Source organism: Adiantum capillus-veneris, chromosome 30 (assembly GCF_014529385.1).
Source record: "Adiantum capillus-veneris isolate H3 chromosome 30, ASM1452938v2, whole genome shotgun sequence".
Taxonomy (NCBI): Eukaryota; Viridiplantae; Streptophyta; class Polypodiopsida; order Polypodiales; family Pteridaceae; genus Adiantum; species Adiantum capillus-veneris.
Window position 1 is genome coordinate 85,007,582 of NC_140960.1, and position 144,179 is coordinate 85,151,760.

At 44.0% G+C, this 144,179-nt stretch overlaps 2 protein-coding genes across 3 annotated transcripts; one reads left to right on the forward strand and one right to left on the reverse strand.

Moving 5' to 3' along the window:
- Positions 1 to 23,881: 23,881 nt before the first annotated feature.
- Positions 23,882 to 77,308, reverse strand: FLU (Tetratricopeptide repeat (TPR)-like superfamily protein). 2 transcript variants are annotated; one of them, XM_086507206.1, is made up of 5 exons: positions 77,071 to 77,308; positions 59,597 to 59,786; positions 25,188 to 25,502; positions 24,271 to 24,515; positions 23,882 to 24,193 (listed from the first exon to the last, which is right to left on the reverse strand). In XM_086507206.1, the coding sequence occupies exons 1-4, from the start codon at positions 77,242 to 77,244 to the stop codon at positions 24,307 to 24,309; spliced, it is 888 nt and encodes a 295-aa protein (XP_086363332.1). In that variant the 5' UTR covers positions 77,245 to 77,308; the 3' UTR covers positions 23,882 to 24,193; positions 24,271 to 24,306. The 2 variants fall into 2 exon arrangements, with proteins under 2 accessions (XP_086363332.1, XP_086363331.1); XM_086507205.1 differs by having other exon boundaries at positions 23,882 to 24,515; positions 77,071 to 77,307.
- An 11,199-nt stretch (positions 77,309 to 88,507) lies between these two features.
- On the forward strand, positions 88,508 to 92,057 carry LOC147418327 (uncharacterized). Its single transcript, XM_086507097.1, has 2 exons — positions 88,508 to 88,840; positions 91,935 to 92,057. The coding sequence occupies exons 1-2, from the start codon at positions 88,508 to 88,510 to the stop codon at positions 92,055 to 92,057; spliced, it is 456 nt and encodes a 151-aa protein (XP_086363223.1).
- Positions 92,058 to 144,179: the final 52,122 nt, after the last annotated feature.

Consider the following 144,179-nt stretch of genomic DNA (forward strand, 5'->3'; position numbering starts at 1 on the left):
TTCAAGAGAGTTCCAACACAGGATACTTCACCATCAAAAACCCATGAGTGCACTACTGAAGACCCACCTCTTGCACAACATAGTGTGTTTACATGCATTGACCTCAATAGCATGATAGAGCCAATCATGGCTATGAATAGACACGATTTTATCACCCATGCACTGCACAATTCGGATGATACTTTGTCGTCGTGGAGGACTTGAGCAAGGAGGAGGAGAGACATTCTAAATGTGGACCCAAGTGTAGGAATCTAGAAGAGAAAAGGGCAATGTTTTCAAGTAATTATGTGTTAACGTGCATTTTTTTCCAAAAAATTGGATGAGATGCCCTAATAACTAGGAGAATGGGAGAATGTAATATGATACACCCTAGGTGTGTGTATATTTTGTATATACATGTCAAAAAGCCAAAAATAATGCAACTTTTACTCGTGTTGTATGTTTTTAGGCAAAAAATATGGTCAAAATGGAGCAATCCACAAAAATGTGGCCAAGTAATAACATTAGAAGTGTTTTAATATTTTTGAGTCTGGAATAGAATTTTCTTGAGTGATTTGGTTAATTTCCCTCATTTTTTGCTAATAAACGCTAATAAAGGCCAATAAATAAATAAGTGGGAATGTTAAACTTGGATTCCAACTTCAAATGTCAAATCTTGAAGCTCAATGGAAAGGCCAATTTTTTTTTGGGCCAATGTCGATCAAGAAGCTCGGCAGCCACTCCGATTCACTAACCATCAGGGACAAATTGCAACAAAAAGGTCCTTGGACATCAGTTTTTAGAAATTTTCAATCCGATAGTACATTGTGAAGCCTATTAGGCTCAATATGTAGGTATACAAGGGGAGTGTCACGGAAGTCCAGGTATGTATAGTTCTTTAGGCCATTTTTTATCTCATTTCCATTCTAGTCCTTTGAGAGAGAGCTCTAGCTAGTGGATTTTGGCGACCTTCACGGGCTCCTATGCACTGTCTTTCAGCTCTTACTTGCTCCAACAATGAGGGATAAGTTCCTTACTATACCAAGAAGCATTTTAGTTATCACTTTGTCAACCACAAGGGCTATAGGGAGCACAACAACACATGGCAATCTGGGAACTTTCGAGAACAAAGATGAATACAACAGTCACACGAGACATCCAAATCATACCAAACATGAACCATAGGCTCATCTCAAGTGGGGGAACACTTTACTAGGCTCCAAAGTTCAAAATCTACCCAAAGATAAGAAGCTCAGTTTTGGACCAAATTTGACCCATGTGCAGATACCATCATGTAGGAGAACTGTGGAGAATTGGGGTTACATTAGATTCCAACTCATCAAAATAGATCAAAATGACCATATCTCCACCGCAAAGAGAAATTTTGCACCTTAGAGTAAAATATTGACCCATTTGACCTCAAACTCAAGGGGGGCACTCTACACATTACCAATTGACCCTTACTAACCTTCAGTGAGCACACAACTACTAGCTAGTGACTCCAAATCAGGTTCGGCTTAAAAGAGGACCATCAACCTCATGGGGGAAAGCACCAACTACAAGATACACAACCAAGGCCATCACCCACCATAACTAACGTACTAGAAGCAAGATGGGGCAAGTTAGGGGCATAAATAGCAATAAAATGCAATTTTTATCTTAGGCGCGCCAAAGATAATCTGCCATGTTTTAAGTACTTTTTGCTCATTTTTTTACATGAGCATGATGCCCTTACCTAACACATAGCCTACATCACCTTGGTAAACTTTTCCCATGCATACATTAGCCCATGTTCACTTTACTGCCCAAAAGACACTAAAAGTGGACATAACTGACTTTTTGCTTGTCAATTCAGTCCAAACTTCCTCAAACACCAAGTCTCAACTCTAAAAGCCAATCAAGTTGAGAGGAGCCCAAAATGACCCAGAACTAGACAATTCTATCTTAGGTGCACCTAAGATAGAACTGTGACCAGAGAGATTTGACTCATTAAATTTCAACATAAAAATGTTTATATGGCTCATTTCAAGCACCATGAAAATTTTCATCAAGTTTGGCAAAACACAACTCCATCCATCACCACAAGCTCTGAAAGCAGAAAAAGCGAACACAAAGTTGCTTATAACTCTCACCATTGGTGATAGAAATCCATCACACTTCATGCATGTCACCTACAACACATACACACCTTGTGCATCCACTCTGGTACAAACTTGCATGCATGCACAAACACCTGCATCTTAGGCGTGCCTAAGATATCGATTGCTAGAAATTGTGATTTTACTGCTTCTTATTTACTTTGTTAGCTTTGCAACTTGTTGGGAATTGTTGGAACTAGTATAACAGCCCAATTTGATGATGTTCTATCAGGTTCTCACTTATCAACTTCAGGAGCTCCAAAGAAGAAGACAATGAAATCAAAACTGGCAGAGCTTCCCCCATACCATCTTGAAGAAGAATCTCTGAAAGAGGCCAATGTTACATGGCTGGCCAAAGAGCAACTAGAGAGGCAACATGTCACGGTATACCTTGGCACATTCAAAAGTGCACAGGGATCCCGGGTAGAAGTACAAATACTACCCAAGGAAGCTCAAGATTTGGAAAAAGAAGATTTAATCAGGCCACTACGGGAAAAAAACAGCCTAAAAGATTACATTGAGCTAGAATCATGTGGTGTGAACTACAAAAGAGCCTATGAACTGCTACACAGCATCACTGAAGAAGGTCGAGCTACATCTCAGACTTGAATGACACCTCGATCGAGGTGAACATCATAGAAGATCAGGTAGCAGATACTCTGAGATTTCCAAAGGGGGGAAGCCAATGAGAGACCGCCAATTGGCCACCACTGGCATATTTACTAGCAGGTCCACTTCCTTCTCGGATCTCAAGCTGAAGGAGATAGAGTGGGCACTTCAACTCTATCATGAACACTTCCATTTCACTGCAAAGAGGCCACCAAGATACACTATTCCAAACCATGCAATGGCTTCTACATTTACACAAGCATCCAAGAAAGAAGGAGCCATCGCAGTAGACCACGCCCACTAGATCCATACAACCCTCACACATGTTAAGAACCCAGAGAATATTTCCTTTTGGAGAGCCCCTAAAGTGCTTACAAGGATAGCATATCATGCTATCCGCTAGGTAGAGCATCTGCCACCAACACTAGAACAAAGACTATGGCTAGAAGGCAAAAGAAAAGAAGAAGAAGAAGTGCAAACCGGAGCACCACCAGTAGCCAGAAGATTGCAAACAAGACTAGTCAATGCATAAAAACAAGAAGCACCACAACAGTAGCGAGCGCATCAAAGGCAATAGCAAGCAACAAAGAAGACGAGGAGAAGGAGGGAAACTCCTCTAGAAGGAAAAACTAGAGAAAGAAGGAAAGCTAAATTGGATGAAGAGGAATCCAAGAAAAGGCCAAGACCAACAGCACTGGTAGAGGAGCCTATTCAAAAAGCGGCAAGGGCATTTGAGGTTGAAAGAGGGCTCAAGGGAAACTTTGAAGAGAAGTGGAAACCCTCACCCAAAAAATTCAAGGTAAAAAAAATAAAAAATCCCATGTACAATTTTCATGATGATCCTATGGCAAGATTGGAACATCTTTATCAACAAGAGGAGCATCAAAGAGAACAGGAAAGGCACAAGAAGAAGAGTAATAACTTCCTATCTTGGAACAAGCACACGTGAGCCTTGTAGGAGGCCATTTCTCTCATGAAACCATGGCCAAGGATATATTGATGACAAGCATCTGGTGGCCAACATTGTTTGCCAATGCCAAACAGGGGTAGAGGGAGATAGTGAGAGAGACCGAGAGGGGGTAGAGAGAGACCGCGACGGGGTAGATAGAGAGGACTTTATATATATATATATATAAAACCTCAATGGGGGTTGTAGACGAACGACACGCAGAAGCACTGTAACTCCTTGTGCAATGTGCTCTGTGCGCCGTTCGGCTACAACTCCCTTTAAGGGGTTATATATATATATATATAAAGAACATATATATACATAGATATGTACACACACACACACACACGTTCTTGCTCTCTCTCTATCTACCCCCTCTTGCTCTCTCTCTCTCTCTCTCTCTCTCTCTCTCTCTCTCTCTCTCTCTCTCTCTCTCTCTCTCTCGCATGCTCAAGTGAGCGCCTCTCTCACTTGGGGGAGCGAGAGAGAGAGAGAGAGAGAGAGAGAGAGAGAGAGAGAGAGAGAGAGAGAGAGAGAGAGAGAAAGTATATATTTTTTGATATATATATATATATATATATATATAATGAGAGAGAGAGGGGGGGGAGAGAGAGAGAGAGGGGGGGGGGGGGAGAGAGAGAGAGAGAGAGAGAGAGAGAGAGAGAGAGAGAGAGAGAGAGAGAGAGAGAGAGAGAGAGAGATGGAGGGGAGGGAGGTACAGAGAGAGAGAAAGATATAGATAGAGAGATGGAGGGGAAAGAGGGACAGAGAGAGAGAGAGAGAGAGAGAGAGAGAGAGAGAGAGAGAGAGAGAGAGAGAGAGAGAGAGAGAGAGAGAGAGAGAGAGAGCTCCTAAAGGTCTCTCCACGAGGAAGCTTTTTTTTGAAATTTTGCTAGTGCAAGTAAAAGTAAATAAAAAAGCTCCCTCAAAAAGCTCTCTCCATACCTCAACTCATAGACTGGGATGATAGAGTTTTTGAATAAACCCTTAAGGACAACAAGTTATGAGTGCCTTCTGCTCATAGCCATGAATAATGGAAAGCCACTCTCAACCCTCCAAAGCCACCAAATAACCAGGGAAACTTCAATCCAGTGCTCACTGTGCATCACCAAATTTATCTGCACAAAACCGGCATGCAAGGAACCATGCAATTTTGGGTACCCAAGACCCAACTCGCTTACCAAGCCTACACAAATCTGGGTGCCTAAAAAGTTGTTGCACACTAAGAAGAAGCCTATTATGGAACCATCCTACCCACATCAACAATGGAAACCACAATTATAGACAACAAAATGGGTATGGAAACCTAAGCAAGAATCTGAAGCTAAGACCGAGCCACCAATATCCGTAAAAGACAATTCAAGGAACATCCAAGGGAAGTAATATATCTATGGGTACCCAAAACTACACTCGCAAAGTCCAAAACTCCCAACACAATGGCTACGACCAGTACAAACAACACTATCACAAAACAAGCTCAACTGCTACAAGATTTACTATTCAAGAGAGTTAGAAAATAAACTACTTCGCTCATCGACAACCCTTGAGTACACTACTCAAGACCCACCTCTTGCACCACATAGTGTTTTTATATGCATTGACATCAATAGCATGATAGGGCCAATCTTGGCCTTGCATAGACACAATTTTATCACCTATGCAATGCACAACTCGGGCTATACTCTATCGTCCCAGAGGACTCAGGCAAGTAGGGGGGAGGCATTTTGAGTGCGAACCCGCAAACTTAAAACAAATAAGGATAAGGGCAATGTTTTGACGTGTGAATTCTTGTTACTGAAGAATAAATTGCCCTTAAAAGCAATCGGAATAGGAATATGTAATATGATAACCCCTAGGTGTGCGTATATATTGTAGATACATGTTCGAAAAGCCAATAATATTGCAATTTTTACTCTTTCTTTGTGTTTTTGGACAAAAATACGATCAAAATGGAGTAATCCACAAAAAATATGGCCAAGTATTGAAATTAGGTGTGTTTTAGTATTTTTAATTTTGAAATGCTATTTCTAGAGTGATTTTGTTAATTTTTGCTAATTTCTTTGATAAAAACGTCAAAAATAATAAATAAATACCAAACAGGTTCAGATGGAAGAATGGAAGGAACCATGATGTTTAGGAAGCAAAGACGGACAACCATGTCAAATCGTGTGCGATTTTAAGGATGGCAATGGAAAGCCTAAATTAGGTCCACAAGGCCTTATTATGCAAAACCTTGGAAATGGGACAACCGGAATCCAAATTCAGAAATTTTCAAAAGGAAAGTTTACTTTGCAATCTAGTAGGACTAACTAGGAGTTTGGGGGGAAATGAGTCGGGAAGCCTGGGTATGCATAGTCAAGGTAGACTAAAAGTAGTCTCATCTTCCATTGCTGAGTTGGAGAGAGCTCTGAGAGATCTTCTGGCATGCACCTTCTGCGACTTCCAACGACCAACATAGTACATTGTCTCACATGAGACAGAGTGGTAAGTTCCTAACCTACTAATGATTAGTTTTGTTCCTGTCCTTGAGGTCGTGAAAGCCAGAAAAGACCCTAGGTTAGTAGAATCCCCACAAAGAAAGCGAGTACAAAATGACCGTACCGACCAACTCAGTCCACAAAATATGACCAAAACTGATAGCGGGCATATCAAAGACCTATAGAACATTCCCATGTGACCAAATGACCAGTTGACCAGGGTCCACAGGGGGGGGTCTATAGCTATTAATCTCAATTTTGGCTCGAAGTCGGAATTCCATTCTGACTTCATAGACAGCTTTCCCATAGGTATTATAACCAATGTACCTAGATGGAACCAAGAGAAAAGCTCATTTGATGCCCCAAATATGGAAAATCGGCTCATATGGCCACAAAGTTTCATTTTTTACCTACGGCCACAAATCAGCTTTAAATTGGACGAAACTCGACAAGTTAAGTCAGGATGACCTATGGGAAGGGCCCATATGCTTGGAGTGCAAAAAATGACCGCCGCAAAGTGCAAGGCCCAAAAACCGCCAAAGTCAAGAGTATCAAGTGCCAAGAGGTGCTAGCATATCAAAAGAAGCCTAAGTAGGAGCCAAGTGTTACTTGCTAAGACTATAGGACAGCTTGTGGATCATCAAAATGCACTTGGACAACTTTTTCATCATAGGCTATTAATTGCAATGAATAGATCTGAGGCTAAATTTGACATCTATTTGTACTTTTCCAATTTAGCACTCTTTCACATGTTGAGTTCAAGCCAAAAATACACTTAGCTCACAAAAATCACTTGTTCACTGACAAAAAACGCACTTACTTTGCACCAAAGCCAAAATTTGACACAAAACACAACTTATGTGTGTCCAAAAATAATCAAATCACAGTCAATGCTTTGGGACATCATGACCGAACACCTCATAACTTCAAAGTGCCAAAGAGTCAACAAAAATTGAACCTAGCTATTAATCACAATTAATAGCTCAGGAGTAAAAAATGATAGAACTTGGAAAATTTTGGTCATCACCTGCTCCTACATACTCTCACTAGCCCACACATCAAGTTTTAAGCCAAATGGAAATTTCAAAACTGTGCATCATCCCTTTTTTGTTTTCAGAGACCTTTAAACCAAAAACTGATCAGAATCTAGTCTTTTTGCATCCAAATGCTTCCAAAAGTGAAATCCTATCATTATTCAATGTCTTCCACCCAAGTGCATAGGCAAACCCCAAAATGGAGCCTAATTAGTGAAATAGCTATTAATTGCAATTAATAGCCCATTATGAATTTTTTTGTTTTAAGTGTTTTGAAAAGTTCACAAATTGGTTTCTGTAGCTTTTGGTGATGATATTTTGGCTCTCAACTGCAAAATGATTAATCACAATTCATGCAGGGCACAAGGCCGTAATCCTACTCTGAAATGTACCTAATTGCAAATTTTTGTATTCTTGCACCCAAGATCAATGCAAAGCTCGCCGACCCCAGCAAAGAAGAAGTCCATGAAGTAGTGATTACAAGAGCTTCCCCCCTACTAGCTGCAAGAAGAGTCCATAGGGGTCGCAAAGAAGACCTATGCAGGAGAAGAGCTACTCAAGAAACATCACGTGGCAATCTTCCATGGAACCTTCAAGATGCCAAAAGGGAAGGTAGTGGAAATGCAGCTAATTCCAAGAGAAATATATGATGTAGCGAAGGAGCCTGAATTGGCCAAAGCACACAGGTGGCTTGGATTACTAGATTACTATGAATTGTTGCCATGTGGAGTGGATTTTCAAAGAGCATATGAACTCCAAAGCTCCATTCAAGAGGATGACACAACAAGGCTGACTGATCCAGCAAGACAAGCAATAGAAGTACATATTACCAAGGAGATTATAGTAGAAGCCCTAAAGCTACCCGTATCATACAAACATTTGAGGTTAAGGGAAAAGAAAAGGATAGGTGTCTTCTCTAGAAATGCACCAGCTGCAACATTTGCCGATATGGTCTATAAACCAACTGAAGACCCAGTTCGTCTTTTCACTCAACATTTCCATTTCACAACAAAGAATCCAAGTAGGTACATAATCCCAAACCATGCAGTGGTCTCAAATTTTACAACAGTTTTGAAGATCAAGTTATTGACACTACTCGACCATGCCCAATAGGTCCTCAATGCACTCAAGGGCACAAAAAATAACGCATGCATCACGTACTTGGGAGCACCGGAAGTCCTCACAAGGATATCCTACCATGTGGTGGGGATGACAAAAAACTTACGACTTGCTCTTGACTAGAATACATGGCTCGTCACTGGAGTCAGGAATGAGGATGAAAAGCAAGAAGAACAAGAAGTACAAGCCGCCAAATTGAAGCAATCAACTAGAGGAAAGACATGGCCTTCTGGAGAAGAGAGTGAAGAACGTGATGAGGGATGAGGCAGTGAATCCGATAGGGATAAAGCTTTAGAAAGCACATCTAAAGTCTTGGAGATTGAAGAAGAAAAGAAAAGAAAGGCTCAAATAAAATAAAAGCTGGAAGAACCTGCTGTCAAAAGAAGAAAAGTGCCGACACCTGTAATCATCAAAGAACCAACACAAAGAGTTGCCCACCTCGAAAGAGAAACTAAAAACACTTTGAAGGCCTTTAAAAGGGAAAGGGGCATGGCAGGACACTTTGAAGAATTTTGAAAACCAAGGCCGTCCAAACTAAAAACAAAGAACCCCATGTATCACCTTGGCCAATATCCTCATACCTATCTCAAACAACTCTACAAAAAGGAACAGACAGAATGGGAGGAAGCTTAGCAAGGGCCGCCAATGTTCCCTCATCCCCATTGGAAGCTCAAGAAACAACAAGGCCTCCTTCGCCCATCAATGCAACGCAACCACATGAAGAAACCTCAATTGAGAAGAATCAAGAGCCTGAACAAGCAGCTCAAGAACAAACTCTCAAACAAGAAATAGCACAAGAGAAAGATTAAGTGGGCTAGTCAACGATAGAAGTAGCAACGGAATCTCATCAAGTAGTGGAGGTTCGAAAGGTGCCGGAGCAGCCACCAAAGGAAGTTGAAAGTGACACTAGCCCAACTACCTAGGCAAACTAAAGGAAACATTGGAAGAAACAATTGAAGATAAAGACAAAAAACAAGAAGAGGCCTTCACATCAAGCACAAAAGTCTTAGAAGACGTTGACGAGTACACTCAATACACACATCCAATTTTAGAGAAACTAAAAAGTGAAGTGTACCATCGACAAAAGATAATCCAACTTGCAAAAATTAATCACCAACTACTAGAAGAGAGATTACAAGTTGCAGATGCATTTCTAGATGAGTACAAGACTTTGCATGAGACCTCAGAAGTAGAATCATGAAGGTTCCTGGAGGCCAACACAAAACAACAAGCAAACCTCTCTGAAATGACAAAACTAGTGGAACAACTGACAACTGTAGGAGAAGAACAAGAAAAGAAGATCAAAGAATTGGACTCTACAATACTTGACACCAATGCATATACACAATGGTTGCATTTATGGTTGCAAATGCAACTGGACCACTCCAGCATGTGTACAGAGGCTAGGTTGAAAGATCAAGGTGAATTGTTAAACATGCTAAAAGCTTGGCTAAAAGATCCTATAGTGCTTACTCTTCAAGACTCTGATCTCACCTACCAAGTGATGGAGAAGCAATGCAAAGACCTTAAAACAGAACTAAATCTAGCGCGGATGGAAAGGAGGGAACTCTCCCTCAACTTTATGAACAAAGAAGAGGAGTATCAAAAGCAAATAGCAAAGCTCTAGGGCGAGTTAGCAAACCCAACAAAAAAATCTGGTGCAGTTCCAAAGGAAGACATAATAGATCCAACATTTGAAGGTCCTTTAGACAATTTCACTGCAGAAGCTGAAAAGGAGTTGAAGGTTCAGATAGTCCAGGAGACTATAGATATCTGGAAGGAGGCAATGGAGTGGGAAGGCCGAATATTGCATTTTGCTAATGTAGCCCAGCTCACTTCACATCAAATAACTGCTACTTGGCATCATCAATCCCTGTCCTATCCACTAATCAAGTACGAAGTTCTCAAATTGAAGGAAAGACTAACCAAGGATCAAAATACAGATGCACCAGACCCACATCCCCGAGAAAGACATGGTTAAAGAGGCATCCAAGATACAAAATTCTGTACACTCAAGCTCCATTGGAGATCTGTAAGGATCCTATTTTTTGCCCAATACCTAGAGTCAAGAGCCGGGGAAGCCATTAGCAACTACTGAATAAACATCCTACCTTGCTAAATTACCCAAGGCTCGACCCCTCCCAAAGGACAAGCAAATGAGGATTACATGATAAAGGCGCTCACAAAAGCCATGGAGATCTTCAAGGTATCATTAATCTTGCATGTATTATGCTAGCCAAAATGATCCTCACGTGCATACAAACCTTCCACCATGCAGAACAAAGTGATGCACCATGGATGGCATTTTGGGAAGGGAATTAAGGGCTATGCTATGATCTCTCTGATCAACCAAGTGACAAAGTACTCTATGGATCTTTTGCCAGAGTCATGCTTTTGACCTTATACTATATGCAGACCTTTGAAGAGGTCTTCTACACAGGCTTCTTCACCTTACGATCTAATATTTTTGGTCCCATGGTAGAGAAGCTACGAGCGGGCGTTGTTGCATACACCGCTACAGAGATCAGTCATCCAATTTATATGCAGTTTTAGACAGAAGCCAACAAAAGATGTGGATCAGCTACTATGATGGCCTTGAGGCTCTAAAGAAGCGACAAAAAGTTAGGAAGCCTGACCACTATCCCATTTTTTGAAGCTGTGTCGCGAACGACCCACAATAAGAGGGGGGAATGTTAGCAGCTTAGCTAATAGAGGATGATCTGGAGACACAATGAGGATGTATTACTTTATTTTTTCATACACTCCGGACACTTATAGCCATGAGCCATTGTAATTTATTGATTTCCAAAGCAAGTACTTTATTGAAAAGGTAATTATGAGTCTATTCCAGCGGGGCTATAAGCTTCCAGATTGTAACTCTTGATCCCTCAATTCCTTATTTTTGAACTAAAACCTTATGGTAAGGTATAAAAGCCAACTTTTATAAGGGTTTTTCAAGTTTACTTTGAAAAATGAAGCTACATGTGATTACAGAGAACACTGTGTATTCTCTCTCTTCCTTTTGAAGCTCATATCTCCCTTGCAAATGGTCTGTTTGAAGTGCTGATTCTTGCATTGCATTAGCGGAGCTCTACGCGGCATTGTAAGTTTCTTGCGACAAATCTCTGATTTTGTTGTCACTAACTTCTTCCTAAATCTGCTCATAACTCACATTTTACATATCAAAACTGCATTTTATGCATAGGAGGGGTAATAGGGCATCATTGCTAAGCTAATAGGTGCATTCTGGATTAAAAAACGGTCAGCAGCTATTAATCGCGATTTTGGCAAGTAGCCAAAAGGGGAATTTTATTTTATGGGTATGTGATCTTAGGTGTTGTATACCCGTCCGATAAGTTTCATCTCGTTTGGACTTCGTTTGCTTGGTGAAATGATGAGATTTCCTTGCGGTGTTGTTTAACTAGTTTTCGCTCCCTGGCATGCGTTCTGAGTTGTGTTGGTGGATAAATTGTTGGAATTAGGGTTGCAGAGAAATTCACATAGCTTGGAGAAGACAAAGGAAGCTGAAGGCACACAATAGAGAGTGTGTTACTTAGTGTGCAATGGAAAGATGGATAGCCCTAGAGTGACGGGCATATATACAATGCATGGGGGAAAAACCCTCCTAAAGAGGGAAAAAATACCCTGGCGGTCCTAGTGTGTTCACACAAATCACTACCACATGTATATGGTAACAAATTCACCCTGAAGTGATGCAATGAACGAGAGCTAGCATATGAGTAAAGGGAAGTGACATGCCCTGAGGACATGATCATTCCACAAAGGGGAGTAAGTCTAAAGCTTTGCGGAAAGCTTTGAGCTTCTCACGAGACAATGCCTTTGTGAAAAGATTTGCAAGGTTGTCTTGTGTTGGCACATAAGCCAACTTGATCTCTCCTGCTGAGAGCCTCTCCCTGACATAGTGGTAATGCACCTCAATGTGCTTTGTGCGAGCATGAAAAACCTCGCAACTACCAATGCGCTTTGACTGTCAGTGTAGACAGTGTCCTGTCCAACACCCAAATCAGCCATAAGGCGTCTGAGCCATACACACTCAACCGTAGCTATGAAGACTGCCTTGTACTCAACCTCACAACTAGAAGTGGCCACAGTAGGTTGCTTCTTGCTCGACCATGATATACATGAACTGCCAAGCATGAAAGAAAAACCACTTGTGGACACTCGCGTGTCAAAACAACCAGCCCAATTTGAGTCCGAAATAGCATGTAAGTCTGGCAGCAATGATCTCCCCTTGGGATAAAACAAGCGAAGATGTAAAGTGCCACTAGGTATCGGAAAATCCTCTTGATAGCCTGCCAATGCTTAGACCCTGGGCTTTGCATAAATTTGCTGACCTGTGAGATTGCAAACTGAATATCCAGCCTCGTGTTGCATACATAAATGAGGTATCCAATAGCAGTTTGGTAAAGAGTGACATCTGCAGGATCACTAGCATCATGAAGACTCAATTTTAAACCTGTTTCCATCCAAGTGGTAATAGGTTTGCAATCATAAATTCCAAACTTACATAGCAATGTCTCTATGTAACTTTTCTGACAAAAGGAAATACCACATCACACTGCTTAAACTGAATACCCAAGTAATGATGCAACAGCCCCAAATCTTTCATCTTGAAAGTAGCATTAAAATCAGCCTTAAATTCAGCAATATGTCTCTCATTTGGTCCAGTGATCAACAAATCATCTACATAAAGAACCACAATGAGAAGTACATCACCCTCACGCTTTACATATAATGTGCTTTCTGCTGGACTATTATGAAATCCTCGTTTGAACAAATGAGTGTCAGCTTTCTCATACCAAGCATGAGGAGATTGCTTCAAAACCCATACAAAGCCTTCTTACATCTGCACACTTTGTCCTCTTGTCCTTTCTTGACAAAACTGCGAGGCTACGTTACATAAACTTCCTCAAATATATCACCATTCAAGAAAGCAGTATCAATGTCTCATTAATGTACATCCCAATCAAAATGAGTTGCCAATGCACATAGAAAAAGCACAGTAGTCATACGACAAGTGGGAGAAAAAGTCTCTTCATAATCTATGCCTTTTTGCTGTGCATAACCCTTTGCAACAAGTCAAGCCTTATGGCGATCGATCTCACCATCCGGCTTGTGTTTCAACTTGTAAACCCACTTCGTACCAGTGGCCTTTTTGCCAAGAGGCAAATCACATAAAGTCCATGTGTCATTTTCTATAAGTGCATCATATTTTGATTGCATGGTAGCCATCCAATTTTTTGAATTCTGTGCTTCATCAAAAGACAGAGGTTCCTCAACATCTTGTAAGCTAGACACAGCCAAAGCATAACAATCTGATGCATAAGATGCATGGCTAGAGCCTGCTGAACAAGTAAGACTAGACAAAGGTGCATCCAATTTACTGTCACCTAATGTATGCACAGCCATTTTGGCATACCTCTATCTTGCTCATTTTCAGCCCTTTCCTCATCAAGTACATCATGTATATTTGCATCAGTAATAGGCCGATCTGTAACATTTTTGGAAACCCCCATAGGCTGTACATTTGACAACCTTATCATCCAATTTTCTGCATTGTGTTTGCGGTGCCAAAGCATATGTCAAACAGCCAAAAACACGCATGTGCTCAATAGAAGGCTTTCTATCATGCCATGATTCATATGAAGTAATAGATTGCAAAGCTTTCGTAGGACACCTGTTAAGTACATAAGTGGCACACATGATGGCCTCAAGCCAAAAAGAATGCGGAAAAGCTTGACTTTTGACCATACATCGTGCCATTTTCGTAAGTGACCTATTTTTCCTCTCAGCAACACCATTTTGCTGAGGTGTATAAGGCACTGTACATTGGTGTTTTATCCCACTCCCCCCCTTGATCGGAACGGAGGGTTCCCATAGTACATTTTGATACATTTTCAGCCATAGCCAAAAATTGTTTGAAGCACATAAAAACTTTGGACTTCGCTTTAAGCAGAAATACCCATGCATTCCTGGAGTAATCATCAATGAAAGTCATGAAGTAAAGGTAATTGCCCAAGGACGGAGTTTGCATGGACCCACAAACATCACTATGCACAAGCTGCAACCTGCATGTGGCCCGAACTGAACCATGTGGAAGCTCAAGGCACATAATAGAGAGTGTGTTACTTATTGTGCAATGGAAATATGGATAGCCCTAGAGTGATGGGCATATATACAATGCACGGAGGAAAAAACCTCCTAAAGAGGGAAAAAAATGCCCCGGCGGTCCTAGTGTGTTCACACACATCACTACTACATGTATATGGTAACATAAATTAAAAGCTCGGCATAAATTATGATATTTGAAAGAGTGTGTGTGTCTTTAATGATTCAGGCGTGTTTCGGTCCTTGTGTATGTGTGATCTTCAACTCTCACAGATTGAGCAAGAGAATCTTTTTTGAAATTTGCTCGTCCGATTCCAAAAAAATGCTCGCAAAAAAATATGTCCATCCATTTTCATGGCTTCTTGGTAAAAAAAAATGCTCGCAAAAAAATATGTCCATCCATTTTCATGGCTTCTTGGTAGCCAGATGGTTCATCACACTTAGTCAACATAACATAATTGACACCTGATTGAAATCACTCATGTGACATGAAGCTCTCATAGAACATCTCAACGCCTGACTATTGCTTTCTTCTCATTCATGAGCATTGCTAGTGGAACACACATCACTAGATTTTTGAGTTTGTTTTGTTTTAGACGTGACATCTTCAAATGTGACTCTTATGTACTCAATTGCCTCAAGAGGTTTTCTATGCATGTTTGAATTATGATCATCTTATGAGATTTTGGGTGCCATAGAAGATAACCAATCTCACCATCAGTACCATAACCAACAAAGATGCATTTATGTGACTTTGGATCAAGGTTTCACCTAAGAGCTTTTAGCAAACGAGCATATGCCTCACAACCAAAGACACATAAGTGATCAAAATGTAGCTTCTTTTGCCAGACCACATCTCTTTAAAAACCTTGTAATTCAATGGCATGCTATGAGATCTATTGTCGTATGCACTGTTGTTAAAACAGTCTTTGCCCAAAAGCCTTGCTTTGCCATAAAAAGCATATCAAGAACATGTTCTTGTATATCTTAATCTTAGCTTTGCTATTATAGCCACGTTAGAGTCCAAAGTGTCAAATTTCTTGTCAATGGACTTTTTCTTATTGTCCCTCTTTGTTGCATAGAAAACCTTTTTATATGTCCTTTATTTTGGCAATAATAGCACTCAAAATCTTGCATAGAATCATGACATTTACTAAAGTGGTTCTATGCTCTTTGGATTTTCCATGATCATGAGTACGACCTCACTGCTTGTGAGAAAGAGTGACATAAACATCACCAGATTTAGTTGGCTCAAGAGATTTCCTATGGATCTCCTCTGTAAGCAAACTACCAATGACACAATCAAATACCAATGCACCTTTTGGTGCTATATTACTTATGGCTCAAGAGATTTCCTATGGATCTCCTCTGTAAACAAACTACCAATGACACAATTAAATACCAATGCACCTTTTGGTGCTATATTACTTATGGTTGTACAAAACATATCCAAGACCCTAGAGGGAAGGGAAACCCATGCTCCACCAACCATCCCTGCCTATACTTATAGGCATGCCCTTGTGCCGATTTCCCACTAGCTAGTGGCCTCACATTACTTTCTCTTTTGAGAAGTGTTTTTGTCCTCAAAAACAAAAGTGGGATATTTCTTCTTAAGAGCACTATTTTTTTCTCGAGTGGCACCTTCTTCAAATTTTTATTTCCACTTAACCAATTCCCGACGACACACATGATGACGAGTACGTAAATCATGATAGTCAAGAATGCACTTGGGCTCATGTATGTGGGTTGAAGGTTCAATGAAATCAACCAAAACGTGATGATCAATTTCATTGTTATCCCTATGCAAGCGTTTACAAAACAACTTACATGAAAAGTTGGATGAATGTGAGAGTTTGAAGTCCATATCTCCTACTCACTTAAGTGTTTTGAATGGCCCCAATATCTAGGAGATAACTTAGATGTAGGATCGATTTTTAGATGTTTTGAATGCTCTGGAATGCGTAAGAATACCTCTTTACCTTTTATGAAATGTTTGAGTTTGGTGGAGATGGGTAATGCTGAAGGTGGGCACAATGAGTATACGTGCTCTTATGAAGAGGAAGATTCGGCTAATGCTATGATCCAAGGTAATTCGGTATGGGATGATTTTCTTTCTTCCTTATCTGAGGATGTGGTAGTAGAGCAGGTGCTTGAAGAGAAGAGTGATGGAGTCGGAAGGCAAGAGGTGTTGGTTGACCTTTTTGATCGAGTTGCTCTGGAAGGGCTTGATGATGCTGGGATTGAGGGTGATACATGTGCAGAGGCAAGCATGCTAGTGCTGGTGAAGGAGCTTATGGTGGAAGAGTTCTCAGTGCCAAAGGCATGTCCTATGGTGCATGGAGGAGAATCCCAAGGGGTGGTTTTGTCCAAGATTTCTAGAGAGGTATGTGCTTCATGGTTGAAAGGTATAATTGTAAGTGTAGCTCTGCAGGGGGGTTATCCATCCACTACAGGATTCTCTTGAGGAGGACTCTAAATTTCATGTTGGGAGGGAGGGTCAGATATGTATATGGAGAAGGATGGTGTGCATTGTAGTGCTTAGTTTGAAGCTGGCTCGATGTAGGGTGATGCTTGGAATAGTGAAGGTATGCTATGGGCATCTTGTGTGCATGGCTGGCTATGTGCTTGGGTGTGGCACTATTGGAGACTTATGCAGATGGATGGATGCGCTCAATGTCGGGTGTTCAATCTAGGTGGTTTGACTATGAAGGGGGTTGAACAACCCGCTTGAGAAGAGGCGACATGAAGTAGGAATAAGACTTTGTACATATGGTAGTGGTTTTTTGGTTTGCTCATAATGTTCTCTAGTTTTGCAATTTCCAAGTTCAATAATCATGTTTTTGGTTGAACATGAATGTTCAACAACAAAGGGGTATGGCAATGATGGTGCAACTAAAGTTGGTCGATGATATGAGGAGTGCAATTTATAGTTATGTGTACTGACAAGGGCATGCCAAAGTGGTCAAGCAGATATGAAGGTCAAGGGTAGACAAAGGGAAACCGATGTGTATGCTTTATGTGGTTTTTTTGGGCCAAGGTGCTCTGGCATGGTTCCCATCAAAGGTATTTGGTCCAAGTGTTCAAAGTGGAGGAATGGAAGTGACATATGTGGTCCTCAATGTGTTCTCCAACCTAGTCTAGACGGCTCATCAATTGGAGCTACAGAGTGCGAGTTATGGCAGTTTGAAGTTTAAAGTGGTTTGTAGGTCTTCGCTGGATTGGGGTAGTGATAGACGGATTATTAGAGCAATGAATGTATAGGCCTAAAGTGCTCAACTTACAGTGCATGTCAATATTTTCAGATCAACAATTGGAGTTTAAACGGCCAAGTTATGGTCGATTGAGTGGATCTTGCAAGGTGTGAACGTGCTTGTTTGTGTGCAGCATAAGGCGTGTGCTGAAACCTTGTAGTTTCAGAGGTGTTATTGAGTGTACTGGGGTGTTGTGATCATCCTAGGCTATACAGAGGCAATTTGTGAGTAGTTTCAGAGGTGTTATTGAGTGTACTGGGGTGTTGTGATCATCCTAGGCTTGCATTCCCCCTTTCCAATAGAAATTGCTAGTTTTTACATTGTACATACATAAGTTGACCTTAGTACCTGAATCTTAGGATGTCTTAAATTGACCAAGAATCTTATAAGGCCAAGGGCTAGGGCTGAAACAAGGTACTCTATACTCAACGTTTTTCAATCAACACCATTGCCAATTGTTGCTTGATGCTCCAAGAAATCGTTCGATGAAAACTACTCCTCTAGTACATCACCAAGGAGTTGGGTTACCAGCCCAGTTTGAGTTGCAACACCTCTCAATATGCATCCTCTGCTCCATGATCATAGAATATAGCATATTCCAAGGTACTAGAGATGTATTACAGAGAATATGCAAAGCACATTACCCATCTTGAAAGTATGAAAAAGCCTGTAACTTGAGTTTACTTCTTGAGTTTCAAGAAGTAAACTCTTGTGTACCTATTGAAACCATCCACAAGCAAAAGCATATATAGGGATCCATTAAAGGATGGGACCTTCATAGGCCCACAAAAGTCCACATGACAAAGTGCTAGGGGCTTCAAAGCACAATTTTGGACTTGCTTTGTAAAGGCCTCTTTTCTCTGTGTTGTTTGCCCAACTAACAAGCACTGAAAACACTAAATGTAATGTGAATGTTGGAAGTCCCTCCATGAGAGAATTTGGAGCTGCCTTTTGCAGTTGTCCATAGTTCACGGCCAGATCTCACATGCCACAATAAAGAAAAACTCGCTTCCTGAGAGCAAAGAGTAGGGAGCTTGAAGAGAGAGACTTGGCTCTCTCACCACATGCAAGACTTAATCATGTCAATGAATTGGAGATTGTGACCTTGCCTCCACCAAAGAGTACCTATGTTCATCGGGAATCCAAGCTAGCCACAAAAAGTAGGTTGAAGGCCATGTTCAAAACACGAAGAGCCTCAATAGAAGATTGGCACTTGGCATAACAAACACGTGGACTGCATGAGAATCATCCAAATTGATAGATTTTCCATAAGTAAGGTGGAAAGAGCTTAACCACTCCCTCATAGGAGTAATGAAAGTTGTAGTGCCATAGTCCACCATCCAAGCTTCTAAGCAAGACAAAGTGAGACCCGTCTCTATAGTTATAAGTAGCAAGACACCCTCTGTGGCCTTCATCATTGTTGTAGAAACCAATTGCTTCTCCTTGCCCTCGTCTTGCTTTCTAGACTTTGAGTCTTGCTTCTTCTTTCCTTTTCCATCAATGCTCTTTCCTTTGCAAGTGGCTTAAATCACGGGGAATTGAAGCCAACTTACTTACGGTAAGACCTTGCTTTTTTGGAAAAACATCAATGACCTGGTAACTAGCAAAATACTTGGAATACAAGGTAAAGTGTGATGGTCATTATAAACTTCTTGATTGTTTTACTAACAAAAAGATGCGATTTGGATTTTCTTGCAAACTTGTCTAAAAATTATGCAACATCAAAACAGACCTCCTTTGAGGTTAAGCTAGATACTCTATTGGGTAAAAACAACAAGCTTTTGCATCTTTGGTTGAAGTTTTTGACTAGTTCAAGTCTTAGCTCTAAATCTTGGTGACAATGGATTGAATGTGTTGTACTAGGACTCCAATTGTGCATGGATGGGATACCTATTAACTGATACATCATCTATTTAGGGAATGTGTGCATGCTATGAATCTAAGGATGGTGCTTCTCTTACCATTTTGATGAGCTGACTCATAAATTGCCTTGGTAAATTTGTTTAAAGAAACCCCCCTTTTCTCATATGGGGCTTGATTAATGCTGGGTGATGAACTATATAGAGTGTCAATCAACATTGGGTTACCTAGCATGAGATTTGGTTGATATAATTTGGAATTGATTTACTTAGGGATCTCTCCATCATATGGCTTTTTGGCAAGGAGTTGATTGATATAATTTGGACTTGATTTACTAAGGGATCTCTCCATCATATGGCTTTTTGGCAAGGAGTTTCTCGACTCAAAAATGTATGACAAAATGAGGTTCCTTGCATACTCTCAATCCTATAAATTTGTTATGGAAACTACCTATGGAGTATAAAGGGGTGAAAAATCCAAGGAGGATAGCCTGGGAATAGTGTTTACAAAAGGTAATAGTTGTTTTGGGCTTCTAGCTGATATGTTTGAAAAAACTTTTAATTTCCTTACTATGTAAAACCTACTAAGGATGGAAGGTTCATTCTGGCTTTGCTTGAGAATACTCCCTAGTAGGATCTTTTGTGTGGCATAGTGAAGTAGGAAAGTAAAAAGAACTTATCTATGGTGCCTACCTATTATTGATCAATTCTAGGGAAGTCAATAAGGAGTATGGATTAATAAATCAATGCATACCCCACTACGAAAGAAGTCTAAACTAAATGGTTGAACCTAAATGTTCAACACCTTTTTTTGGTTTTAAAAACCAATATTTTACTAGTTTCTTTGTGGTATTGTTACGTCATCTATAGCATTGGGACCATGGAGCACACATGGCACGTGCATGTAGGATGCTTAGTGCACACTACTCGTGCATAGCTAGAGGGTGGATTCCATGATGGCTAGATGGCCATGGGATATTAGGAGGCCCATGATAGCCTCATAGGTGTGTAGCTCGGCACACCACATGCTCAACCATGTTCGGCCAAGTGGGAACGGCAAAGGCTCAATCTTAATCAGAGGGACTCCTATGGTTGGGTGGTTAACAAGCTTTTGCAGTGCTCCTATGTAGAAAGCTCCTCTCAAAGAGCTCATAGAGAGAGCGTACAACATCTACGTAGCAGGTATCCTAAGCCATATTATCATAGTGAGTGGAGAGATTGTGGAACCACAATTTTCACCCATGAACTTACAATTATTTCGTATTCATGAGACAGAGAGCCTACTAGTACTAATTCTTTGTGTTTCAAAAAACTCAAGTACTCTACTAGAAGTTTGTTTTTATCAATATCACCAAAAATGGGATGGGAAAGAACATGGAACCAAAAATTCGTCCATGGCTTCGAACTTTGTTGAGAAAAAGTGTGCTAGTATTCACGCTTGGCTTTTTCAAAGGAGATTATAAATTCTTGAAAACAACCAATATAATATGACTTCTATTACCTTGGGTTCTTTCTAGAGAAAGCCAAAAAAGAGGGGTTCTTTTACCTTTGTCTCTTTGGTAGAATTTTTGAATAAGCATGAGAATGATCAATATGTGGACATTCTTACATAAAGATGTGCGAAAGAGGACAAAGTAAGAAAAACAAAATCTTGAATCTCTTTTTGTACTAAAATGTAGGGCTTTTATAGTTTTATAGCTATAAGAGTCCATGAGTAAGAAGAAGATCCCATCTTCTCTTTATGTCATATAGAGATAAGTATCTAAATAAGCTCAATTGTACTTTATTGACAGGAGGCCAATCTACTTAGATATTGAAAACATGCTATATAGAACTTAAGAAAAGGATCTCTAGTCTTGTTATTGGCTTTTGAGTAGATGCATACAAGTATTCATTAATATGTTGAAGTCTATATCTTAGGATTCAAATCTATATGGAACATTTAGATACAAAGTATTGTTATGAAACCCCTTGGGGATGATCTCACAATGGCGCCTAAGTACTTTTTAAAGTCATTAATTTTTTGATACACTAGTTTTTTTTATAAAACAAACAAAGTGAGAGGATATTAGTTTGATATGATTGCCCTTAAGTTAGTATAACTAAACACTAGGATGAGAAAGTGTGTAAACTTTTAGCCTTTGTCAACAGGGTGTAATGCTAAGCATGAAATCCTATTAAATAATGGTAGGAATACTTGGTAAGAATAGTGAAACCTAGCTCTAAATTTCATAATAAGACTCTTTATTTTGTGAAAAGAAAAACTCACATGTTATAGAAAAAGGGGGTGATTCTTTTAGCCTCTATTAGTACTCTACCGAGAGGTTATTTTGAAGGATTTGGTGCTACTATTAAGGACCTAAAATTTGAGCGTTAAATAAAACTTTGCTGATTACACAATGGCATGTGGGATGAAGGCATCCCATACTAGTTGCATTACAGTAAAAAAGCATGAAAGGAAATACAAAGCTATCCTAAATCTGCATACTTGATGTGAAACCTAGGACTCATCATGCAAGATTATAAGAAAAGATGCTAGGAAGAATCAGAATACCTGGGAAACTTGACCTTTTCTCTGCTTGGGTTCGGTTGCACATGAAGATACTCTAAGCTTTTTGTACCTAAGTAGAAAGCATCTAATGATAAGCAAGGACATTAGAGATGATTAAATTGGAGCCAATTCTCTATAGTAGCATGGTTACTGTCCTAACATAAATTTCTAAAGCTCTTAACGATTTGCTACTCATAAGAATCAAAGCCCTGGCAAAAAAAAAAAAAAAACCAAAATTTGCTTCTTTATTATACTGAAAGAAAATATTGATAGCAACAGTCCAACATACCATAAAGCGGGATTGTTAGATTATTCGAACTAATTCTTTGGATATCACGGATTTTCAAAAAGAAAAGAAACATAGAGGTAATTTTGAAAACAAGTCTTAGAAACCATATCATCCTCTGAATTTTTGTGGCTTTTATCGATGAGATAAACAATTTATGGTAAAGGCAAAAAGACTAATTTATTTTGTTGAAATAGAAATGTATCTTCTAACCTATGGATTGTTGGATGTTTTGAGCAAATTCTTTTAAAAAAGAAAATAACTTTGACATTTGAAAAGAAGTCTTAGCGCCTATATCATTTTCTAAATTGTGGCTTTGGAATTGACTAATAAGATAACAATTTATGGTTCAAGGAAAAAGACTAGTTTATTTTGTAGCAACATAAACCTAGATCTGATCTAAGAAGACGATAATAAGATCAAAACAACAATCAAATTCGATAAAAATTAGGCTAAGGTAAACACTATTGGGTGACACGAGAACATGAGATCTCTTTTGACACCTATAATACCAATGGACAACTAAACAAAAGATGTTTTCTACTAATGGATGCAAGTAATAAGAACTTCCCTTCTTGTGGTGGTGATGCTTGGCCTGTACATTACTAGACCATGAAAGATATTTCATTACTGCAACTGATCTAACTTGAGGATAAGGGTTAGATCTAATCTAAGAAGATGATGTTAAGATAAAAAGGACGATCAAATTTAATAAAATAAGAACATGTGGGAATCTCTTCAACACCTAATGATACTAACAACACTAATGAATGCAAATAATAAGAACTTCCCTGCTTGACCTATACATTGCTAGACTATGAAAGATACTTCTTTATTGCACTTGATCCTAACTTGAGGATAAGGATCAGATCTAATCTAAGAAGATGATGTTAAGATCAAAAGAACAATCAAGTTTGATGAAAATAGGCCAAGGTAAAACACCATTGGGTGACATCTAGAACATGAGGATCTCTTCGACACCTCTAATACCCAATGGACAAATAAACAATAGGTATTCTATGCTAGTGGATGCAAGCAAGAACTTCCCTTCCTGTGGTGGTGATGCTTAACCTCTACATTGCTAGACTATGAAAGATACTTTTTTACTGCAAAGGGAACCTTTTGTACTATTAAGATGTGAGTACATCCATCTACATAAAGTGTACAAAATTCTAATATAAAGAGAAGAGAGGACATAAGTTTTGTTTCCAAGGGAGCTTATTGTCATCTTTGTGATATTGTGTAGTAATTAATACAAGAAAAACCTTTGTTACACCTTAACAAAAACGGTACACGATTGAACCAACTCCTGCGTTTGCTCAGAGAGGTGTAAAGAAAAGCAATATAATTGAATAAAATGGCTGGGAGTTCACACAGAGTATCGCGTGTAGAGTTCAAACGAGAAATTAATGGCAATGAAGTATGCCATACAAGCTTGCAAATCAGTAAAAATAGCAAATTTAAGATTTTGACACACTACCATTACCAGGACAAGAAGAATTGGACTGTTAACATCCTTTATATAAACAATAATGTTAAAATAGGCATTGCTTTATCATCTTTGATCTGTTGCGATCCTAAGTTGCAACATAGCAAGCCATGAAAACATAACTTTAGTGATGTTTTTTAAATCTTACAGCTCTTTCTCAATGATCTTACATAAAAAGAATACTGAACTATCAGAACTTGAGGATGGATTCACACGTGCTGAAAAGGTGTAAAAAATTGTGGGTATGCTTACCTACTCTCATTAGGTACAGCCGGTGGCCGAGATAAGAGGAATAGTACAACACTGACAACTCTAGGGGAGCCCTAAAAGACAAGAAACCCCTTTGTGAACTCGATAGACATACTATGCAAAGGACAAAATCATTACAAAACTTGATCACCTTTCAGACTACGACAGTAGAGGAGCTCCGAGACTTCTAATCATCATCAGTAGCCAACTTATCAATATACTGATTGTAGTATTTTTGGGCCGCCTCGAGATCACCAAGTTCACAATAGCAATCTGCAATTGATCCAAATGCTTCTGCATTTCCTGACGTCACACCTGTTCTTTTGGAAATTTCTATAACCATATTGTGATAATCAATGGCCTCACGATATTTGCCTTGCCGTTGGCATGATGCACCTGCAGGAAAAGCATGAAGATAGTGCATACTTACTTTTTGTGTGCGTGCGTGTGTCTCTCTCTTTTTTTTGTTGGAGAAAAGCATAGCTGACATCCTATTACTTGACCCCCCCTCTGAGCGCCCAAAATGATGCCAACCCCAAGGGAAAGTAAAAACTCCGTATTTGTGTATGTGAACTGATGGTTTTTATTGTAGATGGCTATATTACTCTAGATGATAATCCATCTAGGTTAATGCATATATCCACATGCATAAGTATAATGTGTGTATGTGCATGCATATAAATGTGCCTGTACAGTGTACGCACATGCACATGTGCACGCACACACATAAACCCTACTAACATCATCAGTGCCCAGTAGTGGGTGTAAAACCAGGCATCAATCCATGATCATGATCTAGGTATAATGTGTGTATGTGCCCGTACACTATTCCTGCACGCACGCACATATTCACAAACTCCCATACACATGCGCACACAAAACGCCACTAACATCATCAGTGCCCAATAGTGGGTGTAAAACTAGGTACCAATACATGATCATGATCTCACATTGTGCCCACATAATCAGACATGCGCATGCACGAACATACATCGCATAAAGGTCTACATACACAGGCATACAAAAATATGTGGTTGTTACGATCATGCTGAAACCAACCAATCTTACCCAATCCTCTAGCTGCCTTCTTTTCCTCAATCGGATCACCAATTCGTTGCGCAAGTGGAAGAGCTTTCTTGAACTCTTCATAGGCTAGCTGTGGGTTTTTCTCTCGAAGATGCTTCTTCCCAGCCTTGAGAAGGCTCTTCAGTGATTCTCTCTCAGTAGTCAACACCTTGTCATCCATTGGCCTGCCAACTGGTGCATACACTAGACCTGGGGCATAAGTTTCCATCATCGCCTTGCTTCTCAAAAACTCATTAATTTTCCGGAGCTGGCTATTTAACCGTTCAAGCTCTTCTTTCCTTTGACGAGCCAATGTACCTGCCATGCCAAACCCCTCTCTCTCTCTCTCTCTCTCTCTCTCTCTCTCTCTCTCTCTCTGGTGTCCTGAGAATGTCCACGCTGATCGAAGGCTTGAGGAGGGCTGAAGAGGTCGAAGGTCTCTCTCTCTCTCTCTCTCTCTCTCTCTCTCTCTCTCTCTCTCTCTCTCTCTCTCTCTCTCTCTCTCTCTCTCTCAAGCCGTCGCCCCCCCCCCCGCCCTCGCGCTCCCCTGCTGCCTGCGCGCTGTTGCTGCCTGCCCATACACGCGGCCCCCCTCAATGCTGCTGCCTCCTCTGCCCGCCTCTTGCGCCCCTGTCATCCCGTCCCTTGGCGGCCCTGCCTGCCCTCCGCGTGCTCCTCCCCCCTGCCCCAACCTCCCGCTCTCTCTCTCGCCTGCTGCCCTGTTCTGCACCCGCACCCGTTGCCCCCTGCTCTGCACCCACACCCGCTGCCCCTGCGCTCCCTCTCTCTCTCTCTCTCTCTCTCGCGTATTTTTTTTTTTTTGGCCTATCGTGCTCTATCTCTCAACTCTATCGCGCTCTCTCTATCGCTCTCTTTTTAATTTTTTGCTTATCATACTCTCTCTCTCAACTCTATCGCGCTCTCTCTATCGCTCTCTTTTTAATTTTTTGCTTATCATACTGTCTCTCTCTCAACTCTATCGTGCTGCCCTCTGCAGCCCAGTTCCCCCCCCCCCCCACCATGCCCTCTGCTCGCCCTCCCCCAGCTTCCCACGCCCCTCGAGCTGCCCCACCTGCCTAGCCCCGCCCACGTGCTGCCCCCCCCCCCCACTTGCCACGCCCTTGCGCTGCTCCTCCCCTGCCATACCTCCTCGCGTTCCCCCACTCGCCCAGCTACCACGCCCGCTGCCCTAGTACAGGTCCAGCAGTTTTCCACAAGGGATCCAGAAATTCAGATAGCAGTTTTTCTCGGCAAATGTATGCTTAATGCGGATGCACGCTTGATGCGGGAGATAATGTATGCATAGTGTGGATGCATATGTGTGCTTAGTGGCTCTTTTTCGGACTGCGATTAAGCATGAAAAAGTTGAACGATAAAGCCGACCCCCTAGAGGATGCCATTCAAAAGTGCAAAGAGGAAATGACGGAGACCATTACCAAGATGAACCGCAATCTCTTGGGCACAAAAAAAATGCTCGAAGGGCGCGTGCTGATCCAAGAGAGCAAGATAAATACACTGGAAGATCGAGTGACGACTTAGGATGAAGAGATTGCGTCACTCAAGAAAGATCTCACCGAAGCATGATCAAGAAACACACTAGAAGAGGGCGAACTGCAACCCTCAGTAATCGAAGAAATCAACACGATCAAGGAGCAAGTGCGGGCCATCAAAGAGGGAGAAGAGCAACACAAAGAGATGACCACTTCTTGGGTGGAAGTTCTTACCAAAACTCAACAGAAGGCGGATGAAGCCGAGAAATGGATCAAGATGGCCAAGAAAGGAAAAGGCAAGGAGATAACGTCCACGTCCACACCCACTATCATTAATCAGACACTAGAGGAGGAGCAAAGAAGACGTGTGCGCGCTTTACATGTGAGAATTTGCGGTCTTAAAGACAAAGGCAATGTGGACAAAGAGGTAAAAGAACTCATGGCCTTGATGGGGGTTCATGAGCCGACGCACACAAGAGCCTGGAGAGTGGGCAACATAAAGAAAAATGGAAGCAGTGGGGAAACCTCAAAAGAAAGAGCACTCATCCTTCGTTTTCCCTCCATGGAAGCGAAAAAGTCCTTCTTGAAGAAAAGACTGACTCTTAAAGAGATGGGCATCTTTCTCGGGGATGATCTTACCCTCTCGCAGATCGCTCATATGCAAGAAGTAATGCCGGAGATTAGAGTGGCAAGGGGAAAAGGCAAGATTGCCTTTTACCGAGATGGAAGAGTGGTAATACTAGAGCGACGCTCCACACTACGGTGCGAGACTTTGGGACCACACTCCAAGTGGCTACCTGGAACTGTAATGGATCTATGCGTCTTGATGTGGGTGCATTTTGAGGATAGTTTTACTGGAAGAGACATCATCTTTTACTCTGAGACATACCAGGCCCCTGGGCAATCCATGCCTCACATCAGTGGATACAGGTGGGAGATAGCTTACAGACAGGAGACACGCTAAGAGCAGTGAGGACAAGGCTCCGGGGGAGTGGCAGTGTTATTTAGAGAGGATTTGCAGCCATTGATACATATAGCCCGTAGGGATGAGCAAGCTAGGTACATGTGGGTGAGATTGAAAGCAGAGACAGGCAGATATCTCTACATTGCTATTTGCTACTTTCCCCCGAGTACATGAGTCTATGCATCACCCAGAGGACACTCCCCTTTTTCTATTTTGGATGATGACATATGGGAGTTCTCTAGAGATGGTGAATTATCATTCTAGGGGACTTCAATGCTAGGACTGCCCATCACCAGACAGTGTTTTACGATACTTCAGAGGAGATGCTGAGAGAGCTAGATGTTGTAGAGACGGGCCTGTCCAGACTATCACACGATGTGGAATATACTGAGTATGGGCGACGCCTGATAGACATGGGCACCGCACATGGATTGACCATCTTGAATGGCCTATAGAGGTTTCCTGCTGCGGGAGGTTTCACATGCTTCCCACACAGACATGGAGCCAACACAGTGGACTATGTCATGGCACATCTGGATCTCATCTCTAGTATCCAGGATCTCACAGTTGGGCCCAGACCGGTCGGGGTGGTAGTGGATCATGCTCTTGTGTCGATGACCATCTCTTTCCAGTTCAGTGTAGCACACAGGCCACGGGTAGCAGCCCCTACTCGCTACACCTTCACGCGGGAGACGGATTCTGTATACATAGACGGAATCTACAGACGCCTATGCATTGAGGAACCGGGGCAACCTCTGGAGGAGCTAACTACTATACTGACACAGACATTACACGATGCAACATCAAAGGCATACCCACACACCCAGCCTGAGCAGAGACGCCGATCAGGGAGCATGCCTCAGAACAGCTGGTACGATGAGGAGTGCTGCCAGACTAGAGCTAGACTTCAGAGGGAGGTGCTTTTGGGGGACGTCACTCACAGATAGTCACAGATTGACTTCCGACGCCTAGTGCGGCGGAAGAAGAGGGCATTTTTGGCTCGACTCGAGCAGGATCTATACCAGCTATTCTTGAGTCAGGACTCGCGTGAGGCGTGGCGGCTCTTTCATGAGCAGTCCCCCCCCCCTGTTGTTACCTCCACAGAGACCTGGGGTCAGTACGCATCATCTTTGTACACAGTACCTGGACAGCCGCCCCTTCCCAACCCTATCCATGCCCACACACATGTGCTTTTTTCACCGCTAAGATGGTGAAGAAAGCCATTGATAGGATGAGGACTGGGAGAGCATATGATCATGATGGCTTGGTCGCTGAGCATTCCATGCATGCCAAAGACCTACTAGCAGAGCTTCTAGCAGTTATGTTTAACCGTGCCATGTGTGAGGGCCTACCGGACACTTGGAGCCTATCTACGATTGTACCTATCTTCAAGTCAGGAGACCCCATGGAGCTTGGGAATTATCGCACTATCATGATTGGACACACTGGCACGGTTGTATGCATCCATTCTTGAGCAACAGTTGAGTAGCTGGGCAGAGAGGGAAGGAATGCGTGCAGCTAAGCACGCAGGGTTCAGGAGAGGCTTCTCTACTCTTGACCATATCTTGACACTCAGGGCCATCATCGAGGAGGGCAGATCTCATGGGAGATGGATCTATTGTAGCTTTGTGGACTTCCGCAAAGCCTTTGACACAGTACCCAGAGCTAGATTGATGCGCAGATTACAGGAGATGGGAGTACCCACAGAGCTCATTTAGGGGATCATGGCATTGTACAGATCAGTAGTAGGGCATGCACGCACCCCTGAGGGACTATCTACAACGGTTCACTCCACTATTGGGGTGAAGCAGGACTGCCCGCTCTCTCCTACTCTATTCGGTATGTATGTGGATGAGGTTTCTGACTACATTGAGAGCGATGGTGATAGAGGTGCACAAATGGCAAGGACATGGATTCCACTTTTGTTATATGCTAATGATATTGTGTTGATCTCGGAATCTCCGGAGGGAATGCAACGTCAATTGGATGCTTTGCATAGGTTTGCCTACGAAAGTGGTTTGTCTGTCAACCTTGGTAAAACCAAGGTTATGGTGTTTAATACCACCCCACAGTGGATCAAGAGGTTAGCACCTACATTCACATACGGCCAGGAGACTCTGGAGTACACAGATGCTTACACTTACCTTAGAGTGGTTTTTAGCGGACCTGCATTCTCACTTAGTAGAGCAGCAGAGACCAGACTGATAGAGCCCACGCAGCATTGGGTAGATTGGAGAGGATGTGTTCGCAGGTTTAGTTTCAGGAGCCCCAGACGAAGCTCTGGCTCTTTGACACTTTGGTGGCTTCTACATTGCTCTATGGAGCTGAGATATGAGGACCTTCATTGGATCACCACGGGAGGCCAGGTCGCACTGATGGATGGGGGAACATGGAGAAACCTCTCGTCTCTATGATCTCGCGGCTCATTAGAGCCAAGGCATCAGTACCACAGGCCATTATCCGAGCAGAGCTAGTGGCCCCCCCACTAGTGGTTGAGGCGCTCACCAGATCAGTCTCCTTCATAAACCGCACATGGGAACTTCCTAGAGACAGATATGCTCGCATTGCACTTGAGTCCTCTCGACAGCCATGCAAGGAGATACAACATGCTGGTATGGGGAGATGGCATCATGGTTTCAGGCGCATGGGTTTAGCATAGACAGGCTGCCACCATTCCAGTACTCATTGGATGCACCATCTCTCACTCTTACATAGTCCGAGATCACCAGGCTCATCCGCCAAGACCTGACCCAGCTAGACACCAGGAGGACATGGATACAGCCAGCACAGGAATTGGGCACGAAGATGGCTTTCTACAAAGACCATCTTCTCCAGCTTACGGAGGATGGTTTTGTGACGAGACCCAGATACATGGACACCCACTTGTCTCATGGGATACGATGTGCTATTGGCCAGTTACGGACATCTTCTCACCAGCTGCGGATTGAGACTCGGAGATACAACGGAGTACCTGCAGAGGCCAGGACATGCCCCTTGTGTGACATAGAGCCTGAGATAGAGTTGCACTACACATGCCGCTGCCCCGTCTACTACGAGATACGAGGCCGCTTCCATTGCTTGTTCAGAGAGAGTTTTGGACCACTCTCAAGAGTCATGGGATACCAGGATCAGAGATGCCTGGGTTTGTTCTTGCTCGAGCTACGCAGACACAGAGATAGCCTGATGAGTGGCGAGGCTAGCCAGTCTCAAAGACGGATCGCAGACTTCTTCAGAACAGACACGGGACAGCCGCAGGAGCCACTCCCACAGTAGAGCTCCCTCTCGTCTCACACCAGAGGCACACTGATTGACCGAGCGATTGAGCTGGGGAAATCCAGGCGCCCACGACTGCGGAAGACTACATAACATCGACGGAAGCTACGTAAGAAGATTCGGAGCACTTTGGCCAGGCATGCACGACGCCCGGTCAAACTACTAACCATGGAGGAGATTGATGAGATCCGTCAACGACCGATGCTAGATCTCCTGTGATTCAGCTATCCCAGCAAGCCGCCCATTTTGCTTAGTTCACATCGACCAGTGTAGGATCCCATAGTATATATCTTTGTTTTGTTATGTTGTTATTTTGTTACTCTGACTTTGTATCAGATCCACCACATTGTAACTTTCTGGTCTCATAGGTCACTTTGGCCTTTTGAAGACGTTAATATAACATTTCATTTCATTTCATTTCTTTGCACGCGAGCCTGCAACAGCCCAGCTAATAGCTTCACGAACCAGGCGTATCAAAATTATAGGCGTGGTTTTGGGTTCGCAATAAACCTTAGGATGCTTGCTCGTCAGCTTTCAGGCCTGTTTGCGTTTATTGTTAATGTGCGTTGGAACAGCAGCGCAAAGCAGCTCTCACCACCACGCCCAAATAGGGTGCGTTGACCAGCAACAGACTAGCGACTATGCAGCACGCCCACGCGGCAAAAGTAAAGGAAAGCGGGCTCGCACAGATTCAGGGTTTGCAGAAATAAAGAACAGGTCGTACACTCCTCTCTCTCTCTCTCTATCTCTCTCTCTCTCTCTCTCTCTCTCTCTCTCTCTCTCTCTCTCTCTGTGTGTGTGCTTGAGGATGAACCAATCAATCGATATCAACGATGACAACATTTATCAAACCCGCCTAAATCGAAAGCGACATTTAGGCGGAGGTTTCGAGAGAGCACACTATCGCCAAGTTCTGTGAGAGCAGAGAAACTTTCTAGAGTCGCACATGACTTAATGTATGAGAAGGTAGTACAAGTGATGATTAAGGCGGAGCTGAGCCTCTTGAGGGGTGACATTTAAAAAGAGATGTATGCAAATGTGGAAACTTACAAAAAAGCTATGTATGCAGATATGAGGAAAGAATTGGACAAAGAGATGCTTAGTAAGCGTGACGAGATAGATGTACACATCATTGAAGGCCGAAATGCAGACGATTGTGAGGGTAGAAGTGAATGTAATGGAATGTATGATGCAGAAAAGATTAGAGGATGCACTTGCTATGTTTGAATCCTGGAAATAAAAAATGGAAGAACGCATGAATGAAAAGGATGCATTGATCGAAGCACTTAAGGGAGACCTTGCAGCTTGGAAAAATACCCCCGCAACGGAGGCAAAAAGTCAACCCTCAATGATCAAGGAGCTCCAAAGCATTAAGGAGCAGGTGAAAACTCTACGAGAAGAGGAGAGCAAAAGGCACGAACCACTTCTTCATGGGCGGAGCACCTATTCAAAACACAAGAGAAGGTTGATAAAGCTGAATAGTGGATCGAGGACGCAAAGAAAGGAAAAGATAAGATGCCTGAAGCACACCGACATCGACTATCATCAATATGACAATTGAGGAGGAGCAAAAGAGAAAGACTTGAGCCCTTCATGTGAGTGTTATAGGTCTCAAAGACACTGGAAAAGGGAACAACCTTAAAATGGTAGCATGGAATTGTAACGGATCAATGAAGCTAGATGTAGGCGCATTTGAGGATAGCTTTAAGGGAAGAGACATTATTTTTTACTCAAAAACGCATCAGACGCCTGACAGCACATTACCTGGAGTGATGGGATACCATTGGGAAACTACATGTAGGCAGGAAGTGAGATACAACGCATAGAGGACGGGGGTCAGGAGGTGTGGCAGTCCTATTCAAGGAGGAGCCGCAACCCCTCATTCGTATTGTTCGAAAGGATGAGCAAGCCAAATATATGTGGGTCAGAGTGAGAGCTTCGTCAATGTCCACCTTTGTAAATAGTCGTACTGGGCATCTTCCATGTCGTGCTAGAATAGCCCTGATTCTTTGATGGAACCTCCGTCGATGCCGTGGTCGCCCCCCTAGACGTGGGCGTCTAGCTCTCCCAAGCTCAGTGGCTCTGTCCACTAATATATCTCTGCTAGAAGTGGGCTATGAAGTCTCCTATGAAGCATGCTCATCTGGCTGCTGAGTCCCTGCTCTAAAGAAGTCGGTGATCTCCGTCTGTGGATGTCTCCCACTGCCTGGTCTCCTCAAGAGACTCTCGCTGTGTCTGCACAGCTCTAGAAAAAACAACCCGAGGCATCTTTGATCCTGATATCTCATGACTCTAGCCAATGGTCCAAAGCCCTCCCTAAATAGACAGTGAAAGCGGCCTCCTATCTCATAGTATACTGGACAATGACAAATCTGATGTAACTGTGTCTCTGGCTCTATATGACACGTCTGGCATATCTTGGCTTTTGTTGGTACTCTCCTAAATCTGTCAGTCTCAATCTCTAGCTGATGCGATGATGTGCGCATGTGACCAATAGCACATCGTATCTGTCACAAGATGGGCACCACGTGCCAATAGAAAAGAACAAACTAAACAGACTTTTAGCACTTCAATAACAACTGAACTGAGAGAGAGAGAGAGAGAGAGAGAGAGAGAGAGATGACACGCGACACGGAGTGGCGGAATTCCACCCCAAAGAGTATTGGCCCCAAACCTTGGCACCCCTTTCGCTATTTCTTTATATTGCATCAACACAGTACAAGCCGGTAGTCCAGACTCTGCACCTTCTCCAGGAAGCATACCAGAGAATGAGCCCTTAGCACATATTTAAAAGCCCTTGGCCTATGAAAAGCAGTTTACATGAAAAACCTTCAAACTCAAAAGCTTCTGATCCCAAAAGCAATGCCAAAAGCTGCCAGCTTAATTTACGGAAATCCGTACAGCCTGCCACGTCATCAGCCAACGCAAAACGCAGAAATCCGTACAACTGCCACGTCATCAGCTTTGCGTGAGTGTGTGTGTGTCCTGCTTTATTTTAATCCCTTCATGTCACTGGGGCCCCATCGGACGGGGTCCCCATAAGTTGGTAGGCCTTTTTCTTCTTCTGCTACTTGTTCTTCTTAAAGGTTTAGGCCCCTCGGTCGGCATCTGTAAGTTGGCTCCATTCTTTAGGCTTTGACATGTCAGCAGTTTGTGACATCTCCCCTTCTTGAAAGAGAGTAATCGTCCGCGATTACAACATATCTGCAAAACAACTCAAGTTACATCAAAAATTTCCGAGAGTCATTCCGAGGGACATTCTGACGGACAATCAATTTGCTCTTTTTGTTAAGGAGTTAGCTTCTCCTTTTGGCTCTTTTTATCAAGGAGTTAGCTTTTCCTTTCGGTTCTTTTGATCAAGGAATTAGCTTCTCAGACACTCGCTATTGCTGCTCGCCCCCCCCCCCCCCCCTTGCTGCCTCCCGTCCCCCACCTGCCCTTGCGCGCATCTGCCCAGCCCAGCCCGCCCGCCCGCGTGCATCAGCCCAGCCTGCCCCGCCTGCCCTTGCGCGCAGCAGCCCGCTACCCTCACCTCGTGCTGCCCCCTTCTCGCGCCACCATCCCCCCGCCCACTGCCCCTTGAATTTTCGCTCACTGCCTTATCCTCCCCCCCCCCCCCGTCTTCGTCATTCCCGAAGGTTCCTGCACTTGGCTCTGCAACACTGTTTCTTCGGACAGTGCTCGGCGTGCTCGGTTGCAGAGTCTCTTCACCGTCCGCTTCTTCGCCACAGCAGTAGACACAGATGGAGTCCGCCACAGAGGGACTCATCCGAAGCCCCCTCGCCCGACCCCGCTGAGCCCACCATTCGACTTGCTCTATCGCCGACAGAGCAAGCGAGCCTTGCCGCTGAGGTTTAGCGTTTGAAGGCGACTTTGGTCATCTGCAAAATTCTCGACACCTGTCCTAGCAGAGGAGAGCTGCGAGACCTTCTCCAGGCCCGCCTTCTCGCAGAGGTGGGCAAGATCTTGGATGTCCAGATTCTCAGACGGGGGTACTACCAGATCGAGTTCGAGACCTCCGAGATGGCTTCCAAGGTCATAGCTATGAGTCCACTGGCCATTCGAGCATCACGCGCCCACTTTCGACAGTGGCGACATGGTTTTGACCCGACTTCGGATGTGCTAGTAGAGGAGGCAGACATCCCCATCTCAGTCTGCTTTCTGGGTTTACGGAGGGAGTACCTACCACTTCTCTCCAGGATTGGCTCCGCCATCGGGACTGTCCTGGAGTCAACTCGTACGGCAGCATCAGTAGCTGCCAAGGCGGCTGGCATCCCCTCAGTTCGAGTTTTGGTCAGAGATACCCACACGCTCCCGAAGGTCATCCTTCTGCCTCGGGTGAGTGGAGGTTGGTTTAGACAGAGTGTGGAGTACTAGGGTCTCCCGAACCAGTGCTTCATTTGCAGACAGATGGGACACCTAGCGAAGGTCTGTCCACGGAGGAGGCCACGACCTGCACCTCAGCCTCAGCCTCAGCCCCAGCCTGCCAAGGCTGGGCCGCAGCCACAGCCAGCGGCGCAGCGCACAGATTCAGAGCCACCCTCCGAGCCTGGGGCTCCAGCGGAGGAGGGGTGGCAGCAGGCCCGTGGCCGTCGACGCCAAGGGCCACAGCGACAGCCTGGCACTCAGAGTGGCCCTCAGGTGCCTACTCAGCAGTAGTGGTTCCCACGGGGAACCGCTTTGGTCCTCTTGAGCAGGAGGAGCCCCCTACACCAACCTCCACCTCCGATTCACCCTCGCCAGCCGCCCCCCCTTCAGAGTTCCCCTCCTCCTCCTCATCCTCCCCCCTGCCCTCTGCTCCCATCCACTCCCCACCTCGCCCCTCTACCTCTGTCGCCCCACCCCGCTTTCCCCCCCCGCCTGCTCCAGTTCCACAGTCAACTCAGGAGACTGGTCCCTCGCCGGCGGCTAGGAGATCTCTTGGCAGCGCCTTTGCCACGAGTCGCCTAGCGAGAGAGGGTCAGCCCTTCTTGCAGCCCCCTCTGCAGATTCAGACATCTTCCCTTGCAGCTATCCCTCGTGGTTTGACGAGCATTGACCTCCGACGCCGCTGGCATTTCTTCGACTACGGGTTCACTCGCTTTCTCGGTGATTCCGCAGCAGACCACGAGGCAGCCTGCTTCAGGGTCCATGCTTTGTTCCTCGCCGCTAGGGGGACAGAGGCCTTGGACTCAGCGGTTGGTTTCTCCTTCCCCCTCTGTGGTAGGACCGAGACAGAGTGATCCCTCAACTTAGTGGTGGGATGGTTGCATACACAGGTTCTCGAGTTCTCTCACCACATGGGAGAACTTGGAGTTACAGATTTGCTGCAGACTTTGTGGCCACTGGCCAAGTTTGCGGTGACACCCCCAGACTCAGCAGGATGTAGGCACATTGTGGTGTACTTTTTTGCTGATACGCTGTGTTTGCCTTGCTATGTATACATTCATGAGGACTCCTGGACAGAGGAGGTTGCTTTATGCACGGCTCGCTCTGCTTGGGCTTGGGCTAGGCACTCACTACAGTCTCGCCTATCTAGAGGACGCTCGGATGCGGATTACTCCCCATCCAAGCCAGCCTCGAAGATAGCCCGTCTTGCTGCTGCGGCAGCATCTATTCTCTCTCGCTCCCCATGAGGATCGTCTCGTGGAACGTGCAGGGACTAGGTGGGCCCCAGTTTCAGCGACAACGGGGCCGGTTGCGTCAGGAGCTTCAACGTTGCCTTGTGGGAGGAGAGATTGATCTCCTTATGCTTCAAGAGCACCATCTGTCTGAGAGCCGCATTCGGCGATGTGGTCAAATTTTGCGTGGACGATATAATACTTTTGGTCAGCTGCTTTTGGACCTGGAGGCATCCAGGGTGGGGTATGTATGACTATTGCGGACTCATTGCAGCAGGCCATTGTGGGCAGAGGGATTATTGTGTCAGGCAGGGCTTAGTGGATTACTATGCAGGTTCAGGGTGGCCTTGTGGGCTTCCTGAACATCTATGCGCCCAATGTGGCGAGTGCTTGTGCAGAGTTTTGGTCACAGATTGTTGAGTCTTTGCCACAGGCTGACCATTGGTGTGTAGGAGGGGACTTCAACATGTTGGAGGACCCTTCTGACAGGATTGGAGGCAGCCATGTTACTGTGCATGGAGTCGAGTTAGCAGCTTGGGAGAGGTTGTGTATGACTTTGAGGGTCTCAGATACATGGCAGCACTCTTGCTTTGTGAGGCCTCCAGAGAGTCTTGCCTTCTCTAGATCGGACCGCAGAGTGGGAGGAGTGAATCTATCGTGGATAGATCGCTTCTACACTAGTGACCACTTCAGTGACTTGGGGGGATCAGTGGGCATCCTGGTAGGGACATCCTTCTCGGACCATGCACCAGTGATCCTCACAGTGGCAGACAGGCAGAGGAGTGGGAGCACGATGCTTCGCATCCCAGAGCGGGTCTTGTTGGACTCAGCACTCAGATAGAGGGTAGAGGCTCTCTGGACAGAGGGCATGGACAGCCAGGCTCTACCTGCAGACAGAGTGGCCTTAGGCCTAGCTCAACTTAGACACTTTTTTCTCCAGGAGTCTCTGGCTCGACGGGCTGCAGCGAGAGAGGAGGAGCAGCGTCTCAGACGAGGCATTGCTTCACTACAAAGGATGCAGGAGCAGCATCCAGACAGACCATGGTTGGAGGAGCAGTTACAGCAGGCTCGACAGGAGCTTGCTTGCACAGAGGAGAGGCGTCATGAGTTTCCCTTTCACCGACAGGCATCTCAATGGACTCAGGTGGGTGACACAGTGACTGGTGCTTTTTTTGAGACAGTGGGACCTCGGCACTCGCATGCCAAGGTCAATCAGTTGAGGAGACCCGATGGGTCAGTTGTTTGTGAGCCCGAGAATATGCGTGCAGTTGCTACTGACTTTTACCGTGAGTTACTATCGGTTGAGCCCCAGTCAGAGCGGCAGGATGCATGCAGGGAGCAGGTTTGGGCACAGATGCCTTGTCTTGTGACCGAGGAGATGCGCCAGAGGCTTGAGATGCCTCTTCAGCTTGAGGAGCTGCACACGGCTCTTAGGGCCCTCCCTCGTGGTAGCTGTCCAGGTGAGGATGGACTGACTCCCAGCTTCTTCTTGGAGTACTGGGACCTGCTTGGCCCAGATCTTTGTAATGCCTTTCAGTACATTCTGCACACAGGAGTGATGCCACATAGCATGAGTGAGGGCCTGATTTACCTCATTCCAAAGGAGGGTGGCTCCTTGGATGAGATTCGACAATGGCGCCCCATCACCATCCTCAACTCAGCCTACAAAATTCTTGCCAAGGCTCTGAGTTTGAGGATTCAGCCACTTTTGGAGAGCCTTATACATGGGACTCAGACAGGTTTTGTCAAGGAACGCAGTATCCTTGACATCATCTTCACTTTCTGGGAGGCTTCTCCCCTGTCACGGCTCCGTGGGGAGGACCTTGTGATTCTTCTTCTCGATTTTGAGAAGGCATACGACAGAGGTGACTGGGACTTTCTAGAGGGCACTCTACGCAGGATGGGCTTCTCAGATGCTTGGATCAGAGGGGTGTCAGCTTTGTACAGACAAGCTCACAGTCAGGTGCTTTTGGCAGGAGGTAGAGGTGAGCGCTTCATGCTCACACGATCGGTCAGACAGGGTTGTCCTCTTGCCCCCTTTCTCTTTCTGTTCTATGCAGAGGCAATGAGCAGATTTTTGGTGTCACAGCAGGTTGGTCTGAGGGGCTTAGCACTCCCTATACGGATTCTGGACGATGAGTTTGCCAACGACTCAGCCTTGTACTTAGAGGGCCAGGAGGCCAATCTACACAGATGTGAGCAGGCTTTGGAGACCTTCTGCTGTGCATCGGGCGCACTGATCAACTGGAGAAAGACAGTGGCTTTCTCGGTTGGCAGTGCTCCTATGCCAGATTGGATGCCAGGAGAGGGTTTCAGGTGGATTCCCCCAGGGACTGCAGTTCGGTACTTGGGTTGTCAGGTTGGTTTGGACTTGTCCCCCGAGCAGCAGATTGCTCCTCTTCTCCTGTCCATCAGGAGAAAGCTGTTACATTGGAGCTCAGCACGACTTTCGCTGGCTGGTAGAGTAGTAGTTGCCAACCAGATGTTGTTGGCGACTATGTGGTACATCACTTCTTGCTGGATCTTCTCAAGTTCTTGTATCAGCTAGGTAGAGAGGCTGATCAGGAACTTCCTTTGGTCAGGTCTTGACACTCAGATTGCCCGAGCCAAGGTGGCTTGGTCGGCATCACACTTCCTTGTTCTCAGGGAGGGCTTGGGATCATTGATCCAGCACAACAGAGTAGAGCCCTTCTTGGGAAGTTCGTCGTCAGAGGACTTCTTCCAGGCAAGGAGCCCTGGAAGGAGTTCTTGCTACAGAGGCTTCGTGCCAGGGTGCCTCAGTCAGGAGGCCCTTGGCAACCTTCGACCAGATGGATCTTTACAGAGTTGTGCCGAGTTGGTTTGAGTAGGAGACTGGAGGACCGCTTCGCTGTGAGTTTGCTTCGATCTTGGGAGCTCTTACGGCGTGGCCTAGAGCAGAGACAGCCGACGTGCACGGAGGAGCGCCTACGGCAGCCCCTCGTCTGGAACCCCATGGTTAGCACTCAAAGAGGCCACTTGGTTGGGAGTCGGCCTCATGTTTCTTGGGGTCCCATGGCAACAAGTCCAGCGTGCTCTCTAGGTGACTCGCTAGAGTTCACAGGTTTGTCAAAGGAGGTGCAGAGTTTCCAGCTACAGGGCATGAGAGGGGTGCAGAGCATGTGTCAGGACATCTAAGAGTCAGTTCCAGCTGAGTGGCTCACGCCTCTCGAGCCAGTAGCACCCCGGTGGATGGGAGCCTTTACACGACTCGAGGTTCTCATTTCAATCAGGGCCTGCTCAGAGACTGTCCCAGCCCTGTTCTTCGAGCTTCAGGGTGGGGGACGATTACAGCGAGTTGCAGTAGAGGCCCCACAGGTAGCAGAGTGCTGTATCCAGAGGATCCGAGTTGTGGGCATCTGTGGGAGGACTTGTGTCATAGACCCTGACCCAGCAGCTTTTGAGACTGGACACTGGAGGCTATGGGCTTGGGAGTGTTGTCCACTGACACGAGTACAGTGGGATCCTGGTGAGTGTCTATGGAGGGACCCCTTCTCTTCTGCAGACCGCCCAGGAGTCCCCTTCTTTCAGTACACTGTTCGGCTTGGACGTCATATACTTGCAGCACAGAGAGAGGCCCGCCCCGCTGCAGCACGTCATTGGCAGGAGGAGGGCCTCACAGTCGAGTTCTTGGCAGCCTTTTGGCAGAGGCTGTGGGACTCCATACAGCCGAGGCGCGTCACTTTGTTTTAGTGGCTGGTTGCACACAGAGCCACAGCAGTAGGGAGCTGGCTTGTGCATAGTGGTCTCTCGACCGCATGTGCAGCCTGTGACCAGTTGGTGGAGAGTCAGCGTCATTGTCTTTGGGACTGTCCCTCGGCCCAGCAGGTGTGGCTACGAGTTCTTCGGCTGATGCTTGCCCTCTCCACAGCTCGACAGTACACTTGGGGGGCAACGGCTTGGTCCACCCTCACGGGCCCGGCACTTCAGTTTGAGCTATCTTCCACCAGCAGGATGATAGTGGTGCAGGGGGGGCGACCTACACTCCAGCCTGCTACAGAGCTTACTCCACAGGAGTGGTGCAGTGAGAGAGAGGAGTGTTGGGAGCTCATCAGTGGCCTGACACTTTGGTTCATCTGGCGGGCCCGCATTTCCGCATCTTTGAGGCTCGCCCTGTGCCACCAGCAGAGACTGTTCGTGACTTTTGGCTAGAGCTGATCCATACTCTCAGAGGATAGCTTGAGGGACTACAGGGTAGCTCCGACCGCATGCGGGAGCGCCGCGAGGCTTTCCTTTGACTCTGGCGCCCTGGGCCTTTCTACACCATAGTCCAGGGGGTGCTCAGATGGCACTACTGTCCACCTGTGTGGCTCTTCCCTCCTCCCATCTCTTGATTTAGCCTCATTGTATATATGCTGTTTTTTCATTGGGAGAGTCTCCCCATCATGCTTGTTGTAGCCCTCTCTTGCAAAGGTGGATGTAGCCCTATGGGCAGTTTTCATTAACTAATAGAAGGATCTTTTTCTCGGAAAAAAAAAAGGAATTAGCTTCTCCTTTCATCCATATCGGAACTCTTTATATTCCGGCGTAGTACAATTAGCCATCACACCCAAACCGTAATGATCTTCTATGAGTGTCATGATGCACTAAAATTACATACCTAGGCAATCTCATCCAATTAGGAATATTCAGTAATTGGCACATCACAATGCAACACAAATGCTTACATATGCAAGTTACAAGACACAACAAACGCCGCCGCTGAGCACTCCCCCGAGACAAACGGTCTGCGGTATGAAGCTACTCAGCGACTACCTCGTCATTCCCCCCGCAAATAACCTAAAAAAGGCCGGGCCATGAGCTCAGAAGATTGTACAACCAAACGCTCCCCAGACCGCAGTCTGCATCGCTTGGAGGTTCAAGCATATAACCAAAGGCTCCCCATGCATTGGCCTGCGTCGTTCGGAGGTTTTCTAGCATACAACAGAACGCTCCCCAGGCATCGGCTTGCGTCCTTCCAAGGTTCAAACAATACCAAAACAGTAGTTCTCACTTTTCCACGCGGGAGTAAAAATCACCAATCAATGAAACGAGTATTAAAACCAGAGTCAAACATTTCAAATCGGCACCAAAACAGGTTCAAATCAGATACCATCCATTTCAAACAAATTTCAAACAGGATCACCAAACGAGTTCTCAAACAAATTTCAAACTTAAAAAGTAATCTTGACATCAAGATCACCAAAAATTAGGGTTAGGTTCATTCCGTAAGGTCGTAGCCGAGCACAGCATGGTCTATCAGCTCTTGGACAAACAGTGTTTCTTTGGCGGCGATGGTAGTCCCAAGATAGCAATCGCACTGAACCTCCAAGGTTATCAACTCGAGATGAGACATCTACTGAGAGATGTCGAGAAATTTCAAGATATAATCTGCTAGGTTTTCCATGGAAAGCATTTCAAGATACCCCACTCTGCCAGAAGTTGCACTCCGAAGGAAGATGTCATAAACCATATGACTTTGGGCAAAAATTTTCTTGAAAGCTTGCCAAGTACTTGGAGTATGCTGCTTGGTAGCTATCAACATCTGCATGGCACTGCCTCTGAGAAAAAAGAGCAGCTCGAAACAAATCTTGGATCCTTCTCTTGCAAGTGATCTTTTATGGCTTATGCCCAATAAGACATGAGCGGTGAAGACGGGAGCGCGCCCGATGCGCGATGTAGTAAGGGTGGGAGTGACCAATAAGTCCGGGCCCGGAGGCCAAAGATACCTCAAATAAAATTCCAATAGCTTTGTCTGCTCTTTTATAGGACCGGTATGCTTTTAGAAAAGCACACGCCTAATGCTCTGATACCACTATCACAAGACAGGCACCACGTGCCAATCGAAAAGAACAGACTAAACAGACTTTTAGCACTTCAATAACAACTGAACTGAGAGAGAGAGAGAGACGACACGTGACACGGAGTGGCAGAATTCCACCCTAGAGAGTATTGACCCCAAACCTTGGCGCCCCTTTCGGTATTTCTTTATATTGCATCAACACAGTACAAGCCGATACTCCAGACTCTGCACCTTCTCTAGGAAGCATACTGGAGAATGAGCCCTTAGCACATATTTAAAGGCCCTTGGGTTGTGAAAAGCAGTTTACATGAAAAGCCTTCAAACTAAAAGCTTCTGGTCCCAAAAGCAATGCCAAAAGCTGCCAGCGTAATTTACGAAAATCCGTACAACCTGCCACGTAATCAGCCAACACAAAACGCGGAAATCCGTACAGCCCGCCACGTCATCAGTCAGCGTAATTTCCGAAACTTCCATACAGCTACCACGTCATCAGCTTTGCGTGAGTGTGTGTGTGTGAGTCCTGCTTTATTTTAATCCCTTTATGTCCTTGGGGCCCCATCAGACGGGGTCCCCATAAGTTGGTAGGACTTTTTCTTCTTCTGCTAGTTCTTCCTAGGGTTTAGGTCCCTCGGCCGGCATCTGTAAGTTGGCTCCATTCTTTAGGCTTTGACACGTCAGCAGTTTGTGACAGTATCCCAAAGGATAAATGAGTGTCCATATAGGCCAGTCTGATCACATATCCATCCTCTGTTTGTTGGAGGAGATGCCCTCTATAGAAAGCCATCTTCGTGCCCAACTCTTGTACCGCTTGTATCCATGTGCTTCTGGTATCTAGTTGAATCAAATCCTGACATATAAGTTGAGTGATCTTTGTCCGTGTGAGAGAAAGGGAGGGTGCATCCAAGGAGTACTGAAATGGAGGCAATCTATCCATGTTGAAAACCATGTGACTAAAACCATGATGTCATCTGCCCATAACAACATGTTGTGTCTCCTTGTAGTGCTAGCTGTCGAGATGACTCAAGGGCTAGCCGAGCATATCTGTCTTTGGGGAGGTCCCATAAATTATGCATGAAGGAATTGATCTAGTAAGGGCCTCAACTACGAGATGGGGGACAGCTAGCTCAGTTGGAATAATCTCATGTAGCACTGAGGCCTTAGCTCAAATCATCCGAGAGATCATGGAGACTAGAGGCCTCTCCATAATTCTCCATCCATCAGTGCTACCAGATCTACCCTGGTGGTCCACTGAAGGCCCCCCAATCTGAACCCTATAGAGCATAGCTGAACGTGTAGGAGATAGCGGGCAACCCTGTTTCATTCCAATAGTGGAGTGAACCAAATAAAAAATCCACTCTGGAGTGCGTACATGCCCCACTATTGACTTGTATAGAGCCATGATTCTCCAAATCACCTCTTTGGGTACCCTCATCTCTTGCAGTGTGCGCATCAACTTAGCTCTGGGCACTGTATCGAAGGCTTTCCGGAAGTCCATAAAGCAACAATAGAGTCGTCTTCCACGTGCCGATCTACTCAACTGCTACTAAAGGAGGGACGCGTACAAACGTGCCAATGTGTGTCTAATCATGACAGTGCGGTAGTTCCGAGGCTCTATAGGGTCCCCTGACTTGAAGATAGGTATGATCGTGGACAAACTCCAAGTATCAGTTAGGCCCTCACACATGGCACAGTTGAACATCACTGCTAGAAGCTCTGCAAGCAAATCTCTGGTATATATAAAATGCTCTGCTAACAGGCCATTGTGATCATATGCTCTCCTAGTCTTCATCCTGTCAATGGCTTTCTTTACCATCTTGGCGGTAAAGAAAGCACCTGTATGTGGGCATGGCTCTAGCGGATCTGCAAGAGGTGGCTGCCCCAAGATTGTGTAGAGAGATGATGCATACTGACCCCATACCTCCGTAGAAGTGGTGATCGGTGGGGGGGAGTGCTCATGGAAGAGTCGCCATGCCTCGCCTCAATCCTGGCTCAAAAACAATTGATATAAATCTTGCTCTAGTTGAGCTAGAAACGGCCTCTTCTTCCGTCGTACTGTCACAAAGTGATGACGTGGCTGCCCGAGAGCTGAAACCCTAACTGCTGCTGAAACCCTAAATTCTGGAAACCCTAGCCCTAAAACCTGCAAACCCAAAAACCTACCAAAAACCCTAAAACTGCAGAAACCCTAACCCTAACCCTAATGGCAGCAGGGCTGAATCCCGGAATTTGCAGAGACAAGATGACGTATAGTAGGATCCGCTTTTGGCGGCGTGATTTACAAAAGGCTGCTTTTTCTCTACGCAAATTATGAGAGAGAGAGAGAGAGAGAGAGAGAGAGAGAATCTCTTGCTTTTCTTTTGAAGCTCCAGAGAGCTTGTGAGAGAGAAAGAAACTCTGCTTTATTTTTAGGCTTTTGATTTGAAGCTCTTGGGGCTTTGCTTTTGGCACCCCTTGTAAACAATAAATATGTGGATTGGGCTCCCACTTTGCAGAGCATCTGGATGCAAAGTCCGAGAGTGAGACCCAACCACTCTTGTACTTTGAACACTGATTAATACAAAAAGAAATACCGAAAGGGGCGCCAGTCTTTGGGGCCAATATCTCTAGGCACGAAACTCCGCCGGACCAGTGCAAATCTATTGTGAACTGTGAACTGTTTTGAAGTGGTCATTTGGTGCTGTCGCGATTGATTCTTGACTTGGAGTGTCCGAATCTGTTGTGGTATCAAAGCACGGCCGATTTCTCTTCTACGGGAAATCCGATCCCAATTTTTTTCCCGCGGCACCTATGGCTTCACGCAAGGATCAGTCGACTCCCTCTGCATCTGGAGATGCGGGCAGGGATCACAACGAAGATTCTTGTAGAGAGTATGGCCCGCCTCGGCCTACTCAGGCGGAGCAACGAGAGATGAAGCGTCGTCAATTGATCGGCGATGCAACAAAGATGATGCTCAGTTTTGTGAAGGAGCCAAAATTGGCAAAATATATGAGCGAGACTTCTTTTCAGGAAGTACACGAGCAGTGGCAGAAAACCACACCACCACCCCCGAAACCCGCTCCCAAGAAACCTTCTGCTCACAAGACATACTCAGAGAAGGAATTAGAAGAGGTGGTTGATGCACGGATTGCTCAGCTTTTTGACGCGCAGAACAAAGATAAAAAGCACGGCAAAAAGCAGAAGAAAGACACTGACTCCCCGGGTTATTTGGGTCGTTAGTCGACATTTGATAAGGCAAAGAAACAAAAGAAGCGTGTTCGATTTGAAGGAGTACCTAGTTCTTCTTCTTCTTCTTTTGACAGTTCTTCTAGCTCTTCAGATTCAAGCGAAGAAGACAGAAAAGGCAAAAAGCAAAGCAAGAAACAACGTTTCGGAAAGGGCAAGAAAAAGGCAGAGAAGTCTAAATCTCACCCAGTGAGTGACAGTTCTACAGAGGACTCGTCTACAGACAGTTCAAACTCTGATGACGACAACTTTTATGCGAACAAGAAGAATTTTTATAAAGCCATCGAGTATGACTTTCTGGAAGATAAAAGCAAGAAAGTCCCAGAGTTTAAGGAAAGTGGACAGTCGATCAAATTTGACACTTTTTCAGGATATCAAGATGCTTCGAAGGCTTTGTCTTTTATACAACAGTTTGACATCGCTTTCGCGAGAGGACGCTACTTAGAGCACTCCAAGATTCGGAGAGCTGCCTCTTATTTTAAGGGGAATGCTCGAACTTGGTGGTCCACGCTTCTTTTAAACAAGACTGCGCCAGTTAAATGGCTGAAATTTAAGAAGCTTTTTATTTCTTCTTGGTTGACTCAAGAGTATGAACGCCATATATGAGCTGCTTGGAACCATCTTCGGATGACCAAGAGAGATACAGTGGATGCGTATTGCGAGAGATATAGGAGCTCTTTTCTACCCGCCTCTTCATTCAAGAAGATCTCGTTCAGAGAACAGATTGAGCGGTTTACCTTGGGTCTACCTACAGAGACCCAAGATCACTGCTTGGAACAGAAGCCAGCTTCTATTTAGGAGTTGATGAGTCATGCGAAACGGGGCTTTGCCATTCACTCTGGCAGTCTGACCTACCCCACCGATGAGGTCATGACACAACGAGCTGAACAGACTTCAGCGAATGAAAGTAGAAAGAGAAAGAGCAACCTAGAAAAGAAGGATGCACGACCCAAGCTTACTCCTGAGGAGAGAGCTCGCTTCGTCAGGGAGCGAAGTGATTTGGATGCGGGGAACATGGACATATCTCCGCGAAGTGCCCTAAAAAGGCACAGAAAGAACATAATGACAAGGAGGACGAAAGGCCTGAGAGTTCGAGAGTAGCTGAGGAACGTGGAAGAAAAGGCAAGATGAAAAGAGGAGTGGTTCCAGATTGTGTGGGTACTGATCCCAACACCATGAACGAGAGTACAGAACTTTGCCGAGCTTGGGGCAAAGTGAAAGACCAAGAGGCCCTGATCTTCTTTGATGGAGGAGCCAAGGCCAACTTCATTTCACCAGAATTGGCGGCGCGGCTCGAGATGACTCTTGATCGGATGGGACCACTTGCGGAGGCTGTCCTAGCAGCACCCGACAGGGACGTAACCATTACACTTGTCATTGGCAAACTTCGGTTGCATTGTCGGGGGTATTTGGGGCATGAGGACTTTTTCATAATGCCTTTGGAAAGTTGTGATGTTCTCTTAGGGATTCCCTGGTACCACAAGAACAACGCTGTGGTCGATTATCGGGCGAGGAAAGCGACATTGACTACAGAGAAGGGCAGAACCATTGTACTTGACATTAAACTGAAGGGCGAGTCTGTCCCTACTGTATCAGCTTCGGTCATCTCTAAATTAATAAAATCTAGTCTGTTTGTTTACTTGATCTTTATGAAAGAACTGAGTGATAAGGATAGGACAAATATGTGACATGTCTAAACTTGATAAAGAGCAACCAAGATTTTCTCCACTCTCACGCCGATTGCTTCTAAGAGGGCCTACCAGGCGAGTTACCACCTACTCGTCCAGAAGATCATACCATTGATCTGATACTTGGAAGCACACCACCGAACCGGCCACCTTACCGTGTGAGCCGAGCACAGAATGAAGAGATTATGAACCAGGTGAAAGACCTCTTGGAAAAGGGTCTTGTCCAGCCTAGTACTTCACCGTATTGCTCTCCAGTGTTGTTGGTTTTGAAGAAAGACGGATCTTGGAGAATGTGCATCGATTATAGAGCTCTCAACAAAATCACCATCAAGAACAGATTTCTGATTCCTAGGATCAATGATATACTCGACAGATTACAGTGATCCTCGTGCTTTAGCAGGATTGATCTCAAGAGTGGATATCATCAGATCAGAATTACGCCGAGAGACGTCAACAAGACAGCTTTTCGGACGACTTTTGGGTTATTTGAGTTTTTGGTGATGCCTTTTGGCTTAACCCTGCGACATTTAACCGGATGATGAACAGGTTTTGTCGAGAGTACAGGCTATTTGTTGGCACTTTCTTTGACGATCTCATTGTTTTTTCCAAGAATGAGGCAGAACACAGAGATCATCTGCTTCAGGTCTTTCAAGCATTACAAGATCACAAGTTAGTGATTAATGCAAAGAAAAGTGAATTTTTCCTACCAGAGATACACTTTCTGGGACACATTGTCTCGACTCTCAGCAACGAGAGTGCAAATGGATCCGGCCAAGATAGAGACTATCCGCGATTGGCCCGATTTGAAGAATGTCCATGAAGTTAGAAGCTTCTTGGGACTGTGTTCGTACTACAGGTGGTTTATTCGAAAGTTTGCAGAGGTTGCTTCCCCTTTGCATATCTTGACACAGAAAGGAGTCCCTTTCTCGTAGGGACTCACAGAGGTGACTGCCTTTCAGACATTGAAAGAGAAATTGACTATGGGACCAGTTTTGACTTTGCCAGACTTGCAGAAGTCATTTGAAGTATATTGTGATGCTTGTGGTCATAGTCTGGGTGCGGTCTTCATGCAAGAAGGCCATGTCATTGCTTACGAGAGCCGATTGTTCTCAAGGCCGGAAATGACAGCACAGATTTATGAGAAAGAGCTTTTGGCGGTTATCCATGCTCTTACTCAGTGGCGGCATTACCTACTCGGAGCAGATTTTACTGTCTTTACAGACCATCAGAGTTTGTGCTACTTCTTGTCGCAGAAGCAACTATCGGAAGAGCAGATGCAGTGGGCGAACATCTTGTCACAGTTTCACTTCCAGATTGTCCATGTTCAGGGACAGAAGAATGTGGTGGCAAATGCTTTGTCTCGGAAGTCGTTGGTTCTGGCTATTTCCGCGATACATCATAGGAGCTTCGAGGATATGGTCGACCAGTATGCCACAGATACAGATTTTGTAGACGTTTTCACACGCATATGGGATGGGGAGACAGTAGTGGGATATTCCATTTGGGATGGCTACTTGATGAGAAAAACCATATTGTGCGTTACACAGCCGTTGAGGGAAAAGGTTATGACTGAATGCCACTGTCCACCTTTTACGGGTCACCGCGGCATTGCTACCACCATGAAAGGGGTAGAGAGATACTTCTTTTGGCCGAGACTCAAAAAGGATGTGGAAGAGTTTGTGCGCAGTTGCTTAGTATGCCAGAAGGTCAAGTTTGACAGGCATAAAGCACTGGGATTGTTACAGCCTCTACCCATACCCACCCGCCCCTAGGAAAGTATTGCAATGGACTTCATTTTTTATCTCCCGAGAACACAAAGTGGTCATGATGGTATCTGGACTGTTATTGACAGATTTAGCAAACAGGCTCATTTCATTCCAGTGAAGAAAACAGTCAAGCTGGATCACTTAGCGAGATTGTTTGTGGCCTAGATCTTCAGATTACATGGCATGCCTGAGACGATTGTCTCCGACAAGGACCCCAGATTTACGAGTTTGTTTTGGAAGGCAATGCAATTTGGGAGAACATTGGCACACGGTTGCAGTTCTCGTCATCGTTCCACCCACAGACTAACGAGCAATCTGAGATTGCAAATTCAGTGGTTTTAGATCTATTGAAGTCTTATATCTTGGATCAGAAGACTCAATGGGAAAGTACCTACCTTTGGTGGAATTTGCCTACAATAACACGATACACTCTTCGACAGGGAAGGCGCCATTTGAGATTGTTGAAGGTGTTGCGAAGGTTCCACCCTTCCTAAGCACGAAAGATAAGATTTTTGAAGCGGACGAATATACGCGAGACTTAGATACGGCTTTTGCCAAGGTTCGCGAGGCTTTGCAGAAATCTCAAGAACGACAGAAAAAGACAGCGGATCACCATCGTCGCGACTTGAAATTGAAGGAGGATGATTGGGTGCTCTTATGTTTTGAGAAGGCACGCCTGAGAAAGAAAAAGGGAAAGGAGAGGCTTTTTCCAAAGCTTAATATGCGATACTACGGACCTTTCCAGATCTCTAAAAAGATAAATGATGTCTCCTTCCGACTGAAACTGCCTGACACTTGGAGGATTCACAATGCATTTCATGCGAGTCTCTTGAAACTTTTTAAAGGTGACGTGCCTAATGATGGGGAGCCTGATGAGCAACCCGAAGTGGAAGAAAACGAGGAGATCCTTGTTCCTGAACAAATTTTGGCACATAAGGATACGAAGAATAAAGGTAAAGTCCAAAGGCGGTTCTTGGTTAAGTTCAAGAACTATCCTACATTGGATGCAAAGTGGATGGAGGAGGAGGACCTAGCAGATACTCCTCAGATTGTGAAACTTTACCTCAAGGCTTTTGGTTTAGCATAGTCTACTCCAAATGGAACCCAGAATTCAGCTTGGCCGGAGATCTAGTGCAGTGGGATGCACAAGAGGGGAGTTACTCCGTTGCTTTGTCAACAGATGCCTTGATTTTGATACTAGAGACACTGATGTCTCTTTGAGCTTCCTGGATACTGAAAGCTGACAGTATTCTGCTGTATGACTTTATGAAACGGAATTCCTAAATATGATATTGATTTGTTATTGACTTCTTTTTAAGTGCAGGAACTGATAGACAAAATGACTGCAACATTTTGGTCCGATTGATCTCGAATAACCAATGGTTGCAATAGGGGTTAGTCAATCGGACATCGATGAGGTCCCAATTGGATCTAGATGCGATTGCTAGCTACATTGCCGATAAATCATGGTCTAAGATCCGAATGAATGTTGAATGTCATGTGATGTCCTATGATGTGACTGTCGATTGGTACATGTGCTAGATGTGTGTTCCTGGTACGTAGGTACTAACAATCAGTGTCTGCTAAGACGGTTTATGGCCTGTCTGTTTTGTAGGCATAATCGAGGGCGATTACAATGCTTTCAAGAGGGGGGTATGTCACAAAGTGATGACGTGGCTGCCCGAGAGCTGAAACCCTAACTGCTGCTGAAACCCTAAATTCTGGAAACCCTCACCCTAAAACCTGCTAGAAACCCTAACCCTAATCCTAATGGCAGTAGGGCTGAATCCCAGAATTTGCGGAGACAGGATGACGTGGCATCGTACGTTAGGATCCACTTTTTGCGGCGTGATTTACGGAAGGCTTCTTTTTCTCTACGCAAATTATCAGAGAAGCTCCAGAGAGTTTGTGAGACAGAAAAACTCTGCTTTATTTTTAGGCTTTTGATTTGAAGCTTTTGTGGATTGGGCTCCCACTCTGCAGAGCATCTGGACGCAGAGTCTGAGAGTGAGACCCAACCACTCTTGTACTTTGAACACTGATTAATATAAAAAGAAATACCGAAAGGGACGCCAGTCTTTGGGGCCAATATCTCTAGGCACGGAACTCCGTCAGGCCAGTGCAAATCTATTGTGAATTGTGACTGTGAACTGTTTTGAAGTGGTTATTTGGTGCTGTCGCGATTGATTCTGGACTTGGAGTGTCCAAGTCTGTTACACGTACCAAACGTCGAGAAGCAATCCGTGATTGCTAGAAGTACCTCCCTCTGAAGTCGGGCTCTGGTCTCTCTACACTCCTCATCATACCAGCTATTTTGGGGTGTGCTCCCAGAACGTTGTCGCTGCTCAGGCTCAGTGTATGGGTATGCCTCTGCTGCTGTATCCTGTAGTGGCTCTGTCAATATATAAGTGAGCTCCCCTAAAGGTCTTCCTGGATCCTCTGTGCATAAGTGTCTTTAGATACCATCTATGTAGAGAGAATCGGTCTCTGAAGTAAAACTGTATCGGTTATTGTGGGGGAGCAGGAGAGAGAGCCCACTTGCTATCCTATGCAATGAGAGTGAAGGAGAAGAGGAGAGAGGCGCTGAAGAAGCACACGCAGAGAAGAACGTGAGAGAGAGAGAGAACGCTCGTCAGAATCTGGGAGAAGTCACGCTAGCACCAATTTGGGCTTGACCTTTGAGTATATAAGTAAGTGACTAGGGGGCCATTCACACTTGGGCCCCCTCACTTATAAGTCTTTTAACTTATAAGTTAATAAGTACAAGGCACTTAGGCCTTTATTCCCTAACAACCTCCCACCTAAAGGCAATGTACCTTGGGAGATCAAAGAATCAACTAACTATGATACATCGGCTGATCATGCACTTACTCATCCAACACCCATCATCTGTCGGCAATATGCAAACCGCTCTGCTGGAAGACTCTTGGTCAAAAGATCTGCAGGATTGTCATCTGTGTGCACCTTGACAAGTGTAATGCTCTTGTCATCAAGCACACTCCTGATAAAATGATACTTCACCTCTATGTGCTTTGTCTTGGCATGAAAAACAGGATTCCTTGCAAGCATAATAGCACTCTGACTATCACAGTGTAGCACAGGAACCGGTGACTTAATGCCAAGCTCTTCTACCAAACGCATGAGCCACAAAGCTTCTTTGCATGCCTCAGTGGCAGCCACATACTCAGCCTCAGTGGTAGACAAAGCAACACATTTTTGCAGTCTAGAGATCCAAGAAACTGCACCTCCTATGAATGTAAACACATATCCAGAGGTAGACTTCCTGCAATCTGGATGTCCAGCAAAATCTGCATCTGTAAAGCCATGCACAGATGTCTCACTCTTCCCAAAACAAATGCACAAGTCTTTAGTGCCTTTCAAGTATCTCAAGATACACTTCACTGCTTCCCAATGCTTTTTGCCAGGATTGCTCATGTACCTGCTTACCACTCCCACCGCAAATGCAATGTCCGGACGTGTAGCAACCATAGCATACATCAAACTGCCAACGGCTGATGCATAAGGAATCTTGGCCATTTCAGCCCGCATATCATCTGTGTTTGGGCAGTCATGTGCAGTCAGTTTTACATATGGAGGCAGCGGAGTACCAAGTGCCTTTCCCCCATCCATATGAAAACGATGTAGCACCTTATTAACATAATCTCGTTGAGATAGATACAGACGCCTGTTGGGTCTATCTCGAGAGATACGCATGCCCAAAATATGATTAGCATCACCAAGATCCTTCATGTCAAAGCGATTCTTTAAGCTTTGCTGTAGTGCATTCAACTCCGTGACATTTTTACCCGCAATAAGCATGTCATCAACATACAAAATCAACAATAGAAGAGATCCATCACTTGCCGTTTTGATATACAAACAGTGATCAGAATTACTTCTTTTGTATCCTTGAGACCTCATGAATGTATCAAACTTGTGATACCATGCACGGAGAGACTGTTTCAAACCATACAAGCTTTTCAAGAGTCTACATACTTTCTTCTCTTGCCCCTTCGACACAAAACCTTCTGGCTGCATCATATAGATCATCTCAAGCAAATCGCCATGCAAAAACGCTGTTTTGACATCCATTTGCTTTAACTCCATATCTTCAGAAGCAACCAGGCCTAAAACAAGACGTAATGTGGCAAGCTTTACAACAGGAGAAAAATCTCATCAAAATCCACACCATGCTTTTGCTTGTACCCTTTAGCAACCAAACGTGCCTTGTACTTAGAAGAAGCATCAGATGTGACCTTGGTCTTGTAAACCCATTTACATGGCAGAGCCTTATGCCCTTTAGGCAAATCAACCAAGTCCCATGTATGGTTTTTCTCCAAAGACTGCATTTCCGAAACCATTGCTTTGAACCATTTCTTACTGTCTTCCCGTTGCATAGCCTCTTTATAGCAAGACGGCTCGCCACAATCAGTAAGCATGACATAGTCCAAAGACGGTTCATATCTATCGGGGGGCCTTGTCACCCGAGTAGACCTACGCACCCAATGATCCATAACAGGTGGATTTTCAGCCTGTAAACCATCAAAAACAGCAGGCTGTTCAGCCGGTTGCATCGCAACAACGGGCGGTCTAGGAGCATCAACCTGTTCCCCTACCTGTGGTGCATCAATGGCAACTTGTTGGGGCTGATTTTCAGCAGCTAATGGCTGATTTTCAGCACCATTTTCAGCATGTAAAGGCTGCTGAACATTGGGCCTTCTTGGCTGTCCATATGTAACATCTTCACGAAAAACAACCCGGCGCACTTCCTCGACCTTTGTGGGCTGTTTGTGCATGCAATTCTCATTGAAGATGACATCATTGCTGCGTATGATTTTCCGTAATGCGGGATCCCATAATCTATACCCCATTTCACCATCCTCACCATATCCTAGGAAAATGCATTTATGAGACTTTGGTTCTAGTTTGGTGCGCAGTTCACTCCGGATGTGAACATAGGCCTCACAACCAAACACTCTTAAATATGCATATGAGGGTGGCTTGCCAGACCACACCTCCTCAGGCACCTTTCCACCCAAAGCCTTGCTAGGTGAGCGATTAATCAAGTGAATAGCTGTTTGCACAGCTTCTGCCCAAAAAACCATGAGGTAATGCAGCATGTGAGAGCATACTCCGAACTTTCTCTTGGATAGTCCGGTTCAATCTCTCTGCAACTCCATTCTGAGAGGGATTAAAAGGAGCCGTGAGCTCTCTTTTAATACCTTTAGTAGCACAAAAGTCAATAAATGCTTTTGATACATACTCCCCCCCATTGTCTGAGCGCAAAGACCTAAGCTTCTTGTCAGTTTGATTCTCAACAAACGCAAGAAACTTCTTGAAAGTATCCAAAACATCGCTTTTAGCACGTATTGGATACACCCACACCTTACGTGTAGCATCATCGATAAACGAGACAAAATATTTCTTTCCCCCTAAGGACAACTGTGGCATTTCACATACATCGGAATGCACTAAGTCTAACCTGTCAGACCTCAAAGAAATAGACCTTTTGTGCGGTGTTTGACTGTGCTTACCATAAATACAGTGCTCACAATGAGAAAAATCAGCATACCTCAAACACGGCAAATAACCACAACGAGACAGAGTTTCCATTCCTCTTTTACTCATGTGTCCCAACCGGCCATGCCACAAAGAAACACTTGGCTGCTCGGTTACGGCGACAACATGGTCACGCACACTAGATACATGCAAAGGATACAAAGTGTCCGATTTACAACCCTTGGCTACAATCCGAGCCCCTTTACAAATTTTCCACTTGCTATCACCAAAAGTGGTGTGATAGCCTGCATCATCTAACTGCCCTGTACTAATCAAACTTTTCTTGAGTTGTGGCACATGGCGCACTTTGTGCAAAACAAAAGTCATACCATCAGCAAAGGAAAACTGGACACTGCCAATACTTGCAATGTCACATGCATAGTTATCTCCCAAATAAACAGTGCCCTGCACCTCACCTGAGTACTGTGTAAACCAATCCCTATGAGGTGTTACATGAAAGGAGGCACCTGAATCAAGAATCCAAGTATGCATGTCCACATCAGAACCCATAGCAAGGGTATGTGCATCCACAGAAGAGGCATTGAGTACATCAGTGCTGCTGTCACTGTCACAACTACTAGCAACATTGATTTCCTCAATCAACACAGTGCTCTTCTTGGCATTTCCCTTGTCCTTTGCATCAGTTTCAGCACCCTTGTTCTTCTCTTTCTTCCACTCATAGCATTCCCGTTTATAATGCCCTTTCTTTCCACAATGATGACACACAACATCTTTCCTACGAGATTTGCTGCGTGCCCTGTCCTTACTGTCAGATTTCTCCCTCTGTTGAGACCTGCCTCTCAAGTGCAATGCATTAGAAGACCCACCTGTGGTGTTCTTCCTGTTCATCTCTTCCATCAAGAGAGAACTCTCTACATCTGCATACTTAAGTGACGCACTTGAGTTACTAAGAGCTGTCCGGAATACATCCCAACTCTCGGGCAATGTGCATAGCAGAAAAGTGGCTTTGAACTCCTCATCAATCGTGAATTTCAGCTCTGTCAGTTGGCTGAAAATAGAATTGAATTCATTGAGGTGCACTGACATGTGCGTGCCCTCCTTCATGCGGAGATCCATAAGCTTCTTAAGCCAATACACTTTACTGGCAGCACTCTGCTGTGCATACAACTCGTCTAAACGCTTCCACATGCCCCATGCTGTCTGCTCATTCTCTACATTGAAGAGTAAATTGTCAGACACCGAAAGCATGATCGTGGAGCGAGCCAACTCGTCCACTTCTTCCCATTCTTCAACCTCCATATCAACCGGTTTCACACCCTGTAACTTAATAGGTTTCGCCTGTTTTTTTTGCAACATCACATTATAACATTGCTTCTTCCATATAGCAAAGTTATGGGCACCTTCAAGCTTGCGAATGTGCAACAAATTGCCACTTTCACTGCTAGAAGCCATTCTGAGTGATTGCAAACACTGAAACCCTGAAAACACTGAAAACACTCAGTGTTTGCAATCACTGAAACCCTGTTTTGCCGACCTAAACACGCCCAAATGTGCGCAATCGGGCAAAAAACAGCTTGCTGTTACAGAAAAACAGCGAGCAAATTTCACGCGAAATCACCCCAAAACGGCGTACATTCACTGCCAGACCCTTACCAAAGGTTTCCACAAGGTGTATACATCATTTGCTTGCTGAAATTCCCTGTTTTAGGGCAAAAATCAGACCTGTAAACACCTGTTTTGCTGAATTTTCAGAACCTCGTTGGTGGAAACACCTGTAAGATTGACCTGTGAGACTTGCCCTAATGAAATTGCATCAAATTGACCCCGAAATTGGTCAATTTCAGCAGAAATAGGCTGCTGTTCGCCAGTTTTTGAAACCCTAATTTTGGGGAAACTGTCACCGGAGGTCGATTCTACACGGTGAGAGGATCCCTTCGCGACAGAGTTGATCGAAAACGGTTGAATATCCTTCCCGCAGCGAGCAAAAACAAAATTCTGATCTGTGTTGCGAAGATGGCTCTCTTGGAAACCCTAAAGCTCTGATACCATGTTTGGGGGAGCAGGAGAGAGAGCCCACTTGCTATCCTATGCAATGAGAGTGAAGGAGAAGAGGAGAGAGGCGCTGAAGAAGCACACGCAGAGAAGAACGTGAGAGAGAGAGAGAACGCTCGTCAGAATCTGGGAGAAGTCACGCTAGCACCAATTTGGGCTTGACCTTTGAGTATATGAGTAAGTGACTACGGGGCCATTCACACTTGGGCCCCCTCACTTATAAGTCTTTTAACTTATAAGTTAATAAGTACAAGGCACTTAGGCCTTTATTCCCTAACAGTTATGCGTAGGTGTTTGTGCTTGTCGAGCTGTGTTGAACTGGAATGAGACAGTAAACGTGAGGAGAGCATGATCTACTGTTGCCCCAATAGGCCTGGGCCCGACTGCAAAGTCCTGAATAGAGGGTATGAAACTGGGCTGAGCCAAAACAGAATCCATTGTGTTGGCCCCATGTCTATGAGGAAAATAAGTGAACCCACTCGACGCTGGAAATCTCTAGAGGCCATTCAAGATGGCCAGTCCATGTGCAGTCCCCAAATCTGTCAGATATCCCCCATATCGAGTGTGCTCTTCATTCTGCGAACGCCTGGCCAATCCCATATCACTGATATCCAATTCTCTCAACATTTCCTCTGAGGTCTCGTAGAAAGGTGTCTAAGATTGGCCCATCCTGGCATTGAAGTCTCCCAAAAGAACGACACCTCCATCCCTAGAGAACTCCCATATGTCCTCATCCAACCAATATCATGTAGGGTGACTCCCCCTTGGGCGATGCATAATGAGATGTGCTGGGGGCAAAATAGCATCTTGCAATGTAGAGTCGCCTCCCTGTCTCCGCTCTTCAGTGACCGATGTAATACTTTCTCGGACAACGCCCAATGCCGGGCATCCTCAGGCATGGATGATGATGATGACGACGATGATTTCAGTATGACGATTTTAGTCTTTTAGTTTACTTCATTTTAATTTTGTACCCAGACATTGGATTAGATCCATAAGGATTGTATCAGTTTGGTCTCATAGGTCATTTTGGCCTTTTGAAGACGTTTAATATAACATTTCATCTCATATCTCTCTCTCTCTCTCTCTCTCTCTCTCTCTCTCTCTCTCTCTCTCTCAAATCTTACTCAGTATATAATGCACTTTATTCAGTCGTGTCCAAGTGAATGCATCTGAGAGTCATGCAATTGTGAATTGTATTGCATCTTGAAGCATGAACTTTGGATAACTTTAATTCTAGTGCATCAAAAGTTCCGGCTTGGATGAGATGACTACACAAATGGTGAACTTGGTGCATTAAAGTTTTGAAAGGATGAGACGACTATCAAGAGTTTTGAGAAGGATGGGATGACCAGATAGATCAATGTTCAGTGTGAACTATGTGAAACTGGATTTTGTGAGGATGCATGTTTAGAGAATGTACTATTCCGAGGGGATGGTCATTGGCATGTCTACATGAAGTCAATGTCTACTCGAGAATTGGAAATGTAATTGGGGGTGATTACTCTTCTCTAAGGGGAGGTGTGCATCACCACTTGGTGACGTGGCATGAGACCTGAAGAGAGGAGAAAGATCCGACTAAAGACCCAAGCCAAGCTGGACCAAGACCCGTGAGCAGAGACCCAAATTCTGTGGCAGAACCTGCTCCGGGATTCACGGCAGGGATCATGAAGAAGCTTAATGTTGGCCAGGCCACTTTTGGGCGACAATTACTGATAAAGCAGATGACTTATTAGATTATTTCAGGTGCTTTTAGTGCACTAATTTTTATAGGACGATTTTTAAGTTGTTTTTCCGGCCAAAGTGCCTATAAATTGAAGCCCTAGTAGTACGTTATCGCACACGCTTGTAAACTATCTTGGATAATTAACAAAGAAATACCACAAAGAGTGCTTGGCTTGAGGGGAATTACACCACTCTCATGTCATCTACAGAGTTCGACTCTGATTTTTTCTGTTCTGTTCAAGTCTTTAAGCTACAGCTTTGTGTATTTGAATGAATAACCCAACCCAAGAGGAATCTGGTGGTATCAGAGATCAGCCTTCTTCTTGTTTTCACAAGAAGAACGATCACTTCCGATGGAAAAAAATCCGTATCCAGCTCAACTTTGGCAGAGGCAACCAATAGAGCTCCCCAAAACCCTACTGTTCCTAAGACTCCCCCAAGTATTCCCTTTGACTGTGAATATTTGGCGACCCTTGTTCGAGAATTGCAGACATCTATTGCTTCAGAACAGTCTGCACCTTTTGTGAAGAGTGAAGATTTCCGGAACCTTTCCAAGATTTTGACTCTGTTGCAGCAGCTATTCCACCTGTTCCCTCTATTACCAATGTCCGTGGGACCTCACCTCCTCAATTGCCCTGTTACACCTTTAAAAAAATTCTTCCTCCAGTTTGTACTCCTGTTGCTACTCCTCCATAGTCTTCTTTGATGGGAGGTGTTTTCCACACCATGGACAACAAGAATCATATTTTGCAAATTCCTCTTGCTTCTACAATTTCTTTTGTGCTATCACCACCCCCACCACCACTTGGACCGTTGGATACTCCCATGCAAGGACCTTACCCAATGTATCCAGATTACTTCCCTATTAACCTCCACCCATGTTGCAAGGCTCCAAACCATTAAAAATGGTGGTTCCACATCTTCAATAAAAAGAATTACACATAGGATTCCAAGCTTGCTAGAGTGGCGGGATTTCTTAGAGAGAATGCTTGGCAATGGCAGAGTGCCCTTATTGCTAAACTCTCTGCTCCAAAGACTTGGTCACAATTCAAGAGTGCTTTTGGCAAAAACTGTCTCACTCCAACTTTTGAAATCAAAATTATATCCGCTTGAAACCAATTGATGATGTACCCTTCTGAAACACTTCGTTTTCTTGATGATTCTTTACATAGGGTTTTTAGTCAGTAGTTTCTTGATGATTCTTTACATAGGGTTTTTAATCAGAATTAACAATAATCAAACCTCAATGCTTTCATAGTTGCTCCAAAGCTGAAGGGGTAACATGGTACAAAAGGCAAGAGAGTTCAAGTACCTCCCACAGCTGCTCCAATAAGGGCAATAGCTTCAATGGCAAGAATTGCATACATGACTTCTGGATTGGCTAAAGATAATCCTGATGATGCCATAGCCCCATCTTCAAGAGCCAAAGCCTCTTTTGTGCCTGCTAAAACAAAAGCGGCAAGGGATGCCCAGCAAGCAGTTGATCGTAGTTTTGTCTGAATCTGAAACCAATAACCCCAATTTTAAAAAACCCTGTTTATCCTGCTGTTTGCATATGCTCCACAAACTTCTAGGCAAAAGGAACCAAGTACAGATTAAAGACGAAACAGTGGTACTAGTGTGCATACATAAATTTGAATCAATGAGAGCAATACTGGCATGGTCACTAGCCATTAACTCCAAGGCAAAGTAACCTTCGTTCTTGCAGCACGCAGATTACAACGCACAGTTCAGCTTAGCTCTTCCAAAGATGACAGCTGACTACAAGCTATTGAGTCATCTCCTCTTAAGAACCAATAAGCTGTCTTCCTCATTAACCATCAATAGTTGTAGGCTACATTTTACGCCATGAAATAAGGAGCAGATAAACCTTCACCAGGTGTAAAAGACCTAAAACTACAACTTGGAAATAGAAGAAATTCCAGAAAGGACAGCTTTTATACAAAATAAAATTCAAACGAATGCAAAACAATAAAAGAAAGGAGGCTTTAGCAAGTAAAAAGAAAATACTCAGTGAAAATGACTTATCTCAAAAATAAAAAGAGTGTCTATGATGACAATAATACATCTTGTTTAAAAAGAAAATGATGCTATGAATTCATTATGATACTTAAGACCAAAACACTTAATTTGTAAAGAGATAAAAAACATGACTATTTTAGAAACCAAAGATCACCTTGCATCTTTGCCGATACTTAGGCTTGCATCTCAAGGTGGTATGACCACTTTGGCTCTGGATACTTGTTTGTCCATATTTGCCCAAGCCTATTTTATGGTCACTTTCACCAATTTTAAAGCATTTTAACCCTCTTTTACTAAGGCGCCCATATTTTAGTACAGGCTTTATATTTTTGGCATGACTTTTAGAACGCTCCATCTGTTGCATCTCTCTAGATCACTTGTCCCTAAGTGAGTATTAAAGACTCATTGGGACTTCCATTTGTATAAGATCTCATTTTCACTCTCTTGGATTGTTACACAAGGACCCTCTCCTTTTGCCAAAGCTTGGAGAGTAAAACGAGCCTAGAGGATAGCACTCATCCTCCAATCTAGGGATGAAGAGCACCCACTATTCAAGAGGAATAGAGTCATGCTTCACGGCTTGGAGAGAGCCCTAGTTTTTCTTGATAATGACCTCACAAGGGTGCGATAGAGCATTAGTGAGCATGCATGTCGAGGGTAGAAGAAGCCCTATTACAGAAACGGTCAGGTCCTCATTGATTGTCAGCATAGTAACAGGGGACGCCCTTTTTCGGGCTTCCCGTCCCCACTTTTCCGTCCCCACTTGCCGTCCCGCTCTCTTTTTTACACTAAAAATCCATTTCAGCCCCGTCCCCCGTTCCCCCGTCCCGGAATGCGTCCCTTGTGACTATGATTGTCAGTCCACATATTACTAGTTCGTGGCCTACAGGACATAGACTAGCCTAGCCCACTTGTGAAGTCACACATTGGAGTTTCGAACTGGATACGGGGCCAAATACGATACGCATGCCTATATGAAGACATCATGTACTATTGCACTCTAGGTAAGATCTTCCTCCTGGGAGACTTCAAAGCCCATGCACGAAGCAGACAGTACGAGGTATATGATCATGAGGATATTTAGATGCTACACATAGTGGAGGAGTTGATGCGCGGCTACATGCACCACGTGCCAACGAGAGAATCACTCATACACACTTTAAACAACTGAATCATAATGGAGGTGACATGAAAGAAGCGGAGTTCCTCTTCAAAGAGTAGTGACACTCAAGTCGAGCGCTCCTGGCGTATTTATTAATGAAGAGAGTTTACAAATGCTTTGTGTGACCACAAGCATCAGATTTGTTTTACAGCTTGGGCCCTACCCAGGCACTTGGCCTAAAGAAGTTTAAAGAGCACTGGTTATTTTTATAGGTGGTAAATGCACTTAAATCATATGATATCTCTATATTGAAGTTTTCAAAAGTCAACTTCTTTACTAACTAGCGAGAGAAAAAGCTCTCAGTGTAAAATTGTGACTCGGCAAGAATTAGTATAGTCCTACATTTTGTGCCGTATTTTTGACCACCCATGCTCAAATTTTTGTACTTAGTTCTGGGGCTCCATCTGCTATATCAGCTACTCCATCCGGTGCTCTATCGATGGCACCTCAGTATCATGTATGAGAACACATCAGCGGCATGTCACATACCACTCTTCCAATGATTCCGCTTCCATGCTGCAAGTTTGTAGTGGAAGTAGGACCATTTGCTTCTTGGAACGGCAAATTCCTTAGTGACACCACAACGGAAGAGTCGAGTCTCAAGCGGCCCCACACCGGATAAGGAGACACATGGAAGCCGACGATTTGCGATGGGATTTGCACCACAAATCGTAGGTTGATGATGTGGTAATAGGTCGATGGCTTTTGGCAGCTTTTGGGTGAAAGTTACTAAAAGCATTGGCTTATGAGCTTTTGCCTTTAAAAGCACTAGATTTTCAGGGTTGCTTGGCCTACGTAAAAGCCGAGGCCAAGGGCCTTTATATATGTTCCTTGGGGAGCCTCACTTATGAAAGCGCAAAGCAAAGGGTACCGGTAGGTGCGCATCACGATGTAGTGCAGGATTGGGGCAAGAAGAAGGAGGCGCAGTGCAGCAAAGAGGAAGCGCTAGGGATCGAAGCAGAGAGAGAGAGAAGGCACGCTCTTTTTTGGGGAAAACTCACTAAGTGAGTTTTGGGTTTTCCCACTTTTATTATAAGTAACTTTTAAAAATGTGTCCAGGTTCATATTGAACCTGAACAGAACCTGAACAATGTATAAAAATGTACAAAAAGGGGTTATTTAGGCCTTTAACCCAACAACCTCCCACTTAAAGGCATAAATGACACTTAAGTTAACCAACTCCCACTAGCTGTATGCAATGCTCATGTTGAGCCTTAGCAAGACTCCTGGTGAGAACATCTGCAGGGTTATCCTGTGTATGGATCTTAGTCAAGGTGATTAGACCATCCTCCAATACCTGTCGTATGAAGTGGTACCACACATTTATGTGTTTGGTACGCGCATAAACGTGGCATTTTTGGCTAAATAGACAACACTCTGGCTATCACAACCCAACACGGGTGTATGAGCAGATATGCTAAGTTCTTTTGCAAGTCTGCCCAACCAAATGGCCTCCTTTGAAGCCTTTGTGGTTGAAATATATTCAGCCTCAGTAGTACTCAATGCCACAATTTTCTGTAACCTAGAACACCAAGAGGCTGTACCACCAACAATGGCAAATACATATCCACTGGTAGATTTCCTGGTATCCATGTCACCTGCTATGTCTGCATCACAATATCCCTGCAGCTTCAAGTCACTTTTGCCATAACAAATACACTTTGATTGTGTACCTTTCAAATATCTCAGAATGCATTTGACAGCTCCCCAATGCGCTTTGCAAGGATTACACATGTATCGACTAACAACTCCCACTGCATAAGCAATGTCGGGACGAGTGGCAACCATAGTATACATAAGAGAACCACAAGTTGATGCATCTTCATTGCTTTCAATGCCACCTCATCCTTTGGGCAATCTGCTTTGCTAAGCTTAGTGTATGGAGGTAAAGGTACCCCAAGAGACTTGGCATCAGCCATATTAAATCTGTCAAGTACTTTTGCAATGTACCTTTCTTGAGATAAAAACAACAATTTCAACTTTCTCATCTTTTAATACGCATGCCCAAAATATGCTCTGCATCACCCAAATCCTTCATAGCAAATGCTGAATTTAGCTTACGTTTCAGAGCATCAAGACTAGTCTTATGTTTCCTGGCAAGCAGCATGTCATCAACATAGAGAACAAGTATGATGGGACTACCATCTTCATCCCTTTTCGTATACAAACAATGATCTGCATGGCTACGTTTAAATCCTTGAGACAGCATAAAAGTGTTAAACTTCTTATACCATTGTCGTGATGATTGTCTCAAACCATACAGAGCCCTCTTCAGTTTGCATACAAGTTCCTCACGTGTAGGAACTAGAAAACCTTCAGGTTGTTTCATGTATATGTCCTCTTCAATGTCACCATGCAAAAACGTTGTCTTTACATCCATTTGATTCAATTCCAAATCAAGCACCGCAACGAGAGCAAAAAGGACACATAAAGTTGTAAGCTTTACAACAGGGGAAAAGATTTCTTGAAAATCAATTCCTTCTTTTTGTGTATATCCTTTTGCAACCAATCTTACTTTGTACTTGGGTTTTTCATCCACAATCTTAATCTTGTACACCCATTTGTTAGGAAGAGCCTTTCTTCCTTTAGGCAATGGCACAAGATCCCAAGTATCATTTGCATACAAGGATTTCATTTCCTCTTGCATTGCAAGCTCCCACTTACTGCTTGATTAACATGATTTGGCCTCTTTATATGTAAGAGGTTCACCCTCATCTGTCAACATTACAAGGGGTTAAATCTCTGCGGTTGCCTTCTCAAACGAGTTGACCTGCGTACCCGATGATCTACATTCTCAGGCAACGGTTCTACATCATAGGACAACTCATTTTCAGCTCTATCATGCTGCTGAAAATCATTTTCAGCCAATTCAGGTGGCTGTCCATCCTCATTAGGAGCATCAATATCATGTCCTACCTCTTCTGGCTCAAGGTTAACCGGCCAATTATCCATTTCAGCTTGCGGTAATGAAACATGATACTCTTTTTCAACATCAATGGGTGGCACGGAAGGCTAAAATCTGACTGTTTTCTTGTCAGCATCAGATTTTGGAGCATTCTTAAGCAATTTTGCCTCATTGAACACTACATCTCGGATGCATATTACCTTTCTAATCTGTGGTAGCCACACTCTATAGCCCATTTCACCTTCTTCCCCATAACCTAGGAAGACTCCTTTAATGGACTTCATATCAAGCTTTGTTCTCAAGTCATTGCGTACATGAACAAAAGCTTCGCAGCCAAATACTCTCAAATGATCATAAGAGGCAGGTTTGACAGACCAAACCTTCTCTGGAATGTCATTTTTCAGCGTACTATTAGGAGAGAGGTTGCAAATATGAACTACAGTTTTCAATGCCTCCCCCCAAAACTCTTGGGAAAGATTAGCAGTGGACAACATGCAATGCACTCTCTCGCATAAAGTACGATTATACCTCTCAGCCACACAGTCACGTGACACATTCAACCCTATGTGTCCGTGGACAAGCTACAGCGTGACCACGGTTCAGTTCCGTCAAGTCAGTCTAGAATAGGAAGTGATCTGGCACTTCTGTGAGTCTGTTCGCAGACCATGCATGACCAATGACTTAGATTAGGTGCATATCCTCCGGTTGCACACAGCATGATCATCGGTGTTCCATCAGAATCCATCAGGGGAATTTTCCAGTGCATTAAACCTATTTTCCCTAATTTTGACATTTTTCACTTATTTATTAAGTGACTTTTGTTGGAAACTAGGTAGGGCAATTTTGCTAAGATAATATATAAGCAAACCAAAGGTAGCACTTTCTGGCAGAAGAGGCAGCAGGAACTCAGTTCAACAGGCACCTTCTCAGCAAGACCCCAGCAAGCCTAACGTTTTTGCACTGCAAGAAGGTCTAGCGTTTTGCACCCAGATCAGCCAGCGTTTTTGCATCTGCAACAGCCTGGCGACAGCAGAAGACAAATCAGCCCTAGCGTTAGCAGTTTACACCAGCAGATCAACAGCGTTTTTGCAGATCAAGACAAATCAGCCCTAGCGTTTTTGCATCAACCTGACCCCTAAGCGTTTTTGCAGATCTTCGCGAGGGAATCAGCCCTAGACTCGGCGTTTTCAGTTTTTGGCATTCAGTACCCGCAGTAGAACCCCTGAACCTCGTAGATCTCACCTTCCCGCAGGAGATCCTCGCCGCACGGTCAGATCCCGCGTAGTTTACAGATTCAGCCCGGAAAACGCAGATTTCAGCATCTGCGTCGTCGTCGCATCGTCGTCATCGCCGTCGTCACCGACATAGAGTCAGAATTCAGCAGATAAAGATTTGCAGATTTTAGCCCTTAGCGTTTTCAGATTTCAGCCCGTCTCGTCGTCGTCCTCATCGTTGTCGACATCGTCGGCAAGTCCAAAGCATTGTAGAGATTTGTGCAATCAATAGTAGACCGCTCTCGCCATAGAGAGTGGGGCGTTCGAAGGAGGGTTTGACAACATTCTGGTGTCGTATTCTCTTCTCTCTATCTCTCAGTCTCATGCACCTTCACGCACAGTGTCTATTCACTTTGTTTGTGATCACTTGCACTCTCTTATTAAAGGACGGAAGGCTCTCCCTTCTGTAAGTAAAAGGAACCTTGAGCACAGTTCGGAGCACTCATCTTGAGCAAAGTTCAACATTCACTTCCGCTGCACCTTACATTGGTATCAGAGCTTTGGCAGTGTTCTGTATCACTCAAGGAAAGAACCACAAGAACCACATAATTTTTTTTGCTTGTTGAGGTCGCACGAACCCAAGTTCACTTGGGCGTGTCAATTCCTAATCGTGTTTTTGAAGAGTGACAGTAAACCTAAGAAAGAAGGGCTTGTCCAGCTTTCCCTTGTGCCTCTTTTCACTCATTGAGAGCGGACCGTGCACTTAGCGGCCGGCCAATCGACGTGAGGTGGAAAAAAGCAACCTTGGTGTGAGCGCAAGGCCGCCAAGGGATGCGCCCGCGGAAAAGAGCGAAACTCGGGTGAAGAGAAGATCCTTCTCTAACACAAATTGCAAGCGAAAGAAGACCCGCAAGAACCTCAAGAACTCAAGAACCCCAAGAATCAAGACCCCCAAGAACCCAAGTTCCTCGTGAACTTAAGAACCCAAGACCACAAGAACCCACAAGAACCCAAGACTTCAGTGGATGGTCATCACTCGAAGCGGAATGGATACTTCGCTTGGAGGTGATGAGCATGAAAGAGGCGAAGAAGGAGGTTTTTCCGACCCTCCCCCTTTCCCATCTACGCCAAGGATTGCACTAACTCCTATGAAGGAGTTGACGCAGTTGTTTATGGACAAGAAGTTCGAAGGCGAAGCAAGAGAAGCATAAAGAAAGGCCTACAAAGAAAGTATGGCAACCATAGATCATGAATACGACGCAAAAATGGAAGCCATAGAGCGTGAGCACAAGCGCAAGAACAAAGAAAGACAAGCAAGATTTGATCGCGAGAACAGAGCAAGAATGCAAGAGATGTTGCGACTCTTTTCTCAAGTGCAGGTGCACTTTGCACAGAATCAGGAAAAGGAGACTCTCTCAGTCTCTACTTCTCCAAAGCAAGACACACATGATTTGCACGATGATTTGAATGACAATGATTTGCATGATGATTTGAATGATAATGATAGGCATGATGATTTGCATGATCAAGATGTGATTTCTCACAAGCATGATGATTTGCATGATGATTAAGATTTGATTTCTCACAAGCATGATGATTTGCATGAAGAAGATGTGATTGTTCACAAGAATGATGAGTTAGTTGATGCTTTTTCTAGTGAAGCTAACCTCATTGCAGACTCGATCAATCACGAAGAGCCGATCTTGGCTTTCGAGTCGAGGTCCAAAGAACCCCCACAAGAAGATTCGATCAATCACGAAGAACCGATCTTGGCTCTCGAGCCGAGGTCCAAAGAACCGATCTTGGCTCTCGAGCCTAGGTCCAAAGAACCCTTACAGGAAGTACTATGTGCTAGAATGATTAGTCAGCACGCATTGTTCAAGTGTTTCATTCGCGATCGTTTCCTAATTTTAGTCAGCGTCTTTATGTGATCCCTTTTCCTAGGCATGACATATTGTACGTTGAGCACGTTTCACTCATGAATGAGCACGGATGTATGCGGATTGTTCATGAAAAGCTGAAAAGTAATCATTCAAGGAAGTCACATTCCATGTCTCCCTTGGCACGACACAGTTGTAGAAAGAGCACATGAAAGTATGAGCACCAAGCATCGGCATTTCCGTTGTGAATTGTCACAGTTGGTTGCTTCAGATCAAAAGCGAAAGATGTGATTTCATTGTTTGCGTGTGTGTGGTGAACGGTTTGGCACTCCGTCTCTTTGTTCATCTACATTACATGCACAGTCCTTGAGGAAGACAAGATTTTTTCCAGTCACTTTACATAGAATAGGTATGTTCATGTTTTTGTGTTGGAAGTGGTTTTAGGAATTTTCAACCATGGAGATTCTTGAAGAAGAAAGAAGTATGACTCTGGACGAAGTTGAAGCATTGAAGGAGCCACAAAAGACTGTGTCGCTTTTGGCGCGGCCCAAAGAAGCAAGCATTGCAAACCTTTATGAAGTTCAAGTACCGCACAACCCACACATCAGAGTGGGCCGGCGAAGAGTCCCTTCCAGGATTCCGGATGCTATTGGCGATCTCCCTCGACGCCATACAGATCGGTACCAGTACCTCACTTTGAAAAGGAGGGGATGTCACGTGACACATCCAACCCTATGTGTCCGTGGACAAGCTACAGCATGACCAGGGTTCAGTTCCGTCAAGTCAGTCTAGAATAGGAAGTGATCTGGCACTTCTGTGAGTCTGTTCGCAAACCGTGCATGACCAGTCACTTAGATTAGATGCATATCCTCCGGTTGCAAACACCATGATCATCAGTATTCCCATCAGAATCCATCAGGGGAATTTTCCAGGTCATTAAACCTATTTTCCCTAATTTTGACATTTTTCACTTATTTATTAAGTGACTTTTGTTGGGAACTAGGTAAGGCAATTTTGCTAAGATAATATATAAGCAAACCAGAGTTAGCACTTTTTGGCAGAAGAGATAGCAGGAACTCAGTTCAACAAGCACCTTCTCAGCAGGACCCTAGCAAGCCTAACGTTTTTGCATCTGCAAGAAGATCTAGCGTTTTGCACCCAGATCAGCCAGTGTTTTTGCATCTGCAACAGCCTGGCGACAGCAGAAGACAGATCAGCCCTAGCGTTAACAGTTTACAACAGCAGATCAGCAGCATTTTTGCAGATCAAGACAAATCAGCCCTAGCGTTTTTGCATCAGCCAGACGCCTCAGCGTTTTTGCAGATCTTCGCAATGGAATCAGCCCTAGACTCGGCGTTTTCAGTTTTCAACATTTAGTACCCGTAGTAGAACCCCCGAACCTCGCAGATCTCACCTTCTCGCAGCAGATCCTCACCGCACGGTCAGATCCCGCGTAGTTTACAGATTCAGCCCGGAAAACACAGATTTCAGCATCTGCGTTTTCAGCGCGTCGTCGTCATCGCCGTCGTAGAGTCAGAATTCAGCAGATAAAGATTTGCAGATTTCAGCCCTTAGCGTTTTCAGATTTTAGCCCGTTTCGTCGTCGTCCTCATCGTTGTCGACATCATGGGCAAGTCCAAAGCATTGTAGAGATTTGTGCGATCAATAGTAGACCGCTCTCTCTATGTCGGCAAGTCCAAAGCATTGTAGAGATTTGTGCAATCAATAGTAGACCGCTCTCGCCATAGAGAGTGGGGCCTTCGGAGGAGGTTTGACAACATTCTGGTGTCATATTCTCTTCTCTCTATCTTAAGTCTCATGCACCTTCACGCACAGTGTCTATTCACTTGTTTGTGATCACTTGCACTCTCTCATTAAAGGACGGAAGGCTCTCCCTTTTGTAAGTAAAAGGAACCTTGAGCACAGTTCAGAGCACTCATCTTGAGCAAAGTTCAACATTCACTACCGCTGCACCTTACACACACCATTAGAAGACAGATTATAAGGGGCTGTCAACTCCCTTTTAATCCCATTTTCGTCACAAAAACGCTGAAATTCAGCAGATACATACTCTCCTCCATTATCAAATCTGAGACATTTAATCTTAGCACTCTCTTGAGTAGTGACAAAAGCATGAAACTTCTTAAAAGCATTAAAAGTCTCACTCTTACTTTTCAACAAATGCACCCATCCTTTCCTAGTACAGTTATCAATGAATGTAACAAAATACAATGCACCAGCAAAAGACTTAACAGGCATAGTGCATACATTGGAGTGAATAAAATCAAGAGGATTAGCTTTTCGAGAGACACCCAAGTAATAAGAAGATTTCTTTTGCTTTCCATAAAGACAATCATTACAAAAATCCAAGTTTTTTCCTTTTACATCAATCCTCTTCAAAGAGGAAAGCACATCAATATCCTTTTGCCTCATATTGAAACCGGCCTGTTCAATCCAAAAAGGGCGGTAGACTTTACTTCAAACCTTGATTTAGCTTTCACCCATTATTAGTCGTCTATTTTACATGTACTTTAGTGACACAAGAGAGGGGAATGGGATACAGATACTAGAATGCACCTGTATGAGAAGACCGACACCAGATTGGCCCCTAACTTAGGCGCCCCTTTCGGTATTTCTTTATTGTTCAAAAGAGGGAATAAACGTTGTGGTTCCCTACAAGCTGCCCCGCACAAACTCGGCTGAATTTCCACTGTTCCAGCCCGATTTCGGCAACATAATTGTACTAGAACCCTTCACAGTCAGTATTCCCACGCATTGGCCGACTTTCCCGACGCATACGGGCACTTTGCAAAACCTGGCGAGAATCTGCAGCACGCTGAATTCTCTGTTTTCAGCCCTGAAAATGCGCCAAATCACCTGTGCAGCGGTCCCCTTGCGTCCCCGAACCTCCTGGGGGTATTAGGGTCCGTTTAGGGCTAAAACCCTAAACCTGCAAAAATACACAGCAGGCTGTAATTTACTGTTTCGGGCTCCGTTTCGCATGCCGGTCGCATCCGTAGCAAGTCCTCGAGCTCCCGCACCTGTAGGGCTACTTGCCCTTTGAATCGGACGAGATTTCTGGCGTGAAACCTCTCCAAATTCACCTGTACCTGCGGGGGGATTAGCCGCTAGCTAATCCAGTACCTGTGCAAGAGGCTCTTGCCTCGGCAATCGCGCATGAACCCACACAACTGTACATTGGTCAAATGAAAAGCCCACTAGTGGGGCATAACATACTGCCATAGAGGAGAGAGAGGGCAGTGCGTAGCGTGCAGGGCATCACTCCTGGCACCGCACTATACATAGGAGGGAAAGCAAGCACTCCATAGCTCTTAACCTGTGACAGGAACTTGCAGAATGAGCCTCCCAGCTATAAATCACGTTTTTGCCTTCTCTATAAGTAGTAAACTGGCATCAGAGAGCCAAGTGTCACTCATTTGTGCATTTTCCCACTTTAGACCCTCCGGTCTAAAAATATCTCACCTGCAGCCTCTGTTGACTTGGCCACAGAGTAACAAAATGATCCCCATGTCAAACTACACGTAATGACGCGAAGACATTTTCAGGTCCCAAAATAGCAGTTCCCTAAATTTTAGGAGATGCTGCCATTGTATCTTTCTAGGTCATCCGACCCTCTTTGTACACTGCGGCCACATCCAGAATTGAAATGTAGCCTCTGTAGCAAAGGATTCCACTTTGGCTAGTCAATGACCCCACTTGGCTAACCATAGTCCTTGTCCAACCTTAGTGCTCTCTTGCCCTCAAGCCTGGACTCCCTCTGGACAGTTCCACACTAGCTATGCAATGCACGGCAATTAGATTTCCCGAGGGGTGTTTCCAAAAAGTGAAAGTAAATAGATAATAAGAAAGAAATCAACAAAAAGGATAGATAGTAGTCACACGCTGGTGACACATATGGCCAAGTCTCTTATACCACAATTCCGTGTGTGAAGCAACTTCAACAACAGCAAGAAACTTGTAAGGCAAAGCTTTGCATCGAAGATAGTACAAAGTACCTCTTTTAGACCCTTTTGCAACAAGCAGAGAGCCCTTAAGCAACTTCCATGAACCCCCAACAAAGATGATAGTATAACCATGTGCATCTAACTAGCCAACAGATAGTAAACTTTTCTTAATGCCTAGTACAAACCTGACATCATTCAACACAAGCTCTTGACCATTGAGCCAAACACATAGTACCCATTCCCTCAATATTGCAAGCAAAATTATCACCAAGGTACACCTTGCCATAATTGCCTGCAACATATGTAGCAAAACACTCCAAAGATGGAGTCACATGGAATGAAGCACCAGAATTCACTATCCAAGAATGGGATAGTCTATCATTAGCACTAAGCAATGCATCAATTACATCTTTCTTCGAGATAAGCATGTCTTCTACATTAGCTATCACCAAATTTGAGGGACATCAAGCCGCAACCAACGTCTGACAACTCCTCAATGACCACACTAGAGGATACATTTGCATTCTCAATATCCCTGGAGGAATCACCTGCTGATTTTTCCCCTTTCTTCTCATCTTTCTTCTTCTTATCTTGCGTTTCCTTCCTCCTTTCCTGCTCTTTCTTGAAATACCTACAATCGAGTTTCTTGTGACCCTTTCTGCCACATTGATAACAAGTGACATCCTTATCCTTTGTCTTGAACTTACTTCTATTTTGAGTCCTGTTGCCTGCATCACGCTTTTGATTTCTACCTCTTGCATTGTAGGCAGAACTGTCACCTTCACCACTAGACTTGCGTCTAATCTCTTCATTGAGAATAGACCCTCTCACACCGTCATACGTGAGGGTGAGACTGTTGCTCGAGGAGACAACCAACATATCCCAAGTATCTAGCAGTGTCATAAGCAAGAAAATAGCTTTCAGCTTATCATTAAATTGTTGAAGCCTACTGTTCTGCAACTGACTCAACACACCTGTAAAAGCACTCAAATGCTCAGAAGCTGACTTCGAGTCATCAAGCTGCACATTCACCAACTTTCGCATCAAATGCACCTGGTTCACAGGCGTTGTGTTTTCATAATTGGACTTTTTTTTTTCCGGAGAAAAAGATCCTTTTATTAGTTACTGAAACTGCCCATAGGGGTACAACCACCTCTTCAAGAGAGGGCTACAACAAACATGATGGGAGACTCTCCCAATGAAAAAACCAGCATATGTACAATGAGGCTAAATCAAGAAATAGGGGGAGGGAAACGCCACACAGGTGGTCGGTAGTGCCATCGAAGTACACCCTGGACCATGGTGTAAAAAGGCCCAAGACGCCAGAGTCGAAGGAAGGCCTCTCTGCGCTCCCGCATGCGGTCGGAGCTGCCTTGTAGTCCCTCAAGCTGTCCTCTGAGAGTATGGATCAGCTCTAGCCAAAAATCGCGAAGTCTCTGCTGGTGGCACAGGGCAAGCCTCAAAGATGCGGAGGCAACTGGCCCACCAGATGAACCAGAGTGTCAAGCCACTGATGAGCTCCAAACACTCCTCTCTCTCACTGCACCACTCATGTGGAGTAAGCTCTGTATCAGGCTGGAGTGTAGGTCGCCCCTCCTACATCACTATCATCCTGTTGGTGGAAGATAGCTCAAACTGAAGTGTCGGGCCCGTGAGGGTGGACCACACCGCTCCTCCCCAAGTGTATTGTCGAGCCGTGGAGAGAGCAGGCATCAGCCAAAGAACTCGCAGCCACACCTGCTGGGCCAAGGGACAGTCCCAAAGACAGTGACGCTGACTCTCCACAAGATTATCACAAGCTGCACATGCGGCCGAGAGACCACTATGCACTAGCCAGTTCCCAACTGCTCTAGCTCTGTGTGCGACCTGTGTGCGACCAGCCATTGAAACAAGGTGACTCGCATTGGCTGTCTGGAGTCCCACAACCTCTCCCAAAAGGTTGCCAATAACTCAGCTGTGAGACCCTCCTCCTGCCAATGAGGTGCTACAGCGGGGCGGGCCTCTCTCTGTGCTGCTAGTATATGACGTCCCAGTCGAACAGTGTACTGAAAGAAAGGGACTCCTGGGTGGTCTGCAGAAGAGAAGGGGTCCCTCCAGAGCCACTCACCAAGATCCCACTGTACTCGTGCCAGTGGACAACACTCCCAAGCCCATAGCCTCCAGTGTCCAGTCTCAAGAGCTGCTGGGTCAGGATCTATGACACAAGTCCTCCCACAAATGCCTATTACTCGGATCCTCTGAAAACAGTACTCTACCACCTGCGGGGCCTCTACTGCAACTCGCTGTAGGCGTCCCCCATCCTGAAGCTCGAAGAAAAGGGATGGAACAGTCTCTGAGCAGCCCCTGACTGAGATGAGAACCTCCAGTCGTGTGAAGGCTCCCATCCACCTGGGTGCTACTGGCTCGAGAGACGTGAATCGCTCAGCTGGAACTGCCTCTGAGATGTCCTGGCATATGCTCTGCACCCCTCTCATGCCATGTAGCTGGAAACCCTGCACCTCCTCTGACAAGCCTGTGAACTCTAACCAGTCACCTAAAGAGCGCGCTGGACTTGCTGCCATGGGACCCCAGGAAACATGAGGCCGACTACCAACCAAGTGGTCTCTCTGAGTGCTAACCATGGGGTTCCAGACAAGGGGCTGTCATAGGCGCTCCTCCGTGCAAGTAGGCTCTCTGCTCCAGGCCTCGCCGCAAGAGCTCCCAAGAGCGAAGCGGTCCTCCAGTCTCCTGCTCAAATCAACTCTGCGCATCTCTATGAAGATCCATCTCGTCGAAGGTTGCCAGGGGCCTCCTGCCTGAGGCACCCTAGCACGAAGCCGCTGTAGCAAGAACTCCTTTCAAGGCTCCTCACCTCGAAGAAGTCCTCTGACGATGAACTTCCCAAGAAGGGCTCTGCTCTGCTGTGCTGGGTCAATGATCCCAAGCCCTCCCTGTGAACAAGGAAGAGTGATGACTTGCCAAGCTACTTTGGCTCGAGCTATTTGAGTGTCACGTCCTGACCAAAGGAAGTTCTTGATCAGCCTCTCTACCTGGCTGATACAAGAACTCGAGAAGATCCAGCAAGAAGTGATGTACCACATAGTCGCCAACAACACCTAGTTGGCCACTATTAATCTGTCAGCCAAAGAAAGTCGTGCTAAGCTCCAATGTAACAACTTTCTCCTGATAGACAGGAAAAGGGGAGCAATCTGCTGCTCGGGAGACAAGTCCAAACCAACCTGACAGCCCAAGTACCGAACTGCAGTCCCTGGGGGAATCCACCTAAAGCCCTCTCCTGGAGGCTGGCATCCAATCGGGCACAGGAGCACTACCAACCGAGAAAGCCACTGTCTTTCTCCAGTTGATCAGTGCACCCGATGCACAACAGGTCTCCAGAGCCTGCCCACACCTGTGAAGGTTGGCCTCCTGGCCATCTAAGTACAAGGCTGAGTCGTCGGCAAACTCAGTGTCCAGTAGCTCATATCCCTGAATAGGGAGTGCTAAGCCCCGTAGACCAACCTGCTACAACACCAAAGACCTGCTCATCGCCTAAGCATAGAACAGAAAGAGGAAGGGGGCAAGAGGACAGCCCTGTCTGACCGAACGTGTGAGCATGAAGCGATCACCTCTGCCTCCTACCAAAAGTACCTGACTGTGAGCCTGTCTGTACAAAGTTGACGCCCCTCTGATCCAAGCATCTGAGAAGCCCATCTTGCGTAGAGTGCCCTCTAAAAAGTCCCACTCAACTCTGTCGTATGCCTTCTCAAAATCGAGAAGAAGAATCGCCGAGTCCTCACCACGGAGCCATGTCAGGGCAGAAGCCTCCCAAAAAGTAAAGATGTTGTCAAGGATACTACGTTCCTTGACAAAACCTATCTGAGTCCCATGTATAAGGCTCTCTAGAAGTGGCTGAATCCTCAAACTCCAAGCCTTGGCAAGAATTTTGTAGGCTGAGTTGAGGATGGTGATGGGACGCCACTGTCGAATCTCATCCAAGGAGCCACCCTCCTTGGGAATGAGGTAGATCAGGCCCTCACTCATGCTGTCAGGCATCACTCCTGTGTGCAAAATGTACTAAAAAGCACTACAGAGATTTGGGCCAAGCAGGTCCCAGTACTCCAAGAAAAAACTGAGAGTCAACCCATCCTCACCTGGACAGCTACCACGGGGAAGGGCCCTCAGAGCCGTGTGCAGCTCCTCAAGCTGAAGTGGCAGCTCAAGCCTCTGACGCATCTCCTCAGTCACAAGACAAGGCATCTGTGCCCAAACCTGCTCCCTGCATGCATCCTGACGCTCTGACTGGGACTCTGCAGACAGTAACTCACAGTAGAAGTCAGTAGCAACTGCACGCATATCCTCAGGCTCGGAAGCAACTAATTCGTCGGGCCTCCTCAACTGACTGACCTTGGCATACGAATGTCGAGGTCCCACTGCCTCAAAGAAAACACCAGTCACTCTGTCGCCCACCTGGGTCCACTAAGATGCCTTTCGGTGGAAAGCAAACTCATGTCGCCTCTCCTCTGTGCTAACAAGCTCCTGTCGAGCCTGCTGTAGCTGCTCCTCCAACCAAGGACTGTCTGGATGCTGCTCCTGCATCCTCTGTAATGAAGCAATGCCCCGTCTGAGACGCTGCTCCTCCTCTCTCGCTGCAGCCCAACGAGCCAGGGACTCCTGGAGGAAAAAACGGCTAATCTGAGTAAGGCCTGAGGCCACTCTATCAGAAGGAGAATCTTGCCTGTCTAAGCTCTCTGTCCAAAGACTGCCCACAATGGCCTACTGCAAAGAGTCTGCAATAGTCATAGTCATACATAAGGCACCCTGGATGCCTCCAGGTCCAAAAGCAGCTGACCAAAAAGTATCATATCGTCCACGCAAGAGCTGACCACAACGTCTAATGCGGCTCTCACACAGATGGTGCTCCTGAAGCATAAGGAGATCAATCTCTCCTCAGTCCTCCCAAAGATACCAAAACATCTAAAGCATTAGAACACCAACTTCAAAGACGTGTACCAAACATGGTCCATGCGCCCATATATGACCATCTCTTGCATTGAGAACCGCTTGCCGATAGAACAAATAAGCACTTCTCAAGAACAAATTGAGCTGCTATATATTCTTACCATTTGATGAAGAGTTCAAATACCAAACTGAGTTTTTGAGTAGGCTTGATGCTTAAAATGCATTTGTAAAGTGATGGAAACAATCGCAGAAAAACATAGAATGACCAGGGTCCAGAAGTCTGGCTACCCCATCCTAGGACCTGAATTCATCAAAGTATGTGTAACATGATTTCTATCGTGTGAACAGAATTGGATTCTGGACCCATGTCATCCACTATCGTCTTATGATCGGCAGACTTCCTGGTAGCAAACTTATATGCACGGATGGATGAGGCTTTGCTTTCATATCATGTTTTGCATTATGGGACACAACTCTGACTGAAGCTCCCATCGGGCAAGGAATTCCACAGCATTAACATTTCTCAAACACAAACCCCGCTATTGCACCCACCCAATCAAGCCTGTTGAAGTCACATTCAAGCAAAATGTGGCCTCCATTTGACGGTAATCTTGGAAAACAGAGTCACATAAACAGTACTTGGTCATCAAGAATCACAGAAAAACGAAATTCAAGATAGCTAGAGGTAAACGCAACGTACCAGCGAGGAAGGGCCGGTTTTAAGGTGGCTGCAAATGGGCTCACTGTTGTAAGAGGAAGAAACTCTGCAAGACAAGGTGGGTAACGAAGGGGGAGATGATGAACGGCGCGATGCCTTCGAGGGGAGTAGAGGAGACTGCGCTCTTAAGCACGTAGCAGCAGCACAAGGCCCCATAGATGTTCACCAGCTCCTTCCAGCGAGCCTTTTAACTGGAATACATATGCTAGGTAAAACAGGTCTTGAGCTCAAAACGCGTTCTATCGACTTAGCTTTCTTGAGCTAAACTAAAAAATCTCCTCTCTTATGTTCTTCTCTCTCTCTCTCTCTCTCTCTCTCTCTCTCTCTCTGTGTGTGTGTGTGTGTGTGTGTGTGGAGAGTCTTCCCCCCTCGGGCCTCCGCATACACAAGGTTAAGGACTCAAATGGCACTTTGCCAAACAAGATGCCCACATTCCTCAACACAAGAAGATTATTGTTGGAGACAGCAATGGCACTACGCCGCAAAAGGTGCCCAAACCCTTGAAGACCACATCCACAATTCAAAGTCTTAGTACCATGGATTCATGTGCCAAAGAGGTGCAATCCTTATCTAATATAAATAACTCACGGGGGAGATATTGAGATGAATATGTTGTCCATATGATATCGACTATTGGCAATATCGTTGCAGGAATGCACGTGAAGATGGAAAAGATGAAGGAGAAGCCCGAGAGCACACAACACAAGAAGTTGTATTACTAGGTATGCTAATACAAAGATAAGGCTTGCCCTAGAGTGATGGAGTTATATACAAGCTGGGGGAACAACAACGTGAAATAAAGTTTCTAGCGGTCTAAGTGTGTTTACACAAATATCACCACCCTAATATAGTAACAGAGCACAAAGTCAACATGTATTCCTTAGATTTAGGCAAGTCTCCCTTTGTCCCCAATCTATGAGGTTCTAGCCCAATCTACTTGATTTCCATACATAGCCAACATGGATGGAAGAATTGACTTTTAGAATTGTTGTGTGTGTATGTGGTTGACCCTTGTCAATCATTCTCTGACTTTTTATCCTAGAAAAGTTTCCCTTTTATTGTCTTTGCTTCTTAAAGGGGGTTAAAATTTCGTCCGCTCTTCATGAACAAGGTTAATATTACCACTTTTACTTGGCAAAGCTAGCACAGCAACTCATATTCTCTTGCTTGAAAAATGTTATTCAAAGAGTTAGTCAAAAGTCAACTAATGTAAAGATTCATTAATGCCTAAAAATTACCATTTTGAGAAATATTTGTTTTTATTTCACATAATGGATAAGGAAGGCCTTGAAAAAGTCAAGGGGGTAGGCCTTCATACATAGCAGATAAAATTAAAGAGTTAGTTTACAATCTGCCTATACATCTCCAGATGATCTGCAATACTGAGAATGAATTGCGTTAATCCATTTTAAAACATCCCTCCAATGGTGATTGTTAAACTTGGAATCACGATCGATCACAATATTGTGAGGCAATCCATACATCCTTTAGAGATTCCCAATGGTGAATGGGAGAGTATCTCTATGGATAGTATATACTGCACTTTTTGTGACTGAAAAGCTTCATAAGATGCCAAATGGATGAATTTGCATGTCACTGCAGATATGCTTAAGCTAAACACTAGGACCAATAAGATATAGTGTGCATGCATTAGCAAAAATGTATCTAAACCTTGGAGTGGTTTGTGCTTGTTGATGCTCATGGTTTAATTTATGCTCATAGAATACATAAAAGTTGAGGGAATAGATGTGTAAATAGCTCATTTCAAATAAACTAAACACTTCCCATCGAGAACCGTAACAATTCATAATAAGCTACACATAACAATTAATATACATGCTAAAACATTTGAACCATAATAGAATGTGAACATAAACCACATTTAGGTACAAAAAATGAAACACGTGACATAGCCTTGCTATGTGCATAACATGGATGTAAAATTGCAACCTAAATAGTTGAAATAACCATCCGTGAATGTTGTTATTTGGTACTTTAATAGGTCTTACTAGATGTCTGACAATTTTTTACCACTGAAATTGTACCTGATATCACATGCTTGAAACAATCTAATGAAAGGATTTGACTATCACATAGGGACTTTGTTGCGACACATAATCAAGAAAAAGGCACCATTGCCAATCCCAGAGACTCATATTCTCCATATGTTGAATTTGTCTCATATAGTTCGAAGAGTACTTGTGTGTGGAGGTAACTAGAAACAGTCAGCAATAGGAATGAGAGACACCCTTATAATTTTGCTCCACACTAGCTAAACCAAACTTCGTGAGTTTGTTACCATGTTGTGTATCTTGTGACTAACAACATGTGCCAAAAAATGATTCCCACCTTGTAAGGCCTCTGATCGTCGTAAGAGAAGTGACCACGAAAAGAGTAGATAATACCCAAAGTGGACTCTCGATTCCATCATAAGGAAAACTAACAAGGATAATGAAAAATTTATATCGGAGGAGGTACTCGATACACTAACGTCTATCCCTTCTCGTAACTACTACCGTTGTCGGGGGATTTGTATTCGAAGGTGAGCCGGGAAGGCACAGGGCCCCTGGCTGTGAGAGGTGCAAGGAAAAGAGTTGCAGCAAACACAATCAATGGGGATAGAGCTTTAAACAGATAGTTTGATTCAGATTATGAAGCCTGATAACTCAAATCAAATACATAATAGTATCCTTGTTTAATCAAATGTTAATGGAGGAGTTTATGCTCCTTACAAGGTTTAACCTGCCTTAATCCAGGTGCTAATTAATTAAGAAATTCAAGCTTCAGTAATGATGATAATGTCTGGTCCAATGAACAATACCAAATAAAATCTTTTGCCTTAATTGGTCTGCCAAAAACTGCCTTGATCTGCTTCGTTTTCCTTCTGATGCTTCAAGGTTGAGAGAGTTGATTTTCCTTCCGCTATGGCTATGGAAGCTTCGGCTTCTAATGGCCTTAGGAGTTTCGATTTGGCTTAAGGTTATCGGCTTAAGGATTATGACTTAGGTTTAAGGCTTAAGATGTTCGGCTTAGGATTGCGGCTTAGATTTATGGCTTAATTTTGGATTCGAATGGGCTTGGGCGGCTTAGATTAGGATTAGATAAGATTGGAATGAAATATGGAAGCTTGGATTTAGAGCTTAAGATTATGATGGCTTGGTTTAGAGCTTAGGATTATGATGGCTAAGGAGATTCGAGGAGAGTTTTGGCTTAGAGAGCTTATGATTAGGATGACTAATGAGATCCGAGAAGAGTATAAGCGTCTTATGGAAGCTTGGTTTACAGAGCTTAAGGCCTCTGGCTCTCTTCCTGGGAGAGAAGAAGATGAATGAAAAAGAGAGAGCCAAAAAAGAGCCGCCTCCTCTTTTTTATAGGTTGCATGGACTTGCCTTGCTAAAAATGGCCAGCCCATTAGCGATGTCGCTAATGGGTAGCACCCCTAGCTGACGTGGAAGTTGGTTAGATGAGGCAGCGCAGAATTTGATGGGACTGGCGCCGAAAGGGTTCGCCATGGGCTGTTGAGCAATTTCCACTTCATTCGCGCACTCGTATGAGCTTCCCTGTGCCACCACGAGCGCTTCTTCTCCTGTTGCGCCGCTCACCACTGGCTTTCACGCCATGTTTTTCTTTGTTCACACCCTCCTTCCTTAATTTGCATAATGGGCGGCCTTTGTTAGTTATGGGCCCTTGGGCGTTTGGGCTATGGGCCCTTGGCCTTTGGGCAGTTGGCTTCCCTCATAAGGGCACCACATTTGGCATACATATCGACCAAGGCATTGCCAAGCTCATCAACTCCGAATCCCCTTTGGCAACTTTATTCCATTGCTTTGGGCACCACATTTGATACATATGCCGGCCAAAGCAATGCCAAGCACGACATTCTCTTCCATCAGTCCTTGACTAACATTATCATCATGAATTTTGCCACCATTTTCCGCGACACAACCTTCAAGATGGTAGTATAGGTGATTGCATTTTTAGAGAGACCCGACTTTGTATTTGCTTAAGCCATAGCCGTGTTGGGCATTTCCTGCTATCAGCAATCTTCAGTATTTATGAGATTTTTGTCAGGCGCAACATTTCAACAAGGAATTACTGCATGACGTTCCGAAACTTGGTCGAAGTCAAAAATTCCCGGATGGCACTCCGGCCGAGCCGACTAGACTGGCACGGAACCGGTCCCCGGTGAATCTTTAACGGCCAATAAATGGCAACCGTAAATCCGATTACTGATCTGAAAAGACCGAGGCGCTCCACAAAGCGAGCACTTTAGGCCCGTGCATTCACTTCATTTTTATCCCCTCAGCTGCAGCCCAATCCGGTATGGATCTGCAATCGACTCAAACTTCAAGCTGCCATAACTTCTTATCTATAGCTTCGATTGATGAGCCGTAAAGACACGCCTGTAAAGCACTTCAAGTACTTCAACTTTGATCAATAAAATCTTAGCTATGACCACTTCAAGCATACTCATTGATTAGCATTACCAAGACATCTTTTGGCCCTTAGATCAGCATCTGGCACACTTTTAACTTAAAATTGGCTTGTTATCAAGCCCTTATTACTGCTGATAATCATGTAGGATTCAAATAAACCAGATTGGCATCCCTTTGCTCATTTTCTTGTCATGGAAGCGGAGCTGCACGACACCGTGTAGCTATGCATGACAATGTCACTTGCATCAAAACAAATTGTGCAATGTTGTTGCGTAAGCACAAAAACCCTTGGTTTTTATTTTGTCCAAAAATCCTTGGTCATATCTTGGAAATCCTAAAACCCTTGGTCAAAGATATACTACTTAAACCACTAGGTAGATGGGATTTTCAGAGGCTTGCTACGAACAGATTCGTATAATGAACTTATCTACTACCCCTTGGGAGTTGAGAACTTATTTCCTTGAAAGCACAAGTGTAAAGAGTCCAATAAGTGACCATCAACACTTATTGAGTGATTTGTCATTGGCAAGTTGGGTCCTGCCCAAAGAATGGTGCTCCTATGGACAAACGGTTCTATAGACTAAGAAGGAGATCCTCACAAGCTAGAATCTTATTCACATTTGGATCATTAAAACAATCATATCTCCCCATTGAAAGAAGAGAAAGATTCTCAAAACCCAAAAGAAAGTAGTCATACTAGGTATTCTTTGGTTTTTGTTTAATATATGCCTTCCCTAGATTTAAGAGAGATATCTTATTTGCATAACTCAATCAATGAATGTGTGGGTACAAGTCCACATAACTGTAATGAAAATAAGAGATTGCCAACCTGGACACTCTTTTGGAAGAGTCATGTTATCACATGAACTAATTGCTCGATATCCAAGCCATGTATGTTTGCTATAGAAGAAAATCATCATCTGTAGTGCATGCACCTTATGCATAGAACCAATGATATATATATATATATATATGTGTGTGTGTGTGTGTGTGTGTGTGTGTGTGTGTGTGTGTGTGTGTGTGTGTGTGTGTGTGTGTGTGTGTGTGTGTGTGTGTGTGTGTATTGTCGGTCGATATAATCATATGCAACGAGGGCAAGCGAATATATCAGTCTCTATTGCTATTGAGTAGAAGATTAAAGCTATGGGTGTAGAAGGTGAGGACAATCTCAGCAGGCGGGAATTGTCGCTTAGAAGGCCGAACAGTGGAGCAGTCATGCTAGCAGTAATTATCGCATGCAGTTACTGTAGTAACTCCTGGGAGCTATAAATAAGACCTGTTACATTGTAATTGGGCTTCTTAGCAGCTTAATTGTTCACTTCTTAGCTTAGTTGCTTTGGCTTTAGCTCTCTAAGCATTCTCGAATTACGAGTTCTTCACCTCTGGCTTCACTATGTAATCATTGAAACTGTAACCGTTTGCACTTAAACCCATTATACACTGTACTGGTTGTCCTTGAACTATTAATCGGAATCTGCAAATATTCATTCCAGTCTTTCAGTATGTCTCTCATTTCAGTATAATCTTCCACTTCAGTTATCTATTTCAGTTCAGTCAGTTCTCTGTCCCAGTCTCACTAACTGAACTGACAACGTAACCAGTTCTCTGTCCCAGTCTCGCTAATTGAACTGACAACGTAACCAGTAGCTTTAAATTCTAAAATTGCAATCAGCTGTCTGAAGAGATCAGCTCCAATTTCATTTTGGCGATCACGGTGGGAGGAGCTGTTTGCTCTTCGACCAAAAAACTCTTATCTCCTAGTTAGAATTTTTAGTTGTACTGATGGCGCCCAAAGAAAGCCGTGGTCGTAAACCGTCAACCCGGTTAGACACTGATTCCAACCGCGCGGACCCTATTCTTGAGGAGTCAGAAAGAGAGTCTGATCCTAAGAAGGACCCGGTGATTGAGACTGAGGCTCAGGAGGAGCACAGTCATGCTGATGAAGCCAGGGACTCTCAGCACTCCAGTCATTCCTGGAGGAGAAGGGCTGAGCGGGAAGAACGCAAGACCAGGAGTTCTCGGTCCACAGACAGGAATGTTGGGACCAAGGGTAGCAAGGGTAGTCATCATAGCTCCAGCAAAAAAGCCAGAGAAGAGACAGAAACCGAGACTGAAGAAGAAATTGACTAGGATGCTGATACAGGCTACTACAAGAAGTCTTCAAGACGAAGCCAGGCTCCCAAGATCAAAAGAAGCAGAGACGATGCTAACCGGCATGATTATACCTCTTCATTAAAAATCTCTTTCCCAGTTTTCAAAGGAGGGAAGAAAGATGATCCAGATGTTCATATCCAAGCTTTTGAGCAGTATGCTGAGTTGAAGAATATGGATGAAGATGATTGGGGATAATATTTTTCTCAGACACTAAAAGATGAAGAAAGGAAATGGTATTACCATTACCTTGCTTGCCAACTCAGATCATACAACAAATTGCTCAAGGCTTTCAGACTGGAATATTCAGACAACAGAGGTGATGAGGACATCCTCTACAAGCTAGATAAGATAAAGCAAGGAAAATTATCAGTTAGAAGTTATGTTGAGAAAATTAAGGAGTTAACCAGGTAGTTGCAGGAGCCACCATCAGAAAAGAGGTTACGAGCATGGTTTTTAAATGGGTTCCGCAGTACGAACCTTAGAGAACAGGAGGTGCCTGCACCAACAAAGAAATTTAATGACTTGGTGCAGCGAGCTCTGAAGCTTGAACAACAAGCTAGGAAGAAAAGAAGTCACAAGAAGAGGCGGTCCAGCAGTAGAAGTTCTTCCACTGAGAATTCTGAGACAAGGCCAAGAAGGGGTCTTGGTCCAGAAAGATTGATGAAATGGCCCGGCATATTGCTGAAATCAGCCAGACCACACAACCAGTTAGGAGAATGGAAACCTGGTGTTCAAGGTGCAAATCTAAAGATCATGTTTCCAATGAGTGTCCACAATGTACCTATTGCAAAGCATATGGTCATTTATGGAACAATTGTGGTATTCGCATTCATCACTTCAAGAAGGGAAAGGATTTGTATGTAGTGGCATTTACCAATGCTGAACCAGCCAAAGTGGAGACAACCAATGTATCCCAAGAGGAGAAATCAGGAACAAGTGGTACTAGTGCTGGGGCGACATGTACCAGGGAGGTACTGGCCGAGGCCGGGGTCGTGGTAACTTTCAAAATCGAAGCCTTAACTGTTATACTTGTGGCAAGTATGGGCATTTTGTGGCTCAGTGTCTAGAAGCACCTAGCACTACGGCTACTAACCCAGAGCCAGTTCCAGTATGAGCAGTTACGCACAGTAAAGGTGTAGTCATTGAGGAAATCCCAGATGAGCCGGCAAAACTAGTCAGTCATGAAAGTAGCAAATGGGCTCAACAGAGAGAGGTATGGAAGGCAAAGGGCAAAGAGAAGGTAGTCGATGAATGGAAGGAGCAGAGAGAACTGGTGTCTAAGATCACAGAAGATATAGCTAAGAAGCTACCAGAGTAGCCAGAAAGTTTTGATGCCTGAGTCATTCAGAAGATACCAACCCAGTATTCTGAGAAAACACAACCAGATTAGTTAGAGTTTGGAATTCCTGAGACTATGTTGGCTGTAGTTCAAGGACCGATGGAGGAACTTGGGAATAGTGAATAAGATATAACTGCAACAGGAAACACTGAAGGAGGCACAATAGTTACCAGAATAGAGGAGTGGCACTGTACAGATAATCCCAATTCTTCAAGTTTTGATAATAACTTTGATAAAGAGAGAGAAGAAATTCATGTTAAGATTTGTGAAATAATTCAGAAACGGATAGTTGAACTAGATGACATTATAAAAACTTTGCATGAAGCAGCTAAATTCATCAAACAGCGAAGGAAGACTGAAGCGGAAGCCAAAGCACTTGACTTAGCAACTGTCAGAGATGATGAAGTGCAGGTGATCTAGGTAGACTACAAGGTTAGAAAACAGTGGGAGCCACTATCCGGTGTCATACTGGATGGAGGGGCAGGAGTAAACATCATGGGGGCACACCTTCAGCAAAGGATGGGTATCACAAATTTGAAACTAGCACCTTTCAAAGTTTGAATGGCCGATCATCAAGTTGTGCAGGCAACTGGCATGATAGAGAGTATGCAGATAAGGGTGGGAAAAGAAAAGTTCAAGACCAGCTTCTTAGTACTAGATGTGCAAGGCGCATATGGGATGCTATTGGGACACCCATGGTTGCAAACGACACAGGCTGTTCACGACTATGCCAATCAAACTCTAACAATACAGGGCACCAGTAGAAGAATTTAGATCCAGATGAACAACACTAGAAGCTGGAGAAAGGCATTGTGACCGGAAGAGCTTTTCCAGAAGTATGGAGTAAAGAAAATTGAGAGGATGCTGGCAGCAATGAATATTTTTGCATTGGCCGAGATAGACCTAAAATACAGTATTATTTGACAAAGATCAGGCTAAAAAGCAAAGGAAGCAATTTCCAGGTCAGTTCACTGAACTGAATTCTGGAGAACGACCAATTCAGCTAACTGGAAGGCCAGAGAAACCAGTCGACTCTACACAAGAATTCTCCGATTCCAGTACGCCAGCGACCTTTGAACAAGCACATTCTGAGGAAGTTACTAAAGTTCCGAATGACAGTTCAGAACTAAGGGGTCCATCCTGGGATTATGCTGAGGAGTCAACCAAAAGGAAGGGAGGTGAACCTAGCTGGTTGCTTCCAGATGATCAAGAAATCAAAGAATGGAACCTAGGTTCTGAGGAAAATCCTAGATTGATCAAAGTCAACAAGCATCTAGACCCAAGAATGAAAGAAAAAGCCCGAGACATTTTTCGGAAGTACAAAGACGTATTTGCATGGGAATATACTGATCTAAAAGGGGTAGATCCAGAGGTCTGTCAACATAGAATACCTCTGAAACCGGATGCCAGACCAGTGAGACTACAACGGTATAGAATGAATCCAAATTACGCTAAGAAGGACAAAGAAGAGATCGATAACCTTTTGAAGGCTGGATTTATCACTGAAGTTGCCAGTAGTGACTGGTTATTTCCTATTGTGGTAGTGCCTAAGAAAAATGGAAAGCTCAGAGTTTGTGTGGATTATCGAAGTTGAATGCTCAGACCATCAAGGATCCTTTTCCATTACCTTTTATGAACAGGCTTCTTGATGAAATTTTAGGCCACGAGATGTATAGCTTTATGGATGGCTATAGTGGTTATAATCAGCTACAGGTTGCTCCTGAAGATTGGAATAAAACTACTTTTATTACTTAATGGGGAGCATTATGTATCTGGTTATGCCGTTTGGTCTTTGCAATGCTCCAACGACCTTCCAAAGATGTATGATGAAAATATTCAGTGAATTTCCTCCACCGATTTCTTGCCATATTTATGGATGACTTCACTATCTATTCAACTGAGGAGAAGCGTTTGCTCTTTTTGGAAATGGTTTTCCAGTGTTGTAAGGAAAAGCGAATCTGTCTAAACCCATTCAAATTTGTTTTCTTGGTTTGGAAAGGACAGCTACTAGGGCATATAGTGTCCAGGAATGGCATGAGATGGCCAACGACAAGATCCAATGTGTCCAGCAGGCAAAGGCACCACGCACAACATCAGATTTAAGCTCATTCTTGGGATATATCAATTTTTATAGAAGATTTGTTCATATGTTTGCTTTCAAGGTATGAGCTCACAAAGAAGAACAACAAGTTCATTTAGACTGTTGAATGTGAGGAAAGTTTTCAAAGTTTGAAGAATGCCATTGTCAGTAAGCCAGTACTTTGACAACCGGATTGGGATGTTATTTTTCATGTGCATGTCGATGCTTCAGGACTGGCAATGGGAGAAATATTGGCTCAACCAGAAGGGAGGACCGATTATCCAGTGTATTTTGCCAGTCGGAGATTCAGTCAGGCTGAACAAGGATATACCACTACGGAGAGAGAAGCCTTAGGACTGGTTTTCAGTGCTAGTAAATTTTGACACTATTTGTTGGCCAAGTTATTTCTTTTTATGTGGATCATCAAGCATTATTATTTTTTATTAACAAAGTCATTATTCAAGGAAGATTGATCAGATGGATGGTGTTCCTAGTGGAGTTTGAATTTCGCATATTTCATAAGCCCGGTAAAACCCATTGTGGTGTTGATCTAGGAGTACTGATGGCTACTCCGAGCAGTGGACGCAAAGCTGTTTTAGGTAACAACTGAGGAAAACACCGATCCAAAATGGTATGATGTATATCAGCTCCTTTCTAAAGGAGGATTCCCAGAAAATTGGACTAAGAATCAGAAGAAGGCTTTGATTATTAAGAGTCTAAAGTTCACCATCATAGGAGGATTGCTCTATAGACTAGGAGTAGATAGGGTTCTTCGAAGGTGTGTGCCAATGGAAGGGAGAATGAAAGTTATTTTTGAGGCACATGATGGGGATTCTGGAGGACATTTCTCCACTGATATTACTTAAAAGAAGATTTTGCAAGCTGGATTGTGGTGGAAAACTTTAATATCTGATGTTAGAAGCTTTTGCAAAACATGTGATATATGCCAGAAGATGGGCAGACCAACAACAGCCGATATGACTCCTCTTACTCCAATTCAACCATTGGGAGTATTTATGAAATGGGGTCTGGATTTCATGGGTCCATTCAAAAAAATCACTCCAAGGAAGAACATGTATATATTGATGGCCACTTGTTATGTCACCAAATGGGTGGAGGCCAAGGCTCTTCTAGATAACACCGCAAAGTCCACTGTTGTATTCCTATTTGAAAATATTATATGGGATATGGATGTCCTGTGGAGATTGCGTCTGATCAAGGGACACACTTTATTAATGATACTATGGATATTCTCTCAGTAAACCAAGCAGAGAGCAGTAATAAAACCATCAAGACCATTCTCACCAAGATTGTGTAGAAGGAGCCACACCAACGGGATCTTAAGCTTCGGGCTGCTCTATGGGCCTATAGGACAGCTTATAAGTCACTACTGGACTAGCATCGTTCAGAATGGTGTATGGCACTGAAGTTGTAGTGCCTATCGAATTTGTGATTCCCAGTCTCAGGATGGCGGTAGAATACGGATTGGATTTCAAGCACAATCTTAAAAATAGATTGGAAGAATTAGCACAATTGGATGATTTAAGGCAACGTCCTATGATGGAACAGGAAATTGTTCAGCAAAGAAGAAAACACTGGCATGATAGACGAATCAAACTTAGGGAGTTCCAGAAGGGCGACTTGGTTCTGCTCTATCAATCCAAACTGGGCCCTAAGAAACCAAATTTAAAGATATCTTGGACTGGTCCATATGAAATTGACTGGGTGTTTTCCAATGGCACAGTAAGGTTAAAGGATTTATCTGGATTACTGCTGCCAGGTGTTTATAATGGGGCCAAGATCAAACTATATTATTCTAATGAGAAAGAGACTTCTAGAGAAGAAGATGCTAGCATTTAGGGAACAGTGGCCAGGATAATTCAGAATCAGTTATTCTAAATCTTTTTCATATACAACCAGTACCAGAGCCAGTCAAGGTGTCAAAAAAGTCTCAGCATGACAAAACAGTGACAATGGCAGAAACAGTCCCATATCCAAGCCAGTATCAATTTTTATGGAAAAAAGGGCCAGTAGGATTGCATGTGATAATCATTAAAAGGAACATGGGGAGTATTAGCCAATGCATGTATGTCACGTCGCTGATGGTGCACAAGACTCTAGGAACGGTAGTGGAGCTTTTATGGCACGAACGCGTATAACAGTTAGGCGAGTGGGCATTGTCCCTTATAAATCTCTTGCGCGATGCCTCCCTGTTGTTACACATGCGCCATTGCCAAGCTCTGAGGCTTCTTCACTACAACCACACACCTCCTCGTCCGAATAATTTGTCGATCACTATCTATCCCTACCAGACACACCTAGCTACGGCTTTGACTATCCAAGTAAGTCTTCCTCCATTTTGACCTTTGTACCATCTTTGGTTTGGTTCTCCAATTAGACTGTCTCCTATTGGTTGATCTATTGGATCTTGAAATTTCGATTCTCGATTATAAATCTGACCATTGTAATCGATGTACAATGACCCTGATTGCATATGCACCAACTGTATGTTTTGCTGGCTTGTGCAGATTTCTAGATAAACACTTGGGTTGACTTTCTAAACTTCTATCTGTGTTACCATATACATGTGATAGTGATGTGTGTGAATACACTAGGACTGCCGGGGCATTTTTTCCCTCTTTAGGAGGTATTTTCCCCCGTGCATTGTATTTACGCCCATCACTCTAGGGCTATCTATCTTTTCATAGCACATTAAGTAATACAGAGACTCTCTATTGTGTGCCTTGAGCTTCCTTTGTCTTCTCCAAGCTGTATGCGTTTCTCTGCAACCCTAATTCCAGAGGCGGGGGTTTCTAATCACCGAGCAAAAAAAATCGAGCGAAGACAAATTCGAGCAAATTCATATAATAGCAACAATGGTGAAAGAAAAAAATTATGTCATGCATGTTACTTTCACTACACAAATCTAACAATCAATCGACAAAAAATGAGATTTTAGAACCAATATGAAAATTGAATACCTGAGGCACAAGCAATCTCTTCATACTTGAAACATATACAATTCAATTCCATGTGGCATACCTCCTCTAAAAAATGGTGAAAAATAATAATAATGTCACAATGGTGACAAAAAAAAATTATGTCATGCACATTACTTTCACTACACAAATGTAACACTCAATCGACAAAAAATGAGACTTTAGAACCAATATGAAAATTGAATACCCGAGGCACAAGCAATCTCTTTATACTTGAAACATATGCAATTCAATTCCATGTGGCATACTTCCTCTCAAAAATAAGTTGTAAAAAATTTGGCAAGCTCCATTTTACTAATTACCAAAAGTTCAAGTCAAAACTTCTCGTCTCGCTTAATTTTGTTGGTAGCTTGTGAAACACTGGCTTCTAAGCTGCCTCTTAATTCTCTGAGCCCTCCTTATTGCAAATTTAAGGATAAAATAAAGCTTGAAAAGGTGCCTTGCAGGATCTCCAAATTGTTGCTTTATCTGATCATTATGCTTTTGGAACCACTTTCCTTGAGACAATTTCTTGCCTAACGAGTCTATTGTGAGATCAATAGACAAAATCAATATGACCTAGAGCCAAATGCAAGTTCTTCTACACAGGAAAGGCCCAAGTATTAGGTGCATTTGCATGTTGGATGCAGAGAAAGCCTGCTAGATCTTTTGCACAATAGGTAAATAAGAGCAACCATCATAGGAACAGAGGTACAATAGAACTATTTCTTCTACATGCCGACGTCTATGGCTACAATCCAATGTTCCTCCAATCTGTCACAGTACTGTTGTTTGTGACTTAGAATGAATATCGGACTGTAAGTGAACATCATTAGCGCTATGGGGTATACCATGTTGGAATAAATCGAGAGTGTTGGTTCGAATCCTGAATTGTGTTGAATAGAGTTTGTGCTCATTCGTAGCCGCCCTAGTTTGGATCTCGAGCTGTGTTGAACAGAGTTCGTGCTTATTTGTAGCCTATGTTCAAACACGTTTGGTGGAACAAGTTGCTCATTGATTAATCTACTAAGTAGTTTGTCCTCGTGGCTACATGGCATGCTCTCAAGGATCCCATATCCTTGAGAGTCTGATATTTAGTAAAAGCCAGATTGTGTGGGCGTGATCCTATGGGCAGGAAGCAGCAAATGGGCAAAACGCAACAATTGTAGGTGAAAGTGAGACAAATAACAAAAAATAAATAATTTACAGAAGCTTGGAATTCAACTCATTTTGACAAATGCGAATTTTTTCAAGGGAGAATTAACAAAGTACCCCTCTAATTTGTGAAAATTCTCAAAATACCCCTAAAATTTTAGAAATTCCCAAAATACCCTTCTATCTATTTTGGTTGGATTCTTCAAGATTTTCTAGTCTTTATTCCTTTTTGACAATTGAGATACGTTTTTGAGTGCTTAGCATGGACTTTGTCACAAATTACCTCACAAAAAGGGCAATTATGTTCCAAAAATAATGAAGCATTTCGTCTCCAGAGCCTACATAACCAACTCAAATTCTAGTTTGAGCATCTTGTATTGATAGACAATCAGTCTTCTTATGAAAAGCTTCAATTTTTTTATATCTTTGGAGAAATTTAATCTCACAACCGGGCGTATTTTAGAGAGCATTTTGGGAATTTAGGACAAAAGATCGAGGGTACTGTGGTGTGTGGTCGTGCAGGTAGAGTCCGGCCACCTAGTGTGGTCGGACACGTTATGGTTGTAACCAACTCTCTTCCATAATATAAGGAGGTGCACTCTCATAGAGGAGGCACACTCAGTTTGGTCTTATTCCTGTGTACACCACATTGGTGGAGGAGGCGGGCAAGGGTTAGTTAAAATACCCTTTCTTGGTTTTCTTAGGAAGCCAAAGATGGCGATCTTCTCATGGGATACAGGGTAGCAAAGCCTTCTGCGATTCCGAGTGATAGCACCACTCTCTCAGCCTGTGTTAACGCTGAAGCCATGCACGCAGAGACACTTTAGTGCATCCTCCAAGCCTCTTTGCTTCTACTAAAGTTTCTTCAGCGGTCCAGGTCACCCACGCTTCTTATCCTTGGTTTTGCATTTTATGTAACCAGTGCCAGGCCGACATAGCTCCTCGATCAGTCAGCTTCATCACTGAAAGCTCTCATCTTCCATAGCAAGCTCTACGTGGAGCTCAACATAGCGTGTCTGCTGCAATTTTTCTTGCAGAGCCTTTTTCTTGGTGTTCATCCTGCAGTACGCTCTTGCCAGATCAGTTGCCACTTCACTCCTCGCAACTCTCTTCTTCACTTTCCCAGTTCGCTGGCAATCACGTCCAGTCTCACTGTGTCCAGCAATTGAAGATGATGTTCGGATCATTCCAAGAATTGAAGCTCAGAAATGGGATAAGTCCGGTTCTTGAAACTCAGTACAGTGCTCTTGCTCTTGCTACCGAAAAGCCAGAAGTTGTTGCTGGCGATCAGATCAAATGGACTCCAAGAAAGGCTGAGTTGAGGTCCATTTGTTGCTGCAATTTGAGAAGACGCAGAAGTGTTGCAGGTTGCAAGCTTGGCAGTTGAAGAAAGATCGACATTTTGACTGGGAAATCAATGCAGATCAGAGGCTCCTCTTGTGCATGGCATGGTGGCGTTTTCACAGCTACCAACAAGCACAACTGCTCATGCAAATAGGGCACCGCCTGCAACAAATTCTGGGTTGGGCCTTTTTGAATTACTAAGTAGATACCTCAGCATGGGTCTCGAGCTAGTCAAGCAACAAAAACTAGTACAACTAATCTCCTCACTGCTGCAGCTCCTCTTCCTTGGCAGAAAACGAGCAAAGAAACTTGCAAACTGATGACGTCGACGACGACCTTTGGTGACACCTGGTGGTGGTGCAGAACATCAAATTTTGGCTCTCTTTGTCGCTTCTTCCTCAGCTGTAGCAACAAGTCCTCTCTGGCAATACACGCCTTCAGCTTCAGCATCGTGCTCCTCAACACTGTTTTCTTCCTGCCCTCTAGAGCCTTAGCTATTCTTTTTGAGGGTGCATTAATTCTTATGCTGCTTTCTCTCTCAGTTGTTCTTGCTCCAATCCTCAAGGTCGACTCCTCCTCATCGCGGTGTCTTGAGGATGTCATCGTTCCTGACATAAAAGGGTTGCTACGAGTACTGTGGAGGGCACAAGAGTTTGCTTTTCAAAGAGTTTTAGTCCTTTTTTTTTCCATTTGATCTCGCAATGGGTGCAAGACTTCTCTAATCACAGGCCGCCGTGTAGATCAAAGGTCCTTCATAGCAGAACTAGAACAAAATATCTCGATCGGCCGGCTCAACGCTGCAAGATTCCTATGCAGCTAGTCAAGTCGGAGATCTTGCAAGTGAGCCGAGCAAAGGGAGTTACTGCAACCACGTTGCAGAGGTGCCCAGTCTTTATGCTCTCATAGTTATCATACAGAACCACACAGTTCATCCTTTCTTTATGTTTTTAGTGATAGTTTTTTCAACTGCAGCTCATTTCGCAATCTATATTTGTTATCATCACACACCAAGCCCCTTTTGGAGATGATGCATGTCGCACAAAAAATTTGTATCTTTTACCGTCGCTCCTATAGAAGTTCCTCGTCTTGTCCATTTCATTGGGATAGCGACCTAATGTTTGCACAAGCGAGATGTACGAGTTCCACACTACAAGAGGTTGTGTGCTCTTGTGACGCTGTTAGCGACAGAAATACACTGGGTTTTTATAACCCCCGGCGTCGCTAAAACCGTCGCTAATAGCGTCGCTACGAGAGCGTCGCTATAACCGTCGCTATAGGCGTCGCTATATGCGTCGCTATGAGCGTCGCTATATAGCGACGGTTGTAGCGACGTTTAAACAAAAGTCTATAGCGACGCTCATAGCGACGCTACAGAGCCATAAATAGCGACGCTCGAGAGAATTTTTTTTGGGTGACAGGGCATTGAATGCCCTGCCACCCATCAACCATATTGTACTTGATTCACTTTTTTAAAAAAGTGCAAGGGTAGATAATAGACCCAAAATAGTCACCCACAAGACGCATTGTTTGCAAAATTGACAAGCGTAAAATTGACAATTGTACACATCATAGGCAAATGAATTGATTGGCAAATGTAATAATGACAATTGTACAACATCATAGGCATAAAGAATTGATTCGCAAAATGAACTGCGGTGACAAATGTAATAATATACATGGTTCAAAAAGACGTATAAAATCCGTCTCATGATACATAAGCTATGAGAAACCCTAAACTAATGCTATCTAGCTACGGCTAAACTGACGTCGTTTAGTCAGATGTCTCATCGCGTCCAAGCGGCGTATCTGTCGGATTCTGCAAAAAAAGACAATAAGACAGCTTTCAGTAAGTATAAACATATAACGACATTTATAAAACAATACAAAAAATAGAAAAGAGTAAACCCTAATACTAACCATGCCGCCGCGAGAACTGAGAATGTCCATCAGCGCGTTTAATCCGTTCCTGCCTCCGTACTCGCGCTCGTACGGTGTGGGATCACGTCCTGTCATCGACCACTGTCAAAACATACAAAGATTTCATTATGTTAGAATTAAAAAACTCATAAACCCTAAACTATCGAACATAAAGAGCAATGCGAAAACACTTACAAAATCGGCCTCAAATGATGCCCATCCACCGCTCCCCAAGTGGTGCGAGCTCCTTGCCTCTACTTGCGCTCTGGCTGCATCCTTTTGTTGCTTCCACTTGTCGGGATTCTCACGCGCTGCTTTCTTCGCATTCTTCCAATCTTCTTTGGCCAGCCAATCTGGCCTGTTCCACCCATGCTTGATTGCTTTTTGCACTTCGGAGCGCTTGTGTTTGCAGTATTCGCGCATTCGAATCTTCATCAGGTCTTCATTGAAGCACTGATCCCGTGTTGGAACGGGAAACTCATCATGAAGTATGCTGATGACTCTGTTTTTTAAATCACTTGGTACTTCACTCCATTTGTTTAGTATGTAGTGTCTAAACAGCTGAGAGCAAAGACCACGCATGCGCGAGATCACCTTCTTGCCGTCATCATCCATGATGATGCCGCCGCTGAAGTCGATGGAGTAAGGCAAGCCCTCTGGCCGGTGACATGTGAACCTGGGTGTCCCGGCAGGGGTCTCTAGCGGCGTGTCGATGGGGGTACGGACGTCAGGTGTCTCCACCGGCGTCTGGGCCCCGAAGCGAGGAGTGTCGAGTGGGGTGGCTCCTGGCGGAGTAGGTAGAGGTGTGTAGCTGCTAGGAACAGTCAGCCGTACAAAACCTGGCGTAGATGGCGATGCTGTGGCTGGTGTGGGGGCGGGCAAAGAAGGGGAGGGTAAAGAGCCTCGTCGAACACGAGGCGGTGTGGAGGCATCGGTGGCGGAATCCCCACAACAACCGCCACCGCCACCACTAGAGCGCCGGTGTCTAGACGAGTGTGAAGCTCGTCTCGTCGACGCCGAAGCTTCGGAGCGTGCCGAATGCTCCGAAAGAGAGGGAGATGCGGATGGAGTACGAACGCGCGGTGATGCGCCAGAGCGATGACGCTCCACGTACCACTATCTCTGCTGTGGTGACAAAGAAGAAAGAAACTCCTCATCATCCATACTTGCATTAAACACACGAATATTTAAACTTAATATTGAATGAATAGAGTAGACAATGACGCAAAGACCATTAAATACAATGACGTAATAACGCATATAAATACAATGACGCAATGAATTGAGTGATAGAAGAGGCAAGTCGAAAACTTAGAATTTTCAATCAAAAGATGTGAGCGCGAGTAGAAAAGAGCGTTATACACCATGGAAGGTACTTAGAGAGCCAGAGCTTTTACAACACGGAGCAAAACTATTCAAATACAATATTTGTGGCTTTAAGAGATTTCTCTCTCATCCGCGCATAACTCAGCATAACTTCCTATATCTATATAGAGCTCTCCGTTTAAACACATATCCTCTGTTTCATTTTGTAGCTCCTCTACATGCACCCCATATAGAGTAGTAGCATCTTGATGCTCGTCTGGCACCACCGCAGCGGCTTTTGATTGAGCATCTTCTCTGATCTCCTCCATTGATGCCGTTGTGATTGGGACATGGTAGCCTTCATACGTCCTTGCACTACGAGGGGCTACCTCTATGACGTACCACCAGTTTGATGTAGACTTTGTAGGATGAAATATTACCTGCCAGAGCCACATAACTTACATGAGAGCTTTCAAGCACATAACTTGTAAAAGGGGGATGTTAACTATTTACATACTTACTTGTTCACAATGCTCGGGTAGTACGAAAGTGTCTCTTAGGTCTGTCCATTTCTTAGTAGAATCCACCTCAAGAAAACTAGACTCTCCTCTACGCACAGTAGCGTTGCGACCCTCCATGATTATCTTGAACCATTGCACGTCGAACAAGTCGACAAAAAATCCTCTGTAATCGATCCTCAAAATCTCTTGCAGCGTGCCGAAGTAAGTGAGTTCCGCCACCACAGGATCTGCATCAAAGGAACGTCGTCGACTAGACTGTTCAAATTTTGCCATGATTCCACAATCTTGAGTAAAACGCTTTTTGTCGATTCGTTCCACCCTAAAATGTCGACCTTTACACCATGCTGCTGTGTATGACTTATACTACAACAAACAAAGATTATGAGTGGCCGTTCAAACATTTAGAAATAAAGTCACTAGCTAGTCGTACATTGCAAACTTACCTTGGTCGCGCAACCCCGAGAGTACTCCCACTCTTCCTCAGTCACTTCGTCACCGCATTGTTGTGCGCTTTTCAATTGGTTGTGCAACCATCTTAAGCTCATGAAGGTTGGTAGGCTCTCCAGAACCGTCGGATAGTGCATCGGTGGTCGTCTTTCCCGTCTCCACTCGATTCGTGCCCTTTGTCGCTCTTGCTTTGCATCCTCATATTGTGAAATCCACTTTTGCATCACTGGATTGTGAAGCATGCAAAATCGGTTGATTTTAGCCTCTAGATCTTCCGTCATCTTCTTCTCAACACCGAGATTGCACATAACAATCCCAGATATGCGCTCATCATCTATGGTTCGCCATAGCGTGTCCCGGGCTTTATCAAATCCGTCTAGCCACTCTCCAATGTACACTAGGGACTCTGATACCAACCAACCTTCTGCCATGCTACCCTCCGGACGTGCCTTTTGACGCACATATCCCTTAAGCGTTTTCATGAAACGTTCTAAGAAGAACATCCATCTAGAATGAACTGTGCTAGCTATTTCCACCTCATCAACTATGTGAACAAGAAGATGCACCTGAATGGTTAGCATGGTAGTAGGAAAATGTTTCTCAAACATGCACACAAGCTCCGTAGCATTTAGTTTGGCGAATGGTATGGAGTCTACGTTGATCTCCTTTTGTGAGATCCATTGCACCAGCTTTGTATTAAAGTCCACATTTTATGCAATGATATTAAATTCCACTATGAACGTACCTGACACATTTTATGCCAATCGTGTGACTTCAAACCGGTAAGCTTTCCTTCTTTAGTAAAACACGTTCGGAGCGAGTGCATTACGCAAGTGGGGGTCCGCAAAGATCGAATGGTCTCTTTTACTTTGCGTTCTTGGGCTCCTGTGAAAATCCATGGTGCTTTAGGGAGTTTTATCGATCCATCAGACGCTGTTTGCGGCCAATATTGCTCCATACGATCCACATTTCTAAGGTCAACTCTGGCTCCCAAAGTATCTTTCTTGCCGGTCAGATGGTCCCATAGTAGATTACCCACATTCTTGAATATGTGCATTGGATCGAGCAAGTGATTGATCATGAGTTGGGGCCAGTATGGTAACTCGTACCATAGAGATAGTGTCTTCATCCCTGGAGGCAATCCGTCATCGCACATCTCCTTCTGCTCTAACCATACTTGTGCAGACATCCTTGGTGGCTCTCTTCCCAAAAAGCTGTCGCGTAACACATGATTCTCTGGAAGATACGCTTGATGACCTTCGTAGATTTGCTTCTTCAGTGAGGGCGCCCTACGTGCATTCAGTTTAGGTCCACATGTGACACATGCTCTGTATCCGCTTGTTTGAAGCCCTGCATGTATACACATGATAATAGATCAACTATGGGAAAAAACAAGATTTACAGTGTCTGAGTGAGGAGTGTCAATAGATCACCTGAGCATTCTGTTAGCCCGGGATAGTCATGCATGGTCCACATTAGAATGCCTCTAATCAAAGCATTCCGTCGTCCTGTGTGTCGGCTCATATCCACCACCTCTATGCCAATCCACAATTGTTGTAGCTCTTCCAATAGTGGACGAAGATACACATCCATATTCCCCACTTTATATCGCCCTGGCATAATCAAGCTTAGCCATAGGTGCCCCTTCTTCGTAGTCAACCACGGGGGAATGTTGTAGTTGACGATGACAACGGGCCATACACTGTAAGATGTTGATCTTTGACCAAATGGATTTACGCCATCCATAGCCAGGCCTAAGCTCAAATTTCGAGCTTCCCTGGCAAAATCCGACCATGTTCCATCTATATGTTTCCAGGCTGCGCAATCTGCAGAAATTCATAGCACACCATCCGAAGATTTATTCTCCTCATGCCATGATGCTAGGGCGGCCATGGACTTACATTCGAAGAAATGCTTGATGCGAGGAAGCGGAGGAAAATGTCGCAAAACCTCTTGTGGAATTTTTGTCCCATGGAGATCTACTCGATATCTTTCGGAATCACATTTCGGACACTTCTCCATGTCTATGTATTCCCCTCTGAAAAGAATGCAGTCATTAGGACAAGCGTGGATAGAATTGTAATCCATCCCCAAGTTTCGCAAAATCTTTCTTGCTTCATCTCGGGAATCTGGCATCACATTGTCAGCTGGTAGTATGTGCTCTTTAAGCAATCTACACAACATAAAAATACGATACAGTCGTGTAAAAATCTATCAGATCATTATACATTTACAGTTTTATTAAAGTAAACTAATTGTAATAGATCACCTGAAAAGCGTTGTGACGCTAGTGTCACTCCATCCAAACTTTGCCTGCATGTTGAGAAGAACCAGGAGTGCTTTCAATCTAGACATACGTGCTCCATTATACAATGGCGTATCGGCTTCACTTTTCATATCATCATAGATAAGCCTTTCTGAATCCATGATCGTCTCGATCATTTCATCAATCTCGGGCTCAAACATTGCCTCGTTGGGAATGTGCTCTGCATGATCATCCCCCGAGCTGTCAGAGGCTACATCTTGTGGCCTCACATATGCTGCTTGACCAAAGAGCCTGCGAACACGTCTATTGGGTTGCAAGATTGCTGCTTGTTGGCCAGCATCAGAGTCCGACGAGTTATAATTGGCAACAACTCGATCTATAATAGATGGATCGAACTCGCCAAATTCGCGAACGTGCTACAAAGAAACACGTCTTGTCCGTCGCACAACATGCTTGCATTGATTACAAGGACATAAGACCCTCGTTGAGAGATAGGTGTTTCGGTTGGACGGTCCCACATCCTCGTCACTACTCATAATGAGGATAAAAATCTTATAACCTGGACAACAAATTTAATATTCTATTGGCATTCTTCGTCTTATCTCTCTCTCTCTCTCTCTCTCTCTCTCTCTCTCTCTCTCTCTCTCTCTCTTTACCTCACATTCTCTAGTCATGTCCAATCCCTGCACACCTCGGTCTAGAGGTGCACGGAGATCAGAACCACCGGGTTATAATCTCGTCTTTATTGGTCAATACCTATATTTGTGGGTACAAGAAATCTACAGACCCACGTCTACATGATACTGCATGTAGTGGACAAAACCCCTTTGCCTCTTCTCTAGCTGTAGCACTTCACAGCATCTTAACATCTTTTCACAGTAGATCTTTTCACTGTTCGTCTAACTCTAAACCCTAAACCATAAGTAATTCTTGCGTGGACTCGATCTAACGTAAATAAGCGTAAATCTAAATAAACGTAAATCTAACTAAAAATAAACCTAAATCTAATTTAACGTAAGTCTACATCTAACCTAATCTTTAACGTCTTTTGGGATAGTTTCCTACGACGTTAAAACTCTCTTCTTCTTGTGTGTGTGTGTGTGTGTGTGTAAACCTAAATAAACCTAAGTCTAATCTAATATAACATAAATCTAAATCTAACGTAAATTATGTTATATTAAAAACAAAGAACTAAACTAACAGGGATTATAAGAACCTTAAAACTGATTTAACACATAATTTTTCACATAACTCGGCAAGAGTTGGCATTCTCATCACTAAAGATGTGAGAGTTAACTTCCGGCGGTGACGCTGCCTCATCTCCATCCACATCTGACGACAGCAATTGGCCCTTTAGACCGTTCTTACTCTTGTTACTAACTTTGAAGTTGCCGTTGAATGACTAGAGGTTGTCTAGATGGTCATTGTGTCGGGGATGTAGTGACTCTTGCCGCCCTGAAGATCCACCTTCTTCCCTATCTTCTGAAGACATTTCACCAGTACTTTTGGATCGACGCAGCCCACCATGAGTGAAGGCAGCAATACCCTATATTCCATTGAGGGCTTTGTTCACCCGCTTCATGCAGGCATCGCAGTCTATGGAGACCTAAATCTAATCTAATATAACGTAAATCTAAATCTAGCGTAAATAAACGTAAATCTATTTAAAAATAAACCTAAATCTAATCTAATTTAACTTAAATAAACCTAAATCTAATAAACGTAAGTCTACATCTAACCTAATCTTTAACGTCTTTTAGGATAGTTTCCTACGACGTTATAACTCTCTTCTTCTTGTGTGTGTGCGCGTGTGTGGACATGTGTGCCAATAAAAAGAGATAAATGGTATAACCTTTCTATCACCCATGCCAAGTATGATAGATTGGTTATGCCATTTCCCTCTTGAATAATAGGTCTTGAGTTCAACTCCTCGTCGGCTAGATCTTTAGGTCTTTTAATTTTAATTAGTTTCCTACAACGTTAAATTAGTTTCTCTCTCTTTCTCTCTCAATGTGTGTGCGTTTTTTTGTTTATGCATGTTTTCTCTCTCGTTTCCTCTCTCAATGTGTGCGTTTTTTGTTTATGCATGTTCTCTCTCTCTTTTCCTCTCTCAATGTGTGCGTTTTTTGTTTATGCATGCTCTCTCTCTCTTTTCCTCTTTCAATGTGTGTGTGCATTCTTTGTTTATGTATGTGTGTGTGCGTTTTTGTTTATGTTTGTACTCTCTCTCTCTCTCAAAAACACTATGTGTGTGTGTGTGTGTGAGAGAGAGAGAGAGAGAGAGGGAGAGAGAAAGAGGGGAAGGGAACATGAGAGTGAGGAGAGGGAAGGAGCATACCTGGCTCTCCTTCCTCTCCTCGTGTGTGTGTGTGTGTGTGTGTGGAGAAGAGAGAGAGAGAGAGAGAGAGAGAGAGAGAGAGAGAGAGAGAGAGAGAGAGAGAGAGCGTTATCTGCTCCTTGCTTGAGGGCGCCGAAAAACTCAGATCTGAGATCTGAGTTTTTGGGCGCTCTCTGTTATTTTTTTAGCATAGTCGACGTCGCTATGAGCGTCGCAAATTTACAAGTAAATTTGCGACGCTCATAGAGACGCCGGGATTTTTTTTTTGAGCGTCGCTGTGTGAGCGTCGCTAATATGAATAGCCTCTTGTAGTGCCATGCTTTGATGATGATCGGCATGATGTCGAGTTTAGCCCCCAAGTTCAATTTCTAGCCCCTAAGTCATTGTAAGCTCACTCCCCCCGGATGAGGCGGTGGAGTTCATGATGCAGTCACTTCAGTCATGTGGAGTCCCTTCTCAATTCAATCTTGTAAAAAGATGTCCATCTTTTTCTCCCTAAGGGGGGAGGTGTGGTGTGTGGTCGTGTAGGTAGAGTCAGGCCACCTAGTGTGGTCGGACACGTTATGGTTGTAACCAACTCTCTTCCATAATATAAGGAGGTGCACTCTCATAGAGGAAGCACACTCTGTTTGGTCTTATTCCCGTGTACACAACAGGACTTTGGGAACTTTTGAAATTTGAGAGCAACTTAAAGGGGTGTTTTGGTAATTTTCCCTTTCACTGGTTTTCTACTGCAACCAGTCCGCGCCGGCGCGGAATGGTTACAGTAGCAAACCAAGAAGCGTGCGGTGCCTGTGCAGGAAGACAAAGTCTCCGAGCTTGCTGATAACTATCTCCGTTCGCGGCTCGATCCAAACCCTTCAGGAAGTTTCCCCAGCCGAGCTCACCTCCTCCGGTCCGGTGCGGTTGTAGTCATCGAAAAAAAACTCTGCGGGGAGAGCCCCTGCAGGCGCTACACCCCCCCTTCTCAGGATGCTTAACCTCCGTCCCCACCACACCATCTGCTCGCCTTCAGCCAGTGTGTGTGTGTGTGTGTGTGTGAGAGAGAGAGAGAGAGAGAGAGAGAGAGAGAGAGAGAGAGAGAGAGAGAGAGAGAGAGAGAGAGAGAGAGAGAGAGAGAGCGCTGCATAAGTGGCTCGTGTTCGGGAGGAGGGGGTGTCTATGGCGACACTAGAGCTACCGTTGCAAGTGCAAAGGAGTGAGGTTATAGGCTAGACTCCAAGCGCAGACCTTCCACACTTCCAGTGGAGACTGAATGGATATATGAAGCGCATCTGAACCACACAGCATTCCACTAGCAGACTTGCAAACGACATTGCTAGACTTCAATGCATACACACATCTCTCTCTCTCTCTCTCTCTCTCTCTCTCTCTCTCTCTCTCTCTCTCTAGCGCGTCGGGGCCTTCTCTCTCCCAAAGTTTCAAAGATGTCCGAGGCCGCACACCTCGTTGCATGTCGGTAGATGTGGAGAGAGATTCTGCACAAACATATGCCGAGCGTGATCCTCAGTCTGTTGAGCCAGAAGAGCGGCTGAAAAGTTTGCAGTGATAAACACGGGTAAGCGGGAGTGCCGGTCATGTGGCTACGTATATGAGGAGTCCAAAGGGGAGGCATCATACCCCATTGCAGCAGGTTCATAATTTCGAAACTTACTAGAAGATTGGCGATACCCCGGCATATGCGGTGCATGGTAGCCTTATTTTAACTCCAAGAGTGTGGAGGTAGCTGGATTTGCTGAGAGTCAAAATTATGGGCTTGGCATAAACTCCCTCACATCAGCCAGAAGAGCCTTCTCATTTATGGTTCTTTTCTTCTCTACTTTTGTCTCTTTCGCTCTGGCTATTTTCTGCAATAGGCTGGAACTTCTTGGTTGTTTATGATAATCCTGTCTGTTAGAGAAGAGAGAGAGAGAGAGAGAGAGAGAGAGAGAGAGAGAGAGAGAGAGAGAGAGAGAGAGAGAGAGAGAGAGAGAGAGAGAGAGAGAGAGAGAGAGAGAGAGAGAGAGAGAGAGAGAGAGAGAGAGAGAGAGAGAGAGAGAGAGAGAGAGAGAGAGAGAGAGAGAGAGAGAGAGAGAGAGAGAGATGGTTCTGTGGTTTTCGCTCTGGCTATTTTCTGCAATAGGCTGGAACTTCTTGTTGTTTATGATAATCTTGTCTGTTAGAAGAGAGAGAGAGAGAGAGAGAGAGAGAGAGAGAGAGAGAGAGAGAGAGAGAGAGAGAGAGAGAGAGAGAGAGAGAGAGAGAGAGAGAGAGAGAGAGAGAGAGAGAGAGAGAGAGAGAGAGAGAGAGATGGTTCTGTGGTTTTCGCTCTGGCTATTTTCTGCAATAGGCTGGAACTTCTTGGTTGTTTATGATAATCTTGTCTGTTAGAAGAGAGAGAGAGAGAGAGAGAGATAGATAGATAGATAGATTTTATTATCGTCCTCGGAGGTCAAATATGACCTATGGGACCAAAGTTACATGTGATGTAGTATGTGTATGGCTGATGAGTGACTCTCGATGCTCCAAAATTGTAGTGATGAGAGTCGCAATGGAGAGCCCACACTTTGGCTGGGAGAGGAAAGTGTGTAGGTCTAAGTTATGGCTGAAAATGTGAGAGAAGCAAGTTCGGATGTGATCAAAAGATGAGCACTCTAGTAGTGTGTGGTACTCAGACTCTCGAACTTGCAGTGAGCATAATGTGCACAATCGATTTGACTCTTCTCCATTGCCCCAACGCCCTATCTCGCATCGAAGGAAATGGGAGCTAAGCCGAATTGCTGCGATAGTGCGTATCGCGGACAAGGGAATAGGCTCAAGCATGTAAGTGTGAGTACGGTTTCCTCTCTCAGCGAAGAACATGGTTTTGTAGTTGGGGGCAATATAGGTGGTGTAATGTATGAAGCGTGACCCACCGGATTTCTCCCAAGCCGTAATACATTGGCGTTGTAGAAAAGCTTCATTCACTTGAGAGTCAATTGAAGCATCATGTAGCAAGTGTAATGCATCCCATCTCCCAAACCACTTCTTTATGTCTTGCATCCATCCCGTGCTCAAGATCTTGCTTTTATGTGTCTTTTGAACTTTTTTGCTTGCTTCCCATGCAATTGTAGGAAGTCGATGTGAGGGGTTTTGACGCATCTTTATCATGTACTCCACAACCCTTTCCATGCCCATAACCTCAATTGGAAGAGATCCCGACTCAAGAAGTAGGAGCATATATGGTGTTTGTGTCTTAACTTGGAGAAAGTTTGTAAGAAAACGTTTTTGGACATTCTCAAACTCTTTCCAAGTAGACTTTGAGATGCTCCCACCCCACACTTCAACTCCATAAAGAAGAACCGGTGTCACCAATGCATCAAAAAGATACTTCTTGAGAACCCAACACTTGATGTTTCCCGCATTACACATGTTCTCAAATGCATAATATGCTCTCTTTCCCGCTTCCAAACGACGCATAGCACATTCATGCCACTTGTGATTGGATGGAACCTCAAGGCCAAGGTACTTAAAGCTCTCAACAACTTCAAGTGTCTCGTTGTTGTACACAATGCATGGCTTCTCCTTATGGTTGGTTTTCACAAGCATAACCTTTGTTTTGGATTCATTTACAATCAGCCCACTATGCAAGCAAAAGTTCTCAAGGACGACCATAAGCTTTTGTGCATCTTCTAAAGTGTGTGCTAGAAGCACTACATCATCCGCATACAACAAAAGCATGATTACCACATTGCAAATAGTGACCTCTTCAATGCCTTCTTCTTGCATAAAGTCAAGTACCATTTGTTCCAATTGATCGATGCATAGACCAAAGAGAGTTGGTGACAATGGACATCCTTGTTTAACCCCAATAGTGCTTACAAAAATTTCTGAAATTTCTCTTCCCATGCGCAATTGACAAATCACCTTCTCATAGATTCGAGAAACCGCAAGCATAAACTCACTTGGCACTTGGAGTTCTTCCATCCTTCTCCACAAATTGTTACGTGGAATCATATCAAAGGCTTTCTTAAAGTCCACAAAACAACAATACAATCGCTTGCCTTTCAACCGACTTTCCTCCATGAGAACACGAAGAGTGACAAGATGATCAATGGTGCTATGGCATCGACGAAAACCCGCTTGTCCCTTTGCACGCTTGTCATTCTCTTCAGCCCAATCACTCAATTTTATCTCCATTATGCACCCAAATAACTTTGCCATAAGAGACCCAATCATTATAGTCCGGTAGTTGCTTACATTCTTTACATCCCCTCCTTTATGCAAAGGCTTAACCCAATTAGTACTCCAATCATAAGGCATACCATGTTGAAGTGCAAGGTTGAACATATCACACATCCACTCATGGGTAAAATCTCCCGTCCATTTGATCATCTCCGGCTTGATACCTTGAAGATCTCCCGCTTTGCGAGTGGCCAACTTTTCAAGCCCACCGCATACATCCTCAATAGTAAAAAAAGACGGCATACATGGGAGTGAACCATAAAATGGCATTTTTTCAGTATTTTCTTGCTCATATAATTGCCTACAATGTGTGTACATATCCACTAGACTCAAGTTACCAAAATTCTCAACCCGCTTGCCTCTCAAGTTTCTCCAAAATCTTCCACATGCATGTGCCTTTTCTTGGACTTGAAATTCTTGTTGCTTTACTTCCCATCTTCTTCTCTTCTTTTGAATCAATGCCTTGTATGTATGCAAATGACTTTGATAGTTGTCTTTGTCCATAGTTGCATCAAGCTTTATCAAGGACTTTCGAGCATCTTGACATTCTTTATCAAACCACCTTTTGCGTGATCTATCTTTGTTGATACCATGGAGATGCTTTATGGCAAAGCATTCTTCCGCACAAGAACAAATAGCTTTCTTGAAAGCTCCCCATTTAGTTTCCAATGGTGCATCACATTGAAGCTTTGTCATCCATAATTTTTGCTCAACCATTTCAATGTACATTGGTGCCCGTTTGAAATCCATACATAGTGATAACTTCTCTTTCCTTTGGCTGAGATTATCATGCTTAGTTGCTTCTCCACATGAAAGGTCAATACATAAGGTGCGATGGTCGGATTCCGGGGTCCATTGACCAAACATAAAACTCTTTATGCGATACATGATGGCTTCAGAGAGTAGCATATAGTCAATCACACTATCCCCATTATGTCTTCTACATGTAAATCCATTGGTTCCACTCCACAAAGATACACCATTGGCAATGAGCATACCCGTGCTATTACACATGTGTAAAAGTAACTTTCCATAGTGATCCGGCTCTTTCTCATCCATTGAAGTACGATCATACAAGTGAACTTCCTCCAACTCCCTTGAAATGTATGGCATATCAAATTGTTGAGTATCATGTTGCAATGTTTTTGTGCGAGCATTCATATCCCCAAATACAATAACATCACCTTCACCTTTGAAATAAGCAATGTCCTCTTCCAAATCAGAAAATGGTTGATCTCTATCCATGCAAGCATAAAAGGGAGAATCATGATGAGGAATGTAGCAACCGGCTACAAAAATGGGTGCTCTTTTTGGTGTCATAATTTTCAGCCATACATAACGTTTGTACTTGTCATCTTTCACAATTGATACAAAATCATCCAATCCTTTCTTAACCATACATGCTAACCCTCCTTGTCCTCTTCGTTGCTTGAGATTCTTTGACCACATCAATGAATGTACATTGTAATCCTCCAAGCCGTTAATCCTTTGTGTATCATGCTCCCAAGTTTCAACAAGAAGTACAACATCGGCTTTGCTTGTTAGTTCATCAATGCCAACCCCCGCATTCCATGGGTATCCATTACAATTCCAAAAGCATATTTTCAATTGTAACTCGGTCTCATAGGTCACGCATCCCTATTTGCTTGAGAGACTTGCCTCCTCCTTGGGCACATTTTCTTCATGAGAGATATCCTTGTTTTTATTATTCTTTTCCTCATATGCCTTGCGACGCATATTTTGTTGCTTAATAGTGCGATCTTCACATACAAAACATTTTGTATTCCTCAAATAGATCCAACTATTATCAAGGATAATCTTTCGCTTGGTCTCATCCGGCATGGTGCATACAATTGGCCGTTCTCCCGAGCGAGGAGCTCCTTGCTTCCCCACTCTATGTGCTCCATAGACCATAACTCCGGACATGCCAAAGTGGGTTTTGAAGAAATCTTCAATAACAATGGCAAGAGAAGGAGGTGTCTCTAACTTCTCTTCGGGAATTCCACGAATAACAATGTTCTTGGAACCATCTAATAGAGAGAGAGAGAGAGAGAGAGAGAGAGAGAGAGAGAGAGAGAGAGAGAGAGAGAGAGAGAGAGAGAGAGATGGTTCTGTGGTTTTCAACAGCAAGCCTTCATTTTGGTGAGAGATATCGGCACTTTCAGCTTCACGCTGGACGTAGATCTCAAAGGTGCAATCTAGATCATAGGCTCTTGAGACGTACATCGTGCACGCGCTTGCCAAACGGATGCCCTCCCTCTTTCTTTCTCACTAGTCGTGGCACGCCTCCTTGGTGGCCTCGGCCATCCATGACTCTTCTTCTTTGGCGGCTGCTGAGGAGCGCATGCTCTGGTCTTTAAGGAGGTTCCCACCCCATCCAATTGTTGGCAGCCTCTTGGGGAATGAAGCAAGCGGCAAAGCCTTGCAAGCTGGAGGAGTGGCATAAGTGGGGGGCCTTCATGGGTGCCAGCTATTGTACCTGGCAGTCAGAGCGGGAGAGGCGACTCTTGATAGCTTGCTTAGGCCGGATTCAGACGGGACGGTAGAAGGCTTTCGAAGCCACGTTGGAGGTTTTTCATTAAGGCCAAAGAGGAGGAGGCTAAGAGCTACATGGGGAGTGAAGGTCACCAAAGGCCAATAGAGAGAGAGAGAGAGAGAGAGAGAGAGAGAGAGAGAGAGAGAGAGAGAGAGAGAGAGAGAGAGAGAGAGAGAGAGAGAGAGAGAGAGAGAGAGAGAGAGAGAGAGATTTGTTCTCATATTATGGAGAAGAGTAACAATAAACTTCTATGTTAAGAGGTGGAAATAGCAACATCAAGGGAATATCTCTTGAACTTGCCAATCGTAGTTGATTCCTCAAAGGTGTTAGTTCACTTAGCTTTCGTTTCTTTGTGGAATACAATTGCTCTGTTGTTACCTTAATAAATGTGTGTGTTGTTTTATGTAGACCCATTACGTAAGGAGGGGCCAATGATTTCAATAAAAAACTAAAAGCATCGAACGAGGGGCCAATGATTTTAGATATAAAAATTAAAGAATTGAATAGGATACTAGCGGTTTAGTACCATTAAGTGTGAAGGAGAAGGCCAATCGATGCAGACAAGTAGTATTGGGTGAGGTGGGGGGCGGACAAGGAGGGAGCGCATAAAGCCAAGGGATTGTAGCACCATGCATCAAAGTCTTGAATTATGCGAGACGACATGCAAGTTTTTTATTTTCACGGCTACAATTTTGTAGCAACTTATATGATTGCTCGAGTTGTTGTGGCAATCCGGCATTAATCATATGTCAGGAGTGTGTGAGTTTGAGCCATTAGGATAGATTATCTTTATGACATGCGCCGTCGCCACCTGTTGTGAATTCGGCCAGATTACTTTGGTCTTCAAGCTCAAGAAATCATATCGTTTATAAACTTCTTTAATCTAGCTTGTCCACAAACGACAAGAAAAGCTCTCGAATGCTAGGTACTCTCAACTACTAATTGATCAATGTTTATGTTTTGCTCATTAATGCTTAGGCGGCGCAGGGCTAGAAAAATACATTTTTTCAAACTAGTGAAAGATAGGGCAAACTTGAAAATCTCCCAATTTTTGGTCAAAATTTGAAGCTTTTGCCGATTAGTACATTAAAATGTGTAAATTTCTTGGTTTTTTAAAGGCAAGCTCAAATTCTAACAGCTAGGATTTTACAATTTCAGTCGGTTAAAATACACTGAACTCTGAGTTTTTTTTAACACTACTTAGGCCCTTGGTTGGCATTGATCACTTATTACTCTAAGACACCATTTCACACTTCGATAAATGGATACCTATAGGAGAATGAATGCTAGAGGCCTACGTTAATGGTACAACCCACTATAGAACATTACATGGTATGCACTTGGGAGTCATGCTTGATAGGTTGAAAAAGTGCACTTCGAAGAATTTCGAAGACTATAGATAGAAATGTATTCCAAGTGGATAATATATGTGGAAAGTGCTAGAACAATATATGCTAGGTGCCCTTGGCTTGTCGCAAGCACCAATGTGGAATGGTGTCGTGATACTTGCGACAAGCTGGGGGCATTTTTTTTGTTCCATGATTGAAATTGGCTCCAAGTTCGGTTCCATGGGATTAGTCATCATGGGATTTGAGTTTGGTTGTGGGGTTAGTTTGCAACAATGAAAAAACCTCTTGTACTTCAGCTGCAATTTGCTCTTAGTAATAAAGAATGTCTGAAGGGACTTGCTCGATCATTTCATTGCTCGAAAATACCCACTCGCCAATTGGTATAACCCCCAGAGGCCATCATGTGTGCCACTTATGTACTTAACAGGTGTCCTACAAAAGCTTTGCAGTCTATTAGTCCATATGAAGCATGGCATGATAGAAAGCCTTCTATTGAGAACATGCGTGTTTTTGGCTGTTTGGCATATGCTTTGGTGCCACAAACACAACGTAGAAAATTGGATGATAAGGCTGTCAAATGTATTTTTTTTGGTTATAGTGTTGAAAGAAAGGGTTACAGGCTGTATCATCCGCAAATAAAGTGTATTTTGGTTTAACAGGATGTAGTGTTTGTGAAACATTCTTTTCAGCCCTTGCTGTCATGTACTAGAGACAATCTTGTAAGCCCACAGGACATTTATGACACTTTGTTGCCTCTTTTCAGCGGTGGAAGTTCGAATGTAAATTCCAATAAGGGAAATGTATAGCCTATGGGGGTTTTCGAAAATGTTACAGATTAGCCTATTATTGATGCAGATTTACTTGATGTACTTGATGAGAAAAGGGCTAAAAATGAGTAGGCTAGAGGTATGGAAAAATGGCTAGTGCATACATTGCGTGACAGTAAATTGGATGCACCTTTTCCTAGTTGTACTTGTTCAACAGGCTCTGGCCCTGCATCTTATGCATCAGATTGTTATGCTTTGGCTATGTCTAGCTTACATGATGTTGAGGAACCTCTATCTTTTGATGAAGCACATAATTCAAAAAATTGGATGGCTGCCATGCAATCAGAATATGATGCACTTATAGAAAATGACACATGGATTTTATGTGATTTGCCTCCTGGCAAAAAGGCCATTGGTACGAAGTGAGTTTACAAGTTGAAACGCAAGCCGGATGGTGAGATCGATCGCCATAAGGCTCGACTTGTTGCAAAGGGTTATGCACAACAAAAAGGCATAGATTATGAAGAGACTTTTGCTCCCACTTATCGTATGACTACTGTGCATTTTCTATGTGCATTGGTAGCTCATTTTGGTTGGGATGTACATCAATCATAAAATTGTTACTGCTTTCTTGAATGGTGACATATTTGAGGAAGCTTATGTAGCGCAGCCTCGTAGTTTTCTCAAGAAAGGACAACAGGACAAAGTGTGCAGATGTAAGAAGGCTTTGTATGGGTTGAAGCAATCTCCTCGTGCTTGGTATGAGAAAGCTGACACTCATTTGGTCAAACAAGGCTTTCGTAACAGTCCAACAGAAAGCACATTGTATGTAAAGCGTGAGGGTGATGTACTTCTCATTGTGGGTCTTTATGTAGATGATTTACTGATCACTAGACCAAATGAAAGACATATTACTGAATTTAAGGTTGATTTGAATGCTACTTTCAAGATGAAAGATTTGGGGCTGCTGCATCATTGCTTGGGTACACAGTTTAAGCAGTGTGATGGTGGTATTGCCTTGTGTCAGAAAAGTTACATAGAGACATTACTATGTAAGTTTGGACTTGAGGATTGCAAACCTATTGCCACTCCCATGGAAATAGGTTTAAAATTCAGTCTTCATGATACTGGTGATCCTGCAGATGTCACTCTTTACCAAGCTGTTGTTGGATGCCTCATTTATGTATGCAACACGAGGCCAGATATTCAGTTTGTAGTCTCATAGGTCAGCAAATTTATGCATAGCCCAAGGTCTAAGCATTGGCAGGCTATCAAGAGGATTTTTTGCTACCATAGTGGCACTTTAGATCTTGGGTTGTTTTATCCCAAGGGGGGATCGTTGGCGCCGGACTTACATGCTTTTTAGGACTCAGATTAGGCTGGTTGTTTTGACACGCGAGTGTCCACAAGTGGTTTTTCTTTCATTCTTGGCAGTTCATGTATATCATGGTTGAGCAAGAAGCAACCTATTGTGGCCACTTCTAGTTGTGAGGCTGAGTACAGGGCACTCTTCACAGCTACGGTTGAGTGTGTATGGCTCAGACGCCTTATGGCTGATTTGGGTGTTGGATAGGACACTGCCATTACTATCTAGACTGACAGTCAGAGTGCATTGGCAGTTGAGAGGAACCCAATTTTTCATGCTTGCACAAAGCACATTGAGGTGCATTACCACTATGTCAAGGAGAGGCTCTCAGTAGAAGAGATCAGCTTGGTTTATGTGCCGACACAGGACAACCTTGCAGATATTTTCACAAAGGCATTGTCTCGTGAGAAGCTCGAAGCTTTTTGCAAAGCTTTGGGCTTACTCCCCTTTGTGGACTGATCATGTCCCCAGGGCATGACACTTCCCTTTACTCATGTGCCAGCTCTCGTTCACCGCATCACTCCAGGGGGTATTTGTTACCATATACATGTGCTAGTGATGTGTGTGAACACACTAGGACCGCGGGGCATTTTTCCCCTCTTTAGGAGGTTTTTTTAACAATAATATCAAAATTTGTCGGAGGTTGTATATTTGGATTCCTTGTTTCAAGTGCTTTCTATTGATATATCATATGTCATAGATCTTGGAGATGTAGCTCAAGTTATTGTACTAGTTAGCATATGTCAAAATTGTGCTAGTTAGCATTGTCCGGGACATGAAAAAGCATGACAAGTTAACATGCTTTCACCTGTAAGAGTGAAATGCGTAGGCATTGTAAATGCGGTCAAAGTAAAAGCATTCAATACAGAAGTAGAGGTAGACATCTTTGTCATGCCACACAAAGGAGAGGTCTACCCCATCATTCTTCAAGGAGGCCTTGGCTTATGGCTATGGAAGCTAAACAAGACTGGAGCACGGGGATGATCCAGATGAAGGATGCTAAAGGGAAGTCCATATTCTACGACATGAGGATTGGAAAGCAGCGCAACATGATCTTGGAGGCTTCAGAAGATGAGTCCACCAGTGACTACTCGTCTACCTCAGGGGAAGAGACGACCACCACCAACGGAAGTGACAGTAGCATCGAAGTAATGGGGGTCATTCTTAAAGACCCGAACAGATTAAGACAATCTGAAACAACCTCAACAAACCAAGAGGGATCATCAGGTATGCAGTCCTTGGAGGATGCAGGTAAGCTACAAAAAATGCTCTCAAATGAGTTAACCAATGAAGAAAGGAAGGAGTACGTCTCCATGCTAGGTAACTTCACTACTTTGTTCATTGATGGCTATGATAAGATCACAGGAATTACAGTAGTACAACACCACATAAAGCTCAAGGAAGGCAGTAAACCCGTAGTACAAAAGCTCAGAAGACTTGGAGTAATCCAACAAGAGGCATTGCTTAAAGAAATGAGAAGTTTGCTACAAGCAGGTTTCATCTACCCTGTCAAAGACTCAGAATGGGTCTCCCCAGTAGTAGTCACACCAAAAAAAATGGTAAGTGGAGAGTCTGTGTGGATTATAAACCTCTCAATGCAGCCACAAAGAGGGACCACTTTCCCCTCCCATTTCAGGACGACCATTCCAGGACGAAATACTCAATGAAGTGGCAGGTCACAAGCGATACACAGTATGCGATGGCTACTCAGGATACTTCCAGATTAGCATTGCGAAGGCGGATCAGAAGAAGACAACCTTCATCACACCTTGGGGATGTTTTGCCTACAGAGTGATGCCGTTTGGCCTCACTAACGCCCTGGCCACGTTTCAACGCTATGTGACTTTTGTTTTCCAACCCTACTTTGGAACATCAATACGGGTTTTCATAGATGATTTCTGCATTTATAGCTCATGTGCCCTTCATTTAAGTAAATTCTATGATGGCTTAACCAGGCTGCAAACCTTGGGTGGCCAACTCAACGTGGACAAGTGTCACATTGGTGAAAGCAGAGTCACTCTCCTTGGTCATGTAATTTCAGCAAAAGGAATCGAAACTGACCGTAGCAAGATTCAGGCCCTGGTATCTTTATCGTCACCCACCACCGCCAAGGAGCTGATTTCTTTCCTTCAGAAGGTAAGATACTTAAGCAGGTTCATTCACCTGCTATCTCAAGTGGTCCTTCCCCTACAACAACTCACCCAGAGGGATGTCTTCTCATGGAGTGAAGAGAATGAGCAGCAGTTTACTGAGGTGAAGCAAATCCTAGCTAAGCTTCCCACTATTTCACCTGATCCTAAGTGGGACGAGCCATTTTATGTAAACCCTAGTGTGGGAAGTGATACACTCGGAGCAGTGCTTATTCAAAAGGACCCCAAAACTTCTTTCATGCGCCCTATTTACTTCTCTAGTCGCGTCATGACCCCGTCAGAAAAAGGATTTACCGAAGTAGAACACATGGTTCTGGCACTAATGTTTGCTACCACAAAGTTCCACTCCTATCTCCTGCCTAGACCCTTTGTAATCCTGACAATGGAGGAGGTTTTCCCATATGTAATGCGACACATGGATGTCTCATCTAGGATCTCATAGTGGTTAATTAGACTACAAGAGTTTGACTACACCATGCAAGTAGAAAACTCCACCAGGGCTAGTTGGGTTATACAAATTGGCGAGCAAGTATTTCCAAGCAACCAAATATTCGAGCAAGTCCCTTCAAACATTCTTTATTACTTAGAGTGAATGGCAAAAGTGTAAGCGGGTTTTCCATTGTTGAAAATTAATCCCACAATCAAACTCAAATCCCATCATGATGACTAATCCCATGGAACCAAGACTGGAGCCAATTTCAAGGTTGCCTTCCTCCTAGCTATGTGAGCATCTACGGCACTCGCCTCTCCCAGCTCCTATGTTCTAGCACCACAGAGCAGACAGGGACAAGAGGTTGCGGCAAGCAGCCTTGCTGCATTACTAATGGGAGGAGTTTATGCCAACTGCACATGGAGGAGGGTCACAAGCTGGGGTAGAAGAAGACGCTGCCTAGTAGGGGGATTGCATGGCAGTGAGGGCAGGATCACCAGAGCAACATATGATAGGCTTGGTGAAGAAGTAATCTTCATACTATGGACATTTTAAAGAGTTAATTATAGGAAGTAAAGTACTGAGGGGTGAGGAAGAGGCTCATGCTCGTGAGGCCCACACCCAAGCCGACTCTCTCTCTCTCTCTCTCTCTCTCTCTCTCTCTCTCTCTCTCTCTCTCTCGTAAGACATGTCTCATACATTTGCTATTCAAATCATCCAAGAAATGAAAAATCGTAAGAATGACAACTTTGATCTCTGCATTGTGAAATTTCTAGTCAAGCTACTAAGGGATCATTAAGAAACCATATACAAGTTCTAAAAGGCACCTAAGTTTAGATATACCTTAATGATGAGCGAGGCCTACAGCCACCCTCAAATTCCTTACAAAGGATTTGGCTTGTTAGGATCAGGCTTCTTAAGCGAGAGCATCTCTTGACCAAAGCTACCGCGAGTGACAACATGCACTGATACCTCTTGTCCAGGCTGGAATAGCTGCCATAGTTTCTCCAAGCCACCCAAGAAGCATTCGGCATGGTGACCAATATCTTACAGGCTTCGCTTTTTGGATGGTCTCTTGGAATGTGTTTGGGTCTCCTGGTTTGAGCATCTTCTCAGAATCCATGTCCACCTCAATGTCATCATAGTAGCTACTACTGTTGGTGTTGAACCGATTTTGAAGGGAAGGACCCGAGACCGCTCGCAAAAACTCTCTCTCTCTCTCTCTCTCTCTCTCTCAGGGTGGCATGGCCTGCAGATCGGCAAAATCCTCTCTGGAACCCGCTCGTAGAGACTCTCTCTCTCTCTCTCTTTCTCTCTCTCTCTCTCTCCACTGAGGGTGGCACGGCCTACATCTTGGCAAAATTCTCTCCGGATACCGCTCGTAGAAAATCTCTTTCTCTCTCTCTCTCTCTCTCTCTCTCCACTAAGAATGGCACGGCCTGTAGCTCGGCAAAATTCTCTTCGGAACCCGCTCGTAGAATCTCTCTCTCTCTCTCTCTCTCTCTCTCTCTCCACTGACCGTGGCACGTGTGGCCTGCAGCATTCACCTGAGAAGATTTATTATTTCACTCATAGAACAACTTTCAAAAAGGTGACGACCCGCATGAACCTACCCGGCCCTGGTTTGCTGCTGCAACCAGTCCGGCGCGGACTGGTTGCAGCAGCAAACCAGGGCCGGGTAGGGTCGTGCGGGTAAGGTCTTTTATTTTTGAAAAAACTTCAAGCATACCAGATGGGAGCTGATCAGCTTCCAGAGGGGGAAAGTCGTACAAAATTTGACTCTCTTGCACAGCCGAATTCTCGAATCCAAGGGAGGCGACATCAGCAACAAATACATCTACAGCTACACATGAATGGTGCAGCTAAGGTGTGCCGCCAATTAGGTTGTTAGGCAGAGGATTTGGGCACCAAGGGTTTAAATGCTGCAAATTCTTCAGGGACTTGCATAAGTGGTGAAAGTTGATAAGCGTGCATGTTATTTGCAGGAGCTTCCCAAGGTCAAGAGGCTGGGTGGGCACGGCTCAGAACGTACAAGCCACGCTCGGGCAAGCTGGACCACTGGAGCAGGTACTTTGGTGGATTGAGCCACATGAGGAGCAGTAAGAAGCTGATGTTCTAGGTGCCGCCACATGCACTGAGAGTGGCAGGGCCTGCAGCAGAACCCGCTCGTTCTCTCTCTCTCTCTCTCTCTCTCTCTCTCTCTCTCTCTCTCTCCCTCCGTCCGTCGCACGGCCTGCAACGTTCAAGTGAGAAGATTCATCATTTAGAACAACTTTCAAAAAGGTGACGACCTGCATGAACCTACCCGGCCCTGGTTTGCTGTTGCAACCAGTCCGCGCCAGCGCGGACTGGTTGCGGCAGCAAACCAGGGCCGGTGCATGTCTTTTCAGGATTATCTTCAGCACTAAAAATGTGTGATCATTTCTGATAAACGGTTTAGAAATCACTGCCCCGCCATCAAGAAAATTTTGCATTAACAAACAGCCAATGATCACAATCACAAGTGGCAACTGCCGGACTACTCGAATCGGTAAATATTGTAGGCCTACTGTTGCCAGTCGCTCACTCCAAGACAGCATTGAGGAGATGGGCGGCAAGGTTTTGGGCTTGGCCGGCACCGTGTTTGGTACTGTGCTGGGCAAGGTATCCAGTAATGTGTTGTACCCGATCGGCTCTAGCGCTGAAGCTGCCAGCACACAAGTAGTGGACAGTCTGGCCAATTCTGTGGTGCATTCAACCACGTTAGGCGTCGAGGAGATGGGCGGCAAGGTTCTGGGCTTGGCCAGTACTGTGTCGGACACTGTGCTGGGCAGCTTAACCAGTGATGTGCTGCACCCCATTGGCTCTAACGCCGAAGCTGCCAATACTGCACTAGGCAACCTGACCATTTCGGTGACGGTTCATAACTTATATAAAGGGCATGTTCATCGACTTCACACAGAGCTACAATTAGCAGGATCAATTAGTCAGGGGTTGTGAAGGTTAATTACATAACATACAACATATATAGGTAGCTTTATGCGGTTAAGGTCCTTTTTTTTTTTTTTTTTTTTTTAACTTCAAGCAAACTAGATGGGAACTGATCAGCTTCCAGAGGGGGAAAGTAGTACAAAATTTGACTCTCTTGCATGGCCGGCTTCTAGAAACTAAGGGAAGCACCATCAGCAAATACATCTACAACTGCGCATGAATGGTGCAGCTGAGGTGTGCCACCAAGGTTGTTAGTCAGAGGATGGGACACCAAGGGTTTAAATGCTGCAAATTCTTCAGCGACTTGCAGAAGTGGTGAAAGTTGACAAGCGTACGTGTTGATTACAGGAGCATCCCAGGGTTGAGAAGTTGGGTGGGCACGGCTCACAACGTACAGGCCACCCTCGAGCAAGATGGACTACTAGAGCAGGTGCCTGGCCGGCTGAGATAGCAACAGCACCAGAAACTGGCCTTGCCTTGGTGGATTGAGCCACATGATGAGCAACAAGAAGCTGAAGTTCTAGCCGGCACCACATGCAAAGAAAGCGGCACAAACGATAGTTTGAATTAGGAGATCATTCAACTGCGTGCCTCTTGGGCAAACGATAGCAAAGCGCCATGATGTAGGGCGGACGATAGCACAACGACTACAATGTGATGGCAAGCAATGCGAGGGATTTTTTTTTCATGAATGAAGGGATTAGGGCATTGGATTGCAGCAAGAGACGTTGGCCTGTAGAAGAAACAACTCTGCTCTGGTGATGGTTTCTCTTTTTTACGTGCTACTGCAAAGGATTCGACGTAATTTTGAAGTTTTAAATCACCAGTATGTGCCTACGATTTTTGAAAAAGAAAATCGTGGCGAATCTTGGTAGACGCGGGCAGAAAAAAAGCCAAACTGGGGGTCTTCACTGGAGCTGGAAGGTATGAGCACAGAGCACCTCTCTCTCTCTCTCTCTCTCTCTCTCTCTCTCTCTCTCTCTAATTGGGACAATTGGTGTAGAATGCAGAATGGAAACAGTCATCGCAGCTTCTTGCTCTCATCTGATGTAGGCACCAAGAGGAGGTGGAGCGTCTCATAGGCAATGGGAGAGAGCAGGGTAAGATGCAGGGCACGAGGGAACGCACATTTTTTCTTTGGGGGGAGAAGGTAAACATGGCAGAGCAAAGGGGGGATGGAGTATGGTGAATGGCGACGAGGCATTAAGAGTAGGGAGGTAGAGATTCTACAGAATCTTCTCACATATGATTTTTTTTAAACGTTTACCAGTATGTACTAGTCTAAAAGATTCTTCCGATATTCGCGTGGATATCCTAGGACCTTGGGTGTTTTGAGGAGTGAGGACACTCAGAGCATAGGAGATTATAAGAAATTGTTGCTTCATGAATTTACCTCTCCATCCAATAGGAAAATGCACCTAAGACTTGGGCCTTTCCTTTGCAAAAGAACTTGCATTTGGCTCTGTGTTGGATCACTTCTATTTAATGATCACGCTAGACTTGTTAGGCAAGAAATTGTCCTCATGAAAAGTGGTTCTAGAAGCAAAATGATTAGATCAAGAAGCCTTTTGGATGGAGATCCATGTAAGATACCACTTCAAGGTTTATTTTATCCTTAAATTTTCAATTAGGAGGTCATGAAGAATTAAGAGGCAGCTTAGAAGCCAATACTACATACGTTGCCAGGGAACTTAAGCGAGACAAAAACTTTTGGTAATTAGGAAACTGGAGCTTGCCACCCTTGTAATTAATACCTTGCCGCTTCACTTTTGTCTTGGACTCCTCCCTTAAAATATTGTCTAAGACCTCATGCATGTCACCAGCTATGTTCACAAATCCAAAAGAGAACAATCTGCTCCCACAAGGTTAGGAATTTCTATGGCAGATAGACATGCTAATCTCTCAATCAATTTAACTTTCTTGTATAAGCACCTGCTAAATTCTTTGAAATGAAAACTCCATTTTACTTAGATTTTCCACTATAACTATGACTCTGTCAATTTGTCTCTCAAGAAAAAGTATCTAGTTCTCTTCAAAAGTATTAACTTCAAAGGATCGACCACTCTCAATGTGATGAAACCATTTTGAAAGGAGCACTACCAGAGGTTGTGTGCTCTTGTGACGCTGTTAGCGACGGAAATACACTGGGTTTTTATAACCCCCGACGTCGCTAATAGCGTCGCTACGAGAGCGTCGCTAATAGCGTCGCTACGAGAGCGTCGCTATATTCGTCGCTATAAGCGTCGCTATATAGAGACGCTCATAGCGACGTTTACACAGAAGTCTATAGCGACGCTCATAGCGACGCTACAGAGCCATAAATAGCGACGGTTATGGCGACGCTCGAGAATAATTTTTTTTGGTGACAGGGCATTGAATGCCCTACCACCCATCAACCATATTGTACTTGATTCACTTTTTAAAAAAAGTGCAAGGGTAGATAATAGACCCAAAATAGTCACCCACAAGACGCATTGTTTGCAAAATTGACAAGCGTAAAATTGACAATTGTACACATCATAGGCAAAATGAATTCATTGACAAATGTAAGTAATAATGACAATTGTACAGCATCATAGGCATAAAGAATTGATTGGCAAAATGAACCGCGGTGACAAATGTAATAATATACATGGTTCAAAAAGACGTATAAAATCCGTCTCATGATACATAAGCTATGAGAAACCCTAAACTAATGCTCTAAACTGACGTCGTCTAGTCAGACGTCTCATCGCGTCCAAGCGGCGTATCTGTCGGATTCTGCAAAAAAAGACAATAAGACAGCTTTCAGTAAGTATAAACATATAACGACATTTATAAAACAATACAAAAAATAGAAAAGAGTAAACCCTAATACTAACCATGTCGCCGCGAGAACTGAGAATGTCCATCAGGGCGTTTAAGCCCTTCCTGCCTGCGTACTCGCGCTCGTACGGTGTGGGATCACGTCCTGTCATCGACCACTGTCAAAACATACAAAGATTTCATTATGTTAGAATTAAAAAACTCATAAACCCTAAACTATCGAACATAAAGAGCAATGCGAAAACACTTACAAAATCGGCCTCAAATGATGCCCATCCACCGCTCGCCAACTGGTGCGAGCTCCCTGCCTCTACTCGCGCTCTGGCTGCATCCTTTTGTTGCTTCCACTTGTCGGGATTCTCGCGCGCTGCTTTCTTCGCATTCTTCCAATCTTCTTTGGCCAGCCAATCTTGCCTGTTCCACCCATGCTTGATTGCTTTTTGCACTTCGGAATGCTTGTGTTTGCAGTATTCGCGCATTCGAATCTTCATCAGGTCTTCATTGAAGCGTTGATCTCGTGTTGGAACGGGAAACTCATCATTAAGTATGCTGATGACTCTGTTTTTTAAATCACTTGGTACTTCACTCCATTTGTTTAGTATGTAGTGTCTAAACAACTGAGAGCAAAGACCACGCATGCGCGAGATCACCTTCTTGCCGTCATCATCCATGATGATGCCGCCGCTGAAGTCGACGAAGTAAGGCAAGCCCTCTGGCCGGTGATGCGTGAACCTGGGTGTCCCGGCAGGGGTCTCTAGGGGCGTGTCGATGGGGGTACGAATGTTAGGTATCTCCACCGGCATCTGGGCCCCGAAGCGAGGAGTGTCGAGTGGGGTGGCTCCTAGGGGAGTAGGTAGAGGTGTGTAGCTGCTAGGAACAGTCAGCCGTGCAAAACCTGGCGTAGATGGCGATGTTGTGGCTGGTGTGGGGGCGCGCAAAGAAGGAGAGGGTAAAGAGCCTCGTCGAACACGAGGCGGTGTGGAGGCATCGGTGGCGGAATCCCCACAACAACCGCCACCGCCACCACTAGAGCGCCGGTGTCTAGACGAGTGTGAAGCTCGTCTCGTCGACGCCGAAGCTTCGGAGCGCGCCGAATGCTCCGAAAGAGAGGGAGATGCGGATGGAGTAGGAACACGCGATGATACGCCAGAGCGATGACGCTCCACGTATCACTGTCTCTGCTGCGGTGACAAAGAAGAAAGAAACTCCTCATCATCCATACCTGTATTAAACACACGAATATTTAAACTTAATATTGAATGAATAGAGTAGACAATGACGCAAAGACCATTAAATACAATGACGTAATGACGCATATAAATACAATGACGCAATGAATTGAGTGATAGAAGAGGCAAGTCGAAAACTCAGAATTTTCAATCAAAAGATGTGAGGCGAGTAGAAAAGAGCGTTATACACCATGGAAGGTACTTAGAAAGCCAAAGCTTTTACAACACGGAGCAAAATTGTTCAAATACAATATTTGTGGCTTTAAGAGATCTCTCTCTCATCCTCGCATAACTCAGCATAACTTCCTATATCTATATAGAGCTCTCCGTTTAAACACATATCCTCTGTTTCATTTTGTAGCTCCTCTACATGCACCCCATATAGAGTAGTAGCATCTTGATGCTCGTCTGGCACCACCGCAGCGGCTTTTGATTGAGCATCTTCTCTGATCTCCTCCATTGATGCCGTTGTGATTGGGACATGGTAGCCTTCATACATCCTTGCACTACGAGGGGCTACCTCTATGACGTACCACCAGTTTCATGTAGACTTTGTAGGATGAAATATTACCTGCCAGAGCCACATGACTTACATGAGAGCTTTCAAGCACATAACTTGTAAAAGGGGGATGTTAACTATTTACATACTTACTTGTTCACAATGCTCGGGTAGTACGAAAGTGTCTCTTAGGTCAGTCCATTTCTTAGTAGAATCCACCTCAAGAAAACCAAACTCTCCTCTACGCACAGTAGCGTTGCGACCCTCCATGATTATCTTGAACCATTGCACGTCGAACAAGTCGACAAAAAATCCTCTCTAATCGATCCTCAAAATCTCTTGCAGCGTGCCGAAGTAAGTGAGTTCTGCCACCACAGCATCTGCATCAGAGGAACGTCGTCAACTAGACTGTTCAAATTTTGCCATGATTCCACAATCTTGAGTAAAACGCTTTTTGTCGATTCGTTCCACCCTAAAATGTCGACCTTTACACCATGCTGCTGTGTATGACTTATACTACAACGAACAAAGATTATGAGTGGCCGTTCAAACGTTTAGAAATAAAGTCACTAGCTAGTCGTACATTGCAAACTTACCTTGGTCGCGCAACCCCGAGAGTACTCCCACTCTTCCTCAGTCACTTCGTCACCGCATTGTTGTGCGCTTTTCAATTGGTTGTGCAACCATCTTAAGCTCATGAAGGTTGGTAGGCTCTCCAGAACCGTCGGATAGTGCATCGGTGGTCGTCCTCCCCGTCTCCACTCGATTCGTGCCTAAACTAATTGTAATAGATCACCTGAAAAGCGCTGTGATGCTAGTGTCACTCCATCCAAACTTTGCCTGCATGTTGAGAAGAACCAGGAGTGCTTTCAATCTAGACATACGTGCTCCATTATACAATGGCGTATCGGCTTCACTTTTCATATCATCATAGATAAGCCTTTCTGAATCCATGATCGTCTCGATCATTTCATCAATCTCGGGCTCAAACATTGCCTCGTTGGGAATGTGCTCTGCATGATCATCCCTCGAGCTGTCAAAGGCTACATCTTGTGGCCTCACATATGCTGCTTGACCAAAGCGCCTGCGAACACGTCTATTGGGTTGCAAGATTACTGCTTGTTGGCCAGCGTCAGAGTCCGACGAGATATAATTGGCAACAACTCGATCTATAATAGATGGATCGAACTCGCCAAATTCGCGAACGTGTTGCAAAGAAACGCGTCTTGTCCGTCGCACAGCATGCTTGCATTGATTACAAGGACATCAGACCCTCGTTGAGAGATAGGTGTTTTGGTTGGACGGTTCCACATCCTTGTCACTACTCATAATGAGGATAAAAATCTTATAACCTGGACAATAAATTTAATATTCTATTGGCATTCTTCGTCTTATCTCTCTCTCTCTCTCTCTCTCTCTCTCTCTCTCTCTCTCTCTCTCTCTCTCTCTCTCTCTCTCTCTTTACCTCACATTCTCTAGTCATGTCCAATCCCCGCACACCTCGGTCTAGAGGTGCACGGAGATCAGAACCACCGGGTTATAATCTCGTCTTTATTGGTCAATACCTATATTTGTGGGTACAAGAAATCTACAGACCCACGTCTACATGATACTGCATGTAGTGGACAAAACCCCTTTGCCTCTTCTCTAGCTGTAGCACTTCACAGCATCTTAACATCTTTTCAAAGTAGATCTTTTCACTGTTCGTCTAACTCTAAACCCTAAACCATAAGTAATTCTTGCGTGGACTCGATCTAACGTAAATAAGCGTAAATCTAAATAAACGTAAATCTAACTAAAAATAAACCTAAATCTAATTTAACGTAAGTCTACATCTAACCTAATCTTTAACGTCTTTTGGGATAGTTTCCTACAACGTTACAACTCTCTTCTTCTTGTGTGTGTGTGGGTAAACCTAAATAAACCTAAGTCTGATCTAATATAACATAAATCTAAATCTAACGTAAATTATATTGTTATATTAAAAACAAAGAACTAAACTAACAGGGATTATAAGAACCTTAAAACTGATTTAACACATAATTTTTCACATAACTCGGCAAGAGTTGGCATTATCATCACTAAAGATGTGAGAGTTAACTTCCGGCGATGATGCTGCCTCATCTCCATCCACATCTGACGACAGCAATTGGCCCTTTAGACCGTTCTTGCTCTTGTTACTAACTTTGAAGTTGTTGTTGAATGACTAGAGGTTGTCTAGATGGTCATTGTGTCGGGGATGTAGTGACTCTTGCCGCCGTGAAGATCCACCTTCTTCCCTATCTTCTGAAGACATTTCACTAGTACTTTTGGATCGACGGAGCCCACCATGAGTGAGGGCAGCAATACCCTATATTCCATTGAGGGCTTTCTTCACCCGCTTCATGCAAGCATCGCAGTCTATGGAGACCTAAATCTAATCTAATATAACGCAAATCTAAATCTAGCGTAAATAAACGTAAATCTAATTAAAAATAAACCTAAATCTAATCTAATTTAACTTAAATAAACCTAAATCTAATTAAAAATAAACCTAAATCTAATTTAACGTAAGTCTACATCTAACATAATCTTTAACGTCTTTTAGGATAGTTTCCTATGACGTTAAAACTCTCTTCTTCTTGTGTGTGTGCGCGTGTGTGGATGTGTGTGCCAATAAAAAGAGAAAAATGGTATAACCTTTCTATCACCCATTGCAAGTATGATAGATTGGTTATGCCATTTCCCTCTTGAATAATAGGTCTTGAGTTCAACTCCTCGTCGGCTAGATCTTTAGGTCTTTTAATTTTAATTAGTTTCCTACGACGTTAAATTAGTTTCTCTCTCTTTCTCTCTCAATGTGTGTGCGTTTTTTTATTTATGCATGTTTTCTCTCTCTTTTCCTCTCTCAATGTGTGCGTTTTTTGTTTATGCATGTTCTCTCTCTCTCTCTCTCTTTTCCTCTCTCAATGTGTGCGTTTTTTATTTATGCATGCTCTCTCTCTCTTTTCCTCTCTCAATGTGTGTGTGCATTCTTTGTTTATGTATGTGTGTGTGCGTTTTTGTTTATATTTGTACTCTTTCTCTCTCTCTCTCTCTCTCTCTCTCTCTCTCTCAAAAACACTGTGTGTGTGTGTGTGTGTGTGTGTGTGTGAGAGAGAGAGAGAGAGAGAGAGAGAGGGAGAGGGAGAGAGAAAGAGGGGAAGGGAACATGAGAGTGAGGAGAGGGAAGGAGCATACTTGGCTCTCCTTCCTCTCCTCGTGTGTGTGTGTGTGTGTGTGTGTGTGTGTGTGGAGAAGAAAGAGAGAGAGAGAGAGAGAGAGAGGGAGAGCGTTACCTGCTCTTGCTTGAGGGCGCCGAAAAACTCAGATATGAGATCTGAGTTTTTGGGCGCTCTCTATTATTTTTTTAGCCCAACCGGCGTCGCTATGAGCGTCGCAAATTTACAAGAACCGGCGTCGCTATGAGCGTCGCAAATTTACTTGTAAATTTGCGACGCTCATAGCGACGCCGGGAATTTTTTTTTGAGCGTCGCTGTGTGAGCGTCGCTAATATGAATAGCCTCTTGTAGTGGAGCTGACAACCTCCTATGCTTCCTTGATTGATTTTTTTTAATTCTATAGGTTGGAGCTATCCATCGAGCCCTTTTCATGGTCTTGTCCATTCAAACAAGCCCAAATTTTCACTTGCAAGGTTCTATTAAAGAAGTCATTGTTTGTAAATCTGTTTGAGTAAGGAGAATTTAGGAATCAACTTTTGTCACAATTGAGCAAAGCAACAACTAAACATCTACCTGTTTCACATGAGCCTCATAGAATGGGCCCTTCTCTTTTGTTCTTAGCAGATCTTAACATGGATTAACTGTTATTCAAGTCTTGAAAAAAGCAATAGACAAATCATACCTCAAGAATCTCGTTGAGATGGTCATGAGGCAATTGGGTATGTTTGAGCTCGCTCATCATCCATTGGGCACATCACTTCATCATTGTTGCCACAACATACGACATTGATGTAATTGTAGTGGGTGCATCCGCACATTGTTTCTCTCATTTCTTCCACCATTTTACTGCCAAGCTGGCAAGGGGAAAGGGAGGACAGCTCAATGGTGTTGCACTGTGAATTTGAGAGAAGAGAGAGAGAGAAAGTATGCTTATTTTTGCTTGCTTTAGGCACTTGTTTTCTCTTGCTTACAAAAGTGGAGTTGTTTCAGGATTTAGAAGGTTCTTGGATAGCATTGTAGACTTACAAGGTTGTGTGTTGACTTTTTTGCAAAATCTAGGTGCCAAAGTTGGTGGGCTATTTTTGAGAGGAGGTATGCCACATGGAATTGAACTAGATATATGTTTCGAGTATGAAATGATTGCTTGTGTCTTGAGTATTCAATCTTAATAATGGTTCTAAAATCTCAATTCTTTTGTTGATTAAGTGTCAGATTTGTGGTAGTGAAAGTAATGTGCATGGCCTAATCTTTTTCTTTCACTATTGTTATACTTGTATCAATTTGCTTAGATTTATCTTCGCTCGGATTTTTTGGCTTGGTGATTAGAAACCCCCAGCTAGTTTAGCGGGAATCCTCACTCATCGCCATTATGAGAAGAAGCTGAAGGTCAACACGGAAGCAAAGGAAGAAACACCAACGATAGAAATTCCTAGGCTAGAGAGAGCTCACTCTCTTTTCTTTGACGGAGCATACAAGAGAATAATGGATCAGTCTGCAGGCATGGTCATTTTCAATGAACGGCAAGAAAGAGTATTCTCCATTGGGCAGTTATTACACTCCCACTCCAACAATGAAGCAGAATATGCAGCCCTAATTCTTGGGTTGGAACAATGTATTTCACAAAGAATTCAGCGCCTAAATGTGTTCGGCGACGCTTTGCTTTTGATAAGGCAGATAAATGGCACCTGGGATTGTAAAAATCAGGTTTTACTTGGTCAACTTCGCCAAGTGAAGGACCTTCTAAAGAAGTTTGAAGTAGTGAAACTATTTCATGTCCCCAGAGCAGAAAATCAAGAGGCAGATGCTCTAGCTAAAGAAAGATACAAGACGTTCCCGTGGGGGCGATCAAATTAAAGCTACCCCTCTTCCAAGATAGTGATGCTATGCCTGATGTCATCGGTTTTCTAGATACAGGAGAATGTCCAGCAGGACACACCAAAGGCCAAAAACAGTGGCTGGTAAGGAAGGCTACTAGGTACCGCCTTATAGACGACCACTTGTATTGCAAGGGCAAAGATCAAATTCTCAGGCGGGTGCCAACCTCCAGTGAAATCACAGAGGTAATTTCAAGTTGCCATGATGGCGTCTGCGGCGGTCATTTTGCTCTAGATATCACCAGTAGGAAGATTCTACAGGCAAGATACTTTTGGCCTAGTTTGAATAGAGATGTACACCATTGGTGTAAAACATGCAAGGCTTGTCAAGTGGCTAGTGATTGCACGTTAACCTACGAGCCACAAACCCCTATCATCTCATATGGTCCTTTTGAGAAATGGGGAATAGATGCAATCGGTCCTTTATCAAGGACCCAATCAGGTAAATTGTACATCATAGTGGGTGTAGACTACATGACTCGATGGGCAAAAGCAACGGCCACCACCCGGATTACAACCCAAGAGGTGGCAAAGTTCATTTTTGAGCATATCGTTTGCCGTTTTGGCACTCCTCTTGAGATAATATCGTTAGTCAGAGGTGATTTGGTGGGAGAGCTGATGAAGAAGTTAGGCATCACACGTCGGCATTCCACACCATACTATCCACAATGCAATGGTCTGGTAGAGAAGGTAAATGGAATGATTTGCAAAATCATCACAAAACAGGTGAACAACCACACAGGGGACTGGGATAAACACCTCATGTCATCTCTTTGGGCCTATAGAACAACATTCCGAACATCACTAGGTTTCACCCCTTTCCATCTAGTTTATGGGAAGGAGGCAATTCTACCCATTGAGGTACAGATAGCCAGCTTACGAGTTTTGGCTAGCCAGATACATCGTTCGATTGTAAACCTCCGAAACCACATCTTGGATCTGGAGAGACTCCAACTGGATAGGGAAGAAGTAATCAATCACTATGCAGCACAAGTAGAACGATGCCGGCTTACTTTCAATCAAGGGCTTAAAGAAAAGGGACTGGAAAGAGGCATGTTAGTACTGTGATACGACAACAGATTTGACACTAGGAAGGATAAGAAATTTCAACCCAGATGGGAAGGGCCATTCATCATCAACAAACGCTATGACAATGGCAGCTATAAGCTGATGGAAGCAGATGGGAGAATTCACAAGACTAGGGTCAATGGATGGCGACGGAAAAGGTATTTTCTTAGGTTTGACCCAGAATTCATGCTAGACATTCCGGAGGAGGGAGAACCCTCTAACTCTACAGCTGAAGAAGCAGAAGAAGGGCTAGAAGCATGAATGCCTCTAGCCAAAGGGAGAGGGCTAATGATAGCCGACTTTTGAAAATCAAAGAAAAAGAAGAGAGAAAAACTTATTTTCCTCTGTGAAAGCCTTGGCAACACTGTTGGAGGGCTCGGCACCGCCTGGTCAATCCTCCCAACACCCCTACGGGCATGACACACACCCCCCCCCCCTTCGATTTTCCGGCCTTATCACCCTCAGCCCCGTTGGTCCATACCCCAGCCTAGCCGGCCGCCCTCGATTTCAGATACCCTTCCTCAAACCCCCCCCCCCCCCCCCCCCCGCCCGACGGGCATTGGATGAAATAACACCCCCCCTCTCTCTCTCTCTCTCTCATTTTCCCTACATAACTCTCTCTAATATCCTCTCTCCCAAATTTAACACCCCCCGGCCAGCCGCAAGCTTTGAGCACTCACCCCCGACCCCTCTCTCGTGCTCCCTCTGTGTGAGCTGCATGCAAACCCCCCCCCCCCCCCCCTGGCCCACTAATATTCTTCCCCTAACCCCTCCCCCCTCTTCCCCACCCGCTCGCCTCACCCTCCCCTCGGCCTCATTCCCTCCTCCCTTGGCCCGCCAATATTCTCCCTCACTCCCACCCATTGACTTGCTCCCCTCCTCTCGTCCTTAAGCTACCATGCAAGACTGTAGATACTATTCCCTCTCTCTCTCACCCACACATCCCCCCTACCCCACTCCATTGCCAACCCCCCCCCCCCCCCCCCCCCCCCCCCTTCCCTCACTCTCTTGTCCGGTGGCCCACAAGGCGTGGACCTCACTCCTATCTCTCCCTCTCTCTCTCTCTTATCCACACACACTCCCTCCCTTACACACCCTCTCTACCCACACACCACATACCCTATCCCTCCCTCTCCCTCACCCCATCTCTCTCTCTCCTTCTCTCAGCCCGAAGGCGCAGATCATTTCCCTCTCTCTCTCTCTCCTTCTCACGGGCAGCAGGCATAGAATCTGTCTCTCTCTCTCTCTCTCTCTCTCTCTCTCTCTCTCTCTCTCTCTCTCTCTCTCTCTCTCTCTCTCTCTCTCTCTCTCTCTCTCTCTCTCTACACACACACACACACCATCTCACCCCGCCCTCTCTCCCTCTGGCGATGTGCACGAACCCGCAGCAGACCAATCTCTCTCTCTCTCCCTCTCGGGCACTCAGGCCACAGTAGATCGAATCTCTCTCTCTCTCTCTCCACACACACAATACACACACACACTGCACACACCCACACTCTTCCTCTGACCCCACTCCGCCCCCCCCATCCGCCTCGCGTAGCGTAGCAGGCAGCCGGCCGTCAGCCAACAGAGAATATATATATATATATATATTGTATATATTAATTATATAATAATATTAAGCCCTCCTTTCCCACGCACGCTTACGCGCACACACATACATATACAAATACACACACATCCGCCCTCATGCACCAATACATATACACACACACGCATAAACGCATCGCACCACAAATACAAAAAACCCAAAGGTTTACGACTACGGCATCGACGAAAAAGAAGAAGGATCCAAAGCACGTGCCGCCAACAACAAAAAGAGAAAATGCGTTGAAGGCATGCCTCGTCCGACCCCGAAAAGAAGTACACTCGACACCGACGCACCGGCAACACACCATTCGCCGGCAACACGCAACCACGACGCCATTCCAGTAATTTATAGGTTATTTTCATCATTCTGTTTAGTTTTCACCCGAGCCATTGTAAATTCCCTTTTTTTTGTAAATATCCTCTCTCTAGGTGATGGTCACAAAGGCCCACCTAGAGATTCCCATCTTTTAATAACCTCCCAAAACAAAGCAAGGGTCAACCACACCGGGCCCACCATTTGCTTTGTCTCCCCAATTAAGCTTACCCTAACCACACTGGGATTACCATAATCCAAGCAGCCAACACCTATAAATTGGCACTGAGAGGTCACTATGGGGGGGGGGGCAATTCATGAGGAGCCAAGCATTTGGTAGAGTGTAGTGGGAAGGATTGACACTATCACCATCACGGGGAGGGGGCTTGTGTGTTGGGTTTCCCTTGGGAATTGCACCATGCGAAGGGAACCACATCCATCTCTCGACTCCAATGGTCGATGCACACACAAATACACGCTCTTGGTAGCAAGTATTCACAATCATTGAGTCGTCTTAGAGAACGCACCAAGTAGGTTGCACCACCTCCTCTCCCTACCTCTCTACCACCACGATGAGCCACTTTGTAAATATTGCAGAAATGATTCACCCTCACACCCCCGAGGGTTTTCATCAATTGCAAATCTCTCTGTGTGTGTGTGTGTGTGTGTGTGTGTGTGTGTGTGTGTGTGTGTGTGTGTGTAAGTTTGCGGTGTTCATATCATCGTGGTTTGCGTCCTAGCCGCTCAAAGCTAGGTGGTGCCCCCGGTTCACTTTACCGTGGTAGGCTCCAGGCGCACCATTCGGCCCCCGGCGTTTTAGAGGCCATCGGGGTTCGGGGGTCCTCTTTGCGCCCATCATCACTGGCAAGCATAATCAAGTAGCCGATGCACTCTCAAGACGGCCGAGAGTGAATGCGGTTTCCATAGCAACTTAAATGATCTATCTTCTATGATAGGTGAGTATGCTATTGATCCCGATTTCAGAGATGTGATTTCAGCCCTTGCACTAGGGAAGAAAGAGGAACCATTTACTTTACAAGATGGTTATATTCTCTATGGCAATAGACTATGTGTTACTAACTCACTACGTGAGAATATGAATCTCAGTGAGAATATGAATCTCATGCTCCTCCTTATACGGGGCATAGAGGGATTTAGTCTAATCTAAAAGGGATTGAAACATATTTCTATTGACCTACCATGAAAGCAAACATACAAGAGTATCTTTCTAAATGTGTGGTATGCCAAAAGACGAAGTTTGATAGAGGGAAGCAACCTGGATTGCTTCAACCTTTGCCAATCCCTAATTCACCATGGGAGAGCATATCCATGGATTTTATCTTTGGATTGCCTAAGTCTATCCATGGAAATACGGGAATATGGACGATAGTAGACAGGTTCAACAAACAAGCTCATTTTATACCTGTCAAAAAGATTATCAAGGCCCATCAAATGGCAACCCTCTTCATTTCACAAATCTTCAAGCACCATGTCTTGCCAATGTCCATAGTGTCGGATAGAGATCCTAGAATGACCATTAATTTTTGGAAGGGTCTTTTTGAGAATTTAGGGACAAGGCTAAACTTCTCTTTGGACTATCACCTGCAAAGGGATGGCCAAAGTGAAATAGCTAACCTAACAATTCTTGATCTACTAAAAGCCTACGTAACAGAAGTAGATCAAAGGTCCCAATGGGAGAAGTACTTACCCTTAGTGGAGTATGCCTACAATAACACTGTACAAACGAGGTAATTGAGGGAAGATTTTAAAGTCCCCTGCTACTTAAGGTACACGGAAAGATGTTCGCTACAAACGAGTATAACCAAGACCTACAAGAATCTTTCCAAAACATTAAGGATGCTATCTCTATCTCACAACAAAGGCAAAAGGCTGCTGCTGATAAGCACAGAAGAGCCCAAGCCTTGAAAGAAAATGATTGGGTCTTGCTTAAATTTTCCAAGGCTCGATTAAGGCACACCACGAGCAAAAATCAAAAGTATTATGCTAAGTAAGCAAAAAGGTATCATGGACCCTTCCAGATTCTTAGAACAATCAATGAGATGGCCTATCAACTCAAGTTGCCCAGCCATTGGCTCATACACAATGCTTTTCATGTGAGCCTACTAAAGCCTTACAAAGGAGAGCCACCTCAAGAACCAACTATTGAAGACCCACCGGAGATCGAAGACCAAGAAGAGGTGCTGCAGCCCGAGTCCATTCTTCGACATGAAGACAAGATATTAAGAGGTGGTAAGAATATCCGACAATATCTTATTAAGTTTAAGAATTATCCTTTTGAAGATGCTAGATGGATGCAAGGCATACAATCAAAGGATAACCTAAACCTTGTCAATCCTTACAATGCTTCCCTAGAGTAAGCAAATGTACAAATATTTAAAATGAAAAAAGTTTTTGTCTTATAAGACTCTCTTTGTCTTTATTGTGCACAAATGTGAAGTAGTATGCATGCTTAGAATCAAGTTTGCGGAGACGACGTCTCCGAAACACCAAGTAGAGCTTGTCACTCTACTATGGAACATTGATAGGACTATGTGCACACATGCTTGCGGTAGCTTAGGCTCTCAAGTGCCAAATGTATTAGTCATCCATTCTGGAACGATGTCGTAGGGTAAGATAGGGATCCTCTACTCGCTAGAAAAAGGACTAATGAATAGGCGGTATCTTCTCTACCCCATAGTCGAGGATGACAATGATTTCAAGAGAGAGGTAATGTCATAATAACTAATATCTAATTCTCCTAAATGATTTTCTCATGTTAAACTGATCATTTAATATGAGGAACTGCCAGGGGAGAAAAAGCTAGAATATTGGTTAAGCTGGCTGACCGGCCACATTAGGAATCCAAAGGAGGGAAAATAGGGATCCAAAGGGGGGTCCATCTGCAAAAGAGCAATGTGCAACAATGGACTTTAAAGACCCTAAGGTTCAGTCCATCAAGACTTCCCTAAATGCTAAGGTTCCAAAATTGAAAGGTTGTGTCCAATACCTCAAGCTTAGTAAAATTGAATGCTTGTGAGTGTGCCAAAAAAGTCTTCAACGCTCCTACATAGGAGGGGGCAAGCCCTGTTAGTAGGGAATCAGAGAGAAACACACAACACACACTCACAGGCCCCCTTTACACAAAGGGAATGAGGGACACATGTCAGCTCCCTAGCCCAGATGCCCACAAGGTGCACTCAAATCCTATTGGATGGCCATGGAGGTGGACCAATGAGAATTAGGCTAGAGTAAATCTAGTTTAATTCATTAAAAAACACTTAATAAAATAACCAATAATAATTAAGCTCTCTAGATGTCTATTGGACAGTCTCCCAAGGGGTTCAATGAGCATTCGACAGCCCAATGGCTTGCTTGATTCCTATTGGCCAGGAGACAAAGGGGTCCAATGAGAGTTTAGTTGCATTAATTAATTATCTAAAGCTCTCACAAAAGTGGAAAGGGGGACACATGTCAGAAGGCTATCACTTATGCTTCCTAAATCCTATTTGGCTAAGCCTGGAGAGGTCCAATGAGGTGCCAGCAAGAGCATTTAGCAAGAGGGGTCGACCAAGAGAGAGGGGGGGCTGATTTTTTTCAAAGGATTATTGCACAGATATTCACACTAGCTCATGTGTGAAGCAAGAAGACTCTCTCTCTCCTTCCCAAGCTTCAACAAGCCATGGGCAATCCAACTCTCCAAAGTGATGTGCAACGGCAGCTTCGTGTTCATGGGATTTTTCAAGCTCCCCACCATGAAGAGAGAGTACCTAGGAATCCTCCTTGTGATACTTCCAAAAGAGGCCTTTCTCCAATTTGGGAAGAAGAAGAGGATCCATATGAAGGGCTCAAAAATTTGCTTCTTGATGACGCATCTCCTTCCCAAAGGAAAACTCAAAAGCCCCCACCAAAAGAAGTGAGTCTCTTGCCACCTCGATGTAGATGGCTCCACCAAGACGGCAGTCAAAACGCTCTCCATCACCTCCTAAACGGAGAAGACCATTTCCAGATCTCCACATCATAATTCAAAGAGGGATGATAAAAAGCAAGAGAAGAAAAAGGCGAGAAAGAGGTCATCCTCTTCCTCTTATGAATAAAGTGATGGTGCCGACAAGGAAGACCAAGGCAAGAAAAAGGCGAGAAAGAGATCACCCTCTTCTCCATCTTCCTCAAATTCTTCATCTTCCGAAGAAAGCGATGGTGCAACTTTTGAACCATAAAAAATAAGAGGCCATACGAAATCCTATGCCACGTGGAAGAGATCGATTAAGCTCAAGAAGTTCAAAGAGGGAGGAAAGAGCATCTCTTTCCTTACCTACAATGGCACCTTTGGTGCTACGGACAAAGTCTTGCCTTTCATCCAACAATTTGATGCGGTGTTTGGAGATTAAAGCCTCACAGAGTCCTCTAAGCTACACCATGTAACTATGCACTTTCAAAAGTCCGCCAGGCAATGGTGGTCTAGCCTACGGGCCAACGGTGAAGCTCCACAAACATGGAAAGATTTAAGAGCTCCCGTTATGAAGCGGTTTTTGGCCACCGATGCCAAAGACAAAGTACGCACCGAATGGCGAAGCTTAAAGCTCTCTCCCTACGAATCCATTCACAAATATGTAGACAAGTTTTGGGATTTACATCTCAAAGCCACTGTGTTCAAAAAGATGGATTTTGGAGAGCAAAAACAACAATTATGTGCAGGCTTAACTGAAGAAATGGCGGAGTATGTTAACTCCCAAAGGCCACGCACCATATCTGCGGTCATACACCATACTATGGTAGCTTCACGAGTCAATTTCCAAACAGGGGCTAGGAAAAATCTTAACCCCACGAAAAACAAGGGTTCTAATGAGCCTAAGGGAAAGGATAATGTCCAAAAGTCTCCAAAGGGCAATTCCAATAACCACAAAGCTAAAGAGAAGGGAGATTACAAAGGCAAAAACAAACTCTCTCCTGAAGAGCTTGAGCGTTATCGCAAGGATAACCGTTGTTTCAAATGCGACAAGCAAGGGCATGCATACCGCGCTTGTCCCCAAAAGAACACCCGCCATGAGCCTCCTAGAGCTACCTTGGTCAAAATCCAAGAAGAGGAAGCTCACCACAAAGGATCTCCTCTATTCCATGCTTGTGGAAAGGTAAGAGAACATGATTCTTTTATTCTCTTTGACCCTGGTTCTACTCACAATTTCATATCCACAGAGTTGGCCACCAACCTAGGCATCCAAGCCTATGAGATGGGAGATGTCCTACCCGTTGATGGTGCTTTCAAGGGGCAGGAATCTTCAGTCACTCCCTTAATCGGGAAATTGAGGCTCCATGTCCAAAGCTATGTGAACAAAGAGGACTTCTTTATCTCTCCTCTCAAGCACGAGGACGTAATCCTAGGGGCGCCATGGTTTGATCGCATGGCTACCAATGTTAAATTCCCTGAAAGGAAAATCTACTTTAAGTACATGGAAAAAGATATGTACATAGATGCTACGAAGTTGGGTAACACCATACCCATTGTACATACGCAAGCTTTCAATAAGTCAATACAGAGCTCTATTTCTGTGTACATGATTTTTGTTAAAGATTCTCAAAATGAACCTAATGCTTTAGCAAAAAAAATTATAAACAATCACAAGGAATTAGAGTTATCCAATTTTCTCAAGGGTTTTCAAAATGTTTTTATTGACGACATCCCTTGTGAACTACCTCCTAAAGGAGGCAATGATGACCATGCAATTGAACTTCTTCCAGGAAGTTCACCGCCTAATAAACCTCCTTATAGAGTTTCTCAAGCTCAACAAGAGAAGATTATGCGGCAAGTGCATAGTTAGTCAAGAAGGGCATGGTTAGGCCTATCTCATCTCCATTTTGTTCACCCGTGATACTAGTGCAAAAGAAAGACGGCACATATCGCATGGGTGTCGACTATAGAGCACTAAATAGGATCATTATCAAAAATAGGTTTCCCGTTCCACGGGTAGAAGACTTATTTGATAAGCGACAAGGGTTGACCTACTTTAGTAGAATTGACGTAAAAAGTGGCTACCATCAAATAAGGATAGTTGATCAAGATATTGTAAAGACCGCATTTCGCACTACGTTTGGTCTTTATGATTACATTGTCATGCCTTTTGGCTTGACCAATGCACCAGCCACATTTAACCGCTTGATGGAGAAGCTATTTAGGCCTCACCGAACCTTTACTATAATGTTCTTTGATGATATTATCATCTACTCTAATTCACTAGACGAACACAAGCAACACCTCTAGGTAATATTTCAAGTCTTAAGAGAGAATAAACTTTATGTTAATCGAAAGAAAAGTGAGTTTTTCTTACAAGAGATTCAATATTTAGGTCACATTATCTCTCAAGATGGAATCCAAATGTATCCATCAAAACTAGAGGTAATACAAGGATGGCCTAAACCAAGGAATCTTCATGAACTAAGAAGCTTTATAGGTATGTTTGCATACTATAGACACTTCATAGAAAAGCTCTCACAAATCGCGGGACCATTGCATGACCTAACAAAGAAAAACATTAGGTATACATGGTCTACCAAGGAGAACAATGCTTTCGAAAAGCTTACCTCTCAAGCTGTGCTTACACTGCCCGATCTCTCAAAGCCATTTGAGGTCCAATGTGACGCTTGTGGCGATTTCCTTGGATCTATTTTGCTCCAAGAAGGGCACGCCATAGCCAATGAAAGTCAAAGGCTCAACCTTGTTGAGCAAGCTTTAGGCATATATGAAAAGGAACTCCTCGCAGTTCTACATGCCTTAGACTCATGGAAGCACTATTTATTGGGGACTCCTTTCATTTTGCGGACGGATCACCAAAGCCTTAAGTACTTCATGACATATACCAAGCTCTCCGACAAACAAATGAGGTGAACAAATTTCCTTTCACAATTTCATGTTCATATTGCTCCCATTGCTGGCAAGCATAACCAAGTAGTCGATGCACTCTCAAGACGGCCGAGAGTGAATGCGGTTTCCATAGCAACTCAAATGATCTATCTTCTATGATAGGTGAGTATGCTATTGATCCTGATTTCAGAGATGTGATTTCAGCCCTTGCATTAGGGAAGAAAGAGGAACCTTTTACTTTACAAGATGGTTGTATTCTCTATGGCAATAGACTATGTGTTACTAACTCACTATGTGAGAATATGAATCTCATGCTCCTCCTTATGCGGGGCATAGAGGGATTCAGTCTAATCGAAAAGGGATTGAAACATATTTCTATTGGCCTACCATGAAAGCAAACATACAAGAGTATGTTTCTAAATGTGTGGTATGCCAAAAGACGAAGTTTGATTGAGGGAAGCAACCTGGATTGCTTCAACCTTTGCCAATCCCTAATTCACCATGGGACAGCATATCCATGGATTTTATCTTTGGATTTCCTAAGTCTATCCATGGAAAATACGGGAATATGGACGATAGTAGACAGGTTCAACAAACAAGCTCATTTTATATCTGTCAAAAAGACTATCAAAGCCCATCAAATGGCAACCCTCTTCATTTCACAAATCTTCAAGTACCATGGCTTGCCAATCTCCATAGTGTCGGATAGAGATCCTAGAATGACCAGTAACTTTTGGAAGGGTCTCTTTGAGAATTTACGGACAAGGCTAAACTTCTCTTTGGCCTATCACCTGCAAACGGATGGCCAAAGTGAAATAGTTAACCTAACAATTCTTGATCTACTAAAAGCCTATGTAACGGAAGTAGATCAAAGGTCCCAATGGGAGAAGTACTTACCCTTAGTTGAGTATGCCTACAATAAAACTGTACAAACGAGGTAATTGAGGGAATATTTTAAAGTCCCCTGCTACTTAAGGTACACGGGAAGATCTTCGCTGCAAACGAGTATAGCCGAGACCTGCAAGAATCTTTCCAAAAGGTTAAGGATGCTATCTCTATCTCACAACAAAGGCAAAAGGCTACTGCTAATAAGCACAGAAGAGACAAAGCCTTTAAAGAAAATGATTGGGTCTTGCTTAAATTTTGCAAGGCTCAATTAAGGCACACCACGAGAAAAAATTAAAAGTACTATGCTAAGTTCGCAAAAAGGTACTATGGTCCCTTCCAGATTCTTAGGACAATCAATGAGATGGCCTATCAACTCAAGTTGCCCAGCCATTGGCTCATACACAATGATTTTCATGTGAGCCTACTAAAGCCTTACAAAGGAGAGCCACCTCAGGAACCAACTATTGAAGATCCACCGGAGATCGAAGACCAAGAAGAGGTGCTTCAGTCCGAGTCCATTCTCCGACATGAAGACAAGGTATTAAGAGGCGGTAAGAATATCCGACGATATCTTATTAAGTTTAAGAATTATCCTTTTGAAGATGCTAGATGGATGCAAGGCATACAATTAAAGGATAACCTAAACCTTGTCAATGCTTACAATGCTTCCCTAGAGTAAGCAAATGTACAAATATTTAAAATGAACAAAGTTTTTGTCTTATAAGACTCTCTTTTTCTTTATTGTGCACAAATGTGAAGTAGTATGCATGCTTAGAATCAAGTTTGCAGAGACGACGTCTCCCAAACACCAAGTAGAGCTTGTCACTCTACTATGGAACATTGATAGGACTAATGTGCACACATGCTTGCGGCAGCTTGGGCTCTCAAGTGCCAAATGGATTAGTCATCCATTCTGGAACGATGTCCTAGGGTAAGATATGGATCCTCTACCCGCTAGAAAAAGGACTAATGAATAGGCGGTATCTTCTCTACCCCATAGTCAAGGATGACTATTACTTCAACAGAGAGGTTATGTCATAATAACTAATATCTAATTCTCCTAAATTATTTTCTCATGTTAAACTGATCATTTAATATGAAAAAGTGCCAGGGGAGAAAAAGCTAGAATATTGGTTAAGCTGGTAGACTGTCCACAATAGGGATCCAAAGGAGGGAAAATAGGGATCCAAAGGGGGGGGCATCTGCAAAAGAGCAATGTGCAACAATGGGCTTTAAAGACCCTAAGGTTAAGCCCATTAAATCTTCCAAAATGCTAAGGTTCCAAAATTCAAAGGTTGTGTCCAATACCTCAAGCTTAGTAAAATTGGATGCTTGTGAGTGTGCCCTGTAAGTAGGGGATGAGAGAGAAACACACACACACACAAGCACAAGCTTTCTTTACACAAGGGGAATGAGGGATACATGTAAGCTCCCTAGCCTAGATGCCCACAAGGTGCACTCAAATGCTATTGGTTGGCCATGGAGGTGGACCAATGAGAATTAGGCTAGAGTAAATCTAGTTTAATTCCTTAAAAAACACTTAATAAAAGAATCAATAAGAATTAAGCTTTCTAGAAGACTATTGGACACTCTCCCAAGGGGTCCAATGAGCATTCGGCAAACCAATGGCTTGCTTGATTCCTATTGGCCAAGAGACCAAGGGGTCCAATGAGAGTTTAGTTGCATTAATTAATTACCTAAAGCTCTCACAAAAGGGGAAAGGGTGGCACATGTCAGAAGGCTATCACTTATGCTTCTTAAATCCTATTTGGCTAAGCCCGGAGAGGTCCAATGAGGTGCCAGCAAGAGCATTTAGCAAGAGGGGTCGACCAAGAGAGAGGGGGGGTTGATTTTTCAAAGGATTATTGCACACACACTCACACTAGCTCATGTGTGAAGCAAGAAGACTGTCTCTTTCCTTTTCAAGTTTTAATGGAAAGCTTATCACCTACTCCAAGCCTGTCAGAAGGGAGGCCTACACCAACAACTCTTGGCTTTGTGATGCAAATCCAACCAAGAGCCAAGCTTCAATGCATGCTCATCTCCTCTACCATGCTAATTAATAAGCTATTCTATGCTAATATGAGTGATTATGTGAGGAGATATACATCTTTCTCGTAAGACTACTCCTTCTTCCTGTCACTGTACTCTCATACCCCGCTAGCTCTCACCATCTTTGAAGGTGTGTGAGGCCTTGGGTCTGAGACCGTGAGGGAATTGATGTTTTGTTTTAAAGTGTTTTCTAGTGCTTGAAGCTTCCATCTTCTTTGCACTAGCTAGTTATTGAAGGAACACAAAGAATTGTATTGTAAAATGTCTCCCTTGATGAGGGAAACCTATAATAGAAAGCCTTTTGGAGGGGGGACCAACTCCATATAAATCCGTTCCTCAATTATTGTCAATAGTTTAATTTCTCTCTCTTTTGAAGTATTGTTCATGCCTATCTAACTAGGTGTTATGCTTTTTGTTGCTCTCTCCACCCAAGCACTCTTGCTATGCTCATTAGGAATGTATCTAATGAAATGCTCACTATGTCTATGCTATTTTCCACTACACACAAGTTACTAGACCATTAAATGTTACATGTTGAATCCAAGGGATAATTGGAAAATGCCTCAATACCTTACGAGGTAAGTGAGCCCTAGTCACGCCGATCTTGTAGCGTGCATCTCTGCACCCAGGACAGGAGGTCGCATCTGCATGTTGGTTCCAATAAAGTATGAAATTGTTGATGCATGCATGGATTCCAATCTTGTAGTGTGCAACTTTGCACTCAAGATAGGAGGTGGCATCTGCATGTTGGTTGCAGTAAAGTATGAAATTGTTGATGCATGCATGGATGCACTCATACTCCATGCCAAGTGAAGTGATATACGATCTTGCCCATCATTTATCCAAAGGTGTTTTATAATCTTTAGGAAGCATTTTACCCATCAATCTACAAACCAAGAGTAAAACTCTAGAAAGAGACCAAGAAGACATTGATAAAAAACAAAAAGTGGAAATAGAACTTACTGGAGGAGTGCATCTACATTGGCATTGCTTCTATTGAATTTCGCTTGCAAGTTGAGGACTTCCAACGATGCTCAGAGAACTGACTACTATGCACCATCTTAAAGAGGTGTGCGGACACTCAATAAAAACATGTCCTTTGTTTCTTGTGTGCATCTATGCATGGTCTACAATACTCTACACACATGTTGGCTTAATGTGCCAACAATTCATCAACGATGTCAAACATGTGCTCATCCTCAAACTCAAACTATCCCTAAGAGGCATGTAGAGGAGCCATCAAAGTAGAGCTAGGTGTCATGCCTTTGCTCACTTTCTCTTGCCATTGTCTTTCATTCTTGTGTGCCCTCCCATCTCCACCGATAATAGACCAATGGGGAGCATCCTCAAGGGGAGAATGGTGCTCCCATCTACTTGAGTACTTTTTTGAGGGATCAAAAGCCCCTCGTTCTCCACATGCTCCAAGGCAATAAGTTGCAAATGAGGTAGTGCACCTTTGTACTTTGTGCAAGGGAAATGAAGTTTGTCCTTGAGTCAGGCTTGGGGCCGTTGGTCGGAGGGCCACAATCATCCCAATCGCCTTGCACATGTGTGAAAGAGAGTTTGGTTAATCAAAAAATCTTGGAAATTCACATGTGCTCTAAAAATGAATAGTTAGTAGATTAGACTAAATCTAAATTTTGAATAGTGAAAGAAAAGAAAAGACTAAAGAAATAATTCAAAAAAAAAAAATGTAAGAAAAGAGAGAAAGTATAAAAATAAAAATAGTACTAAAGCTAGCGTGTATTAGAGAGGGGTTTGAGAAATCTATAGCCTTGCAACATTGGATACTTTTTGAACGTTTTTAAAATTCAACACGTGGTAATATCACAATAATGTTAGCAGTAGGAGATATATGTGAGTGTGTAAGTATGTATGTATGCATATAACGTATCTAATCGAGTGTGTATACATGTATGTATGTAGGCACTAAGTAGCATAACACCGATTGAAATCTTTCTCTCAGGTATAGTCCATTTTTAATCATGGCATTGCGTCCCTTGATCCATTCATGTATGGATTACCGCAACGTATGCTTATATATACATATAAATTATTATATATGTGCATATATGAGAGATTGTGTGTATACACCTAAAATACACCTATTCTACCTCTCTTTGTACGTCCTCTCTATCTACCTTGATTAGGTAGAGAAGTAGAGGTATGTAGATTATGTGTAGAAAGAGAGGTAGATGGATAATATCTATCTACCTCTCTATCTACACCTATTCTACCTCTCTTTCTACACCCTCTTTATTTATTTGATTGTGTAGAGAAGTAGAGATGTGTAGATTAGTTCTAAATTAGGTGTAGACAGAGGTAGATAGATGTATACAAATCTATCTACCTCTCTATCTACACCTATTCTACCTCTCTTTCTACACCCTCTTTATTTATTTGATTGTGTAGAGAAGTAGAGATGTGTAGATTAGGTCTAAATTAGGTGTAGAGAGAGGTAGATACATGGATACACATCTATCTACCTCTCTCTCTCTACACCTAATCTCTACCTAATTTTTTCTATTTACCCTCTCTCTCTCTATGATTTCTACTTCTACCTTTCTCTTTAGGCCCTCTCTACCTGCCTTAGGTAGAGAGATAGTGGCATATAGGTTAGGTAAAGATTAGATGTACAGAGAGAAAGAGAAAGAGTAGAGAGACAAAAAGAATTATTAGCGTGATTAGAGAGTGAAAAAGAGAGGGTATAGATAGAGGTGTATAGTATTACTTTTCATGTAATTTATGTGTAGGTAATCCATATGTGAGTGCATGGATATGTATGCATTTATATACGTATCTACGTGAGTGTGTGTATATATGCATGTATGTAGGCACTAAGTAAGGAAGCATAGCACCCGATAGCTGAATGCTTCCTTTTGGTAAAGTCCCTAAATTTAATTGTGGTGTTGTGATTCTTGATCTACTCATGTATGGATTATCGCAATGTACCTTTTGCTTTACCACGATTGAAATTGTGAGGATATCTAAAGAGGTGCACTAGACTATCGGCACACTACTAGCCCCTATTCATGTCTAATTGTATGGTCCAAGTCTATGTATTTAATTATAATTGTATATATGCAACCTTGTTATTAACTGGGTCAACGACAGTTAACAAGAGTTGCTAAAGACTGAAGACGTACGGATGCACATCGAAGATCAGCTCATAAAGAAGCAGTGAAGATTGGAGTTGCACATTTTTTCGAAATGGTCATGTATTGTAAATTCCCGATTTATTTCATGTCATTGTAATATTTTAATGTATTACGGGCTCAATGGGAGTTCCAAGCTGTAAAGAACAGGTTAGTTAGTGTGCCTAGGTTGCAGATTCAGTGGTGGAGCCCTAAAAGCCTTGGGCGCCCGAACACTGCATATTTTTACCCTAGGTATATAAGATAGTGTGTAAAAGAAATTAGGGTTCTCAAGCTCATTTATTAAGAGCACTCTTTGGTGAGATCTCTTGAGGTGTGTGGCTATGGAGTCCTTGAACTTCTCCTTGTTCATGTGACTTGGTTAACACTAATCACTGCTTAATTCTCTTTCACTATGCCTCTCTCATGCTTCTTATGATTGCCTATGATGCTTAGATTAGCTAGATCGTAACGAATTAGTGGTTAATCTCTCTCTAATCTTGTGTGATTGCCCTCTTTTGCTTGTCTGTGCATGTAGGTTTGATTGGAGTGTGGTGCTCGATAGATCTATGTGTGTGTGCTTGCGATTAGTGTGTTGCATGATAGGATTAGTGTTGTGTGCGTCTTGCAATCGTTAGTGTGTGTGATTGGGTTGATTAGAGGTGAACAGAAGTGGATCTGGATATTGCCCATCATTGTGGCTTAGCTCCTCCATAGTCCGAGAAGCTCCAGATCGTAGAGTCAACCATTCATGTTGATATGATTAGCTCACTAACCTTGTGAGTGTTTCCATGCCCTAGCCGGGTAGCTCATCCCTCCGGATTGATAATTTTGTTGGTCATTGGAGCTATGCAACGATGTAACCCCCAACATTTGGCGCCGTTGTCGGAGACGATGGCCTGTGCTAGTGTAGTTGTGGCATAATTGGATGTGTTTCCTCACTAATTTCACTTGTGTGTTTATGTTTTTGTGGATTTTGGATGTGTGTGCATGAAGCAATCTGTTCATAATTCCCTAATTTATCACCGTATCTTGCCAATTGTGTGTTTACACACTCTAATTTCATACTAACCCCTTGTTAATTTGACTAATTTTGCTAACTTACACACTAATTTGCTATGAAGGATTGGAGCTTTCAACCGTTCAATCGATCTTCAATGGAAAGGTAATCACGGTGGTATTCTTAACCTCCCTAGAATCTAAAGATGTGTAGAATTGTGTAGAGACTCCACCATGATGATGCAATGTTGATGCTATGTTATTGCAATGCAATGTTGATGCTATGATGCTTTGAAAATTTTTGGATTGTTCGGTTTCATGCCGTTGTAATGCCGAAATTTTTCAAATTTGGTGGCGTATGAAATTGACAAGTTTTAATTGCTAATTGGTGATTGTACATTGCTAATTGTGTACCTAATTGAGTTAATTGCATGCTTGAATGGTCAATTGCAAGTGTGTGTGCATTAAAATCAAGTGTGTGTGCATTCTAATTGAGTGTGTGTATGCCTAATTTTAGGTGTGTGCGCACT

Coding starts and splice junctions, on each gene's coding strand:
- FLU (XM_086507206.1), bottom strand. CDS start 77,244: ATGGGGCCTTGTGCTGCTGCTACGTGCTTAAGAGCGCAGTCTCCTCTA. Junction 59,787..77,070: donor AAACCGGCCCTTCCTCGCTG/GTACGTTGCGTT, acceptor TATTGGTTTCAG/ATTCAGACAAAACTACGATC. Junction 25,503..59,596: donor TATTGGAGCAGCTGTGGGAG/GTACTTGAACTC, acceptor TTGGCATGGCAG/GTACATTGGCTCGTCAAAGG.
- LOC147418327 (XM_086507097.1), top strand. CDS start 88,508: ATGGTGTATGGCACTGAAGTTGTAGTGCCTATCGAATTTGTGATTCCC. Junction 88,841..91,934: donor GGGTGTTTTCCAATGGCACA/GTAAGGTTAAAG, acceptor TGGTTTTCTTAG/GAAGCCAAAGATGGCGATCT.